This window comes from Strigops habroptila, chromosome 3, assembly GCF_004027225.2.
Source record: "Strigops habroptila isolate Jane chromosome 3, bStrHab1.2.pri, whole genome shotgun sequence".
Classification (NCBI taxonomy): Eukaryota; Metazoa; Chordata; class Aves; order Psittaciformes; family Psittacidae; genus Strigops; species Strigops habroptila.
In genome coordinates, this window is record NC_044279.2 from 55,939,029 (window position 1) to 56,083,207 (window position 144,179).

Below are 144,179 nucleotides of genomic sequence, written 5' to 3' on the forward strand. Positions count from 1 at the left end.
TCCAGCTGGAAATACCAGGCTGATGGGAAATACTAAGAACATAGATCTATTTGTATCAATAGGCTAGTAAAAAAGAACAGGTAGGTCAGTGTCAATTGAGCTGGATTTGCATGTTTGCTTCTACTATGTTTAGAATTATCTTTTTTAACATTTCCTTTCTCTCAATAGCCTGCTTCTGCTGAGAATTTTAAAGTGTCAGCAACTATTTATGAATTATTCAATTAGTAGCACCACACACTTACATGGATGGGGAACCCATAGCTCAAAAAAGGGTGGGTAGCACTAAGCACTCTCATCATTACGATTTGTGCAGATATGAGGTATGTTAGTCACAAAACACAAGAACCAGTACACTTTTTGCCTCCCAGCCCACTGTTCTATCTCTTTCATAAAGCTGATTTCCTTCATTGTCACTAATTACACCTGTGTAACTAAGGTCTTTGCCAAAACACACCTACTACTCTTCAGATTCCTTTCACTAGATGCAGGTGGTCTTCATAAAGGCTGATTTAAATTTTAGTCACTGTTTCTTTTATAGCCATTACTTGAATTTCAGATTTCTTTTTCCATCAAAATAAGTAATCTTTCTGCCTCAGAATAAACCACTCAGACTGATAGGCAATTTGTGCCACTGAGGCCAGCATACAGCTTCTTGCACTTTCACACCTTGTGGATTTAGGTGCCAACCACTGAGGCAAAATTAGTCTAAAGTAATCCAGACTGATATGACAGTGCAAGTGACATACCAATTCCTGCGTCCATGTGAAAAAACAAAACCACCACCACCATTATACCAGCTAGAGGATTGGCTAGGCAAGAATTTAATTACTAGTGCATGGTATTTAGAGACACATTTGTCAAAGGTACCAGTCTAGGTGGCTAGGTGCTAGCTTTCTGGCAAAGCTAGTTCTTGGATCTGGACTTTCCCTGACCTCAAAAAGTCTCTGTCCGTCCCTCTGCTGCAGTTTCCCTTCTCAATCTGTCAAGTTTTGTGTTTAGAAAGGACCAGCTTTTTGAAAGTGTGCTCTGTTTAGATTAGTAATGTCCAAGGCTTCCTGAAATATACAGGTCTAACTAGGATTTAAAAGTCTTATACATCTATATTCTTATGTTTCACCTCATATGAACTTGCTTAATTTTATTAAATAAATATTCATTTTTCAGAGGTACCGTTGATTCAAATACACAGCATACCTTTCCAGGCATTGCTGTGCATAAAACTTACTGTATAATACACTAAAAGTACAACCTATGACCTTCAAGATATGTAGTCTGAAATTTAGGAGGTAATTGTTTGTAATTAAACTGGATGAACACAATTTAGAATGATTTAAAGCGATCATTAATTGTTGTGAACTCACTAGATGGGTACTACTTTAAGAAATACCTATAGGTATAATTCCTATTATACAAAACAGCAGATCCCATGATTTATAAAAGCATTTATTGAAAGGAGCACGGCTAAGAGTTCTCAGAAGTAATCATCACTCAGGGCACTAATAAATGCTTTGCAAGCCACTAAGCAATTCAGACCATTTTCACAGCTTAAGGCTATAGCTACCCTAGCTAACTGCATTTTCTCAGTTCACCACTGGTGGAAAAGGAAGATCTTACGGACGCAATTGAGTGGGCTTACTACCTTAGCACCTAACCTTGAGCTAGTGTGCAGAAAAATCATGTTGTCATGAAAAAGATACTCAAAATCACCAACATACCATAGCAGTTAGAGACCCATCTTCAAAAAATTCCATTGTCCTAGAGGTAAAGTGTTACTTGAACTGTCTTGAATGTAGTTAACCCACTTGGAATGTTTGCTTAAATTATGAATCCAAAGAAAACCCACCATACCAAGTTCCTTATCTACAGGTGCTGCTTGTGCCATTTATTAGAGCAGTCCGAAATTTGCTGGAGAATATGATTCCTTTTGCTCTCTGCTTACAAGTTCTTTGTTATTTTGCCTCTTATCTAAAATACTAATATTCAATAAAATTAATACTGAAATACTAACATAATTACATAATTTAGTATAATCAACATAACATTAAAAAAATAACATACAAATATGGTTCTATTACAGAAATTGTAAGCTTTTCAAATATCCTTTTGATTAGATATTTCTAAAAGTAAAAGATTCAATCACTACTAGTTGCATTCATACAATGGTTACTCATTCTCAAATCTGATTTTGTGCTCACTTTTCTAGAAGTCTATGCAAAAATTCAGAAGTTTAAATACTTGTTTCCAAATTCCAATATAAGCATTTAGAAATTACTGCTGAAAATTCGGGGGTTTTTTTTGAAAGTTATCACACATACTTTCCCCAAAATTTAAGTTAATTGCTGCATTCTTTATAAATTGTGAATTATTTGATAATCTCTGAAGTAATTTCTTTTATACCCTCTATTACTGTCTGTTAGGATTTAATTTTTTCTTTAAGGCAGGCTGAAACCTGTTCTTTGTGGTTACAAACAGATCTTGCACAAGCCTTCAGCATCATCCAAAGCGGACAGCAAACATGCAAGATTCCCGTAGCAGTCAGATTGGTACAGCCCAGTGACAGAAGGTCAGTTCACAACCCTGACTCATCTTGCTGAACCACTGCACACTCACCACCCAGTTCTCTTCAGCCAGACATCTCTCATCATCTCAGAGGACACAGGTCATACTCAAGGACTCTTTTACATGTTCACAGTTCAGAAATCCTGTGCCTCTAAGAGGTGGTGAACTCTTCTTTATTATTACTGCCTGGGCACTCAAAGCCTGCAACATACATACAGGCCTTAGAGCACAGATGCATGAACACATAGGTAAGGCGAACACTTCAAGGAACTTAGGAATATATTAGCATCAAGTGACACTGCAGTGAAAAGCAATGCTAAGTTTGTCACTGCTTTGGACAAACTCCCCAGCAGATACTTAGTCTGTGCAAGCTCCACATTGCCTCTGCTGTCTGAGGAAACTTCCCACACAGGTCATTTTTTCAGCAAAATTCTGTACCCTGAATACAAAGCCATACCTAGACTGGCAGGAGCTTCCTTCCCACAAGGGGCTTGCCTTTACCAAGGGACTGCCCCATTTCCTCTTAGGAAAGTATATGTAATAGAAAAAAATAATTAATCCCTACTTGGACTTCAAACGCACTGAGCTGATGGAGGGTTTGGGGTGAGTTCATAAGTAGTGAGCTGTGCTTGTACTGTACCCAGAAACATCTCAAGGAAAACAATGAAACATGGATTCTGTACAAGTGGCTTCTAAAACCCAGGAGCTTGTTATCACAAAGGCTACAGTTCACATCTCAACCCTATTAAGATAATTACACTTTCAGGAACAGCACAGCGGCAGCCTAGGATAAAAGGCTCAGGTGCAGAAGGCTCAGTGGTTTGGGCTGCAGGAGGGAGGGATTAGGCTGGACTGAAAACTATTCATGTAAGTTCAGGCATATGTTTCTTCTCCTACAACATAAGGCTGAGCATCTCCAGCTTCCATTCAGCATATCTTGTGGCAATTAACTGATGAAAGTAGTGACAGTGATGACAAGAATTGCACAAAGAAAGGGGGAAGGATAAAAGAAAGCTAAACAGGTAGAATAGCTCTAACTTCAGAAATACAAGATCTTAAGTACTCTGCTGTGCATTCAGAGGAGTAATTACAAAGGGTAGTTTCAGCTGAAAAAATCTCACAACATTATATGGATAGAACTTTTAGAATATTTAATTGTAGGTTTAATCCTTGGAGCAGAATTAGTCCTGTACTGAACACTGGACAGTTCCAGAAGTAACTTTGAATTATCTTTCAAGCTGACCAGTTTAATACAATTTATAATGTGAGGCCCAAACCTGCTGTGTTCTGAGTCCAAATGTCTTGATGCAGTTAGGGAGGCAATTAAGTAGAGATTGAAGAAATATTTTTTTGCATATAAACTCCCTGGCCCGCTGACCCATGAGCATGCCTTCAGCAGAAAGCAGCAGGCTGCTGAAGATGGAGATACCCCAATTTATGACTAAAATATAATTAGGATTTTAAAGCAAATTGCTTAATCTCTTCAGCACAAAACTGCATTTCATGCCCTTTAAAGTGGATATAATGTTCATTTGCCACATGTAGCTGTTATAAATCTGAATCCGTTATTATCAACAAAGACATTAAAAAATGAGGGCGCTTTGCATGCTTTTAATAGGTTGAATACAACTTTCAAAGCTTCAGAATTACAAAGTCTATTTCTGCAAAAGTTTATGCACATACAGAGCTTGAAGCATGTAAGTAGTGCTGATCTCTGACAGGCTTTAAGTAGCTACACAAGTTTTGACAGGGTCAGTACTGTAAGGCATTGTCATGGAGGCTCATCCATTAAATATACATTAAAATGCATTAAGTAAGCCCATATTTGCTAGCTTGCTCATTAGATATTCACACACCACGTGGTCTTACTAACAAGCACTGCAAACTGTCACTATTAGCTGCTACCGAAATAAACATAGTAAGGAAAATATAGCCTTATATAAATAACTTGCTTAACTTGCATACATGTAGCAAAGCTTGACTAATTCAAAAGACATACTTCACAAAATTAAGTCACTTGCTTATAACGAACTTCAGGTTTTGTATTGTTTTAGATTTCTCCTGTATAGATCACACATCCTAAGTTAAAAATATGCGTTCAGGTTATCCTCTGACCCATAGCCTAATCATCTTGTTGATCAACATACGTTTTTTATATCAGGACACAAAGTGCATTACCATGTAAGAAAGCAGAGGGATTTGTTGTCAGGGCACTGTGCAGGCTGGAAGCTCCCCAGGGGCCAGGAAACTGGGGGAGGCTCCCAGGTTGGCAGGGCCTTTGGGGCCACAGCTCAGCACTACAGAACCTAAGCAAGGGAACAGGGTAAATCGGAGCCTAGGTCAAAAGGTAGCTCCACAGTCATGAGGCAAATCCATGGCTAAACTGAGAAGTCAGCCTGTAGGTCAAGCTTCAGATAAACAGTATCCATAATCAGACCTAGACACAACTGGGGCAGAACCAAAGACCAACAACACCCTTTCACAATAGGTCAGGTAGAGCCTCAGAGCTAAGATTACAGAGTCCCCAGCCTGTGAGTGTGTGTGGAGGCCCCAGATGAGGCTGGTCAGGGCCATTAAGGCCTATTAGTGCCCCCATGGTCCTAACACCCATTGCTCCATTGCAAGGTAGAGAATTTATTATTTTGTGTGTAACTGAGTTGAGTGAGAGCATGCGTGGTAGGATGGGGCTTCTGGTACCCATTATAGTTATAACATGGTGCTAAGCGTCAGTGAAGAAGACCTTTAGGAGCAATATATAAAGATAAAATACAATCCCCCCTCTCCATCAGAACTCTACCAGTTTGGCTAGACAGAGGGGGTTGTTCTTTTAAAATGTACCATGGGATCTTTAAAAACCAAAATCAATTAGCATTTCAGATTTCTAACTGATCCTAAGGGTACTTAATCAATATCCCCTTTAAGAAAACAGACTTTATCCCTCTCCTGATCAAGAGCTGTGATCTACTAGGAGGTGTGCTTGGCTAGGGAGGCCTATGAGGAGAAAAACAACTGAGGATTTCGTTCATTGGCCTGTTTTGTTAGAAGCTGGAGAGAGTTGAAGGTAGGACTAGGACAGGAATAGCATTTCATTGTGCAAAAGGCCTGGATGGGGCAGCAGCAGGTCTGCTTAATTGAGGGTTTTTTTTTAGCAGGGTTGCTAGGTGAGAGTTCAGGGCTCAGCAGAGGGGCTGAACTGCTGGAGGTACTGGAGAAGCTGCTGCAGGGTTGTCCAAAGGCTGGTGGCTCTACAGGTGTCAAGCATTTACATGTAGCCCTTACATGATAATGATGTTGGGATTGAGAGATAATCTACTGGGGAAAAATGCCCAATCCTTAACTGGTACAGCATGACATCAGGTAAATGAGACCAGGAGGTCCTCTGGCAGCAGAGAGATTCCTTCCTCCTGCCTTAAGTGTTGTATCTTGGCAATGTCACGAATAACTTGGAAGCTAACAGTACAGGACAGTCTTCTGATGCTCTTCCCCTTTGTAAGCCCATAGGATAAGTGACTCTAAAGCATGCTTTTACAGGGTTAGTGTGTGACTGCAAACCTTCATTCTCTCCAAGAAAGAGAAGTATCAGATCGAACAATGGAAGAGGTGCTGAAGTCCTGTGATTGTATGTCCACACTTTCCATTGTCCTGTAAAAAACTAGATATTTTACTAGAAAAATGCTGTGTTGACTCCAAATTTCTGTGATGTGCCCCATTTAGCACAGGGCCTTGCTCAGAAAATGCTCTTGTCTATACCCCTTTAATGGGAAATCAGTGTATGGTTGTAAATTGCATCCAGCAGGTGTCTGATTGTAAGTTTATTGGTGTCAGAAGTTGACATGAAATTGAAACTGGAAACATGGGGTAAATGTTTGCTATTTTGGAGAATGATCATGCAGCATTTTAAAACTTTTCTTTCTTATTAAGCTGTAGCGAAAAGCCCAGCTGTCAAATGATGTCAACTCAAGTCTTGGGTCCTCTGTCCCCTTCTCTCCTTCCCACCACTGCCTTCAAGGTCTGCTAAATTTCAAACAGGACTTCAGAGAGAATAAAAGTCTGCATAAGCCTTACAATATTTTTAGGAACTGAGGAGATTGTAAGTGATATTACAATCAAAAAAATGTTGAGCAAATTGTTCGCACAGAAGGATTGGCAGGCAGTTGTACTGCTCTCCATCTGTGGTTTAGCAAATCCTGAATTTATGAGCTGAGGAAGATTTGGCTGTTGTTGCTACCCGCTGGGGTCCAGTCTCTGCAGCACAAGCTGGATTATTCCCTGGAATCACCCGTTCCTGATTTACATTACACCTCACTAGCACATGTGCCAATGCTAAGGAGAGGTGACCCAGCTCTTGGTAAATACTTCAGAGGATGTCTTAGGTTGGGTTTTGTCCCCGTAGCGCCGTACACATGTGGTTACAGCTGGTGGGGAACAGGCGAACAACAAGGAAGCAGCAGCTCAGGAGATTTGCTGTCAGTGGGGCAGGCAGGAGAGCTCTGCCTGCGGCGGCAGCAAATGCGTATGACATGGCGAGAGGGAAGGATAGGGAAGAAGGAGTTGGGGGCACCTTCTGGCAGGGGGTTGGAACTAGATGATCTTTAAGGTCCTTTCCAACCCGAACCAGTCTGTGAGCCTGTGGCACCCAGTCACCGCCCGGACAACGCTCCCTGGGGACAACGACGCGCCCGCCACGGGGTGAGGCCGCCGGCTGTTGGCCCCGCCCCGGAGCCGCCTCGGGGCGGTGAGAGGAGCCGGCGGTGCCGCCCCCGTGTCGGCTGAGGCAGGAAGCGGCGGAGCGCGGCGGGGCAGCGCCTGTGGGAGCGACCGCGGCGTTCCGGGGGGCTGCGGGCGGCGCCCGGTAACTTTCTGAGGGGCGACCCGGCGACGCCGCGCTCCTCGCCCAGCCGGAGGCAGCGGGGCCGGGAGGGCTACTCGCTGTTGCCACCGGGCGGCCCCCGGCTCCGCCCGCCGCTGCCGGGAGAGCCGTGCGGGCGGTGGGGGCGGCAGCGCCCGGTGCCGCGGCTGCCTCCGCGGGGCGGCCTGACATGAGATCATCGGCAGCATGGCCTCTGCCAGGAGCGGCGGCCGCGCCGGGCCGAGGGACGAGGAGGCCAACGGCGACCTGGACCGCTCCCTGCAGCAGATGCTGCGGGCGATAGCGGAGGAGCGGAGCCGCGCCGGCCTCCGCCAGGAAATCAGCGGCCTCGGTGAGTCGGCGGCCGGGGCCTCCCCGCCGGGCTGGGTGCGGGTGGTGGGCACGGCGCCTCGGGGCCGGGCGGCACCCGGCGGCAGCGGAGACCCCCCCGGCTCCTCCACGGCTGCGGGCTGGGGCCGGCCGGCGCCCGGTTCGCCGTGTGCAGCCGGCGGCGGGGGCCTGGGAACCTGTTGTGTGCTGCCGGGCTGTGCTGCTGCCGCGGGGGTGGGCCCCTTTTCCCTCGAAGTCCCCGGGAACCGGAGGGAGCAGCGGTCTCTGCTGCATTGTCTGAAATGCCCTTGGAGATAAATGGTCAGAAGACGCTACGCACATGAGCTGATAATTTATTTTCTTTAAGTATAAACTATGTATCGTGTTTTGGAATACAGACTGAACAAATTTTTTGTTGCTCTCGCCAGTGCATATGCTCGTATGGCTCTCAGATGATCCCTGTAGTTTTTTTCCTCTGCTTAGTTAGACACATCCCTTCTCTGAGTATATGACTTCACGCCACTTGCCGTGGTCTAGTAAGCACGTAATGAATGTGGTGGCTCTTGGTGGTCTGTTAATTTTCTTAATCGTAGAGGTTTTCTTCAGCTTTTTGGCTATCCTGTTTATTTACGTCTTGATTGATGCAGATTGTACAGGGCACATCTTTATTTAGCTTTTGGCAAGGCTTACATGTTGCAAAATAAAAGTTTGAAGTTGAAATTCAGTTGGCTTTAGGCAACAGAGTGGAACAACAGCTCCCTTAACCAAAATCCTTCTCATCAGGAAACTCTTCTGACTGGGCTAATGAATAGAAATCATTTGGTTTTATGTGCAATAAGAGATCATAGACAGAAGTTTTTGATGTGAGAAATTATTTATACCTTATTCAGAACTTTTGTATATCCTGGACTGAACCTGTGCTCTAAGAGAATGAATGCCCAGAAATCCTGGCAGGGTTAGGGTTTTAAATCATGAGTACTGATGTGCAGTGCTGCTCTTGTTTCTTCCATGAAGCATTTATTAAGGTCCCAAAAGTCTCCATTTCTGAGTCTTCCTTAAAATTCAGAAAGAGTTTTTGTCCCACATTTACTGGCTTTGTGATGTGGATTGGCATGGGAAATCTCTCTGGTTCTCTGTGTGACCTTTATGTGTCAGTTTGTCTGCCAGTGTTTACTGTGGTCTCTTGGGGGAGGAATGGGCTCTCCCTTCTTTATTTTTGCCTTGCATATAATGAAAAGCTTGTGCAAGGAGAAGCAATAAGTCTTTCCTGTTTCTTTATGCTTCTTATTTCTAATAGATTTGGATCTCTGGGCTTTATGTAGCATGGTAATGTTACAAGGCCAAATGAAGTGTTATGGCAAAGAAACTAAACAGAACAGGAAAAAAGACACAAAATCTAAATGCCTGTGAGATTGCATTAATTGGAAAGCTATTATCAGCTCATGTTTGGCTGTATCATGTTTGAATGAAAATAAAGACTCACAGGGAAAGAAATATCACCATTGGTTTCTTTTACTGAAATTGGGCAAGGGAAAAACTGTGGTGGCTGGTAAGAACATAGAAATGCTTCATCTCTGCTTGTCTTTGAACACACATCCACAGTAGCTCATCATGAGAAGTCCTGCTGTGTAACTTGGGGATAATCACCCAAGTAATGGGACAGTGTTGCTCCTCTCTTCTACCAGATGAAGACTTGAAAGGAAAACCTCAGGAGAACTGCTTAGCAAGTTGCACTGATGGGCTGATGCTGGCTATGGAGGTTTGCCTGTGTATGCCTGTACCTGTGTGGAAATAGGTTATGTGTCACCACAGGACTGCCTTGGCTGCTCCATTTTTATATTCAGGGAATGGAGCCAAACTTTCTGCTGGGAACACTGTAGTTTGCCAAGCCACTATGCCTTTTTCACAAGTGCAGTGTCCTGCAGGTGGAGAACTGCCATAGATCTCCCTGCCCCAGGCAGGTGTGGATGTGATAGACCTGTGGCTGCGGTGATTTTAATGCAGGGAGAATCTGTTCCATGCTGGCTGTTTTTGAGCATCGCTGCTGAATATTGGTTCCTGCTGGCACTCCCCTTGCTAATCCCCAAGCACTGCAGAGTCACAAAGTGGGACCCCTCTCAGGATCAGAGGTTGCAGACTCAGGCTGCCATAGGAATATGCAAATTGTCACAGCATTTGACCAGCTTTTTTAAATCTGTATATATTATTACCTGAAGTTCAGGAGGAACACATTGGAAAGCTTCCTTAAGGCCTAGCAGAGAATCTCTCTGTGCTATAAATATCTGCTTTTGTATATTGAAGGGTTTTCCAAGCTCTTAATTTCATTGTGTGCTGTGTGTTACCTGATATGTAACTTTGTCACTCCCAGTGAATGAGTGCTCCTTTTCCCTATTCTGTAATTTATTTATGGGGATATAAGTAGTTTAAATACTACTTTTAGGTAAAACACTGAGCTTCTGAAGTGGTACACAATAGAAATCATAGATGATCATAATCTGAAGGTTAGCGGGTATAATCCTATGGTTTAAATTTATGTGTGTCTGGACTGCACTAGTGAATGCTGTTGCAGGGCGTGCAACACAGTCAGAATAGCCTGAGCTATTCTGGAGTATGCTGGGCACCAGCAGCACAGCGGAGGTACAGCTTTTCCTTGAGTTCCGTACTCAAAGTACACAGTCCCGTGTGGGTTCAGGTGGTTAACACAGAGGTTTTGTCTGCTCTTTGTGCCTGGGTGCTGTTACTCGAAATGGACCCACCTGTTGGGCTGCAGGACGAGCTTAGCCACAGCTGGGTTTATATTAGTGGTGTTTCTTTTTGTAATACCCAAATCCATTTCAGCTGTGACAGTATCTTAAATGTGTTGTGAGTTTCTCTTGAAATCAGCTGGCAATGATGTTGACTGGTTAAATTATCGGTTTTCCCCAAGTGCTGTTAGCCCCTCAACAATAAAATGGGAGTCACTGGGGCATAATTTGGGCAGCCTCTCTCCATTTGTGTATTGCCTTTAAGTGAGCCCCTACTTCCCAGCCTAAGGAGGAAATTGCTGTTTTTGCTGACACTGGGTTTTGGTGACAGGAATTGCTTTATGTGAGGAATATCACGTGAGCATTTGGGCAAGTATTGTCGAAAAATGTAAACCCCCTTGCATGGGATTGTCCGTCTTGTCCTGTTTGTGTAATGTAGAAAATACATCGTGCTTCAAAATAATGACTCATGAGTGACTCCTTACCACGCTGCTTGCGGGGAAGGATGATGCCTTCCTGAGAAGTGTCAGCTGGCTGTGAGTGTCATCCAGTTGTATAGAGTATTACAATGGTGTTATGTGCAGAGCTCGCTCCAAAGTGCCTTTTGTTAGAACATTTCTCTGTAAAAATAGTTCTCCTTCTGGGGAAACAGCTGACTTGCTGTGTGTCTCCTCAGCCAGGCTGTGCGTAAGGCTCTCAAGTTACTTTTTTGGCCAAAGCCTTGAACTGGGAGGGTTTTATTTTCAGTGTTGTCTGAAACTACTGTGTAATGTTGTCAGATGCTTAATTTCCCTGTTTTCCTAATTGGCTTGCTGTTAATGTAGCACAATGTGCTTTGGGTGGAGGTGTGATTTGGTGCATACTGGAAATTATAATGAGTAAGAAGAAATGCATAGGTAGATCTGAATAATGTCTTGAATTGTGACTGATCAGCAATGGAAATGTGTAGCCACGTGAATTGTGAAGACATAAGGATCCTGAGGAGCAGGTGTCTGCCCCGTGGGCTGCAGGAAGTCTGAGTAAACAAGCAGTTGAAAACTGCTGCCACCGGGCACTGTCTGTAATGGTGGTGGTCATAGGTGCCAGTGGAGAGGCTGGACCCTGCAGAAGGCCTTATAGTCTTACCAGTAATGAAGTTTTTCTGCTGTTTGGTTTTTCTGGTGTTAGAGGAGGGCAGAGGAGGGTGTGCTTGGCATAGGGACAGCAGAAGGAGTAATGTTCATCCTCAAAGCCTGAGGATTGTTTGGACTTGTTTGCTCAGCAGGACACCTCAGGGCTTGTCATGTGAGTAAAGGCAGTGGGATGATTCATGTGCCAAGTTATCTTGATGAATAAATCCTGGAAATAAATAGGTGTCTAGCCTTCCTAAGAGAAGGAATGGTGAGGTGGCATACAGTAAGTGCTTGTGCACGTGAGTGTCCAGCATATTTGCTGGAAACATAAAGACCCAATTGGGAAAACATGGGTAGAAGAATGGTGGAAGAAAATTTTGGAGAGCAAAAGAGGTTAAAATGAAGAATTAAAAAGAAGAATGAGTAATTTGGATTTGAAAGTACTAGATTAATACCTTAATTCTATCATAGTGTAGAAACTTCAATTGAATCATAATATTCAAGAAGGATTATATATATTTGCTTCTGAAACTTTGAAGAAAGTGTAGCCACTGAGTAGGTGGAATTGTCTGCTGGGAATTTGCAGCAGTACAGAGGTGGTTTGACAGGAGTAGCTTTCATGCAGAAGCAAAACGTTTTCTTCATTTGTGGTTCTTCCTGGAGTTCAGTGACTTGTCCAGTCAAAGGTGAGAAACTACAAAAGCTGGGAAGCTTTGTTTTCTTCTTATCTGTGAAAAGCAAGAATAATGAGAAATCACATCTGTTCTAACAAAAACTTGAGGGACATACACAACCAAATTCACTAACTACAGGTAGTGTCACCTATAATGAGATAATTTGATATACAAATGTGTTGATAAACTTAATTTCATTCAAGACTTTTAGAAGGATTTAATTAGAGTTTAAAATACAGGTTTTATTGCTTGTACCTTAATATTTGTACAAGTTCTTTTGTCCTATTTGTGAAATGTTTTGCAGCTAATGAATGTCAAATGCTCAATGAAAAATGAATAGTCAAATACTGAAGCAAAAAAAAGATACTAATGTAACTTATAAATAATAAACCAAAGAGATGTTTATAAACTGCTTTGTAATCAGTAAAAAACAAAAATCATAATTAAAAAAATTCTGGTCAGGAAGAATCTTTCCAGAAAAAGTTCCAGAAATTACAAATGCAAAGTGAGATCAGAACAGTTTATTTAAATCTGAGTTAAAGTAGGTACTTTGAAGTCAAAGCGATTTAACAGCTCACCCTGGGGATTGAACCTCAGATTTGTGTTGGAGAAATATGAGTAAACAGCAAAGAAATTCCAGGTAAAATGGAAATGGGTGTAATAAGATTTATTTTTTTTAGATGTAGAAGGGGAAGATGATTTTTAAAGCAGCTTTTTTTTTTTCCCCCCCTTGATGTGCCCTTGAGTGCTTGGACAGGGTGGTGTGGGAGAAACCACTGGGCGGGAGAGAACCGCTTGTGGTGCTGCTCTGGGATGGGCCTCAGCGAGCAGTACTCCTGCAAAGAGTATTGTTTGTACTCCAAAGACATCAGACACAGGCAAGTCCAGCGGAGGATAAGTTTGGGTGCTTGTATCAGGGCTGGAGCAGGTAATTTTGAAACCAGGGTGCAACGCCAGTTTTTAAGGTAGTGCATCTAGCTGTAATGCATCAATGAGAACAGAGTAGCTGAATGCCGCTGCTGGGAATTTGCCTTGCTGGCAGGGTTTGCTGGGTAGCATGCATTTTGTTGCTGAGACTTCTTTCTGTTGATATCACAGAGCTGAAGAGAGGTTGTGATTTTGCTGTGGTGTGTTTCTGTGCTGTGGTGGTGGGGACTGAGAGCGGGACACATGGCAATCTCACACTGGGACTGGGAGACCTCGGCATGTTGGGGGAGGATTGTGTAGTATTACAGACAGAGGCAAATAATGGTCTTAAATATTAAGGCTGAAGAGAAAATAACTGATGTCAGAAGGAGCTTTGAGATCCTGTGCCCTAGAATCCCATCCTGCCACTTCTGCAATCAAGCATAGGATATTTAGGAATATCTGTGTAGGATCAAGTCATGGAGAATGGCAGTCTGGGGTAAACTCCAGGGCTGCAGCCCTCCAGGGTAAATATGTTGCGTTTGTGGGGTTTGGGATTTTTGGTTTTTTATTTTTTTATGGTGGTGCATTTAAAATTCCATTTCATTGTTTATTAGAACCTTGTTCATGCTCTTGTCACTGATGGCCTGTCAGGCTTTCCATTACACACCAGTGTTGCCAGGGGATTTGTAATTTGGCTTTGAAAGGTTAGCTTCTGTCAGGAGCTTGACAGGCATCATTCCAAATCAATAATATAATGTGGTCTTTCTTTTATTACAGCTTTTACATATTTTTTGAGCAGTTGGGTTATTAGTTTATTCTTTGTTTTTAATGGAGATGAAGTTTTATGGGATTTTCATGTCCTGCTCAAGAGTATACATCTTCAAATTATAAGAGTCAGACTTGGAGATGCTCAAGGAGACAAGATTTCAAAGACAATGACAGAAAACAGACATCCCCCAAAAAAACTGCCCAAAACCAAACAAACTTAACCAAAAACCTTCAAAATATCCTTCACAACATTGTTGCCTCAACTAAATAAGCAATTTTGGTTTTAAAACAAGGCATGCCACTCTTCATTTTTGGATGCTAGCAGGAATTGCTGGATACCTAATTTTTGAGAATGAGTCAGTCAGCACTGAATTATGAATCTGTAAGCCTGACAGTGGGAATAGTCAGGGTATTTTAAAACATCCATCTCTTATATATGTAATACTGTAGTTCTAGATAGCTTAACTGTTTGATTTTGTTGTTCTAGCAGTATTCTCTAAACCTCTAGGGAACTAGTCGCAAATCCATTTTGAAGTCTGGGTTCTGTTTTGAACTTTTAAGATGGTTTGGAGGTCTGTATTAGGGATTAAAATACAGTTTACCTTTACAGTTCAGGATGGATCTTTTAAGGATTTAATAGTATATCTGGTTGGATTCTTTCTAAAGAAATGAAAAATTGGATTTCCTGAAGAATGAAGCATGTTGGTCTCCCTCTCATCATCTGTGTTTAGGATGCTGGTGGATAGAAAAAACTCAGAGGTTGCAAACAATTGAAATACACTTGTGTCTTAGGCTCCAGCTACAGGTTCAGGAAAACCAAAACTGCAGTTAAATAGTAATGATTTTTGCATCTACTTATGCTTGTAAATGGGCTAAGTAGGATCGGGGGGATCAGAAGACGTGGTAGGATCAGAAGAGGGCAGCTCACTGACATGGAAAGTATTACCATGAAGTGAATGATAAGGTCTAAGGCGAAAGTGTACCAAATCACTTCATGGTCCTAGGAACCCCCTGAATAGTGAAGCTACTTTCTTCCAGTTGGTATTCAAAAGAATGTGAAACAAACTGCTTTGCTTTGGTCTGTTTGCAGCCCTTTGGGCTAAGCAGGGTGAATGTCAGAGAATCAAGATTGCCCTTTTTGTGTGTGTGATCCCAAAGATTGTATTGATTACTTCTATGCAGGAAATAAAATACAGTCTGGATACAGAAACATCAGATGCAGCATCGTACTGCACCTGTAGAGGACTTGTGGTAACCTGGGCACAGTTCAACAGAAGTACATTTAAAGCCACCCGATCTGTTGTACTGTGTCTGGTTTCCCTCATGGGAAATGACATCGCTGGACTTTGTCTCTCCCCTTTAACCAGGATGTGCTCAGTGAGTCGGCAGCCTGGTTTTGATGTTAGTGTTGGGGCGATGAAAATCCTTCTGGCTCAGTAGCAGCCTAGCTTTTGGTAAGCTACCACACAGAGAAGAGAGGCACTATATTAGTAATTGCAGGGGCTGCCTCCATGCCTGCATTCTCTGTTTCAGGAAATTTGCATTAGGTGTTGCTACAGCTTTATCAACCTGTCAGAGCTGCAATGTGTAGGGTCTTCTGACGGAATATCGGCAGCATTTGGCCTTTAAACACTTTGTAGTGTTTCCCTTGATCAGTTGGATGTGGAAGATATGTTACTTCTGATTATCTGTATCTGGAAGTAATATAGATAGTTTTAGCTCCAATCTCTGTTTGCGTGTCTAACTACCAAGTTTGGATAAAAGGGAGAAGTAGTATGTACTTGAGTTCTGAGAACCAGAGTTCTTTGTCCTGTCTTGCTCGGGCTCCGTGTGATCAGAAGGAACTTGAGAGATGAATAAAAATGCCAGTGAAGCTTGAGCTATCTTTGCACTAAGAAGAGTTTGTTTTAATTGCCTGGAGATGCTGAAACATCATTAAGATGAGGGAAGTGTTTTGAAATGGATTTGTAGTATTCTGCTAAGAGCTGTGAAAGACTTCACCAGAAATTTATTCCTCTGCTTTTTCAGAGAACAAACAGAGGAGCTCTTGAATGTCTAGCAATGTTAGATCTTCAGTAAGGAATATATTTACTTACCTGCCTTAAAGGATCCTGAGAGGTGGATTTTAAATTTCCATGAAACTCAGTGCTCCATAATAATACACAAGATGTTCAGTGTGATTTTAGTAATCAGTCTTGAGGAGATCAGTTTATTGCCTCGTACGGGTCGCTTCTGCTTGGTTATTGCCTGAGCCTTTCAGAAACAAAGCAGCAAACTCACTGCAGTATGTCTTGGAAATAGAGATCTCTGAAAACCCAGGTGACTTCCTAAGTAATCATGATCCAGCTTTCTATATACTTCATAGGAACGTTTAAGTACTTTATTTTCCTTGGTTTTAATGAGGAGTGTAATTCTGCCTAATAATGAAGACTTGAATGGATGACCTGGGTTTTTCATAGCAAGGGTGACTAAACTCTAGTCAAAGCATCATGTGAATTGTTAGTAGGCTGTGGTTTATATGAATAAAGGCAAACTAATTTCATCCTCTTTGATCTTTGATATTACACGATTACATTATGCAGTGTTCTTTGGTCTGACTCTTCAGATTCATACTGGATTGTGTTTCATAATTGGCTTTTTTCCTTTCAGTTAAAAAAGGAACAAAGATTTACAGCTTTGTGCTGGGTGCTTTGGGGATGCAGGAGCTTTAAAATTGTTCCAGGATCAGAATAATTATTGGGAAGTTTTTCACTTTCTTGTGTTCAGCAACTCTCAGGCTAACTCATTTGGTGATACATATATATATATACACACACACACGTATTTAATTCAGTGCATGGATCCTATGAAAAGATAAAACTATTTTTTTAATGGAATAATATTGCCTTTAGTACTTGTTCCATGTTTGAGTGTGTCTAGTTGCTCCTAGAAGCCAGTGGGAAAAAGTGGTTGTGAGCCTAAAATAAAAAAGCAGGCAAAGAGTAAGATCACAGGTACGCTGATTGCCACTTCTAGGTTTTGCTGTTTTGCATTTATTTCTAAAATACCATCTCTGGGTATCTCCAGCATAAAGAAATTAAAAAGTTTGGACTTGCTTTGAATTCTGTCTTGAACTTGCATTAATGTTTTGCTGTGTGGCTTTATGATTTGACTTTTGTAGATGGTCCTGGTGATGTAAGTATCCATTAATGGTGTAAGTACCACTCCAAGCAGTGTGGTACTGCTAAGCTGGCTGGTGTTCTGTTTCTGGAAGTTGTGCTATCCTTTACACCAGAGGCAGGCTGCTCCTTAATGTAGGATGGTCAGGATCACCACCTTCGGCTGGTGAATTTTGCCGTAATGAGAGTTTTTTCAAGTGTTGCCAGTGGATAGAGGACTGCCATCCGTCCGATGCTTGCTTGAGATTTTGAGTCCTTAGTCAACCTGAGGTTTGATTGTTCATCATAATTCTTACTGGATGGTTCTGGCACTGCAGGAGAAGGGGGAGGAATGAGTCACACTCTAAACTGGAACACAGTTGAAGTCCTTAACCCTGCATGCACATGCTGAGCAGGGATATACCAACCATTAATGCTGAACTTCAGAGATCTGGGTTTAGTGTCTGCTCTTCTGTGGGTTTCTTTTGTGATGCACCTGCATTCCCCATCTGGTATTGCAAAATAATAAGCCATTACCCAAGAGGGAAAACTCCTGTGGCTGACAACTCTACTAGTATCTTAGGGGCAAACGGTGGGTGAGAGCTTAGGGCAACCTTTGTAAGCAGCGTCCTGGATGAGTGGAATAGCATAGCCACAGTGGAGTGCATCAGGGAAAGTATGGGTCCACCCAGTGTGGACTGTCCTCTTCAGTCCTGAGCTTGCTGGTTTGGCAGAAAGAATGAGCAAATGAGAATAGCAGCGAAAACAGGAGACTGACAGTTCATATATTGCAGTGTTAAGTGATTTAATGATTTTGTTCCCCATCTGAATAAAACCAGTGCCTGTAAATAACATAAATTTTGCTTTATTAACAAAACCCATGAACATAGAGCAGTCTGTGGGATTTTTTTGGGTCAAAATTGGAATTCTAAGGTCCTTTCCAAGGTGAATTATTCTATTTACCTGCCAGAGATTAAGAAATCTTCCAGTTTTTCATCATTTCATTTTCATATTGTTCTGAATGGGGCAAAAGAAGGAAATCAAGCATAGACATGATCTCCTTCTTTCTACTTTCCTGGCAAGAAACTTTAAAAGGAATCACAAATGTTTCTTCTTCAGCCAAATGCTGTGAAAAATGCAGCAATTAAGAATGTAATGCTTACCTTGTACTGTTTGTAACTGTCTCCTAACCCTGAGGTTGAGGGCATTTTCTCAAATATATGGGAAAACAAAAGCACGAGTAGAAATTGGAGTTTCTCTGACTATATCTAGAGCCTTTATCTGTCTTTGTAAATGTAAGATCTGTGCTTCAGTGCTTTGATGAATGGAAGAATATTAAGATTTATATTCTTCACTTCAAAACTATAGTGGCAGCATCACAGGGGAGTGTGTTCTGAAGCCCCATGGTGGGGAAAAGCAGAAACAGACATTGCCGCCTTGTGCTTTTGCTGGGGAATTTTCTAAGTAAGACCTTTTTTTCCAAACTCCTGTGTTCCCACTTGAGACCTTGTAACTGTCATGAGACAGAGGTAGTGATTTCTCAGCAGATAAAGGTTGTGACTGTTTCTGGTTTTATAAACCATATTTCACAACAGTTTTTTAGTCTGGAGAGAGTGGCTGGTTGAGGGTGATGTGGTGGCTGGGAGAGAGGTCCAGGGAGGGCAGAGAAACAGAGCTGAAGTGTCAAACCATAGTCCCGTTGCAGGGTGGGGGCAAAAAGCTAGGAAGTTTTTAAATATTTAGTCCAGCATCATATTCCCTGGGCCACTTCACTGTAGTACACCCATGTGCAAGCCTTCTGCATCTGTAGGGATTCATAGCTGTGCAAGCTCTCCTCTGCTTTGGAGGAAAATTGAACTAGTGGTGCTGGTTACAAATGGAAAGAAATGGCATGTTTTCAGCAGCTGATGTGTTAATGGTAGATTACACGTGCATTTATTAAACCAAATAGTAGCTTTGCAGTAGTTGCTGTCTGAGGGAGTAGGGTGCTGCTGGCATTAGGGCAGTTGTTTTGGGTTCTTTCTGACTGAAGTTAGTATGTCATGGATGTTACTAAAATTCTTGCTTTGTTTCTCCTTTCTCTCTTTTAATCAATAATGTCCATTTCCCCAGAGAGCCAGTTTTTCTTATTTTCAATAGTTCTGTTGTGGAGTAAATTAAAATCTTGTACATGTGAGGAAAGGTGTCATTCATTGACAGCCCCAAGTAAAGCACAAGATGCCTGCAGCACAAACGGCTGGTGTGCTGTCGAGGGGATTGATGGTCTCCAGATCTGCAGTTCTGCAAGCTGCATGCGGTGCCAACAGGCCGGCCTCAGACTGGTTCCTTGCTCCTTTGATGGTTTCACATCGAAGTGATAAGCTGTTAGAGGAAACATTTTTCTTCTTTGTATGAATGTGGTTTGTTTAAAGAGAAGGGCCTGCTTTCGCAGGAAGGAGGAGGTTTCACTGGGATGTATGTGAGTGGGCAGGCACTCTTCACTTTTAGCTAAACAGCTATATTTGTAATTGTAGAAGCCTGTGTTGTTAATAATGGAAATGCTAAAGGGAGTGCTGACTAATTAACTGAAATATCTAGGCACTGGCAAAGACATTAAATTTGTTGGACATAACATTAAGTACCACTTTGCTTTAGCCTGAAGACTCTAGAAAACAATCCAAAGTGGGATTTTTAAAGGGCTTGGGTTTTTTAGTACCACCTTATTCTGTAGACTAGTGTTCTTACATATGCATGTCAGGTTGGACCCCAGTTGAGAGATGCAGTGTCAAACAGTTGGGGTTTTTTAAATCTTGGCCGCAAGATGGGTGAAAGTGTTGGTTGTCAGCTTCTAAAAGCGAGTGGGTTTGTGGTCTAGAAGGTAAGTGAGAATTACGGCTTCCAGTGCAGAGTTGCCAACTGCTCACTCAGAAAGCTGCTACTGATGTACTAAGAACAAAGAAACTGAATTTGGAAAATACTAGTGTGTGATAGTAGGCATGTGTAGGAAATAGCTCTGCTTCTCTGCAGACTGCTGGTATAATAATTACTCCTTCCTTCTGCCTTGCTAACATGATGCTAACTAGCAGTCTGCAGCAAAGATAAGATGCTGGGGGAGGTACATACATGAAAACATCTGTAACAGCTGCTCTGGGTAGTTTTGTAAGGCTAGAACTCTTCCAAAATGTGATTTACTGGTTTTACCTGATCTACCGCAGTAGTCTCTCAGGTAGTGATTTGACAGTGGTATTTATTAAGTGTGAAAACAGAGACCTCGGATGTCGTGAATTTACAGGACTAGCAGTCTTTGATTGCTTTGGCAGAGAACAAAAATAGCATGTATATCTAGCATTCAAAATGCGTATTTGTCCTGATACAGACACTCTAGATACACTCCAGCAGTGCCAGCATGCTTCATAAGTTACCAAGTGATCTTTGCAGATTTGATTTAGGTCTTGGAAAGTTTGGGACTGTCGCTGAGTGATTCTGGAAGCAGCAATAGGGAATGTGTAACCATTCGTCTCTCTTCCACTGGCTTTAAAGAGATTGCATCCAGCAGAATCAAGGTTGCCTCTGTTAAGGGATGATGGTTATACCTGCACTAAATTCTTCACAGTTGGTCAGTTAGGAAACACAAAAGCTTTGTACATTAGTTTCTAATGTGAAAGGCATAACTAGGTGATTCCTCTGGTGTTATCCCAATGAATAAATGAAATCTCTGGAAACAATGCTTCAGGCCCCTCTGGAATTGCACATGGGTTTGAGCAATGTTTGGATGCAGTTTCTGGGGAACTGAACTGCCATGTGCAATGAGAGGCTGAACTACAGCAAAGTAGTTGATGGCTGTTGGATGAAAATGAGTTTATGGTTTCTGTGCACCAAAGTTTGGTAGCAGATAACTGTATCCTGTCAGTTGTGTTGACCCTTGCTATAATTAGATATTTAAAGTAAACTGGCAGATGCCTGTAAGATGCTGTCATGATTTGGTATTTCACACTGACATATGGTATTTAATTATTTCTCTCTAAATTTAACATCTTAAGATTGCTCCATCTTGAAAAATACTTCTCAAATTATTTACAGTTCAGTCTGAATTCCACTTTTTCAAAGTGGGTATCTGCAGATGATGCACAGTAGTTCATGCTTTTAAATCCTGTGGGCTTTGATTCATTGTTAAGCATTAACTAAAATGATAATTTCCACAGCATATGTAATAATAGAAGAGAGAAGACTGACAGGGAGGCGTGAGCTTTAAGAATACATTTTACAATTTTTTTCCTAGAGGAGGTTGTATTTGTATTCTCAGGCATAATGATACACAGCAGCCTTCAGCAGCAGGAGAAGAGCAAGTGGAAATGGAGAACTGAAACAAATGTGGACGTAAGAAAGATCTCCCCCACCTTCTCCTTCTGAGTAATACAGAAATCATCCCAAGGAAAATAAAGGGGAAAACCACAGTGCCCAGGGTCCATGCACTGAGACTTGTGCTTTTTTGTGAGTGAAATATTCTCATTACCTGCGTGAAATGAAGTAACAAGATTTTTTTTGTTTTTGAGATGGGAGGAATCAAAAGAGTCTAAATTTGAAGAAGCTCTAAACCCCCAGCCAGTCTTTGTGAACACTTTGTGAGTGTTCAAGCTTGGGCATGTTCAGTTATACCTTTCTCTGTCACTTTTAGTGATCTTTCAAAATACTCCATGAAGATTTGTATGTCCATTGCATTTTTGCAGCCAACATCAAACGTATTACAGCACTGTCATGTATGGTATCATGTGGCTGTCACGTGAAAATAAACATTCACCTTAATGTTTGTGTTACTAAGTACAAGTATTCATTTGCTTAGAATATACTTGAGCATGAGTTGCAGAATCAGCTGAGTTGTTCTCTTCACATGACTTCGACAAAAATGTTTTGAGGAGTTGGACTTTAATACATGAACTCGTGCTAGACCTCTACAAAGGTCATTCTGTGTTCCTCTGAGTGTCCCTCTTCTCTCAGTGGGAGAGAACAAAGTGAAAACAAATATGATAAAGGTGATTGAAGTGGCAGATGGTATGCAAAGTTTAGAAAGCAGAGCTCAAAGTGCTCTAGAAACTGAAGTTTTCTGAGGTGACCAGAGGTACTTTAGAAAGCAGTTGAGTGCATAGGTAAGATGTTTTATTGGTATCTAGAATGGTGAGGTGAGTACTGGGCAGAAAATCTTTGTTCAGTAAGAAACTAAAAAAATAAACCCCCCCAACACCAACAAAAACCTCCAAGAGAATGCTTACCAAATCTAGTGTTTGAAGCATGGTGTCCTTCTTTCACATCTCTGTTCTACTGGTTTTTAGCTGTTTTCTGTATAAGGAGGTGCTAAATTTGACCTAGAAAAAGTAATTTCAGTCCGTGAAAGAACTTCTCTTTGTGTATTGTTCTCCCTTCATTCTACGTTACAGATGTGCCTAAAGCCACACTCAGGATATTTTTTTATGAATCCCTTCTCTTTTGGCTGGAATTCAATAAAACAGAAAATAGCAGAAAAGTATGCTTTGAATTCAGAAACAGCTGTACAAAATCTTATCAGTGAGGAGGCAACTGAGAAGTGTGTTGTGCTGGTTGATTGCTCTTCAGTTCCAAGGGAGTTCCTCAGGTGGGTGGAATTGTTTCCATTGCTGCTGCAGTGGGCTTTTATGAATTTAATCTTGGAAAATTAAGGCACATTAAATACTGAGTTTCCCTTTTTGTTAGGGCTCTTTTCCTGTGTTACATATTGTTGTAACCATTCAAACCAAAGAGCTCTGAGCTCAATTTCCTCAATACAAAGCTGTGCAATTTCATACTGTGGTTGTATTTTAAGTGTTGTCTGTGAGAGCTCTATTAGGCCTGTTAGTGTGTTCTCTTGTACAATGGCACATTAGAAATCTTGATTGCTGTTCCTGGCTATTTCATATAGTTGTGCTAGAGCTCTGCAATGGGAATATTTGAAGAGCAGAGAAGAAGAGGAGATAGTTTTGTAGAAAGGCACATATGCGCCCCAAAACTGGTTGCGTTAGAAACTCTGCCACTGGGTTTAGCTGAGTTTCAAACATTGTGTTCACAGAACAAGTTGGTATTGCCTGGTTTTGGAGCTGTAGTAATTCCATAATAGTTCTTCTGTTTGATGCAGTCAAAAGAGGAAGTCAGGTGTTAGAAGTTATGAGGGAAGGGGTAGGAATCAGTGTTTTGCCGCAGAATGATTCCATGGCACATGCTCATCTTAATAAGGTTCACTGAAGGGCAGCAGAAGTGCTATGAGGCTAGTTTCTGTACAGGGCATGTTTAACTGGTAGGCTAGGACTTCTCAACCTGGAAAAAGGATGCTTCAGGTCTTGTGTGTGATGGAGAATTGTAAAGTGGGTGGCATAAATACAGTGTATAGGCAGTAAATGATCACTGTGTCGTCTTGTGAAGAAAGCCATTACACTGAATTGGAAATTTGTAGGTAAAATTAATAATTAAAAAACAAAACACCCCACCACCATCACCAAAGAAGAACAAAAAACCCCACACTGCAAAAAACCCAACCGAAACAAACAAAGAAAACAACCCCCCCAGAAAAACTAATCACGCAATGTTTGGAAAAAGCTGTGGCATGGTTCATGGTCACAAATAGGTGTAGGTTGTAAAAGCTTGTTTAAATCCAAGGAGAGCATGGACAGGTGAGTAGAACAGAGCTCCAGTGGGAGCTGCCACGTACACAGGTCTCTGGCACAGGATTAGACATTCATGAACTGTGCCTTTGGCTAGAAGTGCTATTGCTGTGTTCTTATGCAGTGTTAATGTACAGTATCTAGATAGACTATGAGGTGTTTCACTATTGAATCTAGAAGCTGTGGTCTGGTATCATTTCTGAATGCGCAGTAAGGAGGCAGTTCCTGTTAGGGAGAGGAGGAGAAGAGGTTAAAACAGGAACTGCAGGAAAAAGTAGGTGAAGAGCATGCAGGTTTTAAAGGCAGTTGTAGGATAGCAAGACCAACTAACTTTACTGTTAATAAATCAGGAATAACTGACAGATCAACAACCTAAATGTCTCCTTTTTCTAATGTGGTATCAAGTCAGGTGAAAACAACTTCACAAAGGAACCATGCTCCGATCTGTCAGCATTGATTGTGTCTGCATTTCTTTTCCTGCTTGCCAGTAGCTAATGAGGAGGTAGAAAGACACAAAATGTGTTACAGAAATACTACGATTACATTTATTAGGAAGTCTGTGTACATGGGTTAGATTAGCACCAGCTATCCTCTTTAATTACTTGATTTTGGTAATTAAGTTCTGTATCCAAGCTGCTTGTTAATCAAGGCAGATTTACACAAAGCCCTAGTGTAATACCTAAGTATGGGAAGGCAAGCAGGGGTAAGGGTTTTGGTCTTCCTCCTTCCTTGCCTGTAGCTGTTCAGGAGGGGGATGGGGAGATGTAGGCTGTGTGGATGCTGAGCTATCAGGGAGCAGTGGTTTGGCAGTTCTCCTGTGGAGTGCTTGGGTAGCCAGGCTGGTGGTTGCGATCCTCCAGTCCCTTGCAAGGGCTTTTCCAAAGGCTTATAGCAAGAGCCAGAAATGTCTCTAAAGCAGAATAAGGGATCTGATGGCAGCATAAAATCTGTGTGCTGAAACTGTGTGACCTCTTACAGAAGGGGAAGGTAATGCTGCTTTACCAAACCTGTCATCAGGTTTGTTCTGTGTGTTAGCCTCCCATACTCAGTGGCACCAAGGCTGAGGTGGGGATCACTTGTGTGACACGGAGGAGAAGGGATGCCACCTGCCACATCCTTCCCTTGTCTCTTGGCTGGTGAGGAAGGACTAGCCTTTGGGCAGTTGAGGCTTGTGGGTGCTTTGGGTTTGTTTTTCCAGATGGACTCTGTGGTTTGTAAATGGGAGTTCAAGCTTCATCCTTGCCCTGCATGAGAGGCCTTTAACAGGGAGTTTCTTCGTTGCACCTGTGTTTCCGTGGCGCTTCTGGGTAGACATTGTCTGTTGGACTTCCCTTCCCTGACCAACATGGTTGGAGCTGGCCCTGGGGTTCAGAAGCCATTGGGGGGGTGATGGTGAGAGGTGTGTGTTCTTGGGAGCCTGTCCAGGGGCCATGGCAGCAGAAGGCTCTGCCAGGAGAGGCTGTGGGGAAGGGGCCGGCTGGAACCTCTGGAGTTTGGTGGCCGAGGCCTGAGGCCACGCTGGTGGCTGGTGTCACCAAGCTCATTTGCATATGGAAGCCCATTGGCTGCTTCCATGGTTTCCCAGGAGCATTTGTTGCCCCCTGTGCCAACAGCCCGGGCTGGCAGTTGAGCATGCTCCAGGAGCGACTGTGGACGTGCGAGGAGGCAGCTCTCTGGTTTCCCTATCCCAGGAGCTGGACGAGCACTTCCACGCCTCCCACATGTCCTGTGGCATCGCCGGTGCGGCGTCTGTGTCTCCAAGTGACCTTGGTGGCCATGCTGCGAAGGGAAGGGCAGAGGAGCAGCCCTCCGAAGCAGGTCCGGTTCCAGCTCTCCACCAGGGACTGACAGGAGGAGCGCGAGTGGGAGAGGAGGGAGGCTGCTGCCGCCCAGCTCTCAGCCCCAGCCGGTCCGTTGGCTGGTTCCATGTGTGACTTGGTGGAGTCACACATGGATGGTCAAGGATAGCCAGCCACCTCTTAGGCAGAACTGGTGGAGGAGGCTTCTCGATTGTCTGCGTGGATGGGACAAGCCCTGTAAAGACAAGACACCCCTACTGGCACATACAACCCCTCAAGCAAAGATAGCCCCCTGCTCGAGCAAAATACCTTGTGCAAAGCCTGTTTATCCTAGCTTTCCTTTCTGTTCTTGCCTATTTTTTTAATGTATCTAATTTCACCTTTTTTAAAAAGAGTGCATTTTGTTTGTTACATGACATGAATAGACAAACCCTTTCTTTGCCTATTGTGAAAAACTGTTCTTGTAGTACCTGTTGCATTTATCTGTTTGTTAAATAACCAATTAAAAAAATTCTGAGCCTAAAGCCTGATTAAATGAATTTTTAAAAAGAGCATGATGGGGAGATGGTGGCAGCCCATCTACTGAGAGTAGAGCTTTTACAAATGCACTGATAGGGAGGCGCTGGAAGAACAAAGCGACGGGATGATTTTAAGGGGAATTGTTTTGTGAAAATCAGTTTTCAGGAGAGTCTGATCTTATTTGTGGCAATTTAGTCACTGTCATATTGAAAACAACAATTTTAGAACGGCACTCTTGTGTTAAATAATTCGCCGGTCTACCTTTGGGCAACTGATCATTGTAAGTAATGGTTCTGAGTTGATGTGTTACTGCCAAAGTAGTGGAGAAATGGCTATTTAATGAAGTAATAACCCCCCTGTACTTGGCACTACTTGGCTGCACCTCGAATTTTGTGTTCTATTCTGGGTCCCTCACTACAAGAGAGATACTGAGTTCCTGGAGCAGGTCCAGAGAAGAGCAACAAAGCTGATGAAGGGTCTGGAGCACAAGTGTTATGAGGAACAGCTGAGGGAACTGAGGTTGTTTAGTCTGGATAAGAGAAGGCTCGGGGGGACCTTATTGCTCTCTACAACTACCTGAAAGGAGGATGGACCAGGAGGTGGCTGGTCTCTTTTTCCCTAGTAACCAGTGATAGGACAAGAGGTAATGGCCTCAAGCTGTGCCAGGGGAGGTTTAGACTGGATATTAGGAAACATTTCTTCACCAAAAGGAAGGCATTGGAACAGGCTGCCCAGGGAAGTGGTGGAGTCACTGTCCCTGGCAGTGTTCAAAAACTGTGTAGTTGAGGCACTTAGGGACATGGTTTAGTGGTGGACTTGGCAGCGCTGAGTCCAGTGGTTGGACTTGATGATCTTAAACGTCTTTTCCAACCAAGGTGATTCTGTGAATGGGTGATGAGTTGATGGTGGTGGGCAGAAGAGAAGGATGACAGCCCAAGTAGGGGCCAGCAGTGTGGTAGCTGTGCTGCTTGTTCTTGATTATGGCCTGTGCTTGCAGTAGCAGGAGGGAGGAGGGGAGCGCCTCTGTACCAGTTCCACTGGTGACCGGGGGAGGTCCTGACACTTTCGGGGTGGGACTGTCCTGTGGCTCTGGACTAGTGATCCCCGCCACATGCAGGTCATCTGCTTCAGGCAGTTGGTGAAGGCAGGGGCCTCCTGAATGTCTCTCCTCTGAGCGCTGGGGTCAGCCAGTGGGTCTCTGGAGTCTTTGGAGGACCCTTGCTGGCCTGACTTGGTGCAGCTTGTGCTTATATTGGAGGTCTGTGGCCTACATGTCACATAGGTCATCTGACCAGATAGGCCTTTGTATTGGGTTTGGCTCAGCTGGCCTTTTTCATCACAGCCTGCAGGGCGCTGTGTTTCAGATTTGGGATGAAAACAGACTTTCCAGTGTCATAGAATCATGGAGTGGTTCAGGTTGGAAGGGATCATCTTAAAGATCATCTAGTTCCAACTCCCTGCCATGGGCGCGTTTTCTCCTCAAAAGGTCTGTAAAATGCTACAACACCTGTGAAATGTTATGACATACAGTGCATTATACCTGATAACCCAGGTTGCTTATACAGCTGTTAATTGAAATTGATATATATGGGTTAAAGTCAACACGTGCGGGTTGAAATAGTTATTTTTATTTTAGAAAACATACGGCCTTTTCGTGCTCTGTGATACATTCAGAGATTCCACATAACCAGTGTCCTGGGGACATTGCATCGAGCTCGGTGTGCTTCTTGGGTCCTTTTGAGTTGAGCTCAGTTTCCTTGGCTGGGGGCTGTCTGGGACGCTGGGAGGAGCGGGGGCCGTTTCCGTGTCCTGCCGTTATCCCGGTGCCGGGGAGGCGGGAGCCCCGCGGCAGGGGCAGGAGCGCCGAGCGCTGTCCGTGGTGCTGCAGCGCAGCGGCCGCACGGAGGGCTCCGGCGGTCCCTGGGCAGCTCTCAACTAGATTTTTTAAGTGCTTGGCTTTCCTACCCCTTCTCTTACCTGAGCATAAAGTATTCGGCAACAATTGGGTGGCGAAGGGGGCATGATGCCTTTATAGAAAGTTCTTTGTTCAGTGCAAATGATAATGGTAAATTGACTTTAATCACTTTTACAGAACTCTCCTTATTGTGTCATATGTCTTTTCTACAGGGATTTCATTCAGTTGTTTACAAGGCTTTTTATGTGACTTTATCTCAGCTTTTGAAACAGTTGTGCCATTATTGTGAAGAGCACAAGCATGCATGATACTTTGAACACAGGGATAGGGAGGATTGGCATCCTAAGCAGGGAAAGATGTAGATGACATTATAACACGCTTTATCATTCCTGACTGCTTGGGCAGAACACTGGAAAATCTTTGGTGACAGGTGGATGTATACACCTGAGAGCAACCTGTGTGCTCAAACATGGAATTGCATGGCCATTCTTTGTGGAGTTTTGAGAGGCTGGAGGGATCTGGCAGGGCTTCTGGTGTGATATCTAGGGGATGAGTAAAAGAATCTCTTCTCAAAGAGGAGAAGATGGGGGAAGGTGGCATTGAAAATCACCTGAAGGCTGAAGAAAACACAATTGATACACTTTTTTGTTCAGGCAATTTCTGCTTTTTCAGACACTTAGTCTTTATGCTGCTGGGTGGAGCAACGTAAGAAAACCCTTTGACTTCTTCAGTATCTGCTTCTCTGTAGTGGTACTTTCTGCTGATCTCCTTTCTTTTTACCTCCAAGAGGTTCTCTAGTCTCTGAAGCTAATGAAAAGGAGTAAAGAAGCTTATCTTTCCAGACTCAAGTGGAGGAAGGGGGGCTGATTGCTTTCTCACTTTTGTTAGGAGAGAGGGGACAACTTCTTCCCACTCTGATTCCCTCCAGATAATTTATTGATAGTAAGCCACAAACTTGGTAAGAGGTCACTGACGCTGTGGGATGGCTTCCTGAATTTGTAACTACACAGCTTTATAGCACAGTGTAGGTATGGATTTCCTTGGAATCAATGCTTGCTTGGCTACATTGATTACAGACCAGGTTACAGACCCTTTTATGGGTTTCTTGGCTCATCTACAGCTGTTTTCTGGATAAGCACTAAGCTAGGATCTCAGTTTTTCTTGCTGTTGTAATATTGAGTCTAATTATTTTATTAGTTTAGTGCCTTTAATTTTCTGTCTTTTCCATGAGCTCTAGAAGACAGTTCTACCCTGTAAGCACTACTTATCTGTGAGATTACTGGCTTTGGCTTTTAGACAACAAATACCTGGAATTAATGTGAAAAGACATGTACTAGATGATCAGCAGACTCATGCTGAGAGGGTTTGAGAGGCTGCAAGCCCCAGCTGTGTCCACCCTGCTGTCTGCTGGAGATGATTGCCACCACAGCAGAAGTTGCCGAACAGTCACTAGGTCTGTTCCTGGGGTGCTCCCAGCCTGGCAGGCTGAAAAAAAAGAGGTTTCAATGTTAGCTCATGTTAATAGCCTGAACTGCCACTGTAGAGGTATAAATTCAACACCTGTTCTGCTGTCCCCGCTCCAAGAGCACTAATTTATGGTGGAAGAAGGAACCATCAGCCACAGATGACGTCCTTTGAATTTTTTCCAGCAGAAATTGTATGAGTGTGTTTGGAGTTACCTTGTGCGCATCCATGGGGGAAAGGTGGTACTTTCATTTGTTCCCTTATATCCCCAGGCCACTTGTGGTAGTGTCCAGGGTTTGAACTTTAGTTCACCCCAAGAGAAAATTTGTGACCCAAATAGTGCACTAGGCTGTTTTCAGCAAGTGCTGCGCTAGAGGAAGGCTGTATGTTTTCTCCCACTTTTCTTTTAGTCAAGAGCTTCATCTAACTGTACAAAATTCTAACATATGGAAGTGTCTTCTTCCTGGCAATTTATCATCCTGGCACATCAGGTTCAGGAATAACTACTTCTTTATTCCAGGTACTACAGTCATCTATGTTAATATTTAGAGGAGAGATAATTTTGTAATTAACTCATGATTTATTTTTATTTTTCTTTCTCCAGCTGGGAATTCTCTTTCACAATGATTTCTGCTATTTTCTTTTCTGTATTTTAATTTGACAGAAAATTCTGACAAATGCTTTTAGTGCTTAAACAGGACAACAATAGTGATGTGGCAGTGATGTGAGCGTTAGTCATTTTGACAGCTTGACAGCTGATACACTCTGGTTTTTTTTTTTTTTTTTTTCCTGGAGAAAGAAATGCGTATGTCAAAGGTATCAAGATGTCAGATTTCCTATGCAAAAGAAAGCTGGATGGGAAAGTAAATATGAATTGAGGTTTTAAATTTGTGAAGCATGAGTGCTGGATCTCAGTGGTAACTTTCCCCCCTCCCTTATAGCAAATCAGAAGCTGTTTATCCCAATTCTATCGTAAGGCAATTGGAAGAAAGGAGTATGTGCCCAAAACACCAGCTGCTCACTCAACTGTATTAGCTTAGGTGTATTCCCTAATGGAATGAAGTTCTTGTTTCACCAGAAGCAAGAAAGAATGGAGTCCTTCTTAGTCAAACCAGAAATATTGCATTTCTCTTGTCTGCTCAGCACATGTCTTTCAGGGAAGCACCTAGCATTTCTGAGCTATGTTGAAAGACTGTAAAATAATTATGTATTTATGGATTTTTAATACTAAATCCCCCCCCCCCTTTTTTTTTGTTGCTTCAGTATTTCAGACATTCTGAATCTTAATGGTATTTGGCTAAGAAAATTAACTCAATGCATTCCTTCCATGTAGTCAGAAATATTTGTGTCAAAATGGCATTCAAAGCCTGATGGTAGAGTCCATATTTCCTCCAAAACATGCAGGAACATCTGTGGTTTGGTCCATCTGTGGTTTGGTCTCAGATGATAAAAATACCAGAGGAAGCTGGTATGCATGGAGGGTAAATGAATGCGTGGAGGGTAAATGAATGCAGTTTTCACTTTGTGATGGTGCCCATAAATCTGGGCTTTATGGGGAGAGAAAATAACAATGTGGGCTTAGAAGACATTAGATGAATCATATTCCCCTTCCTTTTTATTGTTTCTGTTGTACCCTATCTTGCCTCTTTCACTGAGGGTAAGTTATGCTGGTTCTAGGGCAACTTATCAGCAACTCTATCATACTGTGCACTGTGTAATCTGCTTTGGCTACTTGGCAAACAAGCTTGTGTTGAGGGCTCTTTCCTGTCAGTTCCTTGCTTGTTGATGTCACCACGGTTTTGATTTTATTCATCCTTTTTTGAAGTTGACCAAGGTAACATTCAAGCAGTGTTCAATATAATCTCAGTAGGGTGTAGATACCAGAGCAATTATGCATAGTAAGTTTGGAAAGGAAATTTTGTTCTGGCCCAGTCTCACAGCTAGAAGGAAAAAAAGGAAAAAGAAAAAAAAAAAAGAAAGAAAAAAGTCTGGAAGGATATCCTTTTGTATCTTTGCAGCCTGAGTAGAAGGACTTCTAAGATACTCAGACTATGAAGAGCTGGCATGTAATGCTGGTATCACTGTTATGCTGCAAATGAGATACAGTATAAGCACATCGCCATAGCCAGTGGCAGAGCATGCGAGCATCACCATGTACATATGCCTGACCTTGTTAGCATGTTGTGCAGCTACTGGCATCTGTGCAAGTGTTGAGTAGAAAGAGCTGGATAAGGCCTTGAAATAATATCTTAAATTTTACAAGTAGATCTCTAGGGATGGGGGATGTTTCAGTTTCATCTTGGTTTTCCAGCCAGCACAGCTTTCATTGCGTGCATTTATTATGCTAGTGGAGAGTTCAGACGTGGCTCGAGAAGTACAAAGATTTGAAAAACAAAATAAAATAAAACCTGTATGTGTTTTGGTTTTTGTGGGTGGTTTTTTTTTTGTGTTTTTTTGGGTTTTTTGGGGTTTTTTTTGTTTTTCAACTTAAAGAAGCAAAGCTGACCTCAAGAGAAAGCATCCTTTACCCCCTAGAAGAAACTGGGCAGCTTCCCAGGGCAGGCAAAATAGCCTGCAACAGAAGCCAAAGCCAGAGCACCGCATCTGTGAACAATGCAGTCCTGGCTGTGATGGCAACCCTTTGTGCCACCTATTGCTGTGAAGTGCTCTTGCTTCTTTCCTTCTATGGGGTTGGTTTTAATGAGAAAGTAAGTTTTGAAGGTTAGCATCTGAAAGTGGATTGGTGAGGTCTTTTGTTAGGATTGGAGAGCAAAATCATAACTGCTACCTTCAGTTAGCTGTTTGCTTTAAAGCTGGCCTTTTTTTCTCCTGAAATGTATGGATATAAAGATTTATAATGCATAATCCTATTCTACCAGGATGTTTATATCACTCTCTTTTTATTGCTTGCTACTTGTGAATGCCTTTTCTTAAGAAATACTCCTGTTGACTGGAAGAGCTATTTCATGCATGTCTTTTGCATTGAGTTTTGTAAAACATTCAAGACTTCTTAGCTCTAGTTTGGTCTCTTGATGTAGGTATTTACCATTCAGTCATCACTTCCAGTCTCCGTGTGCACTTGCAACAAATCGTGGTCCCTTTAAAGTTCCTGTTTTATAGCCAGAGGAGATATCTTAAATGTAATACATTCAAAAGGTTATTTTTTGCTTGTGTTCTTAAGTGACATATATTTTAAGTACGTAGTTACTAGAATAGGGCTAGAACTTATACCAATTCCGGTAATGATGGAAGCTTGAAAAATCTGGCATCATTTGTGGTGGCTTTGTCTTGGCTCAGTAGATCTGTTAGCATTTCCAGTAACCTTTTCTGTCTCTCAATTTAGTTCTTAATTTTCATTCCAGATGCTTTTGTTTGCATTTAAAAAAGGAAAAAATTCTGTTCTTTTTATGGAAAAAAGCTTAAAATAAATAATACTTAATGGAGAAATTCAAGGCTTTGAAAGGGGAGAAAGTATTAATTTCCAGGTTCTGTGCATTAATGTATCCAGGTTATAAAAGATTCTATGCATTTATCTACTGTCTCTTAGCTATTTGGATATCCTGATTTTTTTTCTACTTGTTGTGTGTCTTCCAGGGAAAAGGAGACATACAATGGGAATTTTGAAATAAAGCCAGAGGATAGAACAGAGGGAAATATGTATAATATTAATAACAAGAATAATGTCACATGATAAAGTGGCATTTGGAAACCCAAGTCTTTTGACTTTCCATGAAGCTTACACTTCAAGTGCTCGCAGTTGCTTGGAAATGGGAGCTGGATTTCTCAGATGTGTTTTTAAAATACTGCCATTTCCCGTGTGTGCATTTTATTGTCTTTCAGAGCCTTGTACTCACTTGTGTCAATATGGAAATGGATATCAATAGCAAAACCACCTGGAGAATATTTTGGATGTACACTAAAATTTGTTGTGTTTGTCCATGGTTGTCATTGTGGAAATTTATCACCTGCTACTAGTAACCAGGCGCTGGTATTGCTCATTCAATGACATTACACTTGTTTCCTGTGCTAAGCTGCAAGAGGAATTTTATCTTGCTATAGGAACACTCTAGGTGGCTGGGTTGCAGTGTGTTTTCTTCCCCCAAAGTGGCAAAGTTAAAGTTTTGACATAAGCAGTATCACTTTTTCTATTATTACCCTCATCAAAATAAGCTTTTCATGCTATGAAATATTAAAAAAAAAACCCAAACCCCCAACAAAACAACTCCCACCTCCCAAAAAACCCAACCAAAACTATACCACTCTTTGATACCAAAATTAATTAATTGAGCCTGAGGACTTGGCAGCTCGCAAAGAGGAATTCCTATATTCTTAAGATTTTTTTTGCCAAGTTATTGAGTGAATTAGGGTAATTCCAATGTTCTAGAAAGGACAAAAATCTTCATGTTTTAAGGTGCATCACAAGCTCCAGCTACTAAGCATTAAAGTGAGACCTGGATGTGCAGAAGGTTTATCCTGTACTTACCTGTTGTGAAATGTCGCTTTTTCTGAGGCTCATGGTCCCTGTTAGAAACAAGGTGTGGTATTCCATGGTCTGCCAGGCATCAGCTGGAATGGCAATTCTCAGCTTTTATCCTTCATGTGTTTCCATAACAGTATTTCCCTATGATCTCTTCAGGGTTAAGATACCATTATTATTATTATTATTATTAATAATAATAATAATTGTTGTTATTGTTATTATTAAGCTTCATTGGCAAGTATTTTTGGTCTTGTCGTGGTTTGAGCCCAGCCGGTAACTCAGAACCACACAGCCGCTCGCTCACTCCCCCCCCCCACCTTCTTCCTCCCCCCGCTCCCGGAGGGATGGGGAGGAGAATGGGAAGAATGTAACTCCCACGGGTTGAGATAAGAGCAGTCCCGCAACTAAGGTATAACACAAAACCACTACTGCTACCACCAATGATAATAACGATTAGTGAAATAACAAGGGGAGAGGATACAATTGCTCACCACCCGCCGACCGATACCCAGCCCGACCCAAGCAGTGATCTGGGCCTTCCGGGTAACTCCCCCCGGTTTATATACTGGGCATGACATGCTGTGGTATGGAATACCCCTTTGGCTAGTTTGGGTCAGGTGTCCTGTCTCTGCTTCCTCCCGGCTTCCCCTTCTCCCTGGCAAAGCATGAGACTGAGAAAGTCCTTGGTTGGAATAAACATTACTTAGCAACAACTAAAAACATCGGTGTTATCAGCGTTGTTCCCAGGCTGAAAGTTAAAAAACACAGCACTGCACCAGCTACTAAGCAGGAGAAAAATGACTGCTATAGCTGAACCCAGGACAGTATCCACCCCTTATTCCATACCATTCACGTCATGCTCAGATCCCACATCTCTCAGCACACCATCACCCCTGTCCCATATATACACATATATATACACCCACACCCACACACAGGGAAAGATATCGTTCCCTAGTCCATGGACCAATCCCTGTAAAATTGCTGAACTCATCCAGTCCATGATGTCAGGCTCCATCTCTTGTAATAGTCTTTCAGGGCAGGAGGGACGGTACATAGTGTTGGGTTGTTGCCTGCTGATGATACCGCCAAACTCATCTGGTCACTGCTGAGCTCGTCTGGTTTCCTCAAAATTCATTCTTTGTTGAGGTGATGATCGGAGGGAAGTCAGGGTCAATGGCTGGTGACCTGAAGATATCTAGTTGGTGGGCTATAAAAGTGTTATAGAGCAGGCAACAGCGTACAATTGAGTTCATTGGCTGTTTTCCCCCAAAATCAAATCCCCTTGAGGTACACATCGGACTTCCCCATCTTCCCGCATTACCCACCAAGTATATCCAGGTCCCTGAGCAAAAGCAACCCAACGAGTGGGTTTGCCTTTACCTGAAGCAGGAATAACCCAGACTGTCTTCCCCAACAAATTCTTTATGTGCACCACAGGAACTTTATCCCCCTCTACAGTACGTAAAAGTTCTGATTGGGCTGGGCCAGCCCTGTTGGCAGATCCCCTACTGTTGACCAACCAGGTGGCTTTTGGTAAATGTGTATCCCAGTGTTTGAAAGTCCCACCACCCATTGCTCTCAGTGTAGTTTTTAACAGCCCATTGTACCGTTCGATTTTCCCAGAGGCTGGTGCATGGTAGGGGATGTGGTATACCCACTCAATGCCATGCTCTTTGGCCCAAGTGTCTATGAGGTTGTTCTGAAAATGAGTCCCATTGTCTGACTCAATTCTCTCTGGGGTGCCGTGTCGCCACAAGACTTGTTTCTCAAGGCCCAGGATAGTGTTCCGGGCAGTGGCATGGGACACAGCGTATGTTTCCAGCCAGCCGGTGGTTGCTTCCACCATGGTAAGCACATAGCGCTTGCCCTGGCGGGTTGGTGGGAGTGTGATATAGTCAATCTGCCAGGCCTCCCCATATTTGTACTTCAGCCATCGTCCTCCATACCAGAGAGGCTTTAACCGCTTGGCTTGCTTAATTGCAGCACATGTTTCACATTCGTGAATAACCTGGGCAATAGTGTCCATCGTTAAGTCCACCCCTCGATCACGAGCCCATCTATATGTTGCATCTCTGCCTTGATGGCCTGAGGTGTCATGGGCCCACCGGGCTAAAAATAATTCACCCTTATGTTGCCAATCCAAGTCCATCTGAGCCACTTTAATCTTAGCAGCTTTATCCACTTGCTGGTTATTCTGGTGTTCCTCAGTGGCCCGACTCTTGGGTACATGAGCATCTACGTGGCGTACCTTCACCACCAGGTTCTGCACCCGAGCAGCGATATCTTGCCACAATGCAGCAGCCCAGATGGGTTTACTTCTGCGTTGCCAGTTGCTCTGCTTCCATTGCTGCAACCACCCCCACAGGGCATTTGCCACCATCCATGAGTCAGTATAGAGATAAAGTACCGGCCATTTTTTCTCGTTCAGCAATGTCCAAGGCCAGCTGGATGGCTTTCACCTCTGCAAATTGACTCGATTCACCCTCTCCCTCAGCAGTTTCTGCAACTTGTCGCAGGGGACTCCACACAGCTGCCTTCCATCTCCGATGCTTTCCCACAATACGGCAGGACCCATCAGTAAACAAGGCATATTGCTTTTCACTCTCTGACAGTTCATTATATGGTGGGGCCTCTTCAGCACGCGTCACCTCCTCTTCTGGTGACATCCCAAAATCTTTGCCCTCTGGCCGGTCCATGATGACTTCTAGAATTCCTGGACGACTGGGATTTCCTATTCGAGCTCGTTGTGTAATTAGTGCGGCCCACTTACTCCATGTAGCATCAGTTGCATGATGTGTAGAGGAGACCCTGCCTTTGAACATCCAGCCCAGCACAGGCAACCGGGGTGCCAGGAGGAGCTGCGCTTCAGTTCCAATCACTTCTGAGGCAGCTCGAACCCCTTCATAGGCTGCCAGTATCTCTTTTTCAGTGGGAGTGTAGCTGGCCTCGGATCCTTTATATCCCCGACTCCAAAAGCCAAGGGGTCGACCTCGAGTCTCCCCTGGAGCTTTCTGCCAGAGGCTCCAGGTAGGACCATTCTCCCCAGCTGCGGTATAGAGCACATTTTTCACATCTGGCCCGGCCCGGACTGGTCCAAGGGCTACTGCATGAACTATTTCTCGTTTAATTTGTTCAAAGGCTTGTTGTTGCTCAGGGCCCCATTTGAAATCATTCTTCTTCCGGGTCACGTGGTAGAGAGGGCTTACAATCAGACTGTAATTTGGGATGTGCATTCTCCAGAACCCCACAACACCTAAGAAAGCTTGTGTTTCTTTCTTGTTAGTTGGTGGAGACATTGCTGTTATCTTGTTGATCACGTCTGTGGGGATCTGGCGGCGTCCATCTTGCCATTTTATTCCCAAAAATTGAATCTCCTGTGCAGGTCCCTTGACCTTATTCCGTTTTATGGCAAAACCGGCCTTCAGCAGGATTTGGATTATTTTCCTCCCTTTCTCAAAAACTTCTTCCGCTGTATCACCCCACACGATGATGTCATCAATGTATTGCAGGTGTTCTGGAGCTTGCCCCTGTTCCAGTGCAGTCTGGATCAATCCATGGCAGATGGTAGGGCTGTGTTTCCACCCCTGGGGCAGTCGGTTCCAAGTGTACGGGACGCCCCTCCAAGTGAAAGCAAACTGTGGCCTGCATTCTGCTGCCAAAGGGATTGAGAAAAATGCATTGGCAATGTCAATTGTGGCATACCACTTGGCTGCCTTTGACTCCAGTTCATACTGAAGTTCTAACGTGTCCGGTACGGCAGCACTCAATGGTGGTGTGACTTCGTTCAGGCCACGATAGTCTACTGTTAATCTCCACTCTCCATTAGACTTTTGCACTGGCCATATGGGGCTATTAAAGGGTGAGCGGGTCCTGCTGATCACTCCTTGGCTCTCCAGTCTGCGGATCAGCTTATGGATGGGAATCAAGGAGTCTCGGTTGGTGCGATATTGCCGCCGGTGCACTGTTGTGGTCGCAATTGGCACTTGTTGTTCTTCGACCTTCAGCAACCCCACAACAGAAGGATCCTCTGAGAGACCGGGTAAGGTGGACAGCTGCTTAATTTCCTCTGTCTCCAAGGCAGCGATACCAAAAGCCCATCTATACCCTTTTGGGTCTTTGAAATACCCTCTCCTGAGATAGTCTATGCCAAGGATGCATGGAGCCCCTGGACCAGTTACAATGGGGTGCTTTTGCCACTTCCTCCCAGTCAGGCTGATTTCAGCTTCCAGCATAGTTAACGCTTGGGATCCTCCTGTCACTCCAGAAATAGAAATGGGTTTCACCCCTTGATAGCTTGATGGCATCAGAGTACACTGTGCACCGGTATCTACTAGAGCCTTATACTTCTGTGGGACTGATGTGCCAGGCCATCTGATCCACACAGTCCAGTAAACCCGATTATCCCTCTCCTCCACCTGGCTGGAGGCAGGGCCCCTCTAATAGTGATCACAAAATTCTCCACTTCTGTCTTGTAGAAAGGGATTAGTATTCCTTATCACAGGAGCTGGAGTAAAATCAGCTCTTTCGCTCCATCTGGGAAACTGCTCGCCAGAGACTGGAGCAGCAGCTTTCCTGGGAGGATCATCCTTGACCATTGTTCTCCTCTTCAGTTCACGCACCCGTTGCTCCAGAGCTGAAGTAGGTTTTCCATCCCACTTTCTCATGTCTTCTCCATGATCCCGCAGGTAAAACCATAGGGTGGCCCGTGGCGTGTACCTCGTATATTTTCTTTCTCGAGCAGTAGGGCGCCTTCTGTTGATAGCTGAGACATGGGTTGGTACGCGTGGAGAGCTGGATAGATCGGATAAATCGTCTCTCAATTGTTTGAACTCCTGGGACAGTTTTTCCACAGCTGAAATGATGGAAGGGGTGAGATTGTCTTCGAACTCTCGGAGTTGACGAATCAGGCAATCCACTGTTGGTGATACTCCGTCATTCCAGGTCATTGATGCCAATGTGTGGGCATATGATGATGGCGCACTCCGTGTAAGTTTCCGCCACATGGGTCGTGTACATTCGACTTCATCTGGGTCTACGGATGTGTTCCTGGAATCCGGCCTACGATAGATCATCTCTATAATGGCTGATTCCCTCAGGGACTGGATGCCTTTCTCTATCGTGGTCCAGTTGGCTGAGCGATTCGTAATATCGTCTTTGTAGGGAAACCTTTCCTTCACAGCTGCCAGGAGCCGCCTCCAAAGACTGAGGGCTCGCTTCTCTCTTGCAATCGCTTTGTCAATTCCTCCTTCCTTAGCAAGTGATCCCAGCTGCTTGGCTTCCCTACCTTCTAGTTCATGACCGTCGGCCCCATTGTCCCAGCACCGGAGCAACCAGGTGACAATGTGCTCCCCTGGAAGACGGGTGAAATCTTTTAGCATATTCCGTAGTTCGGTTGAGGTCCGGGGTCGAGAAGTGACCTCTTCTTCTTCTTCCTCTTCCTCTGACCCACGTAGTAGTAACTCTTGTTCAGGTGCTGTTGCATATAGTAATGGCACTGGGTCTTCATCTTTCTTCGCTTCGCGGGTTGCTCTTTGTGCCTTTCGTCTGCTTTTGCTTACGGGGGCAACAGACATTGTCACAAACTGGACATTTGGTTTAGCTGCAGTGTTTGTCACTGTGGTTGGAGTGGCTGCAGTGTCTGCCACTAGGATTGGAGTGGTTGCAATGTCTATTGCTGGGGTTGGTGCAGCTGTTGTGCTTGGGAGTTGAGTAACACCAACAGCTGCATTATCTGTTGCTGTCGGGGTTTGAGTAGCTACTGTGCTTGTCACTGGGGTTGGTGTAGCTACAGTGCTTGGAGTAGCCATATTGTCTGTTGCTGTCGGGGTTTGAATAGCTACTGTGCATGTCACTGGGGTTGGTGTAGCTGTGGTGCTTGGAGTAGCTATATTGTCTGTTGCTGTCGGGGTTTGAGTAGCTACTGTGCTTGTCACTGGGGTTGGTGTGGCTGCGGTGCTTGGAGTAGCCACATTGTCTGTTGCTGTCGGGGTTTGAGTAGCTGTTGTGCTTGTCACTGGGGTTGGTGTAACTGCTGTATTTGAAGTTGGAGTAGTTGCGTTGTCTATTGTGGTCAGGGTTTGAGTAGCTGTTGTGCTTGTCACTGGGGTTGATGTAGCTGCTGTACTTGGAGTAGCTGTGTTGACTGTTGTGGTCAGGGTCTGAGTAGCTGCTGTGCTTGTAGTTGGCTTAGCTGCGTTGTCTGTTGCTTTGCCATCAGATCCAGAGACATTTTTTTCCCTTTGAAGGTGCTGGATAGTGTTGAGCAGGGCTCTGTAGGCATAGGCCAAGCCCCAGCACGTTTCCAAAATTTGTCCCTCTCTGGTATAACCAGGACGACAGCACACCTCGTTTAAGTGTTTTACTAGTTTTTCCGGATGTTGCACTTGTTCAGTGGTGAAGTTCCAAAGCACTGGAGGGGCCCACTGGCCTAGGTACTTGCCCATACTATCCCACACACCCTGCCACTCATAACTGTCCAGCCTCAGGGAAAATCTCCTGGTGGTCCTCCTATATCGTCGTCTAACCCTAGACCAGATTCGAACCTGATACTGCTGAATTTTTGACATTAAACGAAATAGGATGTTCCTACGACGGGATGGCCGTGGGTAAAACACACTCCGTATGTTTGCCAACATGCTGATCCCCAGCACAATCAGCAGGCAGGTTTCAAGGGTACTCAAAGGCCATCTAAAACCTTCAGAACTCTCAATTGCTGTTGCAAATAGGCTGGTGGGGGAACGGGGGGTGAAAGAGAATGCTTCCTTCGTAAGTTTACCCCCCGAGGAGAAAAAAAAAGATATGCAATTGCTAAAATATTTCATTATATACCTCCCAATGTATAGTGGTGATGGCCACGCTGGAAGCACAAACCAGACCAGTTTCATGATCAATGAGTCTATTGTATTACAAGTCATTACCATGAAGTACAGTGAAACAAGAACCTTAGCCCAGGCCCCCCAGCCGATAAACACTAAAACAGCAAATAGTGGCTGTAAGTAAGGTACAACATGCTGAAACTCTGAGATCAAGCGCAACACGTCTGAGAGCCAAATAATCACCATTGTGACAAGTAGTAACAATGAATGCTTATCACAAATATGATTAAACACACTCTGGTCAGATCTGTCGTTATCTCAACCTTTTGTGCCCCACGTTGGGCGCCAAAAAGAACTGTCGTGGTTTGAGCCCAGCCGGTAACTCAGAACCACACAGCCGCTCGCTCACCCCCCCCCCCCCTTCGTCCTCCCCCCGCTCCCGGAGGGATGGGGAGGAGAATGGGAAGAATGTAACTCCCACGGGTTGAGATAAGAGCAGTCCCGCAACTAAGGTATAACACAAAACCACTACTGCTACCACCAATGATAATAACGATTAGTGAAATAACAAGGGGAGAGGATACAATTGCTCACCACTCGCCGACCGATACCCAGCCCGACCCAAGCAGTGATCTGGGCCTTCCGGGTAACTCCCCCCGGTTTATATACTGGGCATGACGTGCTGTGGTATGGAATACCCCTTTGGCTAGTTTGGGTCAGGTGTCCTGTCTCTGCTTCCTCCCGGCTTCCCCTCCTCCCTGGCAAAGCATGAGACTGAGAAAGTCCTTGGTTGGAATAAACATTACTTAGCAACAACTAAAAACATCGGTGTTATCAGCGTTGTTCCCAGGCTGAAAGTTAAAAAACACAGCACTGCACCAGCTACTAAGCAGGAGAAAAATGACTGCTATAGCTGAACCCAGGACAGGTCTTCAATAAGAAAATGTTTCACATGGAGAGCTGGTGGTATATGTTATTGTTCATATTAACAGGTACTATTTTTATACTGCTGGCAAGACAGCAAACACTTTTTAATGCTAGTATGAAAAAGTAATATCTTTGGTTTCAGTGAAAGCAGTGCATTATTACATGACATTAATCTTGAAACATTTGAATTTCTTTAGAATTTTTTGTAATTAAAAGAAGTTGGTCACTTTCATCTTCAGGTGTTACCCTTGTTTTTTCTTGCTGTTGGAATTTGAGCAAACATGGTCAACATTAGAAATGTCTTCTGTGTATAATACACCTTGTACTAATTTCTGCAGACCCATCACAAAAGAAGGAACTTTGAACTAAGTGATGAATGTATGTGAATTTTGTTGTCTGATTCTCATCTGTCTCCATTCTATTGGATATTTTGATAAGGCACATTTTGTGGCTTCAGACAAGTTATTCATGGATGATTCGTAGTTGAGAAGAATATGCACTCCTAACAACCTTAGGCAAGTTTAATTTGCATGAATTTTCTCTCCTAGGCAGAAAGGAAGAGCTTGTTTATGATACCTGAAGTGATGCTGCAATATAAATGAGCTGTTTTGTATTTTCTAGGGAGACAGGAAACTGGTTGTAGTTGACATGCATGCTGTGTTGAAGAAGGTAGTAAATCGTGGTGACAAAGATAAACTGTGAAGTGTCTGTCATCTAGATGTTTGGAAGTTGTGCTATATTGAAACCAAAGCCTTCTGTCTTAACATTTATGGCACTAATCTATCCCATCCAATGAAAAAGCAGGTGGTTAGGTAGGGGTATGGTTATGGTGCAGGGAATCTATATCTCCTAAAAGCCATTTCTGTGATGGATGTTCCTTTGATGCACCAGCCTTGACCGTGATTGAATAGCCTATGTGGATAAAAGAGAAAACTTCAGGATCTAGACAAACTCTGTATCCAATTATATAACTGAAATTTCTCTGTATTTGGGCTGGGGACAGGCTGAGGGATCTGGAGGAGCATGGGACGGTGGAGAGCCATCACTAGTGAACGTCAAATATACCTGAGGGTTATACTTTAATCCTTTAATCAACAGTTTTGATGTTGTGGCAGTTTCCTTCTTTTTTTCCCAGAGTGATATAATTCCATCATTTTGCAAGCAGGGGATAGGGATGTGATGTGATTGACAGGTGCTTTGCAAGTATGGGCCATGAAGCTGCATTTCTATAACTGTGGCTTGACGTTTACAAGAGTTCAAAGTTAAAGCTCTGCGGTATAGGAGGGAACCTGTTACAGGCTGGGGTAAACTGTGATCTTTAGAACAGAATTGCATTTTATCCGCTACTGTTTAGTTCATAGAATCATAGAATGGTCTGGGTTGGAAAGGACCTTAAGATCGTCTAGTTCCAACCCCCCTGCCATGGGCAGGGACACCTCACCCTAGACCATGTTGCCCAAGCCTCTGTCCAACCTGGCCTTGAACACTGCCAGGGATGGAGCATTTACCACTTCTTTGGGCAACCTGCTCCAATGCCTCAGCACCCTCACAGTAAAGAACTTCTTCCTCATATCTGTCTTGAACTTCCCCTGTTTCAGTTTAAACCCATTACTCCTTGTCCTATTGCTACAGTTCCTGATGAAGAGTCCCTCTCTGGCATCCTTGTAGGCCCCCTTCAAATACTGGAAGGCTGCTCTGAGGTCTTCATGCAGCCTTCTCTTCTCCAGGCTGAACAGCCCCAACTTTCTCAGCCTGTCTTCATACAGGAGGTGCTCCAGCCCCCTGATCATCCTCGTGGTCCTCCTCCGGACTTGCTCCAGCAGCTCCATGTCCTTTTTATGTTGAGGACACCAGAATTGTACATAACACTCCAAGTGAGGTCTCACAAGAGCAGAATAGAGGGGCAGGATCACCTCCTTTGAGCTGCTGGTCACGCTTCTTTTGATGAAGCCCAGGATACGGTTGGCTTCCTCGGCTGCGAGCGCACACTGATGCCAGCTCATGTTCAGTTTCTCATCAACCAACACCCCCAAGTCCTTTTCTGCAGGGCTGCTCTGAATCTCTTCTCTGCCCAGCCTGTAGCTGTGTCTGGGATTGCCCCGACCCAGGTGTAGGACCTTGCACTTAGCCTTGTTGAACTTTATGAGGTTGGCACTGGCCACTTCTCAAGCATGTCCAGGTCCCTCTGGATGGTATCCCTTCCCTCCAGCGTATCAACGGAACCACACAGCTTGGTGTCGTCAGCAAACTGGCTGAGGGCACACTCAATCCCACTGTCCATGTCACCGACAAAGGTATTGAACAGGATCAGTCCCAACACCAACCCCTGGGGGACACCACTTGTTACCCATTTCCTGCACTTGTTACCCATTCAGCATAAGGCTTAAGCACAACTTCTGTTCAGACAGCTCTGAGTCGTTTCTGTGGTTTTGGAAATGAAGTTATCAGTTGAAAATGAGCTCAGTTTTTCTGAATCTCAAGAATTTTGGACTTCTTATTTCATGGAATCATTCACAGGCCTTCATGGAAGACTATATTACTACAGTCTATTCCTGAACATAGAAATGTGTTTTATCTTTTCCTCTCCACACAGAGAATGGCATTTGTCTTTGATCCAAGTGGCAGCTTCTGGCTCATGTTATTTTGGGCCTTTGAGCCAATTATCTGGTGAGAACAGGCTTGAAATTTAGGATGTGTACTGAACCTGTGTCTTGATTCTGGGGATCTTAGTGATGCCTCCCTTTTAGTCCTGCTTAAAGAAGGTGATAAATATGAGAGGCAATATCATTTATTGACAAATGAGTAAATATGGCACAGGAGCTGTAAGAGTAATTGGCTGATGTTTTCCTCAGCCTTTTAATATTGATGGCTGAAGCTCAAATTTTGTCTATTCCTTTATAGATATGCTATGAAGCCAAGGTTTAAATCAGTTGTATTGCTTTAAAAAAGTCTAATATATGTGTGCAAGTTTGAAAGCATGATAGAGGATTTATTCTTAAAATGCCCATGGAAAGAAAGGGAAGAGCAACAACATTTCTACTTGATTTCGACTGTTCTTCATTCAAATTCAAATGAGCTTCTATCCATCCTTTTTGTAAATTACTGTCTGTTATTAAAGAAACGTGTGCTGTATTTGTTATAAAATTATTCTCTCATCTTTAATTATATTCTGCTTATCCTCTTCATATTATGTTAATGGATGTGTGGATGCAACACTTGATGGGGTAGGAGGATAGTTACCTCCATTTTAAGGTTAGGAGAAGATGGTTTTGTCTGTGGCAGAGCAGGATTTTTAATCTGTGGCATCTGTCTTGTCTCTGTTGCTGCTGTTACCGTGATACCTTCCTTTTCTAGCTAGAGTTCTGCCAGAAAAACTTATCTTGGAAGTATATGTTGTCTTTTCTGACAGATTTAGGACTGGCTTGCTTTCAAAAGCACACTTCTCACTGTGCTATGTCATTACAGCTGGCTTCAGCAGTGGTGCTCCTTTCCCAGCCTCAATATTTTTGAGAGAGGAACATGCTGTGAGGATGTGCTCTGGGGGCCACTTATCTGGGAATGCATTCCCTCTATTTTGCCTGCTCTCAAATTGTTGGTTGCCAGTGAACTTTTGAGAGTTTGGCAAAGTCCTGTGTTTGTATAAGGTCAAACTGAAAGGATTAATGCTGTTCTTTTATGTAGGCATGGGAAGAAGACAGAACTTTAGATTTCAAATTATCTGGATAGCTGGCAACTATCATTGGACAGAGAACTTCCATTCTGATTTTATACAGTCATAATTATAACTTTATAATATCAAAGGCAGCTTTAATCTATGTGAAGCACTTCTCATATTGTAGTTGCAGAATACTTGGCTAAAGTCAAAACAAAAATTTAACATAGTGCAAATCACTTAGAACTGCAGTTTGCTTTCCATCCTGGGGCTGAAATACTTCATAAGCATTTAATTAACCCCTAAACATCTAAGGATGCTCATTTTACAGATGAACGCATTGTGGCAGAATTGGATGAAATGAGTTTTATGATGTTTCACGGTTAAGAGTAGCTCATGGCAGGCTGCAGGAGTAAAAAGTCATGCAAGCCCTATACCTGTGTCTAGCTGAAATTATTGTTCCTCTAATCTTCAAGTGGTACATGCTGAAAAAATGCTTATCCACCAAATGGGAAATCTTTTCCTCTGTTCCTCTGAAGCAAAATAATATGCTGACACTTCTCTTTGTCCACTGATTTTTTTTGGAAAGCATTAATTAAAAAAAATAATAATAGTCACAACTTCTTATGTGGATCTGGTGTCAGTTCCCTGAAATGAATGCTCAATAGAAAACTCTAATAGGTAAAAAGACATACATTTATTACATAGCAGCTGGCATAAATCTTGCTTCTAATGAGGATAAAATCCATGTAAATGAATCATTACAGTAAGTTGTTGTAATTAGGATTTATTCATGACAAAGGTCTCAATTATATAATCAACTTTTAGTGTATCAAGATTTATAGTGTGAAGTCTCAATTCCATTTTATTATTTAGCAGCAGAATTTGCTATGGGAGGAGTGTTTTCAGGAAGCTGCCTTGCGACAAGCTCTCAACTATAGATGGAATTTGATTCATTTGCAAATACCATCTAATTCTGCTGTTGCAGAAGGCTTAAATTCTCCTCTGGCAAAAATAAAATGTTAGCATTTTAAAAAGTCTCCCCAAGTACTGAAGCCAAAGCTTCAAGAGCTTGTAAGTGCCTCGTGTTTCATTAAGGGCCTTCCAACTTAACAGTAGAGTATGTGTCCGCTTGTGCCTCTTCTGAGTGTTGTGCAAACAGCAATGGACCAATGTCATAGAAAGCTGCTGCCAACTCACGATTGTCCAGGCTATGAAAAATTGGCTTTTGTTTTTGATCTCAGCTCTTGCCAGATGGATAGAAGTAGTATGGAGAGTAACAGCAGAGGGTTACGGTTATCAGCAATCCAACTGCGAGCTGAGTTTGTCCACTTCTTTGGTGGGTGGCATGTAATGGGGACAGAACTGTTCGCTGAGCCCTACTATACTGAGTGCAGCTGAGGCCCCTCAACAGGGTCCTGTGGCAAAGGCTGAGAAATTGAGGCTTTGTGCGTTCTTCTGCCTATTGAAAAGAGTAAGTTTGTCTGCTGCGCTGTTAGCCTGATAGTTTCAAAACCATTACCCAAAACAATTTTAAAAGCAGTTTCCAGGTTTCTTCTCAGCAAAGCTGGAAAGCTTCCAGTGAGATGCTGTAAACCACCAAAATAACTGTAAGGGTATGCTGTGCTTTTGGGGATCTAATAGTTGAAGGCAAACTTGGAATTGGACATACTGGACCTGACAGTTTCTGGCTTGAAATTGGAATAGATTTCCCCCCCTCTCAAGTTTTAAGAAGTCTGCATTACAATTACAAATTTGCTTGTCTCTTTTCCAAGTTAATGCTATTTAATAGTAGATTTTAAAGGCTGTTCCTCATCCTTCCTGCTGCTACTAAAATTTAATAAAAGCAGCTGTCCTGAAGTGACTTGGCTCTTTTTGGCTTCAAGAAAAGTCCTTTAGCCACTGCAGTCAGAACAGTTAGAACATCCTCAGCCTGGTTTTAATTACAGCAATGTCTGCAAGTATCCCTGAAGCTTGGAGGATGATTTTACATCTCATCTGTTGCAGGTGGGGTTTTGAATTGATAGCTGTCCAACTTTGATATAAGGGTTTTCAGGGTTTGTTTTTTTTTTTTCCCCTGCATTATGCTGCACTGCTGAAGTAGCTCCACTGCTGCAGTACTTCTATCCCTTGGTTTTCTGTTTAGGTTAATGTTGAATACATTGGATTAGTTTGTCCTGCATTCCCTAGCAAGGGTAAAAGCACACAGTACCTTACCATGGTACCTTACCCCATTCTGCTGTTCTCCTGAATGTAGTAATACTGTGTTGTAACCACCCATAAATAGTTCAGAAGAGCACATGAACTTCTGTGCTTTATTGCGTAAAACTTCTCTGATGGTGTAAGCAGCTCATGTGACAGCTTCTCAGATCTTTGCAGGTACTGCCAGAATCTAAAAGGGGTTTAACGCTTGTTTGTTATGCTGGATTTAGATAACTTGATGATTTTCCCTTGCTTTATAAGGGAAAAATATTTCCCCCCAATACAAAAACATTCTTACATAAATTTAGGAGTGGCTTGGCTAGGGTTTTGTTTACTCATTTAGGAAGCAAAACTGAAGGAGTGTACTTCTGAACACTAAAACTTTTTCAGAGATGATTCTTAGAGAATATAGATTATTTTTTCCTTTTTCCTTCGATTTTCCTAGAATTCCAGATGAACTCAGGGCAGTCCTCTTTTCCTCTTTCTTCCTCCCTCCTCATTTAATGAAGGCTGGGAATTCAGGTACTCAAACCCCATGAGATTTAATAAGTTTCTTTGAAACCATTTATGAATCATGATGAATGCATGCCCTGTTTTCTACTCTTGGCTAAATATAGAGGTGGGACTGGGTCATAGCGTCCTCGGCTGTCACTGGTACCCCATGAAACTTCTTAACCAAGCTGAGCTCTATCCTTACAGCTGTAGGGATTTTTGCCTTCACTATTCCAACTGAGGGGGCTGCTCCTCAACTTCACGGCTTGAATGCTTAGGAATGGACTTCAATTTCCAACCTGCAGATGTGCTAGAGCCTTTCGTCCTTGCGTCAGCAGTATAGTCTTAAATCTTCATAGTTGTTTTTCGCTTCTCGGTGTTTATCTGTGAATATACTGACCGATGATAAAACTGTTTTTTCTCAGCCTGGGTTTGGGAGTCTGAACACATTTAAATCTACTCTTATGTGGTAGGCTCTCAGATATAGCTGTTTGCCGTACAAACCTGTTCACGATGCCCAAGGGAGGGGTTCAGATAGTGCAAGTGCCCACCATCCCGTATCTGATCTCTCCAGTGCTTGATTCCCTTTCTCTGCTGGAAAAACTGCATAGTACACAACTGCATTGCAGATTTCATTCACGATTGCACATGTTTTATTCCACCTTAAGTAATTGAAATTACTTCACTGCAGCCGTGCAAATAAAGCAATTTCAGCATGGCCTGGAATTAACCTACATAGGAGCTAACTGCCTTGGCCTTTTTGTGTTCTCTCTCAGCCTTTTCATTTTGTTTTTAAATATAATCAACTGTATACGTGTTTTCAAATACCATCCAACTTGATGTTGATTAACGTATTCTGTGCACGGTCCATCAGTGGAATTTCATTTTGCTTTCAATATTACTTTTGACTTTAGTTGGAGAGACCCAAGATTTTGATTTCAATCACCCATTTGTCTGCTAAAAAATTTGAAAGTCTAATTTCCTGCCCACCACAGTAATTAAAGATGGGAAGAAAGATTTGTCTGGCAAATATTGCACACACAGTGAAGTGGAAAATGTGCTGAGTTACACTTGTGGATTAAAAGATTGATTGATTGCTTTATGAAGCCCTGAAGTTAGCCACCAGTGTCTAAGAAAAATCATGTTCACTTTTAACAGTATGTGTCAGCTTTCTTGGCAATTGACTGGAAAAATCTTCTAAAGCTTAATCCAGATATTGCTGTAAATAAATGTCACTTCTGTCTCACGCAAGATTCTTTTCTCTGCAGAATTATCTCACACGTGCGGTGTAGTGCTGGGAGGGAAACGCGCCAACCTGAATGGTAGCTGAGAGCTGGAGAACAATGTGTGTACCAATCTGGCAGCCAATATATAGCTTTTAGGGAGATAAGCCACTGTAAAGGATAGATGTTCTGGAGGACAGGTTGTCAGCTGCACGTGTGTATGTACACACACACATCCACTGGTCTCGCTTTCTTGTACATAACACTACCACTTATCATCCATTTCAGGGTTTCGCTGTTCCTCAGAAATACTGGTGGTACTTCTAGCCTTTGTCCCTTCACAGGTTTTTAGGACAGCTAAACTCTGCTAATAGCCGCAGTTATCTCTTGGTAGGGCTTTGGGGAGAGGATGCAATTATTGCATTAAGGAGCCTCCAGTAGGACTGAGGAGCAGTGGAGAAATTCAGCTCCTTCCTCACCAGGCACAGTAGTGGCTTCTCTTCTTGCCTGTATAAATTTTGTTCTTTAACAGTGTACAAGCATTACGACACAGAAGAGATGCAGCACTTTGTGCTCTTTTATTACAGTGAAGTGCTTTGAAGAACTTCACAAAGTGTGATGTCACCTCCTTTTCCTGGCGAGAGGCCAACTACCAAGCTATTGCTGATGCTCATGTAATCTGTCTCCTTGAACAAGACTTTGTTGCATCTTCCTCTCCCATTTTTCCCCTTCTCCCACTGCTTTTTCTTGTTTAATTGGGATTTAGGACTTCAGAACTCCTCAGTTCCTTGAGGAAGAGCTGGGGTTTGTTCTTTGTCAGAGAGAGGGTAAATTACAGTCTCACCTGCATGGGTTTGTTCTTGTTCTTGTGTATCGGTGTAAGTAAGGTCGTTTCTGAAGTATTGGCTATGGTCCCTGAGGGCAGATAATAGACCTCTTGGCAGCTGATGGCTTCACGTCATTAACTGGAGTACATGTTGGCACTACCTGTCTTTGAAATTACCCGAGTGCTTTTTTGGTGTGTTCTTGCTCAGTGTGCTGGTCCTGTCCTCTGTGGCACAGGCATAGCCACAGATTTGTGGTCCCTGATTGTGTGTGTTGTGCATAGGGGCAGATTGGTTGCCAGAAGGTGGTTTTGGTTGAGAACAGCCAAAGACAGGCTGTGGGTTCATGCAGAATGGCAGCTGTGCTGTACACTGTAGAGAAACTTTGAGCTGTGCAAGAGTGTTTCTGCTACATTTGGCCTTGGCTACACCATGTATAGCAAAGACTTTGTGTGTCATGTTGAGCAGAATCAAATGTGACATGCTAATTCCGCAACTCATTTCTCCTTTCTTTTATGCTTTTTAGGGTGTTTCAAAGATGACCGTATTGTGTTCTGGACTTGGATGTTTTCAACATATTTTATGGAGAAATGGGCCCCCCGGCAAGATGATATGCTCTTCTATGTCCGTCGAAAACTGTCCTATGTCACTGGGGATAGTACAGAGGGGAAAAAGGTGAGTAATGACATATTTTAACCTGGGAAATCTAAGTTAACATGGGATTTGGTGTTTTGGAGTACCTGACATATCTGAAGAACTACAAACCAAGGATAAGGAATCTCCAGCTCTGCCCAACACAAGAAGTTATGCAAAATTGGCTCATAGAGAAGTACCGTGGTTAATGCTGTGAAGTATATGCAGTGTGTGCATATACTTCATAGTGGTACATGCATATACTTCACAGTGCATATATTGCACTGTGAAGTATGTGTGAAAACATACACTGCACTGTGAAGTATCAGCAGTATAAATAAGCTTCACCATCACAGGCTTGAGGAGATCAGAGAGTTTGCATGCTTTTTTGGGAAGCTTTTGTATTGGTCAGCCTGCATTTATGGGGAAAGGGAGGGCATCCATGCTGATTTTTGGTTTGCTCTTCAATTACAATATTTTACAAATTGAAAGTCCCTTCCTGTGAGATGAGAGTATCAGGAATGAACACCGATTGGGTACTCAGTAGCAGAATGCGTGCAGCCTCCTGGAGGTGGGATACATTAGTAGCAAACAGTAAAGAAACAAATATATTCTCATAATCTATATTTAAGACAGTATGCACTCCTATAGAAGTACTGTTTCTTGAAAACACATGATCAGGTAGCCTAGTGCTGCTGCACAGTTATGTTCCCCTTAGAGATCTGAGAAACTTTTCAGCATTTCATTGCAGGTTTCTTAACCTGCAATTCTTAAGTGGGGAAAACAGAAGTGAGAAATGATGGTTTTATTGGGAATTAAGGAGATGGCTGCAGAGGATCAAAAGCAAGAAGATAAATGGAGTTAAAAAAGACTGTGATTAACTTCTTGACACATGTAAATAATTTACACTGTTGTAGAATCACAGGTATTTGCTCATGGTGTATGTGAGTGTTTTTAACCAGGTATACCAGTGTTCTCTGGGCTTAAATGTGGTGACATTGTTGTCAGCTCGCTTGAGAAGATGATCCCAGAAGATTTTCCGATGTTTTTGTTGGAGATACATAAATGTGCAGAATTATCTTCTCTTTCCCCAACACCCCTTCAAGTTCCATCGTGACAGCCGCTAAGGAGAGGATGGCACAATACCGTTCTTTCTCTGTTAGATTAGTGCTTTAGTAGTCTTCGGCCAGCACACTTGGACCTTTAAGACTTTTGGAGGGATTTTTCATCCTAACTGTTGCTTAAATGACTAAATGCATTCCTGTTTCACATCAAACAATATTGTGGCTTTGTTCAGCCTAATAAAAGCATAGGTTGTTTAACCTCTTGTCCTTCCCAACACGGAAGGTGAACCTCAGAGGAAGCCTGGTCGCTTAAATTGATTCACAGAACCTGATCAATCTCTGTTTACCTTATTAATCAGTTTAAAGCATTTGAACCTCTCATGGAGAGGAGACAGTGAAATAAACCCTTGTTATTTGTTCTCAGAGCTTTATTTAAACCTCCTAAAAGCATCATAAATAGTTTTAATTTGTGAGGTGGTTTTGTGAGCGGTAGTTATTACAAAATCAGCATTAGGGAATCACTTGCCATAACAACTAAGATGGGGGGGGGTGTGCCTTATAGCGCACACAGTGTTTTGTAACTCCTCCCTGACCGTGCAATGTTGCTCAGCCTCTGAGAAATGGACCTTTCCTGTGGCTTTGAAGTACTTCAGCTGCTTTGTGAAACTTCATAGTTTGGTGATTCTGTGCAGCTGTCCTCCTGTTTGATTTTTAGCTCACTGCTTTGCAGTTCCAACTCCTCTTGTATCTAAGTTTTGAGCCTATAGCTAATTTTTGTCCTGTGCAGCAAGACACCAAACAACTACTCCTACTTTTTGAATTACGACTAGACAGGTTTTTATTTTACTTTATAGTTTTGGACATTCTTTCTTGAATGTTGGCTCCCGCCGTTGCCCAGGCTGTGCCAAACAGTCTGGTGATTATTTCTGCATGGGCCATGCAGAAGCTGAATATTAGGTAACCGTGGAAGTAGGTCTCTTTGTAGCTTGGATATATGCAAAGCAAGTTCATTGTAGTTCTTCTGTAGATGATATATATGTGCTTTGCATTTGCCTGGCAATTGTCAGTTGGCTGAAGTCTGGCAGAGATGCATGAGGTCTCGCAGAGATGCATGAGGTGAATCGTTGTCATATGACATCTTAGAGCATTAGTTTGAGCACAGTGATCTGTGGGACTGGTCACAACAACAAAACCAGATTGAGTGGGGAGGGGCTGTTTATCTGAATGCTGACAATGGTGATGTTTGTGTTCTGAGATGAAGAGCTCATGTGGCGTGTTTGCATCATTTACATGCCATGGTGTAATGATTCATGTCAGCGAGAGGCAAGTGCCGATTTATCAAACACTTTTCAGGTTTTGATGGCTGTCCTGTGTGATTAAAAGTCGTGCCTGCTTGTGTTTTTTCTGCGCTTACTAAGCTGAAGAGTGTCAGCAATAACATTTCATTTTAAGTTGAAGTGTAATAGAGGAAAGGCAGCAAAAACCTGGTAGGCTTAGGATTAGAGGTTCTGTTCAATTTTAAGGCTGAATGACAAGGACTTTGGATGCAGCTTAGTCACAACTGCCTAAAGTAATAAATCTCACAATTTGGTGTATCAGTAGGTGATGATGGTAACCTTCTCTATCATCATAAATGTTATTTTAAAGGGCCTTTTAAGTGATCTACTTCATGCACCCACTGGTCTTTCCATTTGCTTCTCTTTTCCACCCCACCAATTTCTAAAAGGCGCATGTATGGGTGAAACAGCAATTAAGCTTTTAATAAGGTCTGTGCCAGGGCAGAACTGCCATCTTGAATTCTGGGCTGTATCCGTTACACAGACTCTTGGATCCCAGAGGAGTGCATTCAACTCACTGTTTCTTTGGCATGTCACAATAACACTCTTGCAGGGTTGGTTGGTTTTTGTTTTTTTTTATTTGCCAAATTTTGATGATACTACTTCTCTCAGTGTCTTTAAGCAAAATCACAGGCCCCATGTGTCAGGTTCTATGCAGGGCTCTGTGGAGTGTAGCCCTTCTTAAGGGATTTAGTAGGCTTTTTTTAAGGTGGAATCCCTTGGACTTGTTCCTCTGTATGCACTGTTAAGTCAAGACTCAAAAAACCTCTTTGCTGCTGCCTCACACACCAGCTGGTGGGACCTACTGGAAAATGTAAGCCCTGATCCTCACTTACAAAGGGTCCTGTACAGTGCCAAAACCTACAGCTTTAAAAGGTTAAAGTGGTGGACTTGGGATTCTGATTTTAAAATGGTGTTAGATCAAGATCTAATGTCTCTGGCTCTTTCCAGTGCAAAAGGTGTTTATAAAGAATTATGCTTTGTTAGAGCTGCAAGCTTTGGATCTTTCTGTAGGGAAGCTTTACTTTCTTATGGGACTATGGAAGATGCTAGTATGGTGTTAACAGAGACAACTGCCAAGTAGGGAAACTAAGGTAAAACCTTAGTGACAGGCCAGCAGAGCGAGGTTGTATTAACCCCTTCAGCCTTGCATCATGCTTTGTCACCTGAAGGGTGATGTGTTTATAGGTCAAAGCAATAAAAAAAGATAAATTTAAGACACAGTTGGTATATATTCTGAGCTTGCCTGGATTTTGGAGTAGGTCCTGTTTTCTTCAGCATGGAGTAGTGTTGCTGCCAAATGCATGGGGTAGTCATTCAGGCTGTTAAGTCTTCAAAAAGCTTAAGCTACTGATGTTGTGGCTGCAGCTTCAGAAACAGAACTGAATAGGAGCCATCATTTACATGTTTATGTGCATCTGGACCTGTGACACAACAAATATTGGCTGTGGTGGGAGACCAGTTAGTTTCCAAAGCTAAATGACTTCAGGCACATGACTCCCACTGAGAATCACAGGATTTTCATAGCTGAATCTCTAATTCACTGTCACCGTCTGTCTGTCTGGAAGATTTGAAAGCCTGAACTCAGCATCCAGCAGAAATGGAAGTTTATAAAATCTTACATTGCTGTTTCTGTTGTACCTTTCAGAGCAGTGCTAATTTCTGTTTGTTTGTTTAACCACTGTAAACAAACAGGATGTCTCCAGAACTGTTTGGTATCCTTCATGGCAGTTCCACATCGCCATCTGAATGCAGTGGAGAAATAAATGGCCAAAAAATTAATCGTTTTGCCAAATGAATTCTCTCTTTGTACATAGAGAGTATGTGGGAACAAACAGTGATTGCAACATGTGCAAGTCGGTATAGAAAGACAGCTGTTCTGCCTCAACTCTTCTGTTGTGCTAAGTTCGTGGAGGTGTTGTAGTAAGTGGGAACAGTGGCTTCTGCAGGAGAGGGACAGCATAGAATCATAGAATCAACTGAGTTGGAAAAGATGTTTAAGATCATCAAGTCCAACTATTACCCCAGGATTGCCAAGGCCACCACTAACCCATGTCACTGAGGGCCTCATCTACGTGGTTTTTGAACATTTCAAGAAACGGTGATTCCACAACTTCCCTAGGCAGCCTGTTCCAATGCCTGAGCACCCTCTAAGTGAATAAATGTTTCCTAATATCCAGTCTAAACCTTTCCTGGCACAACTTAAGGCCGTTACCTCTTGTCCTATCACTAGTTACTTGAGAGAAGAGACCAACCCCCACTTGGCTCGATCCTCCTTTCAGGTAGTTGTAGAGATCAGTAAGATGTCCCCCCTTGAGCCTTCTCTTATCCATCAATGTTGTTCTCATTTGAAGCATGAAAAAGGAACACTGGCATTATCAGATTGATATTGTGATTTTCTGTAAGGAGCTCAACATCTTAAATGCAGATTTGGCTTTCCTTTTACAATTACCCTCAGAAATTCCTTTGCCTTCTCATGCTATTTTACTTATGTTTGGTTGTTTAAGTACATGAGCATAAAGGAGCTGCTACTTGACAGCCTCTGCTCACAGTGCGTTTTTTGCAAGACCATCTTCATTTCCTATGTGTGCTGTGTCAGACTGCCTGGCAAAAGTGAAGAGAAAAATACTGCTCCAGGTGTGACAAGAACATCTCTTGCCCAAACAGAAATGTGTTTGTCTGTCTGTGACCTGGAATATGCTTGTGACATACCTGGCAGGCTAATGGGCATTCAGGGTGGAGATGATTTCATATTCTGTCCTATTTCCAAAGTAAATCTGTGTCTGAGGCAGAGTGAGCATGCAGCTGAATTATGCTCACAGAGTCACAGTCGGTAGGCTCCTGACTCAGGAAGAGGTGTAGGCTGCAGGGGTATTTTTAATGAAGTGCTTTTTATTGCTTCCAGTTTCTGAAGAACGCTTCTTAAGCAGTCAAATAGAGTGACAAGAAAGCCAGGATCAGAAGTGAATTTAATATGAATTGCAGTGAAACATGGCAGCCCAGAGTCATGTGGCTGAGAAGGTGTTCTGTTGTCTGCAGCAGAGAGAAACTTCATTGGGAAGAAGCCCAGACCCAGTTTCCCCATCTGATAGAATTGTAATGAATAATTCAGTATCGCAAATGCAGCATATCTGAGTCACTGATGCTTGAGGGACAGAAGAGCACTGCAAGGCTGGGTTTTGCACCCTGGAAAAGGTAAAAGTGTCAGCTTGGAGCTCCCTAAAGCCTCATCAGGCTACTAGGTCAGCACAGCACTTTGTGTGTTTGATCTGTGGGTTACAGTCAGTGTCAGCTTGCTTATTAGAGGTATGAAAATGTCTGGTTTCAGTGTCGAAATTAATATGCAGTTGAATTGAAGCTCTGGAATATCGCAATCAAGTCTCTAATAACCCTAGTAATTAGAATTTAAATATCTAGTCTATCCACCAGTTGTTCCTCCCCACGTTTTCTGGTCAGTAACCCAGTTTACGCATTTCCACATTCAACAGAGATGGTTTGAAATATAATGATTTATTAACATTTTGTAATCTTATTTCTCCCATGTCCTTGTCTGCTGCCCTTGTTACTGATGTAGCGTGTCTTCCCTTATTTTGCTGACTGTATTCTGCAGGAGGCACACTATGTGTTGCTTCAGGCACTTGCGCTTTTCTAAGGAGAACTTCAGAAAGGTTGGGATATAATAATACAGGAATAAGGTAACAGTGAGCAACCTGTAACACCTGAAAACATTGGCTACTCTGTGATCTGGCACCATGTTTGGTAATGTTTAAGTGTTCACATGTGTATCTGCACTTTCAATTTTTGAAAACTGATTTAGAATCACAGGGCTGGAAGGGACCTTAAAGCTCATCTAGTTCCAACCCCTCTGCCATGGGCAGGGACACCTTCCACTAGACCATGTTGCACAAGCCTCTGGCTAACCTGGCCTTGAACACTGCCAGGAATGGAGCAGCCACAGCTTTTCTGAACAACCTGTGCCAGTGTCTCACCACCCTCGTAGTGAAGAATTTTTTCCTAATATCTAATCTAAATCTCCCCTCTGTCATCTTAAAGCCATTCCCCCTTGTCCTGTCACTGTATGCCCTTGTAAAAAGTCCCTCTCCAGATTTCCTGTTGTAGGCCTTTTAGCTGCTGGAAGACCTGGATATAAGGTCTCCCTTGAGCCTTCTCCAGTTTAGCAGATTCATGGAGCATTTGAATTGGGGAATCAAAGCTGATGCAATTCATGGAGCACAAAGTGTCAGGTGGCAGCTAGGATTACATTGTCAATATCTCAAATACAGTGATTTATTGCTTTGCTGCTACTGATCAGCATTTTTTAACTCTCAGCCTTGTCTTGCTTAGCCACAGTTAAAATGGCTTTCTCGGTGCCAGAGCTGTGCTGCAGGAAAACTCTTTCCACACCCTGTGTGTCTTATGATTTGCATGTTATTGCTTTCCCCTCGTTTGTTTGAGCATCATCAACCATTCAGACTGTTCCTGTAATTTGAACAACTTACACTTATTTTTAATTTTTTTATACCTCTTCTGCAATTGCTAGAGTTGCAAAGACAGAATTACACTTTTTGTGTTCTTTTCACCTAAGTAGTATCAATTATGGATGGTTGAAGTTAGCCTTTAACTCTGTGGGTCCCAATAGCTTTTCTCAGTCTTATAATTTACTTGTTGTTCTTACTGCTTCAGGTTTTGCTTCTTCATGTACAATATGCAGATACTAGAAACAGATGTGTAAGCTTGTTAAATCTTTGTTTTCAAAGATTTTATTACTTTCTGATCCAGAAGGAATGAATTGTGCTCATTGAAAAGAAGAAAACAGAATACGTTTGGTAGGAATTCCTGTTGATTACTTTTGTAAGAGCTATGATTAATTTTAATGTGATTAATATTGATATATAAACTTATATAATAATGAAGAAAGTGAAAATTCAGTGAGAAAATACTGAAGGCAGTGCAGGCTCGAAGTGGTTTGGTGTGTGCCCTCAAATGAGTGGGGCTACAAAATGCAGAGGTTGTGAGGAGGGTGTTTTCTGTCTTGAAGGAGGAAGCTGCTGTTTCTAGCTGCCAACTGATGCTGTAGGTTGCCCTGCTTGCCTTTTACTCCTATCTCATTAGAGATAAATGGGGTCTGACTTTTTCAAGGTCACTGTTTAGTTCAGACTTAGTCATAGACCAGTGTCTGTTCTTCCCCCAGAATCACAGATGGGTGGAAGGAGAGGCTGCCAATGGATTGAAGTTGGGGGATGTTTGCAGAGATACCTCATCTTTTCTGAAAGGGGTTGGGATGATGAGCAGTGTAATTAACCTTGAATTTCAGTGGCTAGACATCACAAATCAGAGCACTTCTCGCCCTGAGGTAAACTGAAATGTTGACTTTAGGGCAGTCTTATGTCGTTAAGCTGTCATCTGCAACCAGATCATAAATGACAGGAGAAAGATTAGGTTATAAGGAATTACAGCAGCACTGAAATGCATGTGAGTAGTGGGAATAGCTTTGTAGAACTGAATATCAAGAGGAAAAGAAATGGGAGGGAACAAAGGCTATGTGTGAGTTGACTTTGTGGTATTCAAGCTCAGACTACAACTGCGCTTGTTCAGCGAACAGGTGATGAGTCAACTGGTCTGTGGGTACAGTTACCTCTGTTTCCCCAGCCTGAGCCTTGCATTGTTACTGTGCATCAGTGGAAGGTAGAAGAGGGTTGTATAATGAAGTGGTGCAAGACTGGAATTTTAGCGCTCAGAGCTTTGTTCAAAGAACAAAGTCCTGCTTTGCTCTCCTTCACAGGTGTATGAGACTTGCTTCCTAAAAGCTCTTGGTTAGCACAAGGAAAAGTTCCCAAGCCATCTAGTTCATAATCATCTTATTTCCTGAAGGTTTTAAGTTCTGTTTGATTCATAGAAGGGAGAACAGCCTAGTCAGCTTACTCTTTAAAATGCCAAATTAACTATGAAAAGAAAGCATACTTCTCTAGCCCTTTGCCTGATGAAAGCTAAACTTAAGTGATTTGGAACCATGCTGAAATTTATATATGGTGAAATCACTGCCTGTTCTAACCTCTTCAACTAATATCAATCCTCAGGAATAAAAAAAATAGTGCAAATCATGCTAGTGATCCTCCTTGTGATGGCTCTTTCCCAAACGTGTATGTCCAGTTTCATAATTGTAAGTGGAGTTTTTAACTGACAACAGAATACAAATTAAATTTTTATAATGCAGTATTTTACTGCCCTTTGTATTTTTGTACCAAACAGAAATAGTTCATTCAATCACGTTTTATTTTTAGCTTCCTCAGCACTCATTACCTGATTTATAATCACTACTGTTGCTTTATATATTTATTACATAAAGACTAATAAACCTTACAAGGTCTGTGGCTTTTAGTGACAGGACTGCAAATAGATCTATAAATCCATTAAATTACTTTGGTCCCAAAGAAAAGGTCCTGTGTGATGAATGTTCATATTAATGAATGTGTAATTATTCTTCTTTGGAATCTGATCATAGTTACAGTGGTTTGCCTGGTTTTTAAACATTTCAATCTAGACTATTGTAGATACACCAATATCAAATTTACCTTGAGGTATGTTTGTAGAAGTTACAAATACTTGGAAAATCTTGAGGTGAAATCCTAGCTCCTCTGAAGTTGCTGAGAATTTTGCCGTTTGCTTCTGAGGGCAAGAATGTCTTTCCCATTAAATATAGAAGGTAAAATAAACTGCAGAATAATATAGCGAGGCATATGGGTATGTCTGATCTCTCGTAAAAATCCCCTTTGACTAATCTTGCTTCTCTTCTCGTCTGCTGTGACTCCGTTCCTGCAGTATTCCCTGGGCCCTTCCAAAGTGCATTCTTCATTCATATGAGGTGATTGCTGCTGTTGTGAATTCCTAAACACATGCAAGAGATGTGAGAAAGAGGAGAGTAAGGGAGAAGACATTTTGCACAAGTTCAGCTGCTTGTTTAAACTGACATGGCTTCTTCAGGACAGGAAATATTGCAGCTATTCTTGCAATCTAATCTCGATAATTTTGACTTGAATGGGTCTCACTCCCATTTACAGATAAGTGTGACAAAACAGGGTGAATTGTTTGTTTACATTTCAGTTTAAAAAGCATGTTTGCTGGTAGCCACCTGTGAACCCCCTGCTGAGTAGTATGGGCTGGAGTAGAAGCAGTGTCTGTTGCAGTAACACCTTTCATGTGTCATCAGCCATCCTGCAACTTGGGTGATGAAAGAGGATAATCTACTGCCATTCTCCAAAGCTCTTATTCCAGCTGCAAACACCTTCCTGTGCCCTTGCCAATGAATACACATAGCATTTGCAGTAAATCTTCCGAGTGTTGAAGCTAAATGTCAACATGGTGTTGGCAGAGGTAGGTCATGAATACTGCCTCTGGGCTGCAGAGTTTCTTGCTTGAAGTTCATGAATGAGTAGCAGAAGTTCCAGTCACCCAGCATTTCTCTTGCCAACAAATGGAAGAGGGAGTCCAAAGCTATGAATAGATTTTCCTGGGTAATTGCATCCCAAAAAAGATGAGCAATGCTGTTGGGCACGCAGCTTGTCCCATGTGGACCTTTGAAGGAACCTCTGCAAGGCACTGGAGTCTGACCGAGGTATCTTCTTGCTGTTCTGATTCATCCAGAGACACTAGAAATTACAGTTGGCTTTTTACATCATTTACTGCTCTTTCTGTTGGTTGGCTTTTGATTATACAAAGTGGTTGTGGGGAGAGAATTCAAAGTAATTAATATTGAAGCCGATTTTTAGAAAATGGTTGGTTTTGTCTGCAGCTGAACTTTGCCTTTTTCACAAAGCAGTTTACAGTTGCTTTATTGCAGTGGGCTTTGTTTCAGCTTTATAGCTCAGGGGGGTGTGAAGTTACCATAGCTACTGGGCATTATGCTGCCTTTATGTGGGCTCCAGAGTACGTTCCAGGAGGATCAGGTGCAACTTCTGAATAATTAATAGTGTCCAGGAAAAGGGAATTGGGATTTTGTTTTGCAGGGCTTTCTTCTCGTCGTCCTCTACAGTTACTGCCAGTGAAAATTACAGTAGCCGTATTCCTAGGAAAGCCCTGTATGGCATCTGAAAGAATATTTTTATTTTAGTACATTCTTGCATTGTTAAATGTAGTTGTCTGCTTTTAAATATTCTCTTGGATGTAAATATTCTAGGGAAGGCTTATAATGCAATCTGTTGTCAATGTCATTGTCTCTTCTGCAGCTTCTCTACGTTGACAGAGCTGGGGATGCACCCTTCCCATAGGGCTTGTCTGCACGCTCCAGAAAATACCAGGCTACTTTGATTTTCTTCCCATTTAATAGAGACAGGTCTGTCGATGCCGAGCGGATGAGTGAGCAGATGGATTTTCATGGGTGACTTGGTCGAATCCGTTCATGTTGTCTTATCGGATGTACATTCTACAATGATGTTTGGCAGGCTGTTACAGAACACAAAAACACTGCTTCATATACAGATCTGTGTTATTGCAACTTCTCTCAGCTTGTTAAATACATGTGAGGCACAAGTCTTTGGAGATAAGTGACTATGGTGATTTATTGTTCTGAGAAAATGCACTATCTCTGTGCCAAAGAGTCCTACATTTTAGTTTGTAGGCAAGGAAGCAAGGAGTAACCCCTTTCTCAGTGGTCTGGAGGTGGGAAGTTTTTGCCCAAAGCAGCAAATGGTGCTGTAATGGCAGCTCCACACTGTAAGGAAAGTTTGGGCATGTTCTGGCAGGGTTTTGGAAGTCAGTCTCTGTGCTTGCTCCAATGATCTAGAGGAGGTGCTGAAGCTGGAGACATGACAAAGACTTCAGCATTTGTCACACCACAGATCTGTATTGTCACTGGCTTTCAGGAAGTAGTTTTATTTTCCATTTTTATTTTTTTTTTTTTTTTTTTTTTTTTTAATGTATTCCCCCCAAGAGCAAAATGAACAGGAATCATTGCACACAAACCCTCTTCTGGCACTGGGTAGTTTGACTTGGACTGAATCTACCTTCTGATATCTGGTAATCTCAGACCTGACACCTGCTGGTAAAAGTACCATAAATGTTCAGACCAGGGTAGAGTGCTCTGCATTAAATCAGGGGCATGAAGCTTAATTGATTTATTTATATTTTTTTTAGAGGCAGAAATCAATATAACTCTTCCTCTTCCCAGCACCAGTGTATTAAATTAGCTTTAAATATTTGTGAGACTGAGTCAAAATTCAGGCTTGCTACATCTTTAAATAATACTCTGAAAGTTCTAAGGGGGTGTGCATGTATTATTTTCTTTCAGTTGACATGGTTAGGGGCAAGCCTTCTGGGATTTTAAGTGTTTCAGAGCTACAGTGAAAGTAAAGCATAGAAACTAAATGCCCTTTATCATTTGCATTCTAATAGAGGTCTATCAGAGGACCCGGATTTTTCTCTTAATGTGTTTTTAAGAAGCTCTTCTAAGCATTCCAGTAGCTTATTACAACTTGATTGCTGCTTCCAAAGTGCATTTGTATCAATGACATTCTTGGTGACATTAGTCATGGAGATGATGCGGAAGTCCACAAGTATATTGGCTTTTGAGAATCCATCGAAGGTACTATATTTTCAAGTTACTGGAGACCTGAGTTTTGGGAGTGAGAATCGATGTCTTTGGTTGGGGAAAAACAGGTTCGTTTTTGTGGTGGAAGGAGCCAAAGAAGATTGCTTATGTTCCAAGGTTTGTTCTTGCTGTCTGACTATTGGTTCTGATAAAAATCTGCTGTGGTCACAAGTTCTCTCCCCTCACATCCATAAACTGTTATGCTATAATAGCATTACTGGTGCTATATGAAATGTTTCAAATTACTTGTAATCTGTTCGTGTTCTGTATAGAAAATAGGTTTCAATGTTCTGCCCAGCTTGGGAATGTAAGTAGAACTTACATTAACATTGCAGTTAAATATAATTTAATTATTTTCTTTTGCCCTGACGTTGCTTGATGGCCAGTGTCTAGCACTCGGCACCACTTCCGTGTTGTACTTCAAATGTTTTCTGTGATTTTTCCTTTAAGACATTTTTGACTCCCTTAAGAGAAAAATTTTATCATGATTGTTTATACTGGTAAAAGTATAATCTTTCACAGTCCAAGTGTGTAACTAAATGCCTTGTGCTGTGTGAAGCATGGTATGTTATCAATTATGTATGAATCTGATATGGAAACAGCCGAGTATCACACCTGCAAAAGGGGGGCTCTTCTGGCATCCTGAATCCTGGAGAATCAACACTTCTGCTTGGAGAGGGTCTGGATGGGGTATGTGTATGTCTGTGACTGCCTGCAGACTGTGAAACAAATCCTTACTTCCAACTTCATGCTGTGGGAGTGGTACTGTTCTGTATGAAGCTGCTTAAATGGAACAGGAAAGCCTAACTGCTCAAGTTGCTGCCTTGTGCTAGGCTTGTGCTGTTGCAGCTACAGAGGTACCAGTATCAAAGCTGTCTGGTTTCCTATGGCTGTGGGTTTACTTGCTGGGATGAGGGAACAGGATGCCACACAGAAATCCCAGCTATGTGATTAGATACTTAAATAAGTGCCTGTGGAGGTACAAAACATCAGGTGTTCAAGACTAAAGTGTCTAGAAAATGGAGACATGCTATGCTGCTGCTAATACCAGTTTGCTTTGTTAACATCTGTCTGAGTTACACCATTTACTTAAAAGTTCCTCAGTGCTGAAAAGAGATTGTTAAAGTGGGAGGAAGTAAAATGAGTAGTTGGCAGATAATGCACAAGAAAGAGCAGAACAAGCTAGAAGTGTGTTTGGGAGTGGAGCTGAAACATGGGAAAGGAGGACATTAGCCCCTTTGGTCAGTGCTTTTGTAGAAGATGGACCAGTTTGTGAAAGAAACTTTTTTTTCCCTGAGTTTTCCTGATCTTTTGAACCAAACCTGTCAATGTAAAATCTTAAAAATAAAATTTCAGACTCCCTATTGAGCTGGCTCTGGAGACAGTAGGAGTATTTCCTCACTGAACTTCTGTTGTGGAAAAAGTCTGAATTTTATTCACTATATCTTCTTCTTTTCATGTTCAACCTCCCCCCCCCCCCCCCTTTTTTTTTGAGTGACTGCCCTCTGAAAAAGCACTGAAGAGTGGTGCTGCGGCTAGATCGACCTGTAATCCCATTAGATTTCTATTTAACAGAAAACCAGAATCTGCTTTTTTTTGGATGGCTTCTGAACGCCAACACACTACTGCCTCTTGCAAACCCTGTTCTTATTACCTCATGTTTTCTGTGCTGCCCAGCTGATAACTTGGATTGATTTTGATTGTAGATTTCTTTTCAGGAGTCTTTCAAAGGCTTATGTGCAAAGCAGTGCAAACAAGGGGATTTTCAGTTCACACGGTTTCGTCAAACAGCTCTAATGCCTTGGGAACTATATGGAATTATTGCTGTTATCAGTGATGGGTGCAGGGAAGGTACTAAATATCCCAGTAATCGTATTATTAATATCGATTTAAAAGACTGATTGTGTTCTGGAAGTTTTGGGGAGCAAATAGGCATGGTGGAAAAAGTATCCAGTTTATCACAAAGATTTTGAGCCCAGACTGGAGTATTAGGTAGGTTTTTCTGGGTTTTATGATAAAAGTGTTCCAGCTGTCTGTGTAACTTAACACATCCATTATGCTGGCTTCCAGTGCAAAGTCTTGTATGGCTTGAGTTCTTTTGTAAAGATAACCAGTCCATAATGTATACATCTTCAAAAGACACATTTCTGTGAATAAAAATACATATACATCATTGTTAATAGACACTTTTCTCCCATGCACTTAGGATGGGGTTTTTTTGTGCAGATGATAACTCCTGACAACAGTTTTGGTAATAATGTGTGTTGCAGGTAGGAGTAGCTGCAGCTGGAAGTACCTGTGAGGCTCTCCAGGACCTCTCATTGTCACTCCAGAGTAGGCATAAGTATTGTGGCACAGAAGCCCATGAAGTCCCAGGCATGGACCGTACTAATATGCAAGAGCTGTGCAAGAAGGTAGCCAGAACATATGCCAAGCAGGGAAAAAAAATGGGCTGAGGAAAGACAGGATGACAGTGTGTCGTGGTTTGAGCCCAGCCGGTAACTCAGAACCACACAGCCGCTCGCTCACTCCCCCCCCCCCCTTCTTCCTCCCCCCGCTCCCGGAGGGATGGGGAGGAGAATGGGAAGAATGTAACTCCCACGGGTTGAGATAAGAGCAGTCCCGCAACTAAGGTATAACACAAAACCACTACTGCTACCACCAATGATAATAACGATTAGTGAAATAACAAGGGGAGAGGATACAATTGCTCACCACCCGCCGACCGATACCCAGCCCGACCCGAGCAGTGATCTGGGCCTTCCGGGTAACTCCCCCCGGTTTATATACTGGGCATGACGTGCTGTGGTATGGAATACCCCTTTGGCTAGTTTGGGTCAGGTGTCCTGTCTCTGCTTCCTCCCAGCTTCCCCTCCTCCCTGGCAAAGCATGAGACTGAGAAAGTCCTTGGTTGGAATAAACACTACTTAGCAACAACTAAAAACATCGGTGTTATCAGCGTTGTTCCCAGGCTGAAAGTTAAAAAACACAGCACTGCACCAGCTACTAAGCAGGAGAAAAATGACTGCTATAGCTGAACCCAGGACAGTATCCACCCCTTATTCCATACCATTCACGTCATGCTCAGATCCCACATCTCTCAGCACACCATCACCCCTGTCCCATATATACACATATATATACACCCACACCCACACACAGAGAAAGATATCGTTCCCTAGTCCATGGACCAATCCCTGTAAAATTGCTGAACTCATCCAGTCCATGATGTCAGGCTCCATCTCTTGTAATAGTCTTTCAGGGCAGGAGGGACGGTACATAGTGTTGGGTTGTTGCCTGCTGATGATACCGCTAAACTCATCTGGTCACTGCTGAGCTCGTCTGGTTTTCCTCAAAATTCATTCTTTGTTGAGGTGATGATCGGAGGGAAGTCAGGGTCAATGGCTGGTGACCTGAAGATATCTAGCTGGTGGGCTATAAAAGTGTTATAGAGCAGGCAACAGCGTACAATTGAGTTCATTGGCTGTTTTCCCCCAAAATCAAATCCCCTTGAGGTACACATCGGACTTCCCCATCTTCCCGCATTACCCACCAAGTATATCCAGGTCCCTGAGCAAAAGCAACCCCACGAGTGGGTTTGCCTTTACCTGAAGCAGGAATAACCCAGACTGTCTTCCCCAACAAATTCTTTATGTGCACCACAGGAACTTTATCCCCCTCTACAGTACGTAAAAGTTCTGATTGGGCTGGGCCAGCCCTATTGGCAGATCCCCTACTGTTGACCAACCAGGTGGCTTTTGGTAAATGTGTATCCCAGTGTTTGAAAGTCCCACCACCCATTGCTCTCAGTGTAGTTTTTAACAGCCCATTGTACCGTTCGATTTTCCCAGAGGCTGGTGCATGGTAGGGGATGTGGTATACCCACTCAATGCCATGCTCTTTGGCCCAAGTGTCTATGAGGTTGTTCTGAAAATGAGTCCCATTGTCTGACTCAATTCTCTCTGGGGTGCCGTGTCGCCACAAGACTTGTTTCTCAAGGCCCAGGATAGTGTTCCGGGCAGTGGCATGGGACACAGCGTATGTTTCCAGCCAGCCGGTGGTTGCTTCCACCATGGTAAGCACATAGCGCTTGCCCTGGCGGGTTGGTGGGAGTGTGATATAGTCAATCTGCCAGGCCTCCCCATATTTGTACTTCAGCCATCATCCTCCATACCAGAGAGGCTTTAACCGCTTGGCTTGCTTAATTGCAGCACATGTTTCACATTCGTGAATAACCTGGGCAATAGTGTCCATCGTTAAGTCCACCCCTCGATCACGAGCCCATCTATATGTTGCATCTCTGCCTTGATGGCCTGAGGTGTCATGGGCCCACCGGGCTAAAAATAATTCACCCTTATGTTGCCAATCCAAGTCCATCTGAGCCACTTTAATCTTAGCAGCTTTATCCACTTGCTGGTTATTCTGGTGTTCCTCAGTGGCCCGACTCTTGGGTACATGAGCATCTACGTGGCGTACCTTCACCACCAGGTTCTGCACCCGAGCAGCGATATCTTGCCACAATGCAGCAGCCCAGATGGGTTTACTTCTGCGTTGCCAGTTGCTCTGCTTCCATTGCTGCAACCACCCCCACAGGGCATTTGCCACCATCCATGAGTCAGTATAGAGATAAAGTACCGGCCATTTTTTCTCGTTCAGCAATGTCCAAGGCCAGCTGGATGGCTTTCACCTCTGCAAATTGACTCGATTCACCCTCTCCCTCAGCAGTTTCTGCAACTTGTCGCAGGGGACTCCACACAGCTGCCTTCCATCTCCGATGCTTTCCCACAATACGGCAGGACCCATCAGTAAACAAGGCATATTGCTCTTCACTCTCTGACAGTTCATTATATGGTGGGGCCTCTTCAGCACGCGTCACCTCCTCTTCTGGTGACATCCCAAAATCTTTGCCCTCTGGCCGGTCCATGATGACTTCTAGAATTCCTGGACGACTGGGATTTCCTATTCGAGCTCGTTGTGTAATTAGTGCGGCCCACTTACTCCATGTAGCATCCGTTGCATGATGTGTAGAGGAGACCCTGCCTTTGAACATCCAGCCCAGCACAGGCAACCGGGGTGCCAGGAGGAGCTGCGCTTCAGTTCCAATCACTTCTGAGGCAGCTCGAACCCCTTCATAGGCTGCCAGTATCTCTTTTTCAGTGGGAGTGTAGCTGGCCTCGGATCCTTTATATCCCCGACTCCAAAAGCCAAGGGGTCGACCTCGAGTCTCCCCTGGAGCTTTCTGCCAGAGGCTCCAGGTAGGACCATTCTCCCCAGCTGCGGTATAGAGCACATTTTTCACATCTGGCCCGGCCCGGACTGGTCCAAGGGCTACTGCATGAACTATTTCTCGTTTAATTTGTTCAAAGGCTTGTTGTTGCTCAGGGCCCCATTTGAAATCATTCTTCTTCCGGGTCACGTGGTAGAGAGGGCTTACAATCAGACTGTAATTTGGGATGTGCATTCTCCAGAACCCCACAACACCTAAGAAAGCTTGTGTTTCTTTCTTGTTAGTTGGTGGAGACATTGCTGTTATCTTGTTGATCACGTCTGTGGGGATCTGGCGGCGTCCATCTTGCCATTTTATTCCCAAAAATTGAATCTCCTGTGCAGGTCCCTTGACCTTATTCCGTTTTATGGCAAAACCGGCCTTCAGCAGGATTTGGATTATTTTCCTCCCTTTCTCAAAAACTTCTTCCGCTGTATCACCCCACACGATGATGTCATCAATGTATTGCAGGTGTTCTGGAGCTTGCCCCTGTTCCAGTGCAGTCTGGATCAATCCATGGCAGATGGTAGGGCTGTGTTTCCACCCCTGGGGCAGTCGGTTCCAAGTGTACGGGACGCCCCTCCAAGTGAAAGCAAACTGTGGCCTGCATTCTGCTGCCAAAGGGATTGAGAAAAATGCATTGGCAATGTCAATTGTGGCATACCACTTGGCTGCCTTTGACTCCAGTTCATACTGAAGTTCTAACATGTCCGGTACGGCAGCACTCAATGGTGGTGTGACTTCGTTCAGGCCACGATAGTCTACTGTTAATCTCCACTCTCCATTAGACTTTTGCACTGGCCATATGGGGCTATTAAAGGGTGAGCGGGTCCTGCTGATCACTCCTTGGCTCTCCAGTCTGCGGATCAGCTTATGGATGGGAATCAAGGAGTCTCGGTTGGTGCGATATTGCCGCCGGTGCACTGTTGTGGTCGCAATTGGCACTTGTTGTTCTTCGACCTTCAGCAACCCCACAACAGAAGGATCCTCTGAGAGACCGGGTAAGGTGGACAGCTGCTTAATTTCCTCTGTCTCCAAGGCAGCGATACCAAAAGCCCATCTATACCCTTTTGGGTCTTTGAAATACCCTCTCCTGAGATAGTCTATGCCAAGGATGCATGGAGCCCCTGGACCAGTTACAATGGGGTGCTTTTGCCACTTCCTCCCAGTCAGGCTGATTTCAGCTTCCAGCATAGTTAACGCTTGGGATCCTCCTGTCACTCCAGAAATAGAAATGGGTTTCACCCCTTGATAGCTTGATGGCATCAGAGTACACTGTGCACCGGTATCTACTAGAGCCTTATACTTCTGTGGGACTGATGTGCCAGGCCATCTGATCCACACAGTCCAGTAAACCCGATTATCCCTCTCCTCCACCTGGCTGGAGGCAGGGCCCCTCTAATAGTGATCACAAAATTCTCCACTTCTGTCTTGTAGAAAGGGATTAGTATTCCTTATCACAGGAGCTGGAGTAAAATCAGCTCTTTCGCTCCATCTGGGAAACTGCTCGCCAGAGACTGGAGCAGCAGCTTTCCTGGGAGGATCATCCTTGACCATTGTTCTCCTCTTCAGTTCACGCACCCGTTGCTCCAGAGCTGAAGTAGGTTTTCCATCCCACTTTCTCATGTCTTCTCCATGATCCCGCAGGTAAAACCATAGGGTGGCCCGTGGCGTGTACCTCGTATATTTTCTTTCTCGAGCAGTAGGGCGCCTTCTGTTAATAGCTGAGACATGGGTTGGTACGCGTGGAGAGCTGGATAGATCGGATAAATCATCTCTCAATTGTTTGAACTCCTGGGACAGTTTTTCCACAGCTGAAATGATGGAAGGGGTGAGATTGTCTTCGAACTCTCGGAGTTGACGAATCAGGCAATCCACTGTTGGTGATACTCCGTCATTCCAGGTCATTGATGCCAATGTGTGGGCATATGATGATGGCGCACTCCGTGTAAGTTTCCGCCACATGGGTCGTGTACATTCGACTTCATCTGGGTCTACGGATGTGTTCCTGGAATCCGGCCTACGATAGATCATCTCTATAATGGCTGATTCCCTCAGGGACTGGATGCCTTTCTCTATCGTGGTCCAGTTGGCTGAGCGATTCGTAATATCGTCTTTGTAGGGAAACCTTTCCTTCACAGCTGCCAGGAGCCGCCTCCAAAGACTGAGGGCTCGCTTCTCTCTTGCAATCGCTTTGTCAATTCCTCCTTCCTTAGCAAGTGATTCCAGCTGCTTGGCTTCCCTACCTTCTAGTTCATGACCGTCGGCCCCATTGTCCCAGCACCGGAGCAACCAGGTGACAATGTGCTCCCCTGGAAGACGGGTGAAATCTTTTAGCATATTCCGTAGTTCGGTTGAGGTCCGGGGTCGAGAAGTGACCTCTTCTTCTTCTTCCTCTTCCTCTGACCCACGTAGTAGTAACTCTTGTTCAGGTGCTGTTGCATATAGTAATGGCACTGGGTCTTCATCTTTCTTCGCTTCGCGGGTTGCTCTTTGTGCCTTTCGTCTGCTTTTGCTTACAGGGGCAACAGACATTGTCACAAACTGGACATTTGGTTTAGCTGCAGTGTTTGTCACTGTGGTTGGAGTGGCTGCAGTGTCTGCCACTAGGATTGGAGTGGTTGCAATGTCTATTGCTGGGGTTGGTGCAGCTGTTGTGCTTGGGAGTTGAGTAACACCAACAGCTGCATTATCTGTTGCTGTCGGGGTTTGAGTAGCTACTGTGCTTGTCACTGGGGTTGGTGTAGCTGCAGTGCTTGGAGTAGCCATATTGTCTGTTGCTGTCGGGGTTTGAATAGCTACTGTGCATGTCACTGGGGTTGGTGTAGCTGTGGTGCTTGGAGTAGCTATATTGTCTGTTGCTGTCGGGGTTTGAGTAGCTGTTGTGCTTGTCACTGGGGTTGGTGTAACTGCTGTATTTGAAGTTGGAGTAGTTGCGTTGTCTGTTGTGGTCAGGGTTTGAGTAGCTGTTGTGCTTGTCACTGGGGTTGATGTAGCTGCTGTACTTGGAGTAGCTGTGTTGACTGTTGTGGTCAGGGTCTGAGTAGCTGCTGTGCTTGTAGTTGGCATAGCTGCGTTGTCTGTTGCTTTGCCATCAGATCCAGAGACATTTTTTTCCCTTTGAAGGTGCTGGATAGTGTTGAGCAGGGCTCTGTAGGCATAGGCCAAGCCCCAGCACGTTGCCAAAATTTGTCCCTCTCTGGTATAACCAGGACGACAGCACACCTCGTTTAAGTGTTTTACTAGTTTTTCCGGATGTTGCACTTGTTCAGTGGTGACGTTCCAAAGCACTGGAGGGGCCCACTGGCCTAGGTACTTGCCCATACTATCCCACACACCCTGCCACTCATGACTGTCCAGCCTCAGGGAAAATCTCCTGGTGGTCCTCCTATATCGTCGTCTAACCCTAGACCAGATTCGAACCTGATACTGCTGAATTTTTGACATTAAACGAAATAGGATGTTCCTACGACGGGATGGCCATGGGTAAAACACACTCCGTATGTTTGCCAACATGCTGATCCCCAGCACAATCAGCAGGCAGGTTTCAAGGGTACTCAAAGGCCATCTAAAACCTTCAGAACTCTCAATTGCTGTTGCAAATAGGCTGGTGGGGGAACGGGGGGTGAAAGAGAATGCTTCCTTCGTAAGTTTACCCCCCGAGGAGAAAAAAAAAGATATGCAATTGCTAAAGTATTTCATTATATACCTCCCAATGTATAGTGGTGATGGCCACGCTGGAAGCACAAACCAGACCAGTTTCATGATCAATGAGTCTATTGTATTACAAGTCATTACCATGAAGTACAGTGAAACAAGAACCTTAGCCCAGGCCCCCCAGCCGATAAACACTAAAACAGCAAATAGTGGCTGTAAGTAAGGTACAACATGCTGAAACTCTGAGATCAAGCGCAACACGTCTGAGAGCCAAATAATCACCATTGTGACGAGTAGTAACAATGAATGCTTATCACAAATATGATTAAACACACTCTGGTCAGATCTGTCGTTATCTCAACCTTTCGTGCCCCACGTTGGGCGCCAAAAAGAACTGTCGTGGTTTGAGCCCAGCCGGTAACTCAGAACCACACAGCCGCTCGCTCACTCCCCCCCCCCCTTCTTCCTCCCCCCGCTCCCGGAGGGATGGGGAGGAGAATGGGAAGAATGTAACTCCCACGGGTTGAGATAAGAGCAGTCCCGCAACTAAGGTATAACACAAAACCACTACTGCTACCACCAATGATAATAACGATTAGTGAAATAACAAGGGGAGAGGATACAATTGCTCACCACCCGCCGACCGATACCGAGCTCGACCCGAGCAGTGATCTGGGCCTTCCGGGTAACTCCCCCCGGTTTATATACTGGGCATGACGTGCTGTGGTATGGAATACCCCTTTGGCTAGTTTGGGTCAGGTGTCCTGTCTCTGCTTCCTCCCAGCTTCCCCTCCTCCCTGGCAAAGCATGAGACTGAGAAAGTCCTTGGTTGGAATAAACATTACTTAGCAACAACTAAAAACATCGGTGTTATCAGCGTTGTTCCCAGGCTGAAAGTTAAAAAACACAGCACTGCACCAGCTACTAAGCAGGAGAAAAATGACTGCTATAGCTGAACCCAGGACACAGTGGAGGTCCTCGCTAGCAGGAGTGGTAAAATGGAATGGGCGAAGGGGGGAACAACCTCAGGTACTGTTTGTGAGGGGACTCTGCAGGGATTGGTGACCAGGGTTATAAAATTGCAGTGGGTTCAGATTTGTGAGTGACACACACTGGTGCTGTATAAATGATGAGGGCATGACCATCAGACTGCACAGCCCCATCCTTAGGAAATGTGGAACCATTTACTAGTATAGTTCAATACTTCAGTGCCAGGAGTGTGGAAATGTGGATCCGTTTATTAGTATAGTTCAATACTTCAGTGCCAGGAGTGCACACAGGCTCTGGAAAGGACAGGCAAGGCACAGAGTGCAAGTTATTTAGCACGCAGTAGTGTTGCTGGTCAGAAAAAGTGCCATCCTCAGGGAATAGTAAGAGTATGTTCAACAGCACTGTGCCCGTACCAGAAAACTCCAGTACTGGTGAAAACTCCAGTACTGGTGAAAAAGGAGCACAGGTTCTGCAGAGGTGCCCTGCTGAGAGGCATGGAGACCTCCTAAAGAAATTTTGTCTGGCTTATCTGGCAGATTATAAACGATCAAAAAAAGAAAAGAACAAAAAACCCACCAAATCCCACCTGAGTATTAAAGAGCTTCTTAATATAGTGAAAATAGGCATGATGAGAACCAGAAGCTGGCAAAAGGAAAGCAGCTGAATTAAATGAAGTTGCACACTTTCAGCCAAGAGGATGATTAATCATTGGAACGAGATCTCAAAGTAAGGTATTTTCCCAGGCACTGTCTAGTCAAATGTGATTAACTGGGTTTTGTGAAGAAGTAGCAGGGTAAAATGCCTGTGGCATGTAGGAGGTCAGCCTAGCTGATGTAATTCTCCTTTACAGCCTCATCTCAATAGCCCTGTGAAAATTTTATAAAGGTGGCATCATGGATTTCAGCTTGCTGAAACTGTAGAAGGGTCATCACCTTGACTTGAATGCGGAAATATCCAGTTTGGCTTTTGGATTTCACTGGGAATAAATAATTAGTATTTACATAGTTCTTTCTATTAATAAACTTTCATGCTTGCAGGAAGGCACATGTAGTCTAAAGACAGATAAACAAGCATAGAGGCATAGCCAAGTGAATCAGCAGCAGACCTGGAAAAAGGACCCAGTGTCTCCTGGATCCCTGGCTGAGACAGGCTTGTTTTCTTGGGAGGACTCAGCTGTCCGAAATCCAGCATGTTCTCCAGGCCATAGAATTTCTTAACTCCAGAAGGCCAAACGTGACAACGTGAATTAAGCCTAGAACATCAAAAAACCTTTTTTGATGAAAAGTGTGAGGTATACTAAGAAATTCTTATTTGTTTATTGGTTGATATTTTGAATATATATTTAATATACATTAAAAAAAATAGGCCTACATTTACAATTGTGATTTCTATGTAAATATCAGGCAACACTTCTGTAAGGCAGGTGTTTCTCTTCATTTAGGAAGTGCTGTGCTCAGCACTGGCAACACTGACTTACCTAAACTCTCAAAATGGTTTCTGTTACTGGGACCTCATTGTGGTTTTGACAGCACTCCTGTTTGCTGATGTCTGGGCACTTAAAGGTCAGAACAACGAACCCTCCGGTCTTCTGTTTCCTATGCTGTCAATCCCAAATGCATGTACTCACTTGAAATAATTCACTTGAATATAAAAGTGAATATAAAAGGCTAGTACTTACCCCTTGTTTTTTGGATTGGGACTTAAATGAAGAAAATCCCTTGATGACAGCTAAGTCAACAGTATTCATGTGATCTTACGTCTTTTGCCCATAAGGAGCCTGAGTAATGGGGCTTTCTGAGGTTTCAGGTTTTGTTTTATCTGTTCTTGGTGTATATGCTATTTGTACATAGTACCAGGAAGATAAGTGTAGTGGTGCTGAGCAAGCTTCCTTGGGACATAGACGAATTAGATCAGCCTACCAAGAAATTTAGATTGCTGATTTTAAGCAATAGTGATTAAGATGTATGGAATGGTGAAAATTTGTGTTTACAGTTCTTTGTATGAGGTTTTTAAATTTTATAATTTTTTTTCATTATTGATTTGAATGCCTCCTGTACTGGCTAATGCTGCAGGGTCTGAATGGAGTCCGTCCCAGTCTTTCCTACGTCCTTGGCGTGCCTGAGACTCCACAGTGTGCCAGCGACAGCAGGATTGTTTGCTATGAGTTGAACCAAGCCTATTGATTGATTTCACATAATATTGCATGGCCACCTTCACATGTCCAGCACTGTGGCAGTAGAGGGTAGCTGAGATTAATTTGTGACCTAGAGCACCTGCATGCGAAATTGAGCCCCTGGAAAGTGCCAAAATGCATTATGGACACCTTCCCTATTTCTGGAAGAATTGTTTAGAAATGAGTGACAAAGATGTTGCAGATAAAGGTGTTTATGAGATAAGGGGTGAGATTTTTTTTCAAAAGTGACTTGTAATTTGGGTGCCTGCACTGTGAAGCATATTACCAGTCAGATAGGGACCAGTGGTGCTGCTTGTTAGAGCACCCTGGTGAGGGCTCATTGTGTTTTATAAAGCAGATCCTTCGATGGTGTGGAAAGTAAGGCATGTTTGCTGTAGCAAACACTGGCTTCTTGGTGTGACTACTACCGTAGTTCTGGGTAAGGCTGGTTCATTCCTCTGATGCCCACCAAGGATGCTTACCTGGGCGTGAGCAGGAGCTGCAAAACGCTTCCAGCAGATGCCAGTGCCATGGAGAGCATTTGGAAGTCCATCTTCTGTCTTTCTGAGGTCTGATGAGTGCTGACTCTGTCGTATCTGCCTGCTGATGGCTCCTTTTTCTCTGGGAAGAGGTCAATCCTGTCTTGCCCGATTTGACATGTTGAGTAGAGATCTATGCCCTGTGCAGTTTATTGTCCAGCAAAAAAAAAAAAAAAAAAAAGAATTCCTTAAATTGCCTAAATTATTTTCCTTTGGAATACAGTGTGGTTTAAGCACTTGGTTTGGAGAACAGCTGTGGCAGTGATTCACAGTGATCCACCGTGCCCAAACTCACAGGTTGTACCACCCAGGAATCCTGCTGTAAGTTAGTGCATAGGGCAAAAGTGATTGAAGAAAGGCCCTTTTTCTGTTGTTACTTGTGACAGGGTTGTGGGGCATTCCGTGAAAGAGTTGTTGTGCAATGGGTTTGTAATTGCTGGGGAGTAGTTCAGTGTGTGAATTAATTTCACCAGCAGAAAAAATTAGTGGCTGATTCCTGCAAAAATTTTAACTTTATCGTTAAGAGACAATTAAACTGCCTGCATTAAAATAAAGGTTCCATGGATATGGAGGCAGAAGAGATGGAGGTGGTGTCTGCTGAGCACTTGGTCTTGTTTACCCTGCCCTTAGAGCTGGAGTTTTACCCTGCAATTACTCAGTCCTGCCTTCAGCTGGTCCTCCTGCTATGTCTTCAGAGACAGGGAAGGCGTTTGTTTCACAGGGTGTTTCTGGAATCTTGCAAATGTGATGTTTCTGTGCTTTTAGGCATGGAACTGCAAATATCACCTTTATTTGGTGATGAATTTAGATTGGATTCTTTCCCTCAGCTGCTTACATGTTAGCTTTTTACAGTAACTCTTATTAGTTTGTGCAATTTTATTGCCAATAGAAAAATTCATGGTTAGGAGCTTTAAGAATAAATAAAAACAAACCAAAGGAATGATGATGTATGAGTCTATAAAGCATTTTTAACAGATATTTGTAAGTTAAAAAAATGAATTTTAGAAAACTGTGTTTGGCTATCATGGTATCTGATGGTAGTGTAAATCTTTAAATACCGGTTAACCATTCTTCCCTATATTTTGGTCTTGTAGCTTTATTCTTCCCAGAGGAGTTGAAATAAATGCACACTTACTATAGGGCTTAATCGTACTCTATTTGGTTTCATTCACATATTCTGACTTCTGTGACAATCTGCTTTCTAACAAATGAGCACTGCCCTTCATTCTCTGCCCTGACCAAAGCCAGAAAAGTTTCATGAATTGACTTGTTTACAACTTTGTGAACTGGTCACAGTATTCACAAACACAGAGAAAAAATGCTTTTCCAGGTATTCTGTCAAGATAGTGTGTAGCTTTGATGTCTATTAGGTGTGCTGCCTCACCACTGGCTGCAGGGGGATCTGCTCCGGTGCCTGGAGCACTTCCTCCTCCTTCCCTGGCCTTGTTGTCTGCAGAGCTGTTCCTCTCACACATTCTCACCCGTACCTCTGACTGCAGTGGTGGAGTTTTCCCCCTTCTTAAACACGTTATCCCAGAGGCACTACCATCATTGCTGATGGGCTCATCCTTGGCCAACAGTGGCTCTATCTTGGAGCTGGCTGGCATTGGCTCTGTCAGACATAGGGGAAGCTTCTAGCGGCTTCTCACAGAAGCCAGCCCTGGAGCCCCCCTGCTACCAAAACCTTGCAACATAAACCAAAAACAGAAGGGCTACCAGAATGTCCTCTGTGAGGCATTAATTGGTGGACTTTGTCTCCTCAGCGATTCCCATCCCAATGGGGAACAAGCAGCAGCTACCAGCTAGATGATGTTGAGCATTAGTCTAGTGACATGTTCGTTTCCAAGGGATTGTTGTAAGAGAAGTACATATGTGTGCGTGTATCCCTGATTTTATTAATTTAACTTTTGCTAAAACATACTTGTAATAAGGAATAAATAAAGCTGCTATCCGTAACTGAGATTCCCCTGCACAGACCTGCCTTTCTTGCCTGTTCTCCTTCACATCCCCTGTTCCCCCAGCTTTGCTTCCACACGAAGCCTTCCATGAGGGCTGACCTTGCATGGTCAGCAAAATCTCATTTTGACAGAAAAATACAGCAGGAAGCTACACAATATGTAGATTCTGGTGTCAATTTGTGTTTGCATATAGATATCTCTAAGTAATATTTTTCAAGGAGTTGTGATATTTTCTTAGCAGGTTGAAGTTGAAGTTTACCGGAGAGATTCTAAGAAGCTTCCTGGCCTGGGAGACCCTGATATTGACTGGGAAGAGAGTGTCTACTTGAACCTTATCCTGCAGAAGGTAATGGTGATGTTTATCTAATTTACACAGGCTGTTTATGCTGGAGAAGTTTCAGGGTGGGCTTTCATCTATCCTCTTTCCTCCCTAACTTGGAGGATTTGAGCACTTCTGGAGCATGTAAAGAAAATATGGCTTTAATTTTGCCTTTCAGAGTCTAAATGAACAGAACCTGAGATGTTTGCTATTTTTCAGTAGAGCCCTAATAGTTTTCCTCAAAAACCTTTAAATATATCCAGTGAAGTTAGGCTGAATTTTATGCTCTGTAACAAAGTTTTGCAAAATGCAAGGCTTTGTCAAGTTTGATAGCTTTCGAGAGTGAACAAGACTGTTAGACAAGCAACATTTCTGTTAAGAGTTCACAATACTGGTGCAGCTAAAGGGAGGGAACTGCTAGGTAGAAATGCAGGAAGCGTGCTATGTATTACACTGGGAGTTTGCTGCTCTTTATTAGAACTTTAATAAAACTTTTGTTGTTGGAAATATGAAGCTAGCACAAATTATTTCCTTAATTAACTCATAGGTTGTTTAGTTATTACATATGTTACTTGGTGCTTAGGGAAACTGTTGCTACAATCATTTGAGATCCCTCAAAAGTTCTGTTGAATGATGATCTCAGAAGAGACTGCTGGCTCATTGCACACATCCTGGAAAATAAATTGTTTTCATTCTCTCTACTTCCTCCCAAAAGTCCCATTGCAGAACTTCTCTGTTCAGAGCAGTTTCCACCATTATTTGCTCAATAAAACCAGAATCCATTTGCTACAGTCAGAATTCAGAGATGCTGCTACAGCTGGGCATTGCTGTCCAGAGCTATTGGACTTGCTCCTTGCAAGTGTTTTCAGGTGGCTTGGCAGGCTACATTAATGGTTTCTGACCTCTCTAATGTGCTGCTTGTGTTCATTAGTTTTTCTATTTTTCCCTTTTTGAAGGGAGGATTTCTTTTCCATTTCTACTTTAAAGTGTGCATATGTGTGTGTGTGATGCTCATTCCTCCAGCTGACCAGTAGTCTAGTGTTAAACAGTATTGACAGAAGTTTCTTTAGCCATAGGTGGTGCATCTCAGCGAGCATCTGTGCAAAAGATTTCACTGTCACTGGTTAATAAATGAACACAGGCTTGAAAATTGTAGGAGTTTCAGTACAGTAAAGAGAATAGAGAAAAAGGCAATATAAAAACATCTTAATTTTTAGCCAGACAGCTGAAAAAAAAATGAAAAGGGAATGTCTTCTGCTTCATAGACATGAATGTTTCGGTTTTCTAACTCTAAACCTTTATTTCTCTATCTGGTGCTCTGTTATAGCTGGATTATGTGGTGACATGTGCTGTGTGCACACGTTCTGATGGAGGAGATATTCATATTCACAAGAAGAAATCTCAGGTGAGATTACTGTATTATTACTGTGGATAAGAGGTTGGCATGCAGTATTACCTAATCCTAAAAACCACATCAAAACCAGAGCTGTGGTTCTCAGGTTGGGCTCTGCTTGTGAAGCATCTCAGGTCTTTGTTTAGTGACATTTCCTGCCAGCCATCTAAATGTGAGATCTAAATGTCCTCTATAACCCCTCTCAAAACATTGTAAAGACCTCTGCATGCTCTCAAGATTTATAGTCTCTGCCTACAGGATTTGGGGGGGAGGATGGAAGGTGTATATGCTGGAGGGAGGAGTATGCCCAACTATTAACCAGTCTGAGGGTAAACCTGAAACTGTATGAGACCAGAGTTATGAGAATCCTTCAGGGTAAATCTGTAATGTAGGGCTTTTGAATGGTGGACAAGTTACTGATTATCAATTTATTTTTTTATTACTTTGAGATTCTGGTTTTCCCTTTTAAACTGCTCATTCCTTCCGTTTCCAAGCCAAAGGCTTTTATCATTTGCTTCTGTGCAGCATACAGTTAATCCAGGGTTTAATATAGTGGAGGAGACTGAATTATAAGCACAGAGGGGATAGGAACAAGAAACGCTGGACTTCTTCAATCAGTTTCCAGCAGATCTTGCAATAACTACTCTTAGTTGGCAGAAAGAAGTTGTTTTTGAAGGCTCCCACTGTCTTTAAAAGGCTGTTTCTCCCACATATTTCCATTCCTTTAGCCCAGTCAGCTGCTTGTGTGGCTTTACCTAAAATAAACCAATGCTCTTTAATGCATTAATTTTGTTTTACTATTTTGAAACAATTGTTGCTTTGCCTACAAACAAAACTAGCAACACTGATTGTTGTATGTGTAATTTGCATTAGTTAGGTGCATAATTCTGGTGCTGTTGAGACACCACATTACAACACTGATGTAGGCTTTTTATTCTCATTGCTTTTTCCACTGTTTGCTAGTGGAAACACCCCCAGTTAACTTCTGCAAATTTTTTTTGAGAAGAATCTTTAAATTGCAGATTTGGAAACTAGGAAGATGAGGGGCCTGCCGTCACTGCATATGGGCAGTGCTCAGAATAAGGAGGAGGTTTTCTGTTCCTCATTCCTAGAGGCTCAGACTGTGGGACTGCTTCTGAATTTTTCTTTGCCTCCCCTTTTCTGGGAGAAACTCAGAACGCATTAAAACTTACCAGTACATATTAGTAACGTCAGTATCATGAAGTTGATCTATGGAGAGATAAAAAGCAATTTGATATACTGTGGAAAGCATATTTTCAGTAGGGCATTTTATTGTAACATGCACCATTGAGGTTCAGTTTTAAATGAGCAAACCAACTCTTTTGGACCTATATTCCTGTCTGATGGTTCTTGCTTTAGAAAGCATTTTTTATCCTGTCAGCGTGCAGCTAGGTGTTGAACAGGTAGAAGCCCTAGGACAGCAAGTCCTATTCAGGCATAGGACTTGCTGTGCTACTCCAGACCTATGACAAACCTATTTTGTTCATACCAGTAGAGTATCTAAGGCACAAAACCAGTATAAAAAAGGCTGACTTCCCCTAAATTATTTTGCAGACTACATTGATTCTCTGCTGGGTTGACAATAAGATCTCTACAAGCTGTGTTTTCCTCAGGTGTGTCTGGAGATGAGTTTGGGGGGATTTTTTGCTTTATGTTGGATGGCATGAGGACAGAGATGCCTGGAACATGTCATTGTTTAAGGCATTGGTGCAAATGTCATCTCTGAGGAGTCTTGTTGCTTTCTAGTGTTGTTTCCTGTCATGAAGCAACCTTTCTTTTTAATAACCTGTATTTAAATGTGCATGCAGGCTTCATAAGTACAAATAAGGAGAAGCAATTTCTCATGAGTTTGCGTTGAGTGGTTTGTAGCAAGAGTATTGCAAGCCTGACAATCTGGGCACATTCGCAGTGGACTGAGATTTGGCAGGTTCTTTAATTCAAAATTTTGTTTGTAAACAGAGGTGGAAGCAAAGAAAGCTACCTGGGATATGAATTCTTCTTCCTCTTTACCTGCTTTTGTTAATCTTGTTGGAATGATAAAATCTAAAGCCTTTAGCTATTTAAACACAGGTTGTTTTGAGAAGTGAAATGTCCAAAGGAGTTTGGGAACTGCTTCCAAGGGAGGAATGTGCAAGAGGAAGTACAGTGCATAGAGAAGCAGAAGATGAGGTGCTTGTCCTGCTGGGGGCCATGCTTCCCATTACTGAGTGATGTTGATCTCATTGTGGTACTAAGCAAACAATAGCAATGAAATTAATTGTACAAGCAAATAGCGTTAAGTCAGCTGCTCCGCAGTAACTTTCTTGCTGTGTGTGCTTTTACCTTTGCAGCACATTGCAGTAACTTAGAGACAGCTCAAGGTGGTTTTCTCTGTTAATGAAAAGGCAGATACCTTAGCTGTACCATGGGATGGTGAGAGGTCAGCTACCCACAGGGACATTTACTGTGGAGGAACTGGTATTTGATAACTTGCATGTGAAAATTCAAGGATTTCACAAGTGTTGTCATTACTGCAAAACAGGCTGTAGTCAGAAACCAGCTCAGCTTTGCCTGCAGGATGTCCAGCATCTCTAGTGTAAGTGAAAACATTGGCTGACTGAGCAGTGTGGGACTGTGGTGTTCTGGTATTGCTTGCCTTCTGTCTGGTGCATCCACGCTTGAGTACAGTTAACTGAGATGTATTTTTTTTCCCCTATATCTTTCTCAGCAAGTGTTTGCATCTCCTAGCAAACACCCAATGGACAGTAAAGGAGAGGAGTCAAAAATCAGCTACCCCAATATATTCTTCATGATTGACAGCTTTGAAGAGGTGAGTTCCTCATTGCAGCAGCAGTTTTGTCCTATCCAGTCTTCTGTCCGGATTGGCTGTTTTCTTGTACCTTTTGAACAAATGCTTTTGGCTAATTGTTGTTACCTTCTAGTAGTTTTTATTTTATTTGACTTTCCTATTTCTGTAACGTTTGACATCTGAGCTTAAAGCTGGATTTTGGCATCTATCTTTATGATGGGCTGGAACAAGACAGGCTAATGTGAGAGCTGCTGATCTCAACACATGATTTGCAGTGTGCACTGTCTGAAGTCTGGTTTTTTTGAAAGGCTGGGGTGGAGCATACAGCTCTTTTGCTTTCTGCCATTTATGTTGAAACTGCCTGGAGCCTAAGGGAAATCCTGGGAATCTGAATATATTTGAACTTTAACAGCTGCAGTTTGCCTTAAAGTGTTTCTTCTTGCATCTTTGGCAGGTTTTCAGTGACATGACTGTGGGAGAAGGAGAAATGGTCTGTGTGGAGCTGGTGGCCAGTGACAAAAGCAACACCTTCCAAGGGGTGATTTTTCAGGGGTCCATCCGCTATGAAGCACTCAAGAAGGTCTATGACAACAGGGTAAGGTGCTTCTGAAGGACAGCGTACTTTGCAACAATGATACTCTGACCGCAGGTTTTTCTTTGCTGGTGAGGCTGTTAGCTTTTTGTCCTGTTTATCATCTGCATTGTAGTCTGCCTTTCTTGGCTTTGAAAGTAAACTGAAAGTTAAGGCTTTTGGCTCAGACAGCTGAAAGTATTCAGATCAGGATATATAATTCTGATGTTTGCCTAAAGGAGTGAAGTAGTGAAGTTGATATGCAGTCAAGAATATGACACAGGAATGGATCTGAATAACAGGAGCTCTGGGTGCCCCTTCATTTTTGCAAAAGGTCATAGATATTTCTAGTTACTTCAGAGAAGGTGTGTTTTGCACGAAGACCTTATAGCAAGGTAGTTAATCAGAGTTTATGTAAAATGTTTTTCTTTAGTGTGTTTTGAACTTAACAGCTATTTTCAGAAGACCACTGTAGTTTCACTGTCACACAAAGAAGCTTTCTCTGCTTTCCTACAGTAACATGAAATGCTAGCACTTTTAGCTTCAAATTCAGTACATAGTGCTGAGGTCAAGAGAGTGCAAAAGCCAGTGAACTTCTTTGTTTGTTATGGAGACAGTCCTGAGAGGTTTAAAACAAACAAGCAAAAAATATCCTCACAATATCTACTGTGACTGTAAACTTCATTTCGCTTCCCTTTGTTCCTACCCTTGTCAGGACAGGTCCTGAATAATTTCCTTTCTCCCTGTTTTAAATGTGAGTAGTTACACTCTTCTAGAAGTTTTTTGAGAGAACATGAAACTGGAATTGTTTCTCTGTCCCACCATTGTCTTATGGCCTCATACAACCTGTAGATGGGTTATTAAAATACATGAGAATGCATAATCAGTAAAGACAATGTAAGAAGAAAGCCCTATGGTAGAAAGACAGGATTTGATGTGGCAAAGTCACCTATTAACCTAGGAATGTCCTCTTTGACCACACAGCTACTTTACATTATTTTGTTAGATGAAATAAAATTGTTAGCGCTCCAAATAATTATGGCAAAAGGCAAAAACTTAAATTTAACCATTCTTTTGACAGAACAGAAGCAATCTCTCTATGCTTTTGAAGGTTACTTGATTTTATTTTGTATCAGGGGTTGTTTAAATTGGGTGTTAGGAAAAATTTATTCACCGCAAGGGTTGTCAAGCATTGGAGTAGGCTGCCCAGGGAAGTGGTGGAGTCAACATTCCTTGAGGTATTTAAAAGACATGTAGATGTGGCCCTTAGGGGCATGTTTTAGTGGTGGACTTGGCAGTGCTGGGTTAACAGTTGGACTTGATGATCTTAAAGGCTTCTTCAACCTAAACGATCCTATAATTCTTAGTGCAATATGAGTTACGTTTCATAATGAGCATCTTGGCCCTTTCAGGCTATAAACTGCTGAAAGTTATGATAAGCCACTTAAACTTACCCATAAGTCCTACTTGTTTCACTTGGCAAAACCTTTACTGCTTTCATATTGGTCTGTTCCTTTTTTCAGTTCTCAGTTCAATTTTCAGTTCAGTTGTGTTAACTGGGAATTGAGCCCTTCTGTCTATTGAGAGAGTTCAAAAGCTGTCAGGGTTTTGCGGTGAGCAGCGCAATGCAGGTTAGTTGTGCATGGAGGCTGGTTCTTTAAGCTTTGGTCTTGACAGTGTCCCCTTGACAGGGGACAGGGGACACGAATGTCTCAATTGACTTGCCACCATGTAGTGCCAGAATTGTGCAGTGCACTTTGCTAGTTTGAAGCATCTTGTGTGTGTGTCTGTTGCTTTTTGGACTCAAACAAGTGTCCAGGCACAGGCTGTGCATGTGCCTGCTTGTGCTCTGGTGTGGCACATTGTGTGAGTCTGGATAAAAACCTTTTGTTTTATCTCAGTGTGCCATTGGGTAACTGTCTTTTGGATAGCTGAAGGAGTTGGTTCTTCTCTGAGCCTCTGTTTTTGTATCTGTAAAATTGCTTCCCCTTTGGACATCACTTCAGTCTGTGGCTTAATATGCTTTTCAAGAATTCAGATAATGATCATTATCAATTATGTTTTTGACTTAGATAACTTCAATAACATTTTTTTTGAAACATGGAGGTGATGTTACATGTTTTTCCTCTCCTGTCTTGATGCATTGTAGGTGAGTGTTGCAGCTAAGATGGCTCAAAGAATGTCTTTTGGCTTTTATAAATATAACAACATGGAGTTTGTCCGAATGAAAGGGCCGCAAGGGAAAGGACATGCAGAGATGGCAGTGAGTAGAGTTTCTACTGGTGACACTTCACCGTATGGGACGGAAGAAGATTCAAATCCAGAATCCCCAGTGCATGAGAGAGTAAGTAGCAGATGGGAATACTGACTTATGGTTAAGCATGAACATGTTTTGTTCCAAAGCCAGTAAACTGACTGAAGCTGAGATTAACTTACATCAGGGTTCTGAAATTGGGTTTGCTGTATGTATTTTGAACGCAGTGAGTATATGCAGACGAATTTTTAGCACATCTTCCCTTGAGCACATGCTGAATACAGAGATGACTGGATGATTCATACTTCTGGAGGAGTGTTTTGTTGAAACAACAGCAATGTTGATGCCAGGGAAAATGATGATTCTGCCTGTTCTCTATGAAAATTAATAGATTCCATTTCTGTACAAGATGGGATTTACCTAGAAATGTAGAATTTGTATATTACGTAGGTTGCTTTCTAACCCTCACAGGAAATAGTACTGTTAGATTTTGTCACTGATGAATGCTGCCAATGTGAAGCCTGTATAAGATTAAAGCAAAGAGTACAGATTTAGATGCAGTACCGTATTTTTGCATATGCTTAATTTTAAATCAACTGGAGTAAAATAGTGATAGAATCAGTCAATAGATGCTGATTTGACCCTTATTCTGTCCTGAGTATTGTTTTCCATTAAGGGATTTTAATTGATTAATGGGGATTACGCAGCATGTCTTCAAAATACCTACACAGATATGTCCTGTTCTGGGATGGGTAGTTCCTGATGGATTCTAGTGTAGTTTCCAGTGTACAATAGTTAAGTTGACTAGTTTAAAGGTCTGCAGAACTGCTTCTGAATGTCTCTGTACAAGCTGTATGATTTTTGTTTCTGGCTTCCTAAGAGGCAAAATGAGCTGCCAGCACAGAGCTCATTAACTGCATGTGCTTGCTCTCTACTATAGAGATACAGCCAGGAGAAATCAGGCCTGGAGGGACTTCCTGAACTTTTGGCTCCAAGAATTCCAGTGTCAACTGGAAAATGTCAAAATAGATTTGATAATGTATGATCGCTGCTTTTGGCTAATGGTTTTAATGGTGATTTGTACGTTTCTGGTTTTCCCTCCAGGTGTGATATGAAATGGCTACAGAATTAAAGAACTCTGCACTAAAGAGAGGGTTAGTTGGGTGGTAGAATGCTTCTACTTTTTTTTAACAGTAATGATAGAGGGGCAACAGAGAGTGTTTCTTCAGTGCAGCACCAACCTGTTTGCCTGTCATCCTCGCTCACAAGTCATCTCCCTCTTTATTTGTATGGGCAAAAATGAGCACTATCAGGTGTCACTTCAGGGAGAGCTATGGGATTGTGAAATTAACTGTGAAGAAAGAAAGATGAGATAGAAATTACTCACCTCCATTAGCAAAGTAGATATCCCTATTTATTTTTTTCATTTTGAAATTAAACTAAAATATTACTAGCAAAACCAGTATATAAGCAGTACATTTCAATTCTTTCTGAAATAAGTATAATTAACTATAATTGTGGTTTACTCAAGAGCAGCTACTGCTCTGAAGGAAGGGTGTCTTTATAGTTTCATCCTTAACCTGTGTTTTACCATAGACAATTATATCCTTGTGTTAGTCATCACTTGGACTGACCAAATCGTCAGGGGCATCTCAACTTGTTTTTCCCCATCCTATATTGAAATACGATATACATGTAAGTGTACATTGACTTCACTTTTGCGTCAGGATCTTGCACTTAGTAATTGCCTTGTGACCCTGCTTCACAGAGACACTGTGACCTTTCACAGTGATCCCATGTGACATCCTTCTAAGCAGGGAAACTACTACCTTGTGTTTCCCAAAGAAATGAAGATGCATAATTTTAGTGTGTGCAATACTTTAAGTCTCTTGAATTTCAACATGCAAAAATAAAATTTACATTCTTGGTGCCTAAATTATTAATTTTCTTCTTTCATCACTATAAATCCTTGTTAAAAATGATCAGTTCAGGAGAGACTTTGTAGCAGCGGAGGTTGATGATCCATTAAAACATTTTCATCTTGATGAGCATCTTGAAGCTGAGATGACTCTTCATTTGACATTCTCTGGCCACTCTGATAAACCTTACAACTAGACGTCAGTCGTGATTCTTATTTTTACACATATGACTGCCTCATGGTACATATTTGAGACTGATTATTTCTTAGTAGAAGCATTGGAACTTTTCAAACAGAACTTCCTCTAGCATTTCTTTTACTTGCCTTTCAGGTCACTTCTTTCAGCACACCGCCAACCCCAGAACGCAACAATCGCCCATCTTTTTTCTCCCCATCCCTCAAGAGAAAAGTGCCCCGAAATCGAATTGCTGAGATGAAAAAATCCCACTCGGCAAATGACAGTGAGGAGTTCTTCAGAGATGATGATGGCGGAGGTGAGAGAAGTAGTATCAGCTAAACAGACTTGTCTGGGGAGGGCGCAGATCCCAGTGGTGAATTTCCCGAAAGACAAAAAATAAGCAGTGTCCTTGGTCTGGCCTGTGCTGCCCGCAGTGCAGACAGACCTGTTGTGGCAGGAACAGCCCTGAAGAAGCAGCAGCTTTGAAAAGAACCAGTTTTGCTTGCTTTTGCTGTGTGCAAGCATGAAACAACAGGAGAATTATACTCATCATAGCTACCAAAGTCAGGTTCTTCTGACCTGATGACCACAGTGGTCTTGGCGTAGTGGTAATGTATGGGGAGAGGCAATAGCCTCCTTCCTCCCACACTGTTATGCATCTCGCTAGAGTAGCTGCTGTTACGTATTCTTCCTTTGCTGGGACCTCTTTGTTTGGATCAGGACCTACTTTTAAACAAATGCATCCCAGAGCTTGGATCACTATGGTCCAGAATTGTTATGTTCAACATCTGCTTTTAGCACTGTGGGACAGAGCTCAGTTTTTCATGGGAATGGAGGGAGAGTTCAGAAACACTCAAAAAATGCAGCATATGCATTCCTGGCTGTGGGAAAGACCTGCAGCTATAAAAACCATCTGTAGCTTACAGTGGACTTGGTATCCTTTTGTTTAAAAGTTATTTGTGGACCTCTAAACTAATTATGAGAAGAATGGCACTGCCAAAGGGTACCAGGTTTGGCTGGGGGGCATATTAATGCTGACTCTTCCCTGTCTGGTAGATGCCAATTTTCTTCATAAGAAACAATTTTTTTCTGTTAACACTTGCAAATTTATTCTACATGAGTAACTTCCTAATTTTAAGGTTAATCTATTATTTTGTGTATGGGTTAGGATTCTGCTTGTGCAGTGTGGTAGCAAAGGCTTCATTCCCTGTCCTGACTGGTTACAAATGCTGCCAGCTGCTGATACCATTCATTAGCTTCAATTGTAAATAGTGATTTCTGTGCTAGGCAAGACCTGACTGATTAAAAAAAAATAGTAATAATAGCATCCTGCATGTGACTTACCTCTAGGCAATGAATAGCATAGCAGGCTTTCCTTTTTTCTTCCTTTTTTTTTTTTCCTTTCAGGAGTGTTCCAGTGAAACACAAAGTACAACAGTCACCTTGAACTTGCTGTCTTTTGCCTTTACAGATCTGCACAATGCGACAAATCTGAGGTCGCGGTCCTTATCTGGAACAGGACGCTCTCTGGTGGGCTCGTGGCTGAAGCTGAACAGAACAGATGAAAACTTTCTACTCTATGCACACTTAACTTACATCACTTTGCCATTGCATCGGATTTTAACAGGTGAATTTTAGCACGTATTATACATAAACAGAGAGTCCTTTAGTTCCTAGACAGTCTTCTGTATCAGGGGATTCCTCTATTGAGACAGAGGAACAAGTATTTCTCTGTAAGGAAACATCACAAACCTCATTTGCTGACTAGCAGCAAATCAGTATGAACAAGTAGAAGGGTGTCAACCTGTTCTCTGGCTTTGGGCCAGTTTTGCTTCGTGATGGTTCAGGCAAGTTGGTAATTTGTAATAACAAGCATCCAGAGGAACACTAATTGCTTTAATACTGGAAAGTTCATCTCATGAGTGCATGCAACTTGTAAGCCCATCCACTGACAGCAATACTTGTAGCAGAGACTTGTGAGTGGGAGAGTTACAGAAAGGCAGCTCTGGAATTTGGAGTGACCTCCTTTGCCAGTTTTGACTCTTAGAATTGGTTTTCATCTAAGTTGCTTGGACTGATCAGAGTTAGGCAAGATGTCTGTAAATCTCTCAGGTGTCCAGTGTCTTTAACTAGACATAATGATGTTTGAGTGTCATACCATGAATCATCAGAGTCGCTATATCGATCCAGCTATGTCAATTACTACACTGATGAAAGCCAACTCTGCATTTGTTCAGCTGAGCTAGGGAAGCACAGTAAGTTGGGTTTTACAATCTGCAGGCAGTAATGAAGTTCTCATTTTCATCCAGATAACTTTTGACTGCCTACAAATACAGGTGGACTAGAGAAAACAATTGGTCTGTTTGAACTCTACCAATCAGCAAGCCTGCTAGCCTTTAAAGGATACCACTTGCAGAATGAGGGTGACTGTGGGACTCTCGAGATACTTCTGAAAACTGAGAAAGCGGTGGTTAAGGGCTCTTTCCTCTGTCTAAACGTAGCAGCAATTTCTTTGACACAGACATTACTAGTGTCTACTACTGAAAACGCACATTAATCTTCTCAGGCAGAAAATAAGTTTGATCTCAGGCAGAACTATTGCTGAACTCCAAAATCTAGACCAGAATAAAGTTGTCATCCCCTGGAATAAAGTTATGGTAAGGTTCTGTCTCTAACCTTGGAAAATCCTTAGAACGGTTACTTCCTCTAAGAACTTAATCTTTCTTGTCTTCCTGTCTGGCAGATGGGGTGACTGCTGAATAGGTTTGTCTGGATTATGGTGGACTTTTGATCAGTGCCTGCATTTTCTTGTGTGGGTCTAAAAAGAGAACACATCTGAAACCAAACCTGGTCTATTACGCAGTGGTTGTAGTAGTCTTGTCCTCATTTGCAGGCTCAGATCTCAGAGCCTGTTGCAAAAGTAGACTGGCTTTTATTCTACAGAGAAGGAAATTGTAGCTGTTAAGGTAAAGGTGGGAATTATACTTAGCAAGGAGGTGTTTCTACATTTGCCCTTTCACTGTATGTAGAGATTGATTTCCATTTAGAAGAAATTACAGATTCCAGTAAAAATTGCTCCTCTGTAATTAAGGGTGGATTTTGAACAATGGTTCAGCAAAACACGCAATTATGCCTTATGATAATTGTGTTGATGATCTTACAGCTAGTTAGCTGGAGTTATCAAGCTCGCTCACTCTCTCACCACAGGCATTTTGGAGTTCACAGAATATGTATTGTTCCTGCTGGCATTTAATACTTGCTTAAGTGGGTGGCATAAATGCCTCCATGCTCAAATATTTGCTTTGAGCTTGAACATCCTTTCTGAGACTTAATTTGTTTAACATACGGTTGCAGGAGTTGGTGTGTATATTGAGATGCACAGAAATAGGACACAAAATGTCTGCGCTGTAAGGCAGAATTCTAATCTGCAGTTTTCCACTACCTACGTTTGCTTTAGCTTGGCACATTGGGTAGAGCCCATTTCCAGTGCCTTTTTGTAATTAATGCACTTGTGCTAGTGGCAGCTTTCCAGCAAGTGGGAGCATTACACATGGGGCAGGGTAAAGTGGGAAAGATGCTCATCTCCCTTGGCTAGTTTAGGAAGCCTGTACTAAGAAATTAAAAGTCCCAGCAGTAGTGATCAAAGCACATTTTAAAATGTCTGGTGTTTATACATATTGATAAGACTTACTCTGCTTTGAGCCTTCTCTCCACGCTAGATAATCCCACTTCTCTTAGCCACTCCTTGTATGTCAGATGATCCAATCCCTTAATGCTCTTTATAGTCCTTTACTGGATTCACTCCACTATGTCTCTTTCTTAACAAGTGTGGCTTGAGCCCTCTGGAGTTGTGGATCAATTTTTGTGCAGCTGTGTATGAACAGCGTCTCAATTAAGTCTTAATTAAGCATGTGCTCCGTTTTCCCATGCTCTTTGTTCTCTGTGTAGCCTTGTAAAGGACATAGCAACCCAGTTTCCAGATATTTCTATGTGCTGCTGTGCCAGCACGCTGGTTTTACTGTCCACATTTAGAAATATGCCCATGATTATGACAGATACTTCATGGGTTCACATTCTGTCACATTTGAACAACATGGAGCTGAGAAGACAACAAAAGGAGAGGGCTGTAAGGCAGTTTTTTGAGTGCAAAAATGAAGGCTTCAAGCTATAGAATGCATTAAACAGTTGAATTATTTGCACCCACATCTGCAGATCCAAAAGTCTCTCTAAGGGTCTTAGGGATGGTGCATTTCTCCCTTCGAGAAAAGAAAAGCCCTTGGCATCCCCTGTAATGGCACTTCCACTTGTTTCTCTGGAAGATAACACCACTCTGTGTCTGATGCATGTTGCTTCATCCCACTATAAATGATAATTAATAGATCACCTATCATCTCTACATGATGGGATATGTTTGTGGCTTACCATCTCTCAACTAGGATGCAGCTGGGGAGGAATTAAGTTGGACTTTAATAGGCAAAGTCACATATTCATTGTGTTTTGAATGCCTTTAGCAGCATAGTAAAGGGGACTGTGCTGCAGTCCACAATTGCATCTCCGGTTCTTCGTGCTTTCTGGTGCTGTGGCAACTTTCAGAGCTTTCTAAGTTCGCTGTATCTCTTTGTTTTTCTCCCTCGCCCAGATATCCTGGAAGTGCGGCAGAAACCAATTCTGATGACATAGCAGAGAGCGGGCACTGCCTTGGAGCCTTGTTGCCAAGTGCCTAACCACAGCGGTTTTCTGTGCTAACACTACCATCTAGTGTCAGGAACATAAACCTCCGCAGGAAAAAGGGAAGTCCAAGAATACCAGCCGATCAAAAGTGCCTCTTTCTTCCTTCCTCTGCTGTCATACACCGAATGCCCACTTGCAGTACATCGCCTGAGTGTTTCTGACTTGGAAGAGGACTTTCAACAAGATAAAACAAGAAGGGGCTGTGTTTAAAACGAGTCAATGCTTTATGGACAGTTTGTTACTGTGTTTACTTTATAACTAAGAAACCAACAACATGTACAGAATGTGTTAAACTTTATATTCTTTGAAAGAAACAACCTGAGAATTTCATAATGATGTGCTAATGAACGTCGTTCCATAGACTCCTGCCCGTACACTCTCCTTGTTGGTTTGGCTTAATGTTTGTCTGAGCGTGTGTGTGTGCATATGGGGATTGAAGGGGTGAGAGAATAATTTCCTGCTGGGAGAGGAAAAGGAAAAAGATGCTACAAAGATACATCACCATTTTGGTACGTGCAGCAGGTCAGAGCTTAGGAGGCTGAAAATGTTCCCATTTATTCGCATGTCAGTGTTAGGACAGGTGAACTCTGCTGACAAATTTCTTTACCTACCAAAGAACAGCAACATTTTCATCCTCAAGAACTGGCTAAGAAAATGAGCCAGTGAAAAGAAGGCTAAAATGTGCTGCTATAGTAAAGCCGAGGTTCATATCCAGTACTAATGCTGCTTATCTCTCTGTTAGCTGAGTCGATACAAGTTTGAGTCTCAAGTGGAAAAATAGGAGGCCATAATTGGACTCAAATCTAAAAACCTTACCAATAACCAACATCCTCCTGCATGCACTGGACTTCAGAGTGCATAGGGTCGTCCTTGTGGTAGTGTTTGTAGCCAAGGAGGGTATGAGAGCTGATTAATGGTTGGGCAGCTTGCCTGGGTTCTTCATCTCCTGGTGGTGTTTCACTATACTGTTACATGCCAAAGCATGGAGAGTATTCTTGAAAGACAAGATGGAAATGTAATTCTGCTCTGAGAAGTGACTAAAAATTGCGTAGTGGGAAGTCTGAAAGTCGTGTCAGGAGCTCTCAGGAAAAAAGCCTTATGTTTACAGGTAAAACACAGCTTTCTCTACATAGCAGAACTCTGCTGTCCTTGACATTTGAAAGCTAGATGATTCAATACTGAGACTACTGCAGTCTGGTTCACTGTTTTGATATGGGAGCCAGTCAATACTTAGTTTACTTATGACTGCGTAACTGGCACAGCAGTGGGTGGGGTCGTGTGTTGCTTAGAGCATGTGGGACTCCATACATGCAGAGAGGGAGAGCGAAGATGCCATTTTTGTCACTTTTCAGACTCTGAGCACCTAAACCTAATGCTGTTGCCACAGTTACCAAGTGGCATGTGCTCTGAGCCTGGACCTTTGTCTCCCTCCCAAAGTGCTTTGTTGTTATTCTGCCAATAGCATCTCATGACTTAACCTCTCAAGCAGGACTTTCTGCCTTTTCTCCTCAGATTCCATGGGAATAGCTACACTTCAGCATAAAGGTAGAGACTAACTTTATCATTCAGCCCAACATGGCGAATCCAGCGTGGTAAGGAGGTCTTTTTTTATTTGAGGCTAGGCCCAGAAGTAGTCACCTTAGCACAGAGTGATGGCATTTCTAACCTTGGCAGCATGAGCGCATGGCAGGGGCAGCTGACCAGTTTTCAGTTTGCTTCAAATGTGTTGCAGCAGTGTTAGAGAAATGTTCATTTTGTCATTACCAGCACAGCCACTTTTCACGTTGCAGCCTTCGAACTTTGCTCTGTGGGAGTGTGTGGTACTGTGCGTGTATATGTGAGGGTGTGCACATGGTCTAACCTGAGGCATGTAACTTGAGTGCCTAGGCTTTCTTCATGAGCCAGGATAGAGAGGTGGAGTCCTAAGTCAGCAGCTGAAGTGCCCTCTCAAGGAGCTCGCTGGGCAGCTTAGGTGCTTAACCTGAGATCCTGAGGCAGTGTGCCTAATGTCAGTCAGTAGAAATATTCTCTCTGTGCCCATACTGACAGTTAAACTACTCTTCAGCTAGACCACTCCTACTCTGAAGCCTGTCAAGATGCTTCTTATTCTGCACTTTCATACTGATGGGCTGGATCAGTGCTCGGTTTTCCTTTAAATATTCATTGGGGAAGGAAGGGAGAGAGGGTTAATATTTGTACTACTAGTGACAATTGATACCTTTCAGTCAAACAGCCAGAGGAATAACACACATGAAAAGGAAATAAATCCAGATTGGAACTTGAGTGGTAGGTGCCTGAATATTTCTCTGTTGACCGTAATTTGAAATGCTTGGTATTGTGTATTGCGTTCAGGTAGCTTAATTTTATGTCATCTGAAAGACTGAGCAAATCTTACTGCACAAGAGTGATTCTTAAACTAGTACAAAGGCAATGTTACAGAAATTACAGTTCAGATCCCACACCTATTATGCAGGAGCTATCATCTGCTTGTTACATGTACGTGGGTGGATTTTGATGTCGAGTTTTTGGAGGGCTGCAATGTAAATGTCCTAACATGAGCAAATTTATGTCTTGTATCTTGCTAGTGGATATGCTATAGGTACGTAGCAGGTACGAAGTCTCACCTTTTCTAATAGAAAAGGGTACAGGTATGCCCAGATGGACATCCATAGAAAACAGAGGTCAAAAAGTCTACTGAATGTCAATAGTGCTTTTCAGAAACAAGTAGATGTGCCAGATTCTCAGTTATTCTTTCTCTAAACAACTGACTTAGACTTCTTGTGTATCATCCCTGGCTCCCACTTTCTGTTATCAAGTGGGGGGAAAACAAATGCCACGTTTTGTTCTGCTTTTAAACAAACCCTGAAAACTGTAATTTATGGTCCTCATGTAGACAGGTTAACGGGGAAGATGATCAAAGTTTTGCTTGGGTCAAGATGGCACAGCTGGGCCCTTAGCATCCTATTGCACTATACCAAGAAAAAGGAATGTTAATAGGAACCTCTCACCGTTTTAATTTGAAGGGTTTTTTAATTTTGTAGCTCCTAAGCAGTAAACCATTTGCGCCTCTGTTGGCCATTTAAACAATTGCTGAGGAATAAACTGGTGTGTTCTGAGTGCCATAAAAGCTGTGTGGCTGTTGATGTCTTAACTGCTGGAGCACAGTGGTTTTCATTAGTTATGTTGATGATTGAGAATGCAGCATGATTAACAGATCTGGGAGGCTTTGCAGAACAGCTTGCTTTATTTACAGAATCCCACCATACCTCATGACTCAGTTAACTTCTTCCATCCTTCTGCCCATTCACTCCCTCTGGAGATGGAGGTTTATCACTTGAACTGTCCATAGATGATGTATACTGATAGATGCCAAATGCAAGGATGTAAATCTTCTCACCCTTAACAGGTTTTTCACTGCTATCAATTTAAAAAGTAAAAGCTGTTGTTTTCTAAAGAAAGCTCTTAAATGAATTATTTTGTATTAGCAGATTATTGCTCCGCCATAGAGACAATGACATATGTGAAATTGCATTCTTTTATTGCCAGCCAGCACAGGGTGGGTTCCAAGTCTCCTTTTAAAAGAAGCCATTTTTAGAAATGCCACAAATCTTTCAGCTGTCTTGGCTAATCTGGTTTGTGTGGGTTCACGTTCCTTCTCTTTTTATTCTCTGGGTCTTCATTGTTTACAAGGCTTGAGCGTGTTGGGCTCTGGATCACTGTTACTCAGTTTTCCATTTCTGGGCACGCTGTGCTTTCCAGAAAACAGGATTGTTTGCACAGGTGACTTTTTGCAGTAAAACGGTTTTCCCAAAGTATATTCTTAAACCAAGTTTTAATTAAAAGAGTGAAGTCTCTGGCTCTGCAGACAGATTTCTTCTGGCAGACCCTGATGTAGAGAATCCCACCTTGTCACTGAAGTTCTGTGTGGATGTGGAGTCCACATAAGTAGTCTGTACTCTTAGGCTATTGGCCTGCTTCTTGCCAGTTGCTAATTTTTCCCTTCCCAGATGATTGCTCGTCCTGTATTTTGTAGTCTGAAGCTTCCCCTTAGTAAAGATAGATAGAAGATAAAATCCTCAGAAGTGCCTAAGTCCTGTTGTTATCCAGTGGGGTTTAAGAACAAATTTTTATTTAGGAAATTAATAAAGTAGTCTTAAATTCTATCCATGTTGTGTGTAGCAGTGTCAAGAAATGGCAAAGGTTATAGTTCTTGGAAGAACCGTCCGTCTCCTATGGACTCGCCCTTTGTGTTTGAAAGACTCATGGTCTCCAAAGGTCATGGCTAAAAGCTCTGGAAAATGGATTTCTTGTGGTCACAGCAGTCAGATATCTGCAAATGCCTTATCTTGTTTCGTGAGGTATGACTGAAAGCGTGTGACGCTGGTGTGTAGAAATTCTGTGTCAAAAATAGGTGTGGTAGAGTCCAGTTAATGGCATTGTGAAATGAAAGCTTTTACACCAAACCTTAAATGAAAGAGTATTTTACAACAGAATGTAGCTGTTTAGACACTTGGTCAAGATAATACAAGGCTGCAAGCAGGTTATCATTTTGAACATTCTCTGTGTAAATATATAAATATTCTCAGCCTACTTTTATCAGACTAACACGTTGCATGGTTTGGGTTTTTTTGCCTCATTGATCCATCAGTGTTGATTAAAAGATGATGGGCTGAAAATCATGCTGGCACTATACTGAGCCCTTTGAACAAAGAGCAAGGAGAACCTTTGTGCACTAAAAATGGAGTTGACTTTGCATATGGCAGCAGTGAAGACAGTGTTGGACCCTGCAGCCAATAAACAGACCTCTTAAATGACCATGAATTCTGTTAATAGTGTTTTCTCTCTACTGTGCCTAGTGGTGTTTGAGTTTGAATGTAGTCCTTACTGGTGGTGAGCATAAAAGGGTGTAATAACACTCTGTGGCGCTCATGGTGATTGCCAAATACACATAGGAGGCAAAGAAGCCTCTTCACCCTTTGTTGCACGGGCAGCCAAAAAATACTGGACAATTCCGGTAGACATCTGGCTATTGTTAGCAACTGTATGCTTAAAAAATGGAACGCAGGCTCTTGGTTTTCTCCATCGTTGTAATGGGGGGGGATGATGGGGGGGATGTTGACTTATTTTTGCTAACCATTAATTATATCTTCATGTGAGAAGTAGCTCCCATTTGCAGGCATAAAGTGGGTAGCTCCAGAACTATGAACAGAATTAAGGTGTAGGGCTAAACAGCACGATAATGGCTAATGGCAGAAAGCCCAGCTGGGTGACAGGCGCTCCCATGGTCTCAGGAGTTCATGGAAAGATCTACACTTGTCATGACAAATCTGTCTTGATTTTATTCTTATTGTCTGGTTGATTTGAGGTTTTTTTGGTGGAGGTTTTTTTTTTTTTTTGCCAAACTATCACAAACCAATGAAGAGAAGAATCACTTTATGGCCTGGCTTTAGGATAGTGCTTTTAGGGTAGATCTAAAAGAAATTCTGCATCAATAATCAGGCAAACACTGATTAATATTGCTCTTAAATGCTTCAGTATTCAAGCAGAGGAATTTTTAGTGGTCATTCTCTAGTCACTCTCTTAGCTTGTAAGAACTAGCTGTCTAGTCAGAGGCAGCCCTGCCTCCTCCCTCTGAGATGGCTTTGCTCACTGACCTGGCAAGAAGAAAGCCTTTCTGCTGAACTGACTCTTTGCAGTGTGAGAAGTCTTAAAGCAGCCTGGGGAAGGGGCAGAGTAGGACTTGCTGCTTTCAGCAGTGTTAAGGCCACACACAGGGTTTTCTAGGCAAGGAGCTCACCTGCAAGCAACTGATTGTAAAATTCGTTTTATTAACGCAGTGTCATACACTCAAAGTGAAAGCGACCCACACAAGACACTTATCTTTCTTTTATTCACATTTTCCATGGATTTTTGTACACTTCCTCAATGTATTACAACTAGTGAAAACATTGTTACATGACAAGTTAAGTCAAACTTAAGTATCCTCTGAAAACTTCAGAGCAGTTTGAAATCTATTAACAATTAACAGATCGTCACATTCAGCATTTTCATTGGATTTATACGAGCTCATGCCACTTTAAATTGTTTAATGTCAGGTAATCTGCACACAGGCACCAGCTACAAAATTTTAGCAAATGCAAATAAGTTAAGGCATCAGAAAGAAAGTCTTTAAGGACATTTTAAATGTTACAGTGCTGCAAAGGGAGCTGAGCTAAGTTCTTAATAGTAAAGCGCACCTCCTAATGGGTTTACGTTCTAAAACATGTTCATTTGAACTGTAAGTTTAATTTAAACTTTCACATCCATCAACCAAAAGGGATTATAGGAACACACTGTTGTGTTCTCAAATAGATAATTTTAAGTACATATCAAAAGAATCCCTGCATATAACAATTTAGTATCTTAAAATGTAAACCAACTGTAATAATCTCCCTTACAGATGATTCTGAGAATTACAGGAAGCAGAGATCATGATTTTTGCGGTTTGGTGAGGTGAGAGGGAAAGGAGAGATTTCTAAGCAGCTGAAACCTCAAAATTATATGAGAAGGAAGAACACATGATTCATGAGACACTCCACCACCTATGTACAGCTCAAACCGTGAAGGCATCGATTCAGATTAGGGAGGAAGCTGGCATCTTTAACATCAGGTATCCTGTATCCAGCTGTTAAATACATTAAGTGTCTACCAAGATACAGGAATGTCTCACTGAGTTGGAATTCTGATCACAATTCCTTCCTTGTATAGCATGTGACACTGTTACGAAGGCATCAGCGTATTGATTTTTATGCTTTCCACTAACTAATTTTGCTTTTAATTAATTTTAGGCCTTTATTTCTATTTAATAATCTCTGGTCTTTTACAGTATTTATGCAGTTTAATATTTCTTCACTAGAAACTGAAGCATCATCAAAAATTTGTTCTGGTAAAAGTACTGGCGAAGGGTTGTGCTTTATAACTGAACACCAAGTGAGAAGCATGACTGACTTTTCCTGCGTCGCAATCCAGATAATGGTAGGGTTACTATTAATTATGTTGATTTGCAGTAAAATTCTTCCCTGTTCTTTTAGCAGCAACTTTCCCTGTGTAAAATGTTTAATATTATACGTTCATGCATGTTTGACATTCTCATTTTTTACATGCGATTCCAGTTATATACCTGCCCCTAGCTTTACTCATACATACATACAGTGCTAAAGAATTCAGATGTCTCATCTCTGATCTTTCCCACAGCTAACAGAAGATACTATTTGCTACCATGGATATTGTAAGGTTTAATTTTTCCAACACAGTTTATTATTATTCTACTTATTTTTCCTTACACTGTGCTCACCCTTGGAATGCCCACCCTTGGAAACAGGAGAGATGCACGAGCCGTTATTCAGTTTGCCAGCTTTAGAACTGGGCCAAAGACGTTCATGCAAAACACCAAGGCTGCCTCACTGTGGAGGCAAACTAAGGATACTGAGGAAGTTCAGTTTGTCTCTCACTTGCTTACGTTAGTTGGTCCACGCTTCAGTGGATGAAGAAAGTTACACGTCTATGAGCTGTCAGCAGTAAACACAAACCCAAGACCACTGACACAACCTGTACAGTTGCTCTTTGTGGGATGCATAAGAAATCTGCCTACAGCATCCAGCGCTCTAGTCTATAAACCCTTCTGCATGGAGACATTTTTAAGACACTACAGCCAAAAGACAAACGCAAAACTAACTGAGCCCTTGGACATTAAACCTGAGCCTGTAGTAAACTTTCAGGCAATGTTTTGCTTTTCATTCACAAACAACTACCAGGCATGTCTTCAGCTTTTGGCCTCCAATTTAGGTATCAACAAGACTTGTTTTTTTAAAACAACAACATTATTTTGAGGAAATTAATGTCACTTTTAATGGGTAAGTACTGAGCCCCATGAAAGAAAAAGGCACCAGTTTATATTTCACATATTTGAAATGGTATCGGAGCTCCCTTTACACTTGAGTGTTAAAATGCAATTCCTGTGACCTAAATGTAGCTGAAATGCAAGTAAAGGCCTTTGTTTTTGAACTTTGGTCAGGATCCTAGGGTTTTTTCCTCCTTTTAGTTAAGGGGGGGAGGGGAACGGCCATAACCTGAATTGTGCAGTGAATTGGGAGTAAAGGCAGCCCCCATTTTTCCCCCAGGGAGCGGTGGGAAACAGGTAGGGTGTGCTGTGTTTAGTCAAATGGTGCTACTACTTTTTGTCCACCATAGGATGCCACTCTTGTAGATTCCCAGGGTCTCTGCAAGAATTGCATTGTAGAATCATGCTGCCTTTTATTTTTTTTAAGGAATGGGGTTTTTCCCTCCATGCCACAGTAACCAGAGGCAGGTTGGCATGTTTCTTCTATCCCCCTGGAGCTGGTCAGTCTGACAGACCTGAGAGCAGTTTAACATTAAACATCTAGCTCTTTCATAGTTCCCACAGTGGGAAGTGAAACAGAAAACCAATTCTTAAGGAAGGAGTTTCCAGCAAACAAAATGTGAAAAGGATTAAATAACCACACATGGTCTGATAAAGTTGAGATGGAAGCAGAGATGAGAACGATGTTCAGATCCACAAAATTATTGCCACATGGTTAATTTTAACATAGCTGAAAACTAAGTTGTAGATTAAGCCAGTACTCCCTACTTGTGATAGAAAGCTTGTCCTAAACCTGTGAACTACTGCTTTACTTAATGTAACGCAGTTAAAGGACTGAAGTTTTAGCACATGGGGAAAAATGATGACTGACACACACATTTATGCATGTATTTCCTGGTAATGGCCAGAGGCAATATAAAGATCTATAAAAATCCTGAAATTCATTTGTGAGAAGAGCTACCTTCAGAAAAGTACCAGTAGCAAGACAAGTACACCATTGACAACGCTGCCTCTGCTGGATTTCAGCTGTAGCCCAAGGGACTAGGGAAGAATTCCTCAAGGGACCAAAATGGCAGTGCAACCCTTTGCCTCAACTTGTCACGAGTCAGGGAATGCCAGCTGTGGTTATGGTCCAAGATAAATAATCTTCCAGTTGTCTGTTTGTACTATTGCACATCATTAGCTTGTTGCTACAGTAAGAACAGAACTGACAGTTCTTCTCTAAGAAACACTACTGTCAACAAGACTATGCAAGCAAGTTTTCTTTTAAATAGCTGGAGACGCAGTCTCAGTCTCAAAAGCACACAAGTCTGTAAAACACAGTACAATATACAGCATCGTTGTTGTTGGGGTACATTGTTGTCACAGAGCTTGGAAACTTAGTCTCACCAGAATACTACAGACCAGTTAAAATTAAAAATCTGGAGTCTAGAAACAGTTTCAACAGTTACACTTCAACATCCTCCCTTCTGAAGAGAGGCGGGTGTTGCATTGCACCGCAGTCTGTGAGGAAGCTTGGGTACCACATTTTTGTACTCTGATTTCAGTCCATTTGGTCAAATTGACCAGTGTTAAAAACACAGGCTTCAATTTAAATCAGTGTGCTTTATCCAGAAGAGGTCCTGCATTTACATACTGAAAAATGAGGGAGCACAGTCCAACACTTGTGTTCTATTAAAGCTTTTATTATCTAGTTTAGCTTTTCCTCACAGAATTTTTCCAGAATACCTAAAACAGTTCTTACTATCAGAGTAAAGAGTTAAGTGTTCAAGTGAACTTATGGAAGAAAAAACAGAGCAGCAGCAGTTTGGCAATAATTCCTCACATCACTGACTACAACTTATTTAAGCCTCCTTTTTCTCCAGTAAGATTTTGTGCAACTCATCTGCATCCTCACTTGTTTTCACCCTTATTAACATGGTGGCAGGAACAGCTGGGTTCTTCTCATCAATTGGTGGGTTAGGAACACAAACTATAAGAACATTGTTTTTCCCGGTTCTTGTACATGGCATCTTAGGTGGAATTAGAACATTCAACAGTATGTTTCCTGCGTATGAGGATGGAAAAAAATATAATTAGCAATTTTTCAGCTTTTACTGCTAGACAGTGTTAGTATACTTACTAAATAGGGACTTAAGTTTATGCTTGAAAGGAAGGCAATTCACAAATATCAGGTATACTCATCTTACTCTTCTCTAAGCATCTGCTCATGGCCACTCTTCTCACAGATTTCTTTCCTCATAAGGAATGAGGAAATGTCTGAAAATACTGTGTCCTCCTTTTTTAAAGGGTGGACTCTGAAGAGTATCAAGTGATAGTAGGGACACACAGGAAAAAGGGAAGGGGACAAAGGAGAAGCAGCAAAGGAGGAATCCGGTCACAGTGCTTAGTTGATGCTTATGCAAGTTACTCATTCTGACCATCACGCAGAGCTCATAAGCAGAAGCAAGAAGTTAGCTTTAACACACAGACACGTTAATCTAAAATTGGACAAACTATGGTAGAATAAGTACTTTATATCATCAAATCGTACAACACGTCTGATGTGGTCTACCACCAGGTTACTAACAGCAGCTCTACATCAACTTGTTAAATTATGTAGTGAGTTTGAGAGCTTCAGTATTAGTGGTCTATTAAAACAGTTGCAAACAAACTTAAATCTGCTTCCACAGAAGATGCACACAGTTCGTAAACCTGGTAAATAGTTCAGAACACGGTAGTAGTGTTTAGGGGAAAGTCAGTCTTCGCCTTCCTTTGCAGTTCAGTTTTTCAACACAGTGAGATTTTAGGAAAGGATTACAGCACTGTGTGAAGATAGCAAAAAGGAAAGTGTGCATCACTATGACTGCAGCAGCTTCTAGAAACCAATGCTTGGAAACACCAAGCTGAAATGTTTTAAGTGTATGAGCTGAAGAAAAAAGGAAAGATCTCCTAATACAGCACCTCAAATGAAGGCAGAGGGAATGTAAATCAACATCATGGAAATTAGCATCAGCTGAGTGACAAATCAACACTTGTGTTACAGACTAGGTAACTTGGAGAAATCAAATTTTCACCTGCTATATTCAACACATTCAAATGCCCAAGGAAATGCTGAAAGCACTGACAACATACATCTGCCTTCAGTGTTATTGCTGTGAACTGCTCTTTGCTGGCAAATCTTGTCTCCACTGAAAGAATTAATGATTTAGAAGTGACTAACACAGGAGTCTCAATCTCAGTAGACTCCTGCAGAGGCTTCATAGAGACTTGCTAGTGTGCATTATAAACTGAAAGTGAGGTAAGATGTAACCATGGCCTGCAGTGCAGCATGGCTTTAGTCCTGCGGTGTACAATAAGCACCATGTTCATTCTATTTTATGGGAATTGTCAAGTGCATGTGAACCCCACATGCAAGTGTGTTGTAATCAGGTACTGAAGTACAGCAACATTTCTCAACAATGATTATCAAATCATTGATTTTGCACAGTTTGAGTGTGTAAACACTCAACATTACACTTCAAAAAAACCTGTAACACATCAAGTCCCCCTAACTTCTAAAAGCAAAAAAATGGTTGGGGTTTTTTCCTCTTTAATTAGCTGCATGTGTTAACATTAATCTCAAAAGATACTCTGAGGAACTATCACACTATGATATGGATCACTCCACCATTTGTGATGCAGCTGAAGTTAGCTGAAACACAGTTCAACAGTTGGACTTCAGCATGCAGTAAGAGCAATGCATATAGCAAAATCCTGCATGCCTGACCTATATAATGCCCCCCTTTACCACCAGGTACAGTGTCACATCTACCCACATGGCCAACGATTTACATATCATGATGAATGGCAGACAAATGACAGCTGGCCTGCACCTTAGCACAAACTTTTTCCTCTTCATTCTTACCCCAGTTACATGTAACTCATGGCTCTTAAGCCACACTTCAAGCCACTCAAGTCAGGGATGGGAAAAAGCTATTACAAAAGGGGGTGGGAAGGAACACTCAAACATACACCATAACCTTTTGTTTCCTCATATTACTTCATGTGCACTATTTTCTAATACTCATTAGAGGCATCCAATTGCTTGTTCAATACTTGAAATTACTAAAAAAAAAAAGTAGAAAGGTTTTCACTAATGGAGTCTATTATGCTGTTTAACAAAAAAATCCTAATGCTAGACAGGGAATTTCACATCAAGACTTGCTACTAGAAGAAACTGACTTACCTAAATTGGTATCTGCTCGGACCAGGAGTTGAGTTTTTTCATTTCCTGCTGGTTTTAAATGTAACGTTCCTACACCTTTTTCTTTAAATTCATTATCCTTTTTGTAAAACAGTTTGCACCTGTGCAAAAGAAAAAACACCACCTTTTTTGTGCAAATATGTAGAATACAAAGATACCTCCCAAATACACACACACATACATGTATAAATCTGACTCCCAGAAGTCAATAGTGTAGCAACAATCAGGAGCCAACATGCTGCGAGTAGCATCTCTGTTCCCCTTGACCTTATTTCAAGTGCTAACAGATAGTACTTCCAGTTCAGAAAGAGGAAGTTGATTGTTTCTTTCAGTAGTGAAATGAAAAACATGTTACTTTCAGGGAAAAGCAGAATGCACAGCAACCTGTACTCAGGGTCTGTAAGGACTAATAACTGCAAGCTACTGTTTAAAAACACTGATTACAAAACCCTAAGATCTTGCTGTATTACTCTGAAGTTATAATAGGACTTTTATGGAAAATTTGAAAACATTTTGGAAGTGAAACTAACAAATCTAATGCCATTCTTCACACGAGTAGGTACTTTCTCTCAGATAAAGCAGGAATTTGTAGAAGGATAAATTCTGTGCTAAGTGTGAAGCAGATAAACAGTTACTTGGACTTCTGAACATGCTTTGAAAACCTGCTTCTAGTACAGCTAGTCTCATTTTGCACTTAAAAGTGCAACTTGTTCACTCCTTCATGCAACAATCAGCATTTTCTGATGAAAGAGTCTTCTTTCAGGCTATGCAAATAACTGAGCACCTGACTGATTTTTCAGAAGTACAGTACAACATTTCTGTGGTACAAGCCCTACAATTTAACCATACAAAACCTGATGAACGCAGAAACATCTTCATTTATAAAACACTGATGGCAAGCAGAACACAAACTATCTACTAGTGCTGTGTCCAAGCTACTCAACCATTTGAGTAAGATCTTACACATTTTCGTCTGTATTAAATTTTTTTACAAGTGGACCATCATATTCTATATGGCTTCCTAACAAGCTTTATTAACTAAGAAGTCAAGAACATGTATATCATTAATTGCACACTGCAGTGTGAAGAACAATAATATACAGGTATATGAGTTTTATTCTCCAAGTTATAATTCTATTCACTATTCCAACTTAAAGTCACTTACTTCTTTGAGTAGAAAGCATCATCCTCTTTTATTTCATTAACAATGACTTTTGGTGGCTCTTCTTCCTCCTCTTCTCCTCCTTTAAATAAAAATAAAAAAAAAGGATATGTTAATATTGTAAGCATATAATATGAAAGTATTTTTGGCACTGTGTTAGAACTAGCTTATGCATGCTATATTTGACATATACGTGTGGCCTGTCAGTGACTGCCAAAATATGTAGGTCAATGTGGGCTCTGAAGCAGCTACAGTCGTACTTTATTTTCATTCAGCCACACACCTCAAGCAACTTTATGCTCATCTTCAGTTTGAAAATACCCAGCCCCCACCAATCAATCAATCAAACCCAAAAATACAAAGCTTAACAAGTCCAACTTAAGTCAAAACCTTCTGCCAGGGGAAAAACAGTTATAAAATTTCAACGAATAGTCTCTACAAATGGGTCCAAGTAAAGCATAATAAATGCTTCCAAGCAGCCAGGTTTAACTTGGGGGAAAGGACTTGCAGCAATGATAGCCAAGAGACTGTGGCAGGATTATGTCTTTCCAGTCCCCCAACTGCTAGGATTTCTATCAGCTTACTGTACCCAGATGAGGTCAAAACTGTCAAGTAGTATGTAAGTTTATTTGCCTTACAGTCTACTAAGTGAGATGTATGAGTTGTTCTATATCTTACCCATTTTACTGAGGGGATATCTTGATAAACCTATTGGGAAAAGCAGCAGGATTGAAACATCCTGCAGGCTCAAAGAGGAACATACCAGTTGCTTTAAAATCTCATGATTTCAAGTCTTGTATTCAGCTAAAGAATTATATTCTATTACAGAAAGTACAAATCTAACTTTTTACAAGGGCATGTAGTAACAGGACAAGGAGGAATAGTTTTAAACTGAAAGAGGGGAGATCTAGATTAGACATTAGGAAGAAATTCTTCACTATGAGAGTGGTGAGACACTGGCACAGGTTGCCCAGAGAAGCTGTGGCTGCCCCATCCCTGGCAGTGTTCAAGGCCAGGTTGGACGGGCCTGAAGCAACCTGGTCTAGTGGAAGGTGTCCTTGCCTGTGGCAGGGGGGTTTGAACTATATCATATTCAAAGTCCCTTCTGACCCAAACCATGCTATGATTCTGTGATACAGGTTGTGATAACTGTATACTTCTAGTATTACTTAAACAGTAGGCAAGGCTGAGATATTTCCAGATTGGCAGTACAGTTTTGTACCTTCAAATGCAAGACAATTATGATCTACTTCAACTTCGTATTCTCTCATCTTTGCAGTATTCTTAAGTCACACACATTCACAGCTTACCATGAAAATACTTTTAAACAGAATTTACCTTTATCATCACTATTGCCACTTTCTGTCTGAGCTTCCAATACATTGGTGGATACTGCAGTGACAGACTTAGCCTGGTTTACATCTTTTCCAAACAAACCTGAATTCCCAGGAGAAAATGAGAAACTACTAAGCGTTCCTGAACCAAGGGAACCTAAAATAGAACTGTCGACACTCTTGCCAAAGTTAAACGAGACTGTTGATGTAGCTCCTAACGATGGGTCTTTTCTTTCTGATGCAGCTTCAGGTTTTTTGTCCGAGGTATCCTCAGTTTTGTTGTTAAACAAAAACGTTGATCCTTGCTGTAGCTTTGAATTCCCAAATGCAGAAACAGACTGAGAGCTAGGTGTCTTGTTGCCTTCATTTTCAGAGCCACTATCACTACTGCTCCCATGTTGCTGTTCAATATTTGCTAAATACTTCTCATAGTCTCTAAAGATGGGTGTCAGGTCACACAGTGGGTTTGTGTTTACATGCTTAACTATCCAGTCACGCACGGAACAGTTTAAACCTGCTAACTGTTTGTGGTAAATGCTAGAGCTACAAACTTTACTCTGAGCATAGCCAGATGAAGATGGTTGATTGCCACCATTAGCTTTTGGGCTTTCAGCCTTTTTCTCAGTAAATACAGTAGTAGTGGGACCATTTGACATTGTGGATCCTATCAGAAGGAAAAACAAAGGTTAGAATATTTTTTTCATGGAAAGCAAAGTTCTCATAAAAGCCTAACTAATGTATTTGGTCTCTCTTTATCAAATCACTCATTCTTGCTCAGTTATGTACCTCTTCTGGATCACAAGACTATGTACGAGGTATTGCTGTACAAATAAACAATGCTGTGAAACAGACCTAAGCTCACCAAGTTTAGAAAGGGTAGTTCAGGGCTAGACAAAATAAATGAAGCACATAGTTGTATTAAAAAAATAAAAAATAAAAAAAAAAAAAACAACCAAAGAAATCTTGTATAGAATAATATTAAAAAAATACAAGTTTAATATTTCACCAAAATCTCCAAAATATTCATTCAAGCTTTACCAAGCTCTAACAGTCATTAAAACAGAATATTCCCTTATCTCGTGCTACTTGTGCTTTATAAAACTCTGAACACACCAGCCCATGATTTTGCACATTTTCAAGTGGTTTCCATATAAAAACCATAATAAGCAAATTAAGAAAACCCTAATTAAAGTTTCTCCTAATTTAGTTGAGGTCACTGAAATTTAAGTTACCCTAAACTTCAAACTCTACCATTTCTATTCAGTGGCATGCTTAACTCTGAAACACTGTGGCACGTTTAACATTCCTGCATCTCCAACACAAAGGGATAGAACTAATATTCTTTGGGGACTACCAAAGCATGACACTAGAGCCAGACTTGCCAAAATAGTTCAAGTATCTTAAGATGTAACAGATAAAATTCTACTAATACTGACTGCAATATAAGCTGTACAGGTTATATTGCAAGGTTATCTCTTAAAAGGTTAAGATTTTAGCTATACAGCATATATTTACCAAGAACTGCCAAATACAGAAACAAGACCTTAAAAAAACCCAAACCAATCACATAAAGAAACTGTCCTACTAAATGGATATTTTCCATTATTTTTTTTTTTTAATTGAATTTGAGAGAATTGGGAGAATTATTTAAGTGGAACATATTATCAGCTCTTTTATACTATTTGGATAGCATCTTATGCCAATGTCTTCCAGTCCCATTAGTGCCTGTGAAGCTTTTGCCTCCAGTATTAGATGGAATACAAATTCAGTTTCCAGCTCTTAAAATTGCACGCATTTGATAGCTTGTCCCTCCAGCAGTCTAAAATCATTTTAAGAAAACTGACAAAGAGGAATAAAGTCTCAAAACCTTAAAACAGAACTACAGGGTTGTTTTAATATGTTTTTTTCACTATTAAAATAACCCTGCAGATTTTATGGGTGAATTTGTTGATAAAAGATAAATGCTTATTCAAAACTTACCAAATGCTGATTGTGTTTGTGTTTCGCAACTGGTCTTTAAACTGCTGAAAGAAGGAGTGCTAGTGACACTACTGCTTCCGTTAGACAGCCCTTCTAAAGGCTTTATTCCTGCACCATTACCAAATCCGCTGAAGCCACCTCCTCCTTTTCCAGAAGGCAATATAAAGCCTTTAAACCCTTTAAAAGCTCCTCCACTTTCAGACTAGGGAAAGAAAAAATACAGAAGACAGACTGTTACATACATCTTCTCCACCAAAATCCTATAACCATTTGATATTCCATTTATTATTACCCTGGTTCGGTGTGTCATTTCAGTGCATTATTCCATGTCAGCCATGTAAGCAAAGTTAACAGCTTCCTTGTGACACATATTGCTACTATTTTAAAAGGACTCAGATGTTTGGTATGAAAATAAACCAGATCTAGGAAGTGGATACATAAAAGTTATTCAGAGCAGCGGATGTGTTTGACTACCTATTTAGGCATTCATAGCATCTTGTTTTCTTTAAATAATTACACAGCAATATAATTGCAGGCTTATTTTCAGCAACTTATAGCATTTACAATTGCAATTTGAGTCAGACGCTTCAAGCCACTCATCAAAACCAGCATACTTTGTAGTCACCTATGTAATGGTTTTGATTTACCCAAAATACTCCATTGTGACTGATGGGAGAAGCAAAGATAGACTGTAACTGATAACATGTTTGCTTTCTGCAGCTTTTTCATTACCTAGTTCTGAAAACTCTTTATAACCAGATGATTTTGGGGCATAGTTTCTTACATGTTTTTAAAAGACACAGTGTGATTTAGACATAAATAGGCATTGCCGCTTTTACATACTACATATAATGTTGTCTGAGGTAATGAGCACATACTACTACATACTACATCGGAGTGAACTTCCAATGTCTCTGAAAAGCCATCAGAGGAAAAGGAGAATTGCTTCTGAGTTTCATTTGCTTCTGATACTGAAGAAATAGCAAACCTTACCCATTTTAGGTTTTATTCCAGTATCTGGCCTTCTGGGCATGGACTTTTTGCTTTACTTTGTGCTTTACTTTTTCCAGTGCAGTCCTCTGTTTCTCACTTCTAGGTAGCTATTTTTACTTTGTGTCTCTCTGATCAGTCCTACCTACATCTCTCCCCAGACATCCAAGTTAAACTGCAGTCTTTTTCTTCGCAGCATTCTGCTTGCTCCATTTAGGAACATCAATACAGTTCAAGCTTACCTTTCTGTAAGAGTTTCACTGGTTTCTTATGCAACCTCAGCTGTCCTGCCATCTCTTCTGCTTTTTAGATTTTGCTCAGCCTATTGTCCTGGTTTCAGCTGAGATAATTTTCTTCCTTCTTTTTATCTCCCCTTTTATTACTATTATTACATTTTAATTATTAAACTGTTCTCATCTCAACCCACGGGTTTTACCTTCTCCCCCCCCCATAATTCTCCTCCCCATCCCACCGTGGGGGGAAAGCCAGCAGCTGGTACTTAGTTACTGTCTGGGCTTAAAATCACAACACATCCTGGCTCTTCGTCCAGCTTTGATCTCTAACTGCCGACTCCCACCCTCCTGACTATTTCTTCTACAATCATCTGGTCGACTATCTCAGCCAGTTGTTTTTCCTATTCCATTTGCCCCAAGTCCCTCCTGCTTAAGTTGTAGTTTATTTCTTGCATCACTTCTTCCCAGTACAATCCTTTAATTAACTGCATCCTCTACCACATTAGTGGCTTTAAGTAGTATAGGCAGAAGGAGGATAAGACAGCTTCCCCATTTACATTGCCTGGACAACAGAAGGGAAATCAAAAGCACTGGAGAAAACTATCTCGCCCCTAATTGTACCTAGTCCCATTAAATCCAAAAGCAATTTAAGTTACAGGTAAAGTTTCTGTCCTATTTGTAACATGGTGCATTCCTTGTTCAAAGAATGTTTCATAGAAAGATATATGATCGGTGGCTGGAGCACCTCCCATATGAAGACAGGCTGAGAAAGTTGGGGCTGTTCAGCCTGGAGAAGAGAAGCTGTGTGGAGACCTCATAGCAGCCTTCCAGTATCTGAAGGGGGCCTACAAGGATGCTGGAGAGGGACTCTTCCTCAGGGACTGTAGCGACAGGACAAGAGGCAGTGGGTTCAAACTTAAACAGGGGAAGTTCAGGTTAGATACAAGGAAGAAGCTCTTTACTGTGAGGGTGCTGAGGCACTGGAACAGGCTGCCCAAAAAAGTGGTAAATGCTCCATCCCTGGTAGTGTTCAAGGCCAGGTTGGACGGAGCCTTAGGTTACATGGTCTACTGTAAGGTGTCCCTGCCCATGGCAGGGGGGTTGGAACTAGACGATCTTAAGGTCCTTTCCAACCCAAACCATTCTATGATTCTATATATACCACAAAGCATCTGTCAGGGATTTTGGAAGGACTACAATTTAGTTGGGCTGGGTTAATGCTTTCACAGGGACTAAACCTGTAACAAAGGCCAACTTCCTTTCAATTCTCAATTTGTTACTGCAAAGAGTAGGTGGCACTAAAACTCTTCGGGGGGGGGGGCAGGGCAGTTCCAACATTCTTAACAAAACACATGGTTTTTATTCTCACAACAGCTTCATATTTTGGCTTTTACTTATTTAGCCTCTGAGGCATCCCCCAGACCTCCAGTATGGATTAACTAGTAACTTTCAGTTTCTAGGTTTCCATCTCTGCAAAGAATGAACTGGAGCAGTTCAAACGCTGTTTTACCCATACGCAGATGACACTGTGTCTAAAACACTCTGCATTTATACTTCAAAAATATGCATTTCTCTTCACCCAGTCTAATACTAGTATTACTCATTTTTCCTTCTAGCTTTATTCTACGTAACAGTATGCAAAATTTAATTTCCACGTATGAGCTGACTAGTTGCATATACTTTACAAATGACAGCTTTATACAGTATTACAAGCCCAAATAAGTAAAAACCTGAGCACAGATATCATATTTTGTAACTGAGTCAAGCTACAACACTAATGCTCAGTGATTACATTACCTCTGATCCAACATTTCGTCGCTTTGCTTTTTTAATAGCTCTGTTCTTCAGGACTTCTTCACTAGCTACTGAGAATGTTCCCACCTTTAAGAGGAAGTTATGAAATCATTAGTGAAATTCTCTGAATGCATAAAGTCATCACTGTCTGAAGAGATGGCTAAGATCAGTTTTTAAACACAACTGTAACATTGCTCCCTAACAAATGAGGGAAGAAGTAAAAAAAAACCCAACACACCCAGAAAATACAGCACTGTGATTAGCTTGCCAGCTATTTGGGCATTAGTTGATACTTTCAAAACTCTGCCTTTATTGTTCTGCATTACACTTCCCTTCGTGCAATCTCAATTTTATTACAACAAGTAGTTCAAGATTTTTTTTTTTTCCTCAAACAAAGCTGTAAGATATCTTTGCTGAAGGCAATCTGTCAGTACTGTACTGTTACAATCTTCAGTTTGGAGAAGGTACATTGAGATGTATGCTGTAAGTCAATTTCCTGCAGTCCACTGTAGTTCAAGTATTAGCAAAGGCAGCTAATGACTAATTACTTATTACCCTGTCATAAATGAGGAAATTAAGTTTTCTTATATTCAAATTTCTGGAAGAGTACTGTCAGTTTTCTTTCTCACATTTTAGAGGCTTAAACATTTAATACTTCTAGTAGCACAGTTTGTTTAGAGATAATACATGAGCCGTAAGTAAACAAGAGACATTAAATGTGAAAATCTCTTTTACAGTCAGATGAAACATATCATTTGACTGTTTGCTTAAATCCCCTGGCTGTGTAGCTAAGCGCTCAAAACATATTTCTGAAATTAACTATTACTGACCTTTATAAAACAGACATGAGACATGAAGAATATTTATCTCAAGAAATCAAAACTGCTTTTATTGAACTCAGTAAACATCTATCACACATGTGAAGAGTTCAAAAGCATTATCCATTTTAACAAGCCTGGGGTTCCCTTTAGAAATGTAAAGTTCCTTTCCCCTGGCTGCCGAAGTCGTTTGAACTGTTAAAAGCTGCTTTGCCATGTGGTCTGCATATACTAGAAGCTTTACTGGAGAAAAATAAAAAAATCACTTCCATAAAATTATCTTTAACTGCTACACTTTTAACCAATTTTACTGGATTTCACCCACAAGATAAATAGCACATGTAAAATAGCTACCCTACTACCTGCAGGGGTGGCGTGGGGGGAGTCTAATCTATCTCTTACCTCCTCAGCTTCATCCTCCTGATCCCAGTTTCTGTCAGTCAGTTCCTTCTCTGCAATTCTTTTTGCCATTTTTCCACACCTGTGTGGAAAAAAAAAAAAAGCATAGAATCAACTGCACAGAAATTAAACTGAAAGCAACAGTGATCTTCAAATCATTTTAATTGGAACAAATAATGGGAATCAGAGTTGATACAGAAGTAGGTCAAAGTTGGAATGGCAGTTGAAAACCAAGTGTTTCTAACAACTGTTGTGTCAACAAGAAACGGCACTTGAGATTAAAGTTGTGGTGATAAGCTATATTTAATCTTAAATTGAAGCAACAACACAAACATGCAGTTCAATTATGGGTAAGGTTTCTTTAGCAGCAATGCTGGCTAGAGAAATTACTTCCAGTGCCATAATTCACATATCTCATCACCACTTACTCTGCTGGGCTGCAAAAAAGCCCCAGAAATACAGGGAAAAAAAGATCTAGTTTAAATATTCCGTATTCCACTCCTTCCTGCCTCAATACCTATGTAAGCAGCAAGAGAAAATAAGTTGCTTTATAGCAGCTGAAAAAATAGGATCAGTAGAATATTACTAATAAGAAATCTAAAAAGACTCTATTACAAATAAATCAGATTATATTTCCTCTAAAGGACACATAAAGCGTATCATGGATTTTGGAGCAATTACTCTAAGCAGCCAATTGTCATTTTGCTAGTTATCTCTGCAATGTAAAGGAAAACAACTTTGAGGAAACAATGTCCACAATAGTTCTAACTTCTGAGTTCTGTTTTACGGAAGTACAACTTGTCAGCTGTGAACAAAACAAAGACTGAATCTAGCTATGATATTTTGCACCTGAAAGGCAAGCAATCACATCATTCAAATTTTATATGCAAAAAAGTTGGTTTTTAATAATCATGCTTATATCTAATAGTTTGACCATTACTAACTATTCATCTGAATATGAAAACTTTGCAAAGATGCAGTTTTGTAGCAATTTAAGTCTCAAGCAAGCACACAAATTAGAACTCTTCATAAAAACCCTTTTAGGTTTATGATTAAGACCTGGCCAGATTTAAGTAAATAAATAAATAAATAAATCTACACATAGTTGAATTTCAGAGCCTAAAATGATAACAGTACATGGTTACAGAACATCTTGTTTAGCTGGTGAAATATTTTTAAACAGAACAGTAAATCTCTGCAAGGCTGCTGTGCAGCTGGATTAGGCGTCAAAGTCATGAATTTTGGTCTGACACACTTCACAAATAAGGTCAAGTTATTAGGATCTTTCCAAGTACAGTGACAAAAGACTGTTTTGTGTAAACACTTTAAATCACCCTAATCCACACCATCCTCAAAGTAAAGGTCCAACCATGCCCTGCCTGACTCTCTGCAGACTGGGAAACTATTTAAGCCACGTATAAACATACTTATTTTAAAGTCATATTGGCTCCCCAGTCCAGCTTCCCACAAGGATATACGAACACCTGCAACAAGAGGAAGACAAGACTGCATCTCTCTGGCAGGAGCCAGAGCTCAAAGGCTAGTAAAACCTGGAATACCACCACCGGATTCCACGGAAGATCAAATTACCACTCTCAACCCGGCCACTTGAGCGTGACATGCACATTAACTACAGAGCCTGTTCTCCACTAATAGAAGAGGGGTAAGCCTGTTGGCCTTGGCTCTAGGTTCTCTGCACCTACCTGTGTTTACACGATTGCTCTACATTAATACTGACAACAGAATCTACATCTATGAGGACAGGAGCAAGAGAATCCTAGACGTGTTTTCTAACCTGTGAAACACGAAGCAACACAAACCCACCTCTACCTGACATTCACAACCTTCGAGGAGTTTTAGTAGCAAATATTCTGAACAGGTTGAGATATTAATTTGAGGAACAACTCTAAAAAAAAAAAAAACAAAACAATCTCCACAATATAGATGTTTGCTGAACTACTGAAATCCACCTAGTAACTACAGCTGCCCTATTCGATGCAGCAGTTTGAGAACAAGACTTAATTTACCATTTGCATTCTACAATATCACCTATGAGGCTAGAAAACTTGCGCTAGTGGAGCACCCAACCTAACCCGGGCTGCCGCAGAAGTCCCTGCTATCTCCTCATGCTTGCAAGACTTGAGGCGTGCGATGCGGCGATGCAGACCTAGCGCCGCAGACGCTTTTCGGTCCCCGGCTGCGTAAAAGAGCAGGAAACGCCTGCGGTGCTTCGAGGTGCGCAGGAGCGGCGGAAGCTGGGCTGCCGCCTGGCAGCTGCGCTACGTTCCTCCTGTCCTGTGTGGATCTTCAGGTTTTAGCTTTCGACTTTAACATACCCAGTCCCGCTCGCTTCCCCACCATAGGCCTAGCTGCAGCCCCCTGGAACGCCCCAATTTCCCCCCACACACACGCACACCCCCCGCACACGCTCTACAGAGCAGCTCTGCGTTCTTTAAGCGCCTCGATGTACTACTGCCCCCGCCGCGGTGCAGCTGCCCACAACGCCACGGCCCCCAGCGCCGCCAGCCAGGCCCCGCGGAGCCGCTCTAAGGGAGATCTCCCTCCCTACCCGGCGTCCCTGTAGCTTTGCAGCCCTCCCGTTTGCGTGTGACATTCGCAGCCAGATCCTCCCTTCTCCTCACCCAGACGCGCGTTCTCCTCTCCTCTCCTGACGGAGGCGATGCCCGCGGCCGGGCGGGGAGGCCCGCGGGGGGACGCACGCCTGGCCAGGCGACTCGGGGGAGACACTCGGGAACGGTCGCGATCTCCCTCCAGGGACGCCAGAACGCCAGCCCCAACCACCCCACCCGGGCCGACAGCCGGCCTCAGCCCTGGATCGCTCAGCCCCATCCCCGCTTCCGCGCCCGGGCAAGGCGGGCGATCCGGGGAGCAGAGAGGCGAAGGGAGAGCTGACACTTACCCCCACGGGGCACCCCGTCGCGGGGCCAAGCGGACGGGTCTCCCCGGCGGTGCTGCGCTGCGGGCCGAGGCTGCGGCGGGCACGAGGCGGAGTCTGGTCGCAGGCTGCCCGGGCTCGGAGCCCGCTCACCATCCCCCGGCCGGGCCTCACCCTCCGCGGTAGCCGGTGCCGCTCCACCCGGCGTCACGCCGCCGCCATTTTGTCCCTCCCGGACGACAGGGGAAAAAACGCGCTCAAACAGCAGCGAGCAGCGAGCCGCCGCCGAGCCCACCACACATGCGCGCCCCCCTCCCGCGGCCGGCGGGAGGTGCTGGGACGCGAGTCACTTGACTTCCACTGCCCAATGGGCGGGCTCGCGTCGCCAACGGCCGCGGGGCCGCGCATGCTTCCTGCGGAAGGCGTGGGTGTCGCGCCGGCCGTTCGAATTCCCGTCACGCGGCCCGTGTGGGGCGGGGCGGGCCGGTGCATCACCGCCCGCATGAGGCCGCGCCCGGCGGCGCAGCGCCGTCCGCTCCGCAGCAGCCGTCCGCTCCGCAGCAGCCGTCCGCTTCCGTCGTCCGGGCGGGCGCTGACTCACGGGGCAGGGCTGGCTCCGGCCTGGCCTCGGCGAGAGATGGAGCCGTGTGCCAGGCTCCGTGCCTATAAAGCCTGGGTTCGCTTGCCGCCGCACCCCTTGCCTGTTCTCCGTGAGGTGTGCTAGTACGTGGGGTTAGCGCTAGTGTGAGCTGACTGGAGAGACGATACCGTGCTCTGCTGTAAGTTACAGGTTGTAAACGGTGGCTCCCAAGTGGTTTTGCATCATGTACAGCAATCATGTACTACATTAGAACAGTAACTGTAAAAATGAAAGCAATTAGAGTAAACCTAAAAGCCGCAGTTCTCATGTCCTGCCTTAGGTGCTAGTTTACAGCTAAAACTTAGGGTGCCACACCTGAATGCTGAAACACTTTGACCTAAGTGTATTTTATTTTTTAAAAAAGAAACTACTTTGTGGAGAGAACTTGCTATTCTAAAGCATATAAGTTCATTAAATTGTGAGAAAAACAACAACAAAAAGCCTTTAGCAGGAAATGGGCTGAGGGGAGACCTTGTAACAGTTTCCTGGTACTTAAAGGGGGCCTACAAGAAATCTGGAGAGGGACTTTTTACAAGGGCATGTAGTGACAGGACAGGGGGGAATGGCTTTAAACTGACAGAGGGGAGATTTCGTTTAGATATTGGGAAGAAATTCGTCACTATGAGGGCGGTGAGGCACTGGCACAGGCTGCCCAGAGGAGCTGTGGCTGCCCCATCCCTGGCAGTGTTCAAGGCCAGGCTGGATGGGGCTTGGAGCAACCTGGTCTAGTGGAAGGTGCCACAGGCAGGGGAATAGAACTACATGATCTTTAAAGTCCCTTCCAACCCAAATGTGATTCTATGAAATAAGAGTCACTGATACTTATAATACCTGTAACCCTGTGACTCCTGAGGCATAGACTTACTCCCCAATTGTGTTACCTAGGTTAACCTTCAAACAATGTATTTTCAATGTATGTTTTTCTTCTTTATAAAATGTACAAATATTTTGAACCATCTTCAGGTAATAATTTGGAAAATTCGTTTTACCTGCCCTCCTGGGATTTCAGATACACTGGTTTTAAATGTGTCTCACTGCACAATGATAGCATAAACCAGTGTTAATGCCTTGAATTTAAAATTAAATGTATCACTGACACAGGGCCATTAAATCTTTTCTTTAACTGGCACTCACTGGTTTAGATCCCGTTTAAGTTTCCGTCAGTGACTCCTTGTGTTTTTAATTCCTCCTTTAATCCAGGAACACACAAAAAAACCATTCTCCTTTCGCCTTTTGTTGCATTGTCAATCTGTCAACCCTTTTGAAAAGTTCTCTTTTGCTTAAAACCCAAAATCCTTGAAATACCCGTATTACCTGTGGTAAATATCCCACAGTTACTTGCTCTCCTGGAGATTCTGAATAGATTAAGGTTGTCCTTTACCACGGTTTGGGTGCATTCTAGCTTGCCCCTTCATAGTTGCAGTAACAGAGACAGTCTTTAAGGAGATAAAGTAATTGCTCTTTGGTGCTGTTAGCACAAACAATGTGCAAGGCTCTGTTACTAGCACACACTGTGACCCTATTGTCTGATCACACCACGAGATTTATAAATTTTCAGATCTGTGCTCCTGAACTTTCCTGTCTAAGCCATGGAGATTTCTCCCAGAATTTTGTGTTATTTGGCTTGTTTAGCCCCAAAACCTCAAAGTTGCTTCCTTCTGCAGGCAAGCTCCCTCGAGTTCCTGCTTAGAGAGTTTTTTTCCCTCTGTAATTTTTAAAGACTGACTTGGTGCTTGTATTTCCTGCTCACTTTTCACTCGACCTCTTTGAATTGTGGTAAGAACACCTTTCATTCTGCCTGCAAGTACTGTTGTGCTCAGTTATTGTCTGACCTCTGCGGTTGCTGGGACCTTTTCCAGGCCGGCTCTGTCTGTACCCCTCCAAGGATCCTTATGCTCTGCACAGAGGTTAGTTATTTTAAAGTCAGGCAGATAGCAGTACAATAAGGAGTGGATAACCCTAATCAAGCATCAGTTGCATCATTAACGTACAGAAGCATTCCATGTTCTCCTGATGGGTTCTGGATCAAATGTCTGATTCTTGTCCCTCCCGAAGAATACACACTTTTTAATTGTCTTTCCTAGTAGCTGTGTTGAGGCTCAGACCAGAAGGACATCTATGGGTGAGGTCAGTACTCTTTACCAGGTATTTTGTGTTATCTCTGTTCAAAAATGCTGAGATGAGAATGAAACTGTAGAGAGACAATAAAGAGGTCAGTGAAGCAGTGTTCTGTCTGCAGACGCCAGCAGGCAGGTGTGGCTGCAGGAATATGAAAGCAAAAAGCCTCAGGCGTTCTGAGAATTCTGCACTTTTAAATAGACTTCATCTGTCCTGTCTCTGCCGGGTCACCTGTTTTTTCCCCATTCCTTCTTCCGTATTCTCTTCAGCTCAATCTCCTTCAACTTCTGTCCCTTTACGTTTTCCTGTGCCATGCTCCCCTCCTACAGCCACTGTTGACTTCATTTTTCCCTGATTGTCTCATTCTCTCCCTCAACATAAAATCATTATGCTTTTTTGCTATTCATTTTATACCTCATTTCTCTATCCTGTGCATTTCTGAAGCACACTGCTTGCGCAGCTCCGTAGGATCAGTATTCTTTGTTTAAGCAGTGCCTGCCACACAGAGGAGCCCCATTCTTGGTTGGGTTTCAAGGACAAATGTGAAAGTAACTAAAAAGAGAATGCTGCGAAACAATTTAAGAGAATTTAGTTAAAGTTTTAGAAGCCATTTTCTTGAGGTCTTTATGATGGTCATGGTAGAATAGGATGACTTTTTATGTCATCACATAATATAAAAACAGAGGTTCAGCTTCGTGCATACTAAAGTCAGTCAGTGTTGAACATTTTTAGAAGTTGTTCAGAAGAAGTGCAGTTGGCCACTGGAAATTTCTCCTAGTGGAGGGCAGTGACTTAGCTGAGGGATCTGAAAAAATGTTTTAAGAATGAGCACGTAACTTCATAAATCCCAGAAAGAAAATGAAAAATGTATCACCTCAGAAATAAAAGAAGCAGATCCTCCACAAATGCAAGGTGTGGAATAACTGGTACAACAGAAGCAGGCTGGGGAGGCCTGGGGGTTATAGCAGACCACAAGCACTGTTTGACAGTGTTCTAAGAGGAATTAAGGCTTGGAAGTTCACTAATGAGTAGAGTGAAATAATTAGAAGCCCTCAGGTGAAATACTTTGTCCAGATTTAGGTGCTAAGCATTCAGGTGGATGCAAAATATCCACATGCAATCATAAAAGATTATAACAGTGAAGAACAGATGAGCAATGAAGCAAAGTCAGAATAATTGTCTGATGAAGGGAAGTGAAGATGAGGGGAATAAAGGATGATTTATCCTCCAGTAGGTAGCAGGTTGTTAGAAAAATCATAAAAGCTTGTTTATGTCAATTAAAGGAATGAGTAAGTAGAAATAGTCTTTATTTATAGCCAGGGAGAGTGGAAGCTGACATAAGAAATTCTGTGAGAAGAATTAAATATTGTTACAGGCTACCAAGAAAAAATCACTAGATATTCATCATTACAAATTTTAATTACAGGTTAATGACAAATATCTTTCAGTTACATTTTGTATAACTTATGGAGGTCTTGCCCAGCATTATCCGTCTATTACATCTAGTTGAGGTGTACTTTGGGCAATTTGAAAGGTACTGTGAGGATACACGGGTACGCCTCCAGGCTGATCTGGTCGCAAAGCGAAACAATGTGTGTGACAACATAAAAACTGTCAGAAGCAAAATGCCTATGCAAATCTTAAAATAAACAGACTTACACCAACATCCATCCACTTCTGTTTCAGAAAGAACATACTGATCAAGAGATGCATGGGAGTGTACAGCATTTACATACAAAATAATAAATTTCTAAGGACAGCCCCCATGTGATTTATGCAAACAGTAGCTTTATTGCTGTATTGTCTTCCTGCTCGCTTCTGTTTTCCTGTTTTCTTGCAGTACTCTCTGTTCACTGAGTCAGGGACCTGTATGGGTTACTGACGTGCAGTCTCACAGTGACATTCACAGTGCTTCTTAAAGAGGTTTATACATAATCGGGTCAGTTTACGAAGTTTTTTAGGGTAGGCAATGCGTTTCTTACATTTGTACAGCACCCAGCACATTGGAATCCAGACAGAAGAAGTGTTCATGTCTGCATAATAAACCATGTATGCTACGCGTACTCTTTAGGGCAGCTCTTTAAAACTGTGATAGTCTGCTATGCTCTCCCAAGTTGTGCTAGAGGTTGAAGTTAGCCTTTACTGAATTTGTATGCCTTAAAGATTGGAGCATAAATTGGAGCTGAAGTAAATTAGGAAAAGGAGAGCTAATAATTTGGAATAGTTGTATAAATGTGTATTTTTCTGTTCCTATAAATCAGACATTTTTACTACATTTTCAGGAATGGTTTTGTTAAAATCCTTTGCTGGGTCCCAACTTCTGATACCCTGAGCGCTTAAAACAAGGATAGTGGCCTGGCCCTAAACAAGGTATTTGATATCTCTATTCAGCTTCTAAACATGCGTTTATGAATACTTTTTGCCTAGTTTATATACTCACCTTGTAATACAGTATGATAGACAATTACATAAAAATACAAAGCTATGTATTTCTGATTAACTTTCAGCTTAAACTGAGTCATCTCTGCTTTATGTAACTTTACAGTTGATACAGTTCATGAAAGTTATACACCATTTTCCTCCCAGAGTGCTTTCATGTAACACATCTTGAAATATTACCACCTGAAGTGTAATGCATTTTTCATTGGATGCAACAGCACTGAATTTAGGTGTGGAATCTGCAGTGCTAACACACTCGAGCAGTCTTAAACTCAGTAGGGCTGTTCAAAGGTGTGGGTGTTGAGAGGCTCAGGGTCTTACTTTGAGAGACCCTGAACTGAAATAAGATTTGTATTTGTCATCCACATAGTCCACTATCTCCAGATGAATGTCTTCTAAAATGATTGCTGTAGTTACACTTCACTGTAAACTAGCTGTACATGTGTACAGAGTTCATTTAAGCTTCTAAGTAAAAATGAAAAGCTTAAATACTTAATCCTCTTATTAAAACAAAAAACAAACAAAACCAAACACAACTACACAACAAAACAACCTGGCATTGGCAGTATGCTTCTCAGGCTCTAGCACCACATTTGTTTGTATGCTCCTTCTGCAAAATAAAGAATAAAGCTAAATAAGCTTATTGAGTTTGATCACAGCTTGTTTAGTCTTACAAATTTCTATTATAATCTTGTTAGTATAAGAAATAATATATTTTTGAGAAAAGAGGTAAGTGTGTCAGGGACCTTGCAATCCTTTACGTAGTAAATTAAGCCGCTTGATTTTCATGGGAGTGCCTCCCTCTAAGGTCAGCCCCAGTATAGTGAGGAGTATCATCGAATTACAGAATGGTTTGTTTTGGAAAGGACCTTAAGATCATCTAGTTCCAACCCCCTGCCATGGGCAAGGATGCCTCACACTAGACCATGTTGCCCAAGGCTCTGTCCAACCTGGCCTTGAACACTACCAGGGATGGAGCATTTACCACTTCTTTGGGCAACCTGTTCCAGTGCCTCAGCACCCTCACAGGGAAGGACTTCTTCCTTATGTCTAACCTGAACTCATGTTCCTTAGATGATCTCAAACATGATCCTCTCCTACAGGGGGCCTAAGGTCTTCATTCTAACAGTCCCTGCATTTGCTTTCTAAGACTTGAGCAGTGTGGCCAGAGCCGGTGAAGACTGAGGCAAAGAATTAATCGAGAACCTCAGCCTTCTCCAAATCCAGGGTAGCCAGTTCTCCCAATAGCTTCCGGAGAGAGGCCACATTATCCCTAGTCTGTCTTTTGTTTGCAACATACCTACAGAAGCCCTTCCTGTTAGCTTTGGCATCCATGGCCAGACTCAATTCTATCTGGGCCTTAGCTTTCCTGACCTGATCCTTACCTTCCCAGACAATTTCCATGTATTCTTCCCAGGCTGCCTGTCCTCACTTCCATCGTCTATAAGCTTCCTTTTTCCTTCTGAGTTTTCTCAGCAGCTCCTTATCCATCCATGGAGGCCTCCTCGCCTTCCTGCCCCATTTCCTTCTTGTTGGGATGCAACACTCCTGAGCTTGGAGCAGGTGATCCTTCAATATCAGCCATATCCTTGGGCCCCCCCTGCCCTCTAGCACTATATCCCATGGAACCTTACTAAGCAGGTTCCTGGAGAGTCCAAAGTCTGCTCTCTTGAAGTCCAGGGCAGTGAGCTTGCTGCATGCTCTTCTCACTGTCCTGAGGATCTCAAACTCGACCATCTCCTGATCGCTGCAGCCAAGGCTGCCCTGGAGCATTACATACCCCACCAGGCCCTCCCTGTTGGTGAGCATGAGGTCAAGCATGGCACCTCTCCTTGTCGGCTCCTCTATTACTTGCAAGACGAAGTTGTCTTCCACACAATTGAGGAACCTCCTGGATTGCTTGTGCCGGGTTGTACCGTCCCTCCAACAGATATCGGGGTGGTTGAAGTCCCCCATGAGGCCTTCGAGCGTGAGGCTGCTTCTACCTGTGTATAGAGAGCTTCATCCATGCAGTCCTTCTGATCTGGTGGCTTGTAGCGGACCACCACAGTAATGTTCCCCCTGGCAGTTCTCCCTTTGACCTTGACCCACAAACTCTCAGTTGGCCCATCACCCACCCTCAGGCAGAGTTCCATACTCTCCAGCCTGGCCTGTCTTTCCTAAAGAGCCTATAACCTTCCATTCCAACACTACAGTCATAGGAGCCATCCCACCATGTTTCCATGATGTCAGTGATACCATATCCCTGTAGATGTGCACACATCTCTTAATTCCTCCTGTTTATTCTCCATACTACAGGCATTTGTATAGAGGCATCTGAGCCGAGCTCCAAATAAAGCCGAGTCAATGGCTGGGGTGGCTGAAGTAGCTCTGCATTGCTCCAAGCGTTTATTACAGGTGCTGGCATCTGATTGGGAATGTTGGGATGGATCGGTGCCCACCTCACCCAACAAATCTAGTTTAAAGCTGCCTGGACCAGCCTGACAAGTCTGTGTCCAAAGCAGCTCTTCCCCGTCTTTGTCAGACAGGCCCCATCAGCCTCCAGTAGACTCGGCTTCCCAATGCAAGTCACATGGTCTAAGCAACCAAAACCCTGACTATGGCTCTATGTATCATCCTAGTTGGATGTAAGCCAAAGATGACTCCTATGCTTTTGTAATTACTGATTGATTTCCAGAGTGAGAAACGAAAGTACAGTACATGAAAGTACTTTCTGCTGGCCTAGAGAGCTGAATTTTCACATCAGCATCAGGCAACACTGATGTTTGCAGTCTATAAGTCCATGCAGTTCTCTTGTAATCAGAATATCCCATTACAACAGCTTCAAAATTCTTCCCTTTCATTATTGCAACAGTCTTAAGATCAGACTCTATCTCCAGTGTAGCCCCTCTGGGGCAAACCAGCACTGCCAGATAGAGATTGCACCTGATCTTTCTCTGGCACGTAGGAGCTGGCTCCAGTCTCCTGTTGAGCAGAAAGCGAGAAAAGGGGTGTTGGGGGGGTGCCTGCACTCCAGCCAGCCTTGGCTGCCAGCTGGCCCACTTCATCCCTCTGCCAGCTGGCACAAGCGAGACCAATCCCATGAATTGCATGTGTACTGCAGACTCAGGGAACCATAACCTGTCTTGGGCAGATTTTGGCACAGGAGAAATTCTGGTCCATGAAGTGTTTGAACTAAGTAACCAAAAAGCATGGTTAGTCAGATAGAGTCTTAGTGATGTGGGAAAACTTCCATAGAGAGTTTTCTTGGGAAACATTTAGACTGGTTCCAGTTAAAATACCAACTCCAAACATGCGCTGGAGGAATAGGGAATCACTCCAAGGCTTGCAGTTAAGCTGTTTGTTCAGCCAGGTTAAACCAAGCTTCTGGTTTGCAGCTACACTAAAGCTATATGAAGTCCCATTCTAGAAAATGCTAAATAGTGTCTTGTTCCAGCAGCAAAAATAATCATCAGAAATAACTGTATGAGACAGGAGAGACAGGGATTTGCATCCTACTCCATCTTCAGCCTGAATGCTGAAACTAAAGATTGTGATTTTGACTCAGTAGGGGGCAGAGAACATGTAAAGAGGAACTGAAAGACGGATCCGGCGTTGCCCTCACGAGACACATTCAATTTAAATTGAAAAGGTCACTGCCCACATGATTGCATCACCCACCATGCCAGGTCCATTGAAGGTACGAGGCTTCAGTTTTTACCAAGGATGAGGCAATTCAGGTGTAGTTTGCTGAAAAAAAGCCAAGAAGTTGAACGCAGATATCATGCTGAAATGTAATAAACAGGAAAAGAAAAAATATTATTATTTTAAATACATTTTTTATTGAAGTAGATAAAAGTGTTCTCTACTGTTTGCACATTTTATTATTCCGGAAGTGTAGTTTTTTAAATTGCTTTACCTGTCAACTCCTAGTGCTAAAGAAAAGGTCCATTTATAAAATGCTCTTTCGATAAGGAATTTTCTGGGGTCACTTAGTAGGATTCTGGGCATTTCCTCATTCTATTTTTTATGCTTGTGTGGTTGGACATTGTTGCCTGGAAGGTTTCAGAGGAATTCCTAACAAGTATTTTAATGGGAAGGACTCCTGACCTACACTGTGGAAAAGACTTGATGATTAGAAATATTCAGCACTGTGTGATAATACAGGCATTGGCACCTATGTTTCTGTTGGCAGGTAACAAAATACAGTGTCAATCCAGGGTTAGAGTGTTGTTATAGGTTTTGCACTTGTTATTTTCTCTGTTTTGCAGTGTTTACCTGATCAACTGTTAAAACCTCAAGTACCTCAACATAACTATCTATAAAAAGGCTTTGTTTTCTTGGCTGTTTCTTTCTAGCCAAAAATTGTAAAAGAGGGAATTAAAGGAGTATCTCCCAGCAGGGAATTGAATTTGCTAAAATGTCACCTCCAATCTCTTAATTAGCCACTCAGAATATCGTGCTGTCTCATGGTCCTCAGTGAGAAAGAATATGAGTGGAAATTAAATAGAGTTTATTCTTAAATAACAAAGCTAAATAACTCCTCAGTAGCAAAAATTAAAATTGCAAAGAAGTCAGGCATCATGTGAGAGATCTTTTGCAAAAGCTGCATTGCAGAATATGAACTTAGAAATTTGAAAGTTGAAAAAAATGAGAATGAAATAAAATTCTTAGAAAAGGATTAGTGTTTACATTAAAAATAAACCATACTGACATAATAATATCCAAACCTTTTCCATTAATATCACTAAGAAATGGTAACATTTCTTCTAGTTGTCTGTAAGATGTGTGGATTCCAGTTGTTAATCTCGATTCCCTATTAATTTATAAAAAGTTAGACCTGAAACCTCTTTGCAGTGTTTCTAATTTTTTTAGTTATTTTTTTTCCCAACTCCACTAAAGCCAAGGTGTGTTAAAAACAGCTGTTCTCCCCTGCGAGGAAGATGTTTGAGAATGTGTGAGAACTCACCTTTTTTAGAATGCTGTTGTAGGGAATGAGCACAATTGCCATTCTTTTTGTTTCTTAATAGGATTATCCCTGCTATAAACTATTCCTGATGTGCTGTGCTCATCTCCAGTGCCGCCAAGTACCAAAGGTGGCTGTCTAGGCTAGTTAGTACATTTATATAGGTTTCTGAGGGGTGATGCATAAGGCATGTTCATCACTGTGCATCAAAGAGCTCTGGAAGACATGACATCCATTTCCCCAAGGAGATAGAGCTCTACCACATCTTAAGGAGGGTCAGTACAGTAGAGGAGCTATGTGAATTATTAATAATTCCTTCCCTAAAATATTCTAAAAATTAGAATTTCATATTAACTTGAAAAATTTTTGTTGTCAAAGAAAGGCAAAAATTACAAATTGATGACCAGTTGATATGATTTGTCCAAAATGAAATAAAATGTTTTCCTTATTTTTTTCATGTGTGTGTGTTTTAATAATTCGTTTGAAAATCGGGGAAAGGAAAGGGTAGGATTTTTCTGCACTCTTCCCTATACCGGGGAGTGGGGCAAATTTCAGTAAAATACTCCTCAACTAGTGTGCAATCACTTGATTCTATATAATGGGTTTGTCCAAAGAAGACACGGTTGACTACTTCAAAGTCAGAATTCAAAGTCAGAGGTATATCTGTTCGGTTTGGTTTCTGCTACCTTAGTTAGAAAAATGTCTGTGAAAAGAGATTTCTTTGACGCCATTTTCAAGTTTCTTCTGTACATTATTAGAACTCTACCATCATTGTAATAGTAATTACTTACTTCAAAGTGGGGTCATTAGCCCTAAATAATAATTACAAACACCAGTGTTAAGGTGAATCATGTTCTGAAAGAGTGAAATATTTTGTCATAGTAACATATCTCAGCAATCCAAAAGTGCTTACAGTACTCTTCTGCTCTGTCTTATCTGCAAAATAGGTCAAGACTGTCATTTTTTTTCCTTCTCTGACTGTAATGTAAATTCTGCTTTACCAGACTTCAAACAAAAGATTAGTTTGTACCAAGTTTGCAGATTTTTGCAGCAGGAACTTCCTTAATTTAAAAAATACTAATTACTTGAACTATTTTTCACATGTAAGCTTTTTCTCATTTTACAAAGAGATGTCATAGTTTTGGCTGTATCTCCATAAACTTTTAGGAAGCCATCAGGTTTATTAACATTTTCTATATTTATAGAAAACGATTTCTTTATGAATATCAAGTCATGTTATTATCTACATATGATAGTTGGTAGAAATAGAGTGCCTAATTCTACCAACAGTGAGATTGTGGGCATGTTACAAAAGCCTAGCTGTAGAGAAGCATTATTTCTGCCTTTCAGTGTCCAGATGGCCAGAATGTTTGTGTGGGACTTTTTTATTGTTGTTGTTGCTTTCCATCATCTCTGTGGGAAATGTAAGAGTTGTTATTCTAAGCCTATAGTCATTGTTAGAAAAATGAAATTCAATCTGCTGTTGACTGAAGGAAGCTGGGGGAAAAATCAACAGAAAGCCCCATTTGCTCGGCAGCATTTGTTGCCAGTTCTGAGCCAAAAAAACTCAAGCAGCCTGCTTGAGGAACTCTGGATAACTGGTGATTTAACCTGGTGGACAACAAGGCAAATGCACATTTTATTATGAATCTTCATTTGTTTGTATGATTTTTATTGTGTCCTAGTTCCCAGACACAAAACTTCTAAAGGCTTCTGTAAAGTGTCAGCAAGCTTATCATTAAAAAGACTTTGTGTATTCATTTAGGTAAAGACATGCTAATCAAGAGTAGATTTCTCAATACTTAAAATTATCTTAGCTGTCATGAACCAAACTTCCAGAAGCCTCAAATACTTTGCAATTAGTTCAGTAGAAGTTGTTGAACTGTTTGTTTTTTGTTAGATATGGCCTCGCTTTCATAATGCTAGGTAGGTATTTGGGTAGACTCACAAAACTCTGGGGAGAGGGAATGGCAGTGATTCCTTTTGTCAGTCCATTTCCTGGTGAGTATCTATCACAATGACATGTTTATTTTATGTATACAGCTAGTCCTGTTCTTTGCTTTTCCTTAGATGGTCCTTTCCGAATTTCCTTTGACTACAACAGTCTATAAGGCTGACATCCTGAAACCCTATATGAAAACTGTTTCTGGTACATGGCTTTTCACACATTACATACATTTTATAAATCTTCCTGATCTTCAGCTGTATATTGATACCGCTGTTAAATCACTTTTTTTATATTTTAGGTACTATTCTAAATCTCTGGAGCCCTCTATAGGGGGCTTAGGGATGTTTTAGCACTTGGGCACCTGAAAGGGACTGAGTCTTCAGTCTCACACCCCTAGTAAGCACGTTTGGCAGACCTTGTATCCTCTTCCTCCTGTATTTCTGAGAACTCTAAACCTTTAACTTAGTTAACAATGTAACAGCCTCTTTTCTTCTTCCACACTTTCATCAGTGGTAGTAGCACCATTGTTCCTTGCTACCAGCTCGTCTTTCCCTAGCAAGATTCCTGGTGAATCCAAGCTCACACAGGGCCAGCTGTATTACTTCTGTGTTCCTGGTATAGGCTGGTGTTAATGAAAGGTCAGAGGAAGATGGAGGTGTTGGAGCAAGTCCAGAGGAGGGCCATGAGGATGATAAGGGGGCTGGAGCACCTCCCGTATGAAGACAGGCTGAGAAAATTGGGGCTGTTCAGCCTAGAGAAGAGAAGGCTGCGTGGAGACCCTGTAGCAGCCTTCCAGTATCTGAAGGGGGTCTGCAAGGATGCTGGAGAGGGACTCTTCATCAGGGACTGTGGCGACAGGACAAGGGGTAATGGGTTCAAACTTAAACAGGGGAAGTTCAGGTTAGATGTAAGGAAGAAGCTCTTTACGGTGAGGGTGGTGAGGCACTGGAACATGTTGGCCAGGGAAGTTGTGAATGCTCCATCCCTGGCAGTGTTCAAGTCCAGGTTGGATGAAGTCCTGGGTGACATGGTCTAGTGTGAGGTGTCCCTACCCCTGGCAGACAGGTTGGAACTAGATGATCTTAAGGTCCTTTCCAACCCTAACTATTCTGTGATTCTGTGATTCTAAGATGAACGATCTTGAACTTCCTCAACAAGCATACTTCACCCCGGTAGATTTCCTCAAAAGCAGCTTAGATTGTGGGACACCTATAAATATAGATAAACTGAGAGAGCTCCAGGCATAGTATGTTAAATTTTGCTTTTCTTCATACCTATTCGACGTGGGATAAATGGAGGCACCTCTGATAGTACAAAGTTACTCTGTCTTCTGCTTTGCTCAGCAAGATGAAGGTCCTTTTGCTGCATCTCGTGCCACAGGGGTTCCACCTGGTTATGAACTTAGTTCATGTGGTGATGGACAGGTCTGTGAAAACTACTGGCGCCACTCGTTGAGGCTGCCTGAGCCAGAGGAAACTATTTCCTTCATGGTTGAACTCTCCTTTTTATTGTTGTAAATAAGATTAATGCTCTCAAGAACTAACAGTCTGGGCCTCTGCCTGTGCTGTATGTGCAGGAGCTCTTGTTGACTGCAAATTCTCATTGACTCTGTAATTAGGTCAGTGGAGGCCAAAGACTGATTTCAGTTACTTTAAAGTAGACATGTTATGGCTGAACTCAAAGCTTTCTAGACAGTGCTATCTACCATTAGGTCATATTGACTATATCTCTGGTTGTAAATGCAACCTTATAGATCAAGTGCATGTATAATCACCTGCATGTAGACACCTAGATTTATGTCTTCCTCTCAAAAGTGAATCCTGCCTCTATTCTTTCTGTTACAGCCTTTCATTCAAGTGTCAAGCTAAGTGTCTGGAATTTGACATGGTGGAAACCATCATTCTAACCTAATATGGGCAGAAAGCAATTTATGGTCTTTCTGCTGCCTGCTATACAATCTCTTCCTTGAGAAGAGATTCTGGTCCTTTCCAACCCAAACCATTCTATGATTCTGATTCTATGATTTATCCATGCATGGATTATCCAGGTTTTTGGATAATTTGTGCTGCAGATGTGCAACACTCATGCTTATGAGGCACGTTCCATCTAAAAGCAATATATTTTCATATTTTCATTGCACATGTTAAGAAACACGGAGCTGGAAGGGAGAGGAAGAGGAGGGTTTTGCTAAGAGAAACATCTCTTAGCATGGGGCATTTTTTTTGCTTTTTACAGCAATTAGTATTGTTCAGTACTTTATATATTTAGGCACAGCGACAATTGATTTAATTTACAGCCGTGAGTGCTTGCGACATCTGCAAATTTTAGTCCATTATCTGGGGATGCAAAAATGAGAAACACACTAATAGTGATCACTTGTTAAAAAATCTGTACTTTGAGTAAGATTTTCCAATTTTCAAATGGATTTAAAGCCACAACATTCTTCATGCCTAAAATTCACTGATAAGGATTTCTGTGAGACTTCAGATTGACAGATACTGCAATTGGTCCCTAAAAATCCAAAACTAGTAGAAAGCTGCAGAAGGCAGGCTGTCCAGTTCAACACTAACCACTAGGAAAAACATTCCACAAGTGGTGCTCTGTGCTGGGGTTGCCCTCTCTTTTGGAAGCAATGCCTCAACTTAGCATTTAACATCAGGGGATTCTTTTGATCTCAGGTCTTCAGCTGATGCCAGCACCACTCTTTGTATGTGCTAGGTATTTGTAAGAGTAAACTCGCTACTCAGGAGACAACCAGGCACACTTTTGCTAAGAAATCTTAAGAGGGAAAAGAATAAGGAGCGGGAGGAATACATTATTTTAAGTTTTAGAGCAGGATTTGAATAGCATGCAGTAGGAAAGGGTTGAGTCTCTCATTGAATGAGGAAAAAGCAAAGTGTTATGAGACTGTCATCCACCATGTATGCTGAATGAAATGGGTTCCTGTTGGAAATCAATCTAAAAATGCTGTCAAATATAAGGGGAATCACAAAATGTTTCTTAACTTAAATGTAGGGTATCCACAGCACACAGTAACTGTCCTATGATGCATGACAGCTGTTTTCTGTGAGGCAGTGAACTTAAAGGTGGTATGAAGGACACTGGGAGGTACATGCTTTTGTGGATAGTGTCTGCTGGTTTATAGATATACCGTACACTATGTACGCAAGCTAGAATGGACATGTCCTTTCAGCTGATAAAAAACCCTCTAACTGCCAAGAAATATATGATAAAATATTTATATGTGCTGTTTGTTGACAATAATACTGTACCTGCCATCCATGAGGAACAGTCTTCAATTCTGTTTTATAGTAAAATTATTTACATTCATCTTATTTTTGAGGCCAAGCAATGTTTCATATTGCATACTTTCATGCAGGCCTTTTTATGCTATGTTTACATAGAGAATAATGTTTATTCTAAATTCTGTAGCTAGGGCTATTTTGTTATGATGAAATAGACATTTCTTTATACCTAGAAATAATAGTGAGTCTATGATGTAGGCAGCCTAAGATTTATAGGGTCCTTAAATACTCATTTTCTTGCTTTTAAGTACTTGGCTTTTCTAAATGAGGTGATAGATAACTGTTGTTCACAGATATAAGGGCAGGGATCTGGACCAGTGCTTTGCACTTTGGTATAGTTTTTTTTACCTGCATTTCACCTGACTGCAAACATCTCCGTGCACTTGAAAAACGTACATTTGTGTTATTAGTGTGTTTTGTGATATGTCTGCATAAATGCAGAAATTTCAGCAAATATAAGTGCATTACACTATATATAACCTCCCTAAATTTGTTTTTAATGGATAACGACTTTTTGGCTTTGTCTTTTTCAGGAAGCCTCTCAGTTACCAAAGCAGGGGAGGGGGGGAATAGAATGTCCTTTATCAGGTCTTGGTATGTCCTTTATTTTATTTTTTTAATGTAAACAAATTTTATTTAGAAGTTTATAATAGGAATATATTCTAATATTTTTTGAAGTACAGAAAATGTTTTAAAGATATTTCTACCTGTGCTTGGGAAACTAGCTTCTCTAGGCATCATTAACAAGATACAGGCCTGTTTTGTAGTATGATATAGTGTGGTATCATTGGATAGATAGAAGATCATACACAATAGATTAATAAAGGAAGAGGAATTGTAATATACTTTAACCTTAGAAAGATATTAAACTTTTAGAACACTTTCCAGATGTCATGGTCCTGAAGATAGATACTGGCTTAGGGATTTTGTTAAATCTTTGTGTGCGCCTGGGATACCCATATGATATCTGTAATAGTTCCTCTACATGTTAAATAATGGAAAAACTATCACCTCTGGGACTGGAATTCCATTTTTTTAAAAATCCTGTGTGGCTTTTGGTTTGTTTGTTTGATAAGAGAACAAGGCGAAATCTGTCTCTTTAGTCATAACATAAATAAATAATTTTGCCTTTAAATTGTTGCACTTAACAGAGAGCAACTTTATACACATTTAGGGGTAAATCTTACCTTAAACTGATGGGAGACTATGTTCCCACACCCATCCAGTATACATTGTTCTAAATCTCCTCATTTACACTTGAGGATCTTGCCAGTAGCACACAGTATTCCTTTAAATGAAGTCACTGATAAAATGATGGTGGAAAAAAAGTCATCTTGATATCACTGTGAACTGAATTGGGTCTCCAACTGTCTGCAAGAAAATAATGCTTAATAGTTTTGTAGCTGACAGGTGAGATTTTAAGGACATTGAGTTGAGATGGGTGGGAGCAAAGTTGAAATGAGCATTAGAAGGTGTTTTTAAATTTATGGGGAAAACTATTTTAGTATTTCTTTGTGACAGTCATTTAATGACACGGTAGTGGGGTTTCACAGTTTGCAAAGGCACTGTCTTTTATTTTCCCAACAACTATGGTAATTTTCTGTTTGTGCTTCTTTCAAGCTGAGGAGGCAAGGAGGTTAAAACAGGACTTCAGAAAGGAAGTTTCTATATGATGCAAAGGTTATATGAGAGGTATATCAGCATTGCCCTTTGTAATGCCACTTTTCCCTAAAGTTTCTTCAACCAAGAAACGGTTTATCCCAGTGTTGCTTCATTTAGGTCATTAGATAGCAGATTGAAATGTTGTCCTTCTATTTAAAGGAACTTGAACACAACAAAGTACAAAATGTTGATCATAAAATAATGAGGAAAGATACTTCATCCTGATCTTTCTTTGATATAATTCTCCTCTGGGCACTTATTGCAAGACATGAACAACTTATCTGTCTTCAGCTAACCTTTCAAGACTTGTTGAATAAGGCAGGCTATAGATTTATATACTCTGCCAGAAAAAGTAGTCCTGCTACCCATTCCCAGTTCAAACTGTTGTTTCCTTTGTGCTGGCAGATGTTTTCTGCAGCTGACATTAGAGAACTGGTTTGAATTAATAATTTCTTTGCTAGGATGGTTTCCACTTAGATGACTTTCCTAATCAGGTTCACCACCTGGCTGCAGAAACAATTCTTCCAGCTCCAGGGAATAGCAGCACAAAGATCAGAATAAAGCTCTAAATTGAAGCTATTTTTGTTTAGTGGCAGCCCCGGTTAGTCGCTATAGGACTTTATGAATCCACAAATTACAGCTGGACGAGTAACAGAGGCTATGCGTAAATTGCTTTGATAGGTGCAGTGAAGAGCATCGGCATGGCTCTTTGGGCAAGCAGCACACCCTGGTTTGGGTTGCATAGGTCATGCCTGTTCTGCACACTGATCCCAGTGCTCTGTGTTGGTGCTCCTGCCAGTGAAATCTGACAAGGACAGCTGTCTTTGGGCTCTCAAGACAGGATAAACGAAGGTGCACCACAGCACAGAGTGGCACGCAGATCAGACACTGTGAGTAAAACTGTGGGAAAATGAATTATGAAGCTGGAAACTGTCCACAATACATGCAATGTTCACATGCGTTATTTGAGATTATTTTTCTTCTGAATATGTGGAGAGCAATGAATTAAGGAAAGACAGATGATGGAGGATTTTAGAATTCCTTTAGCCTCACTGAAATCCTTTTATTCCAATTGTATTTGTTTTACAGGAGGAAGGACCTAGATGAGCACATCACATAGAATAATCTACAGGGTATACAAAAACTACATTTATGGACAAGGCTAAACAAAGACAGGAGATTGTATAGATTTCAGTGTGACATGACTGCAAGCAGACGTAGCTTATGCTACTATGTTTATTTTAAGTTCTGGCCTACAAAACTTTTCTCTAAAAAATAAGTGTCACTGAAAACAATTACAGCAACTCCAGAAAAAAAGCAACACAGGACACAAGTGAATTGCACATATGATTTTTTTCCCAGAGAAACAGTAGTTCACTCTAATCAAGGTAAAGCAGATGCAGCACAACCTTGTTGTGAATCTTGCTTCTGTATAAAGTCTCTATATTAAGAGCTAGACATAATGGAAATCTTCACTAAGGTAGCAGTAGAGCAAATTCTTGAAGACATTTCTAAGAGCTGTCTCAGATCACGTGAACAGTGGTCAGACCAGGAGAGATAAAACAGCTTAAATAGCTTTTTCAACAAGATGCTTTTTCCCCCCCCCTCTGAAAAGTTTAATATGAAACAAAGTTGAAAAGATCATACTTTCGGTGTGGGCATTGCTGGTTTCAAAGGAAGGAAAATTTTGACGAATGTGGCAGATAACCTCTATACTATCACTTGATAGTTTTGAAAGAAATATTTATTGAGAATGTTACTAAAGTACACAGGATTCTGTGGATGTATCTTACTTAAAAGCAAAGATGTAAGGTATATTAGCATGTAAAAGCAGCTGAAATATTAGCCAGTCTTAGCCCATCACAACACAGCATAGGATTTCCTGTGCCCCAGTACACATGAGCTGCCTGAGCTGAGTTGGGGCCCCAGTGGCACTAAAAGACTTTACTGTCCTTACCCAGCCCCACCTAGGACCCTCTCCCACCCTCACTATGGTCCCAAACCCCACTTCAGCCCAGTCCAGGGCTGTCAGTCCGTGCCCCAGCCACCCCGCAGCAGTGCTGCTCTGCAGCTCTGCTGGCATCCTGTCCTGTCCCCAGGGAGGTGCCCAATGTGTGGGGCTGGAGCTGTCCTGGGTCCCCCCCAGCCTGCCCTGCTCCCCCACAGGGAGCCCTCACTGCCACCAGCCCCCAGGTTGCTGCTGGCCAGCACGGTGCCCTGCAGCTCCGCACCTTTCAGGGCCCAGGTTTGGAGTATGAAGCACACATCTCAGGTGCTGAGACAGGTGACCAAGTTAAGAAGAAAGGGCAAAAAAAGTCATTAAGAAAAGTGAGAGCAAGGCAGCACATTTTATGGCACATTTGGAAAGATTGTAATGGGGCAGGGAATAAATGGTTCAGTGAGAAATCTCAACACAGGGCAAAGCTTTGTGGCTACAACTCAACTGTCAATAAGAGGACATGGCTGTGACTATTGCCTTGAAAATAAGCTTGACAGCAGCTCATGGGCTTATGGCACACACTGATGGCAGGCTTCCAAGATGTGAGAGGACAGCAGTGAACATGATGGTCAAGGGTCTTTTCTGCCTTCCTTGCACCATGGTCTGTGCCAGCCCCACTGTTGCTCTTGAGGATGGACACAGAGATCCTAGAGCTTGTCAGTGGCTGCTGATGTGAAGGAGATGTAAAGTTATGTGAAATGTGAAGGCTACAGAAAGACTTTGAATTATATTGTAAGGAGAATACAGTTAGTGTTGCAAGGGAGATATAGAAAAAGTTGCAAAGGTGAATGTTTGGTTCTGGTTACGTATTTATAACTGAATTCATTTTCAAGGCCAACAGCATAGATGTTTTATATTTAGCTGTGATTCTTCAAAGCCTCCAGACTGTCTTTTGTTTCCTCCTTTAGGAAAGCTAGAAAGATTTTGAACTCCATTATCAATATTTTTTGTACCTTCCTATGCTCAGGACAAGTGTCCTTGAAAGGGCAGCAGTTTTGGATTTGCTGATTGTCATGTAGACAAGGTTGTTTTCAAAATAAAGGCACACAATCCATTTGTATATCTTCCTGAATATATGAAAGTCTAATCAGGCTGACTCAGACAGCCAAACTATGGCATATCTCATTTGAATTCTCTCTTCCCCCAGGCCTTGTCTACAAGAAATATGCATACATTGTATTGTAAGTAGAAAACATTAATGATAACAATATGCAGCCCTGGTGGAGTTCTGAGTGTATTTTAGTTTTAAATGCATCTGAGCATCTACCTTTTTCATACACTGGCTGTAGCTGTAACAGCTCTATATAATGCCTTTTTTGTCACCAACTGTATAGTCTTGAAGAAACACAACCTTCCACTGCTCTGTTTTTCCTTGCTGTTAGTAGGTGATGGTATTTTCTGCAGTAAGCTATATATTTATTGATCTAGTAGATGAACAGTGATTTGGCATACCCTACTCGTGTGAGTAGTTCCTCTTACAGGAAGGGTCATATTGAGTAGAGGTGTATTGGTTGTGTGGCTATGATTTGTAGGTCTTCTGTCTTCTGAGAAATCTCCTATTCAAATAATAATTTGATGTTTATTAAGTATACTTAACTGCTGGCTGGTTTTGATTTTCAGCGTTACCAGTTATGGTCTAATATGTAAAGAGTGACATTTCTCACATCATGGAAAACAGTCTTCTTGATAACTCTCTCTCTTACAGTACTTGTTTGAAATGTCTTTCTTCTCAATGGCAAGCGTTCGAGGAAAAACTTTGCTACACAGGTAAGCAGCAAGTTCACTGTTTCTGAGCAGTAGAGCTAAATGAAGTTCTACTACCCTCGAGTTAAGCAGCAAAGTAGCTTGTGTGATCCCATTGCTGGCAGCAGCAAAAGTTGTTTCTTTGGTCATGCCTTTGTGGAAATAATGGGGGAGGCCTGAAGTAGGTTGCTTGTGCTGTGGAGAAGAGAGGGTGGGAAAAGTGATCCTAGTAGGGCTGTGAAAATCTGCAGAAAGAGAAGTTTCTTCCACTATAATTTGAGGGCTGCAATCTGCTTCTAGAGGGCCTTCATGGTGGCCATCATTCTACTTCTTTGGTCCATGCCCTGTGATGGTAGATGGCCATACTCTGAAAAGCAGGTTGCAGATACAGGTTCTTCTCTCACAGTCCATTTGCAGATACAGGTTCTTCTCTCGCAGTCCATTTGCATCAACTAGCTCCATGATTTAGAGACCCTGTTATCTTTTCACATCCTAACGTAGGATCTGAATGTGCATGGACATTTGGTTCTGCTCTGTCTGTCCCTACTTCCATTCTGCTTGTGCTAAAAGCCCTAATCTGGTCAAAGAATGGAGAGTGAGGACAAAAATAAATTAGCATTTGTGGCATCTCCTGCTTCCCTCTCCTATGCCAGGGATGGAAGGAGCAGCTGAAGGCAGGCTGCCTTCGCCTTCCTCTCCCCTGCTTTTCTTCAGTGAGTTTACACTTTCCATGTAGGCAGCAAGCCATGGCTTCCCTAAATAAGCATTTACCTGGAATGCATCTACCTAGAAGGTTCCATGGTACCTCTCACATTGTGTTGGGTTTATGTGGCAAGGTTTTGGCAGCAGGGAGGCCCCAGGGATGGCTTCTGTGAGAAGCTGCTTGAAGCTTCCCCCATGTCCAATAGAGCCAATGCCAGCAGCTCCAAGACAGACCCACCGATGGCCAAGGCCGAGCCCATGAGCGATGGTGGTGGCACCTCTGGAATAAAATATTTAAGAAGGTGAGAAAACCTGCTGTGCAACAGCAGCTGGAAGAGAGAGGTGAGAATGTGTGAGAGGAACAACCCTGCAGACACCAAGGCCAGGGCAGAAGGAGGGGAGGAGGTGCTCCAGGCACTGGAGCAGAGATTGCCCTGCAGCCCGTGGTGCAGACCATGGTGAGGCAGCTGTGCCCCTGCAGCCAAGGAGATCCATGGTGGAGCAGATATCCACCTGCAGCCCGGCGACGACCCCACGTCAGAGCAGGGAGATGCCTGAAGGAGGCTGTGACCGCATGGAGAGCCCCCACTGCAGCAGGCTCCTGGCAGGACCTGTGGACACATGGAGGGAGGAGCCCAGGCTGGAGCAGGTTTGCTGGCAGGACTGGTGACCCTGTGGGGGACTCACACTGGAGCAGTTAATGAAGGACTGCAGCCTGTTGGAAGGACTCATGTTGGAGAAGTTTATGGAGAGCTGTCTCCCATGGGAGAAACCAAATGCTGGAGCCGGGGAAGACCACGAGGAGGAAGGAGTGGCACAGAGAACATGTGGTGAACTGTCCACATCCCCCATTCCATGTCTCTTTGCACCATGCAGGGGGAGGAGGTAGAGAAATCGGGAGTGAAGTTGAGCCTGGGAAGAAGGGAGGGGTGGGAGGATGGTGTTTTTAAGATTTAGGTTTATTTCTCATTACCCTGCTGTGATTTGATTGGCAATAAACTCAGTTAATTTCCCTCAGTTGAGTCCGTTTTACCTGTAGCAGTAATCGTAGAGTGATCTCTCCCTGTCCTTATCTCGACCTGTGAGGTTTTTGTTACATTTTCTCTTCCCTGTCCAGCTGAGGAGGGGAGCGATAGAGCAGCTTTGGTGGGCACCTGGTGTCCAGCCAGGGTCAACCCACCACTGGGTCACCACACAGCATGTCATCACTGCTGTGTTCTGTGATTGTTGCATACAACTTCTTGTCACTGTGGGCATTTTTTCCCCCTTTACTGAGCATTGGTTTTTATTACATTCATTAACATAGTTTCTTAATTTGGCATATTACATGATAGCCCAACGAACCAACAAATAGTCATGAAAAAGTTAGTAATTCAGCTTATTGCATTGTCAGACATATCACAGACACATGTGGTTGGTGTATTTTGTACTAGCGTGGCTGGGTGATGGCTGAGGTGTACATTTTATGTCTCTTTTGGGGTTTGTTTGTCTTGTTGTGTTTCATTGCACTGACTTTAAAAGTCAGCCTATTGGTCTCTTATTCAAAAGTTCTCCTATTTGCCCTCCCAAAGAATGGGGAGAGATTTGACATCTCTAAAATATTTATGGGATGGGAAAACATTGATGCTAAATTTAGTAAGATACATGTTTTGATTGTTATCTTGGCAAGTAAAAGTCATTTGAGTACTACTTTGCTAGCTTCTCTGCTTGTTTGTCTCTCTTAGCAAGGAGATACCATTGCAAATTCCCATTACAGAGAAGAGATGACAGAAAGTTCGACATGCTATCATAATGTAAAAGAATACCAACTCATGACTTGCTACTGGCAGTTACTGTACTCCTAAGAGTAACCTTTTTCTTACCATCAGTGATGTTTAAACCAGATGCAAAAGACGGGGAGTTTATATCATGTACTCTCACAAAATGTGCTCTATCATCTTTGTTAAAAACATCATTGACTAACTGGATTTTTCCACTGCAGGGAGCTCATTTAACACCAGCCAGGAAGAAAGCCTGATACTAAGTTTTGCTTTGCTCAGTTTGCAGTCACTGCATTCGTGTTCTTGTCTAAATAAATGTGAGCTGTGCTATGAATAGACTTCATCTGAATTAGCGATAATTAAGATAAGGCTGGCTACAAAATCTGCCACCTTTTTCTCCGTCCATCATCAACAGCAACGAGGCCATTTTTGCTGCACAGTAGATACAATGTGATTCCATTACCTCTCCCCAAGAGAGGGAAGATGCTTTTCTGGTAGCTGAGCTAGCTGAAAATTCATTACAGTGTGTATAATTAACAAGTGTCAGCAATGAAACAAATGATAAACTTCAGAGTTCTTTAGAAAAGAAAGAAAAAGTGTTTTTGGAAAATAAGATTTGAAATAAATGTTAAAATGAGGACTGTAAGGGGATCCACATTTAAGGGGGCTATGTATAATGTCTGAATTACTTGAAACTGCAATTTGCTTTTGTCAGAATCAAATATTCCAAGAAAATGGTACTCAGAGCTATTGTACAAGATATTTTGTAAGTCCTTGTGATTCAAGTATAGAAGAAATGTCAGGAAATGTTATGATTTGTTCTCATCTTTTATTTTATTTTTCAAAAATCCAAGATAATAAAGCCCTCATTTCACATCTAGAAATACTTGAAATAATATGCACTTCAGGGGGGGAAACAGACTGAACAGCAGTTAAGCTATTATTTTCACTAAACCAAATAATAGGCTTTAATAAAAAGCCTCCTCTTAGCTGTATTGTCCATTATTAACACGACTATATCAGTCGTGTAATATTCTTATTTCTAAAGGACTCTTGAGGCTGCTTTTTACTCAAGGGAGAGTGGTAATCTTTACATAAGTAGCTGATGCACAACTGACCCACCAGCTGTACCTGTCTGCAGAAAGCTGCATTTTCTATGTCCAGCTGCGCTTTGTGGCACAAGAAGGAAGAAGTCTCCAACAGCTGATGCACTTTAGTCACCAAGTTTGGCCAGTCATCCCTGTATAAAGTGCATGGCAACTTTAGTAAGCTTGCTAAAAATACTGTGTACAATGCACCTGGGTTTGCAAATGCTTTGGATTTTCTGTGCATTTGTGAAGATTTATGGAAATTTTAATACGGTTAGTAGGAATCATTACTGCTGGGGAGTTGTCTGTATTGAACGATAGCTGAAATATACACTAAGTATATGGAAGGCAAAATCTTTTGTTTTGTTTAATGTTGCTGCCTCCATGCATCCCTGTAACACGAAGGATTTCAGGTGTTAAAGCATAGAGCCCACTGGTTCTCTTCCTCTCTGAGTTCAGCATGCCGCAGATCAGAAAACTGCCAGAGTTTGTGCTCAAGTGCCCAATAGCTTCTGTAAACCAACATATTTAATCTTTATAACTGGAAGAGAACAGAACACGAGAGAAAGGCATTTTAATGCGATAAAAAAGCTAGCTAAAAGATAGAAAGACATACCTGTCTTTCTTACCCTAAGGCCTTTGCCCTGTGGTATGGAGTCACAGCAGTTTTGCTTCTACAGATCTACACTAGAATCAATGCTGTTTATTATCTGTGAAATTTCCTTAGGGAGATTATTTTAGTATGTCTTCATTTTTTAACTGTTCCCGTTCTTTTGGATCACTTTGCTCCCAGGTTCGCAAAACCAACTGTGTTAACAGTGCTTGTAGTCTGTCACAGGCTGGAGATTATGTATATTACTCCACTCTCAGGATGGGTCTTATTTTCAGTAGTTACTACTTTCTCCCTAGGAATTATTTTCATTTCCCTAGATCTTTCTCCAGACCTGACCTAGAGTGCAGTCTCAAAGTGATTGAGGCGTCAATAACCTCTAAAACTGATGAAGACAATGTTGGGAGGAGGAAACAAGAGTTGGAATAGCAGAGCATGCTAATCTCTTAGTCATCAAATCTACTGTTTCTAGAAAAGAAATGTATTCAGTCATGTGGGTCCCTTCTAACTTGTGATATTCTGTGTCTTGAAAGCAGCATCTTCTAAGGGACAAGCAAAGATCTTTCAATGATTCTCCACTCTGTTTAGCAGGAGGCTGCTTATTTGAAGCCATTGCGTAGTTTAAGTCAGCTTTCTAGCCAGTCTATCATTAATTAAATTAACAAATATATTAAATATTCTGATTACCTTATATAATAGAGTAGCGCAATAAGCAATATTTAAAAAATAACCTTATGTCTTTTGCAGCCCAGGAAATCTCCCAGGTTATTGGCTAACCTGGTTCTTACTGTTTCATGTAGCTGAGTGCCGGTGAGAAAGGACTATTCAGACGTTCCATTATGTTTTGATAAACACCCTGTCTCAAGGCAAGGTGTTTCTTCCAGAATGCTATTTATGACATTTTTTCCCTTAAGGAAATATCTCATAATAAACAGCTGAAAAATGTGATATTTTTTCAGCAAATGTGAAATTTTCAAAGTCATTGCTAGTGTGCCTCATCAGTCCACAAGCAGGTTTGAAAGCCACAGGGAGTTTTGTGTAGGGAATATGTTTCCTGCCAATGCAAATTTCACTAGTCTAAATGCAAGAAAAATTTCCATAGTTGCTATTTTTTTATGTGTTGTACTGTACCACCCTTGGGCTACATGACTAGAAGGGAAAAAAAACTTATTTTTTTTGTCTTGTGGAGTAGCAGATGTATTGTATTAAGGAAAATGGACCCAGGTCTTGAATCTGACGTTGAGAACAAACGACGTGATCACAGCTTTTCAGTCATCATCTTAGAGGCCAAAATTGAAAGGGGACCGGTTAGGGCTTGTGTCTTCTTCAGTTGCTAGCTATATTGTAGCTGTTACTGCTATCTTTTGGCTAGCTTAAGGAGCATGTTTCTGATGCACAGTGTTGCATGGATTCCTGGCCATTTCATCATCTGAAATTGTAGTGGTCAATTTTCTGCCTGGAAATAAGCAATCAGATGGCCATCTATGTATATATGTAGAGATTAGATGATAATATCATCATGACATGAAATGCATGAAATGCTGCTTACTTTAATTTGTCCTGTCCTGAAATGTTTAAAGACAAGATTTTCAATGCAGGATTGGCAGTTTTCTGGGTACTCCTTTCACAGAAAGCATCTGCAGCCTAGCTCAGAGCTGAGTCCTTTGCCTGTAAAGTGTATAGATTTATGGATTACATTATGTGGCCTCTTAACAGAGGAAAGTTATTTTCCCCTGTCTGAAAACCAGGCACATTTATGTTAGAAAGCCTAGAGTCTCTCACTTCATATCCTCAGTATAACTGTGCTGTAACTGCCCTTATGAAATAGGATCTTCCCTCAAACAGGACAGAAATTTCCCAAGTAAATTTTAAATTTCATTAATTAACCAAGCAAAAGCAAATCCACTAGTCAAAGAACAGCCATTTTCTGCACAACTGTTCTGGGAACAGATGTAAAGAATGATTTAAGTATCCCATTACTATAATTCAATTTTTTTCTATTACTTTTCTGTAATACTGTGGACTGATAATGTTACTTCATTAAAGAGAGGTTCAACTCATTTCTTTCAAGGGAGTTGGTAAGATATTTAGAGCAAATCAGTTTTGTGCTGTTAGCACTTGGGTGGAAGGATTTGCTATAATGAGTACCTCCCATGGCAACTCCTGTACCATAGCATAAAGTAGGTGGGCTAATCTCTAAAATACAAAACACTTCCTTCAAGAAGCCACACAGCAATGTGTGAAGGAGACACATTTCATCCCTGCAGTAGGATGGTGGAAAGGAATGTTATAAGCTCAGGATGAAATTTAATTGTAATGTGCTGCCCCAGACATCAAGTTTTTTCTGGTTCTCAGCAGATACTTCACTTACTGAAGGTCCCTGTGGCACAGCAAAGTGTGTGCTACATGGTTGGTTTTTTTTTTAGGACAGATAATCAGGAGTGCTTGCATATGCTGTCATATCTGTGATTATGGCGTATCAGCCTTCCATACTGGAGAGACTTCTTCTAAACTTTGATGTTACTAATACCCTGAAGTTGAAAAAGCATTTAAATTGCCTCATTTCTTTTAGCATTCACTGTTCTAGAAGAAGGAGATCCACTAAGAAAGATTTTTGTGCCAGAGTCTGCCGGGCAGCCTGAATCCTCAGCTGTGAGGCACCTTCCAGAGGCTGTTCAAGTTACTCTGTTGAGCCCAAAATTCTTATATGGCACATAAAGCCTATACAGTCTCGCAGCCTGTGCACTGATGGCACATCAAATTTTCATGAAACTAGAACTGCAGGTTTTATGTGGCTAATAGGCACTGTTAGTTGCAATGTTAAAGCTCTAAATTCTGTGAAACCTTAGATACAGTTCTGACCATACTAATACAAGCTTGCAAACCCTATTCAAAAGATATTTGAGGTTATGTGAAACCCACAGGCTCCATAGGTGTAGCCAGAAGAGCCTTATATGTAGATATTTGTCAAATAACTAGTGCCAAAGATGATTCGGAAGCCAACCGATCAATAAATGGTGCTCAGATAAACAACTGTACCTAGTCATTTGTTCCCTTCAAACGTTGACGATAAGGAACGTTCTAATAATTACTCAGTCTCATAGCCTCCAGGAGACAAAACAATGGGCTGAGTTCATCCCTGGTGTAATCATAGTTAAATTTGCCTTTGCAGTTATTTAGGATGTCTTTCAGGAAACAGCAAATTGGGTCTGGCATTGCATTTGTTCAGGCTATGTATGAGTAAGCCTTTATTACTACCTGTCCTCTAAAGCATCCTAAAAAATTGGCATGGAATATCAGGGGTGCTAAATAATTAAATCTATTTCTAAACACATTACACCTATTTCTATAGGCTTTCCTCAGTTCCTGTTTGTTTTTAATTTGAGTCCAGACTGAGATGCGGAATTTAATTTCTGGATCTCTGTTTCTTTGAGTAAATAATGGGACTGGACTTATGCTGGGAAATGAGTTGTAGTTTTATCAAAGCAATTTTGCCTGCATCTAAACCCATGTTAACTAGAGCTTTGAAAAATACTCTTGGCAGGTCATTTACCTTAGCCTGTTGGAATTTTGTTCAAAAATATGTTGTGGTGCTCTTGCCTGTTTGTAAACTAAACCTGCTCGACTCCTTACTTCAAGTTCATGATAAATCAAGGGTCACTTGAAAGTTGCTTATTTCAGTGGCATCCTTGATTGCCTTCTGCGATGTATATTAAGAAGCCCAGGTGTGTGTTGCATTATTTTTGCTCTCTTAGTGGCCTACTGAAAAGTAGAAGAAAATGAGATTTTAAGGGTAGAAAATGAATCCTGATTTCAGTACATGTTCCTAAAATACTTCTGATATTTTTTTCACAACTTGCTGGTAATAAACACTACTAGTGCAATCACTCCTGAAAGATGAAAGATAGGAAAGCAAATTCGAAGTTTTCATCCAAACACATGGAAATATAAATTAAATCCTAACCAATGTCATTTATTGCTTGATAGCCTTGTCCAGGCTGATATGCCCAGTGGGCCTTCAGTCTTTGGATTTTAATGATATACTGTACCTATTTCTTTCCTTTAATCAGCTAGAAGTATTATGTTACAACAAGGT

General features: G+C 42.1%; 2 protein-coding genes and 1 long non-coding RNA gene across 7 annotated transcripts; 2 read left to right on the forward strand and 1 right to left on the reverse strand.

Annotated features, from left to right (window-relative positions):
• Nucleotides 1-7,277: 7,277 nt before the first annotated feature.
• Nucleotides 7,278-96,235, forward strand: KIAA0930 (KIAA0930 ortholog). 2 transcript variants are annotated; one of them, XM_030481039.1, is made up of 10 exons: nucleotides 7,278-7,760; nucleotides 50,568-50,716; nucleotides 77,483-77,587; nucleotides 78,888-78,965; nucleotides 81,682-81,783; nucleotides 82,217-82,357; nucleotides 84,483-84,677; nucleotides 86,837-86,999; nucleotides 88,155-88,310; nucleotides 91,323-94,392. In XM_030481039.1, the coding sequence occupies exons 1-10, from the start codon at nucleotides 7,616-7,618 to the stop codon at nucleotides 91,361-91,363; spliced, it is 1,275 nt and encodes a 424-aa protein (XP_030336899.1). In that variant the 5' UTR covers nucleotides 7,278-7,615; the 3' UTR covers nucleotides 91,364-94,392. The 2 variants fall into 2 exon arrangements, with proteins under 2 accessions (XP_030336899.1, XP_030336898.1); XM_030481038.1 differs by having other exon boundaries at nucleotides 7,319-7,760; nucleotides 77,480-77,587; nucleotides 91,323-96,235.
• On the forward strand, nucleotides 20,874-23,447 carry LOC115605922. Its single transcript, XR_003990758.1, has 2 exons — nucleotides 20,874-21,438; nucleotides 22,566-23,447. It is a non-coding gene; the product is annotated as an uncharacterized LOC115605922 (long non-coding RNA).
• Nucleotides 89,557-115,442, reverse strand: NUP50 (nucleoporin 50). Of its 4 annotated transcripts, none has more exons than XM_030481035.1 (8): nucleotides 115,149-115,442; nucleotides 112,232-112,310; nucleotides 111,015-111,098; nucleotides 107,995-108,196; nucleotides 106,019-106,678; nucleotides 104,684-104,762; nucleotides 103,501-103,619; nucleotides 89,557-89,641 (listed from the first exon to the last, which is right to left on the reverse strand). In XM_030481035.1, exons 2-8 carry the CDS (start codon nucleotides 112,298-112,300, stop codon nucleotides 89,616-89,618), a joined length of 1,239 nt encoding a protein of 412 aa, XP_030336895.1. In that variant the 5' UTR covers nucleotides 112,301-112,310; nucleotides 115,149-115,442; the 3' UTR covers nucleotides 89,557-89,615. The 4 variants fall into 4 exon arrangements, with proteins under 4 accessions (XP_030336895.1, XP_030336894.1, XP_030336893.1 ...); XM_030481034.1 differs by lacking the exon at nucleotides 89,557-89,641 and adding an exon at nucleotides 97,223-100,928; XM_030481033.1 differs by lacking the exon at nucleotides 89,557-89,641 and adding an exon at nucleotides 97,223-101,340.
• Nucleotides 115,443-144,179: the final 28,737 nt, after the last annotated feature.

Coding starts and splice junctions, on each gene's coding strand:
- NUP50 (XM_030481033.1), bottom strand. CDS start 112,300: ATGGCAAAAAGAATTGCAGAGAAGGAACTGACTGACAGAAACTGGGAT. Junction 104,763..106,018: donor TGGCAATAGTGATGATAAAG/GTAAATTCTGTT, acceptor TTTTATTTAAAG/GAGGAGAAGAGGAGGAAGAA. Junction 103,620..104,683: donor GATGCTTTCTACTCAAAGAA/GTAAGTGACTTT, acceptor TCTTTTGCACAG/GTGCAAACTGTTTTACAAAA.
- KIAA0930 (XM_030481038.1), top strand. CDS start 7,616: ATGGCCTCTGCCAGGAGCGGCGGCCGCGCCGGGCCGAGGGACGAGGAG. Junction 7,761..50,567: donor CCAGGAAATCAGCGGCCTCG/GTGAGTCGGCGG, acceptor TATGCTTTTTAG/GGTGTTTCAAAGATGACCGT. Junction 82,358..84,482: donor AGAAGGTCTATGACAACAGG/GTAAGGTGCTTC, acceptor GATGCATTGTAG/GTGAGTGTTGCAGCTAAGAT.